The 117,194-nt window shown below is 33.7% G+C and overlaps 7 protein-coding genes and 1 pseudogene across 13 annotated transcripts; 4 read left to right on the top strand and 4 right to left on the bottom strand.

Moving 5' to 3' along the window:
• The first annotated feature begins 5,569 nt into the window (after positions 1–5,569).
• Positions 5,570–11,816, top strand: LOC122295048 (annotated as a pseudogene).
• Positions 11,817–30,449: 18,633 nt separating this feature from the next.
• On the top strand, positions 30,450–32,870 carry LOC122293415 (10 kDa chaperonin, mitochondrial-like). The gene is made up of 3 exons (XM_043101981.1): positions 30,450–30,660; positions 31,530–31,669; positions 32,567–32,870. The coding sequence occupies exons 1-3, from the start codon at positions 30,556–30,558 to the stop codon at positions 32,613–32,615; spliced, it is 294 nt and encodes a 97-aa protein (XP_042957915.1). The 5' UTR covers positions 30,450–30,555; the 3' UTR covers positions 32,616–32,870.
• A 1,144-nt stretch (positions 32,871–34,014) lies between these two features.
• Positions 34,015–39,604, bottom strand: LOC122294940. 2 transcript variants are annotated; one of them, XM_043103934.1, is made up of 6 exons: positions 39,410–39,604; positions 37,625–37,678; positions 37,476–37,542; positions 36,657–36,697; positions 34,360–34,419; positions 34,015–34,274 (listed from the first exon to the last, which is right to left on the bottom strand). In XM_043103934.1, the coding sequence occupies exons 1-6, from the start codon at positions 39,473–39,475 to the stop codon at positions 34,206–34,208; spliced, it is 357 nt and encodes a 118-aa protein (XP_042959868.1). In that variant the 5' UTR covers positions 39,476–39,604; the 3' UTR covers positions 34,015–34,205. The 2 variants fall into 2 exon arrangements, with proteins under 2 accessions (XP_042959868.1, XP_042959869.1); XM_043103935.1 differs by having other exon boundaries at positions 37,628–37,678.
• A 2,913-nt stretch (positions 39,605–42,517) lies between these two features.
• On the bottom strand, positions 42,518–47,243 carry LOC122295125. Of its 2 annotated transcripts, none has more exons than XM_043104182.1 (6): positions 46,978–47,243; positions 46,209–46,337; positions 45,289–45,431; positions 43,415–43,485; positions 43,183–43,269; positions 42,518–43,087 (listed from the first exon to the last, which is right to left on the bottom strand). In XM_043104182.1, the coding sequence occupies exons 3-6, from the start codon at positions 45,398–45,400 to the stop codon at positions 42,827–42,829; spliced, it is 531 nt and encodes a 176-aa protein (XP_042960116.1). In that variant the 5' UTR covers positions 45,401–45,431; positions 46,209–46,337; positions 46,978–47,243; the 3' UTR covers positions 42,518–42,826. The 2 variants fall into 2 exon arrangements, with proteins under 2 accessions (XP_042960116.1, XP_042960117.1); XM_043104183.1 differs by having other exon boundaries at positions 46,209–46,308.
• Positions 47,244–53,884: 6,641 nt separating this feature from the next.
• Positions 53,885–56,590, bottom strand: LOC122293258 (cucumber peeling cupredoxin-like). Its single transcript, XM_043101778.1, has 2 exons — positions 56,265–56,590; positions 53,885–54,521 (listed from the first exon to the last, which is right to left on the bottom strand). Exons 1-2 carry the CDS (start codon positions 56,470–56,472, stop codon positions 54,025–54,027), a joined length of 705 nt encoding a protein of 234 aa, XP_042957712.1. The 5' UTR covers positions 56,473–56,590; the 3' UTR covers positions 53,885–54,024.
• A 2,950-nt stretch (positions 56,591–59,540) lies between these two features.
• LOC122294356 (U3 small nucleolar RNA-associated protein 25 homolog) lies at positions 59,541–84,537 on the bottom strand. Of its 5 annotated transcripts, none has more exons than XM_043103018.1 (26): positions 84,201–84,537; positions 83,437–83,908; positions 82,733–82,840; positions 82,352–82,487; positions 81,761–81,858; positions 80,143–80,293; positions 77,481–77,625; positions 76,753–76,876; positions 74,364–74,464; positions 74,097–74,228; positions 73,134–73,214; positions 71,784–71,986; positions 68,939–69,011; positions 66,796–66,855; positions 66,648–66,686; positions 66,440–66,528; positions 66,122–66,186; positions 65,956–66,002; positions 64,877–64,936; positions 62,338–62,409; positions 61,601–61,630; positions 61,392–61,486; positions 61,179–61,284; positions 60,833–60,895; positions 60,659–60,730; positions 59,541–60,037 (listed from the first exon to the last, which is right to left on the bottom strand). In XM_043103018.1, the coding sequence occupies exons 3-26, from the start codon at positions 82,836–82,838 to the stop codon at positions 59,963–59,965; spliced, it is 2,223 nt and encodes a 740-aa protein (XP_042958952.1). In that variant the 5' UTR covers positions 82,839–82,840; positions 83,437–83,908; positions 84,201–84,537; the 3' UTR covers positions 59,541–59,962. The 5 variants fall into 5 exon arrangements, with proteins under 5 accessions (XP_042958952.1, XP_042958955.1, XP_042958953.1 ...); XM_043103021.1 differs by having other exon boundaries at positions 80,143–80,290; XM_043103019.1 differs by having other exon boundaries at positions 83,437–83,899.
• Positions 84,538–85,387: 850 nt separating this feature from the next.
• On the top strand, positions 85,388–87,823 carry LOC122294676. Its single transcript, XM_043103590.1, has 2 exons — positions 85,388–85,501; positions 86,264–87,823. The coding sequence occupies exon 2, from the start codon at positions 86,282–86,284 to the stop codon at positions 87,758–87,760; it is 1,479 nt and encodes a 492-aa protein (XP_042959524.1). The 5' UTR covers positions 85,388–85,501; positions 86,264–86,281; the 3' UTR covers positions 87,761–87,823.
• Positions 87,824–91,050: 3,227 nt separating this feature from the next.
• On the top strand, positions 91,051–92,432 carry LOC122295114 (germin-like protein subfamily 2 member 1). Its single transcript, XM_043104163.1, has 2 exons — positions 91,051–91,336; positions 91,682–92,432. The coding sequence occupies exons 1-2, from the start codon at positions 91,228–91,230 to the stop codon at positions 92,224–92,226; spliced, it is 654 nt and encodes a 217-aa protein (XP_042960097.1). The 5' UTR covers positions 91,051–91,227; the 3' UTR covers positions 92,227–92,432.
• The last annotated feature ends 24,762 nt before the right edge of the window (positions 92,433–117,194 follow it).

Below are 117,194 nucleotides of genomic sequence, written 5' to 3'. Positions count from 1 at the left end.
TAAAGTCAATTGGGACATAGCTATTAATCATGATTCCAATAGGATTGGTATTGGAGTGGTAATGCGTGATTGTGATGATATGGTACTGGCTAGTCTAATGAAGCCAATGTCTTTTTGCTTAGAATCATGTCTAGCTGAAGCTTGGGGTCTTCTGCAAACTGCCATGTTATGCGAAGAATTTGGGTTGCGATCATGTTTATTTGAAGGTGACTCGCTTCAAGTTGTTAATGCTAAGGTGTTTGATTTTGTAAGCAATAGTCCACTGGTGCATGATATTAAGTGTCTCTTTATTGATTCTAATTGGCAGTTACTACATCTAAACAGGGAGGTCAATAAGGTGGGTATGTGCAGTTTACATTGCCTCTTGAAATGCATCAAGATCATTCTTAGCATGATTGAATAACCCTACTAGGTGCAAGAACACTTCTTCATGAATCTAATTTATTCCCCCTATACCACAAAGCTCTAGTAACAAATGCAAACAAAACTAGATCCTACACTAACCATCTTGATATAAGATGGTGTAAAATCTGCCCAAATTCATCATTTGTGATTGAGGCCTTCTGAATTATTTTATTTCCAAGTATCCAAACATCTCTGACTGCAAGGCAATACCACAACACATGACCTGGAGTTTCATCCTCTCTCCGAAAATAGGACACTTAGGATCATCAACAACATTCATTTTAAACAAATTTTGTTTTGTTGGCAGTGAATCAGTACAAGCAAGCCACATGAAAACCTTGACAGCATTTGTAATAGGCAGAGTCCAAATTGTTTTTCATAACAAATCACAATCCCACCTGCTGGAAGATTCTCCTTTTCTAATAGTTTGAAGATGCATATGCAAATTATATGCTCTCTTAACAAAGTAAATGCCATTGTTAGTGCCCTTCCACACCAACTTATCTGCACTGTTAAATAGACTTATGGGTATCTTCAATATTGCAGAAATGTCAGTTTCATTAAAAACATTTTGTAATAAATTCACATCCCACCAACTTGTCTTCTCATCTATGAGGTTTGCCACCATAGCTTCATCTGTTAAGACTTGGATTGGAGTTTGTATTTTACTAGTACTCACACTTGGCAGCCATTTATCTTGCCATACATAGATCTATCTCTCATTCCCCACTCGCCAAATGATTACTTCATTTAACAATTCAGTAGACTGCCAGATGCTTCTTCACACAAATGAAGGTTTAGAGCACATACCAGCTTGTAATACAGAAGAATTAGAGTAGTATTTTGCTTTGAAGATTCGACTGCGTAAAGAATCAGGTGATGTGAGAAGTCTCCATGCCTACGTTGTCAAAAGAGTTAGATTGAAACTTGATAAATATCGAAAACCATAACCCCCATACTGCTTCCCTTTACACAAAACACTCCATTTTTTCCAGTGAATCTTAGTTGATCATTGTACTTCCCCACCAAAAATTTAAAAGCAAAGAGTTCAGTTTCTAGCAAAGAACTTTCAGCAACGAACTTTCAGCAACAAAAATGTACTCATACAGTATGTAGGCACAAATTGGAGAATTGCCTTGATAAGAACTTCTCTACTAGCCTGTGAGAGAAATTTTATTTTCCAATTGTTCAGTTTGCATCGAACCTTATGAATGATACCCTTGAAAGCACTACCTATGGATCTACCAATCAAAGAGGGAAGACCAAGATATTTGTCAAGACTGGATGAAGCTTTTAACCTAGCAATCTCCATAAGAAAACTTCTAGTAGTTGACTTTGTGTTTCTGCTGTTGAGAGAGAGAGAGATGTTTTCTCCCTATTAAGCATCTGTCCAGAAGCTACCTCTTATCTCCTAAGAATGTTGTTTAGTTTTGCCCATTCAATCATGTTGGCTCCACAAAACAAGAGGCTATCGCCGGCAAAGAATAAATAGCTCACTCTAATTACACTTATTCATAATTTGCTGAAGCTCTAAGTGCACAACTCTATGCTGCTAAGCAACAAGATATCTTATCAGGAGTGCCTGGACTGGCATATATAACTCAGTCTTTGTATTTATTAAGAAAAAAAAAAACCATTTATGATTCAATCTTTTTGTTGGACTTTAGTGTACTTGTCTTGAGTAATACCAAAACAACCTTTAAATATAAAAAATAAAAATAAAAAAACTTGGTTTAGGATAAAACATAGCAATTTGCTTCTTATATTTTTAGAAGTGATTAGATTGGAATGTGACATGAATGATGCGTGCTTGCTATCCATTTTTCAATAAAAAGTGTTTGGGGGTGCTTTGAGAGACAACTACAATGGTATCAGCAGAAAGATAATATTAATTCCATAGCTTGAAGATTGCATTCATTTATCAGCAAAAAGAGCATCATGGCACAAGGGAGAGAAGCTGTAGTTGAAAGAAGAATTCTCCTAGACTTTGTTGAAAATTGAAATGGTGGAGAGGTGATTATAAAATAATATGAACTTATGGACTAATTTTTTAAATTAAATTGATGTCCCGATAATGATTTATCAAAGAAGAACGAGATTTTCTCAAATTCTCAATCAGAATTTATGACTTATTTCATATAAATACAGATACAAAATTGTATGTGTATCTAAAATTCTCATATGAATAATGTTGTAGGATTCAAATAATGTGTTATTCTAACGATTTCTTTTCGAACAATGATTTAAAGACAAACCATATATCTATTCTAAACAATCCTTTTAGATCACACACTAGGGAGTTTCAACCATAAAGACATTGCTATTTTCCCTCATGCCGACTTAGGTACTTATCACGAAGATAAACATGGGTTGCTAATTTGTTTTTTTCTTTTTCTTTTTCTTTTTCAGCTATTGAATAAAATAGTCATCACCTTTGATGATTATTAACTTGCATCCAAATTCAAAATTTTCATAAAGATTTGCAATACATTTCCACCAAGTGTTATAGTCCTTGTATTCTTTTGGTCTTGATATACTTCCAAGACCCTTGATCCTCACACCAAAAACATTCAAAACATTCAAAAAAGTGCCGAGGCTTGTTGGCTATCAAAATCGCTTTTCACTCAATAGGTTTAAACCATAAATTCTTACTCAATCTTTGTATGAAAAGTTCTTTTACTTATAAGTTAGTATAAAAAACACGTTTCTCATATCGCTGGCGTAACAAAATTTAATTTGTAAGAAAATTTTAAATTTTCATAAATTAAATATTATCATATCAATAATATAGATGATCGACTTATAAATATAATTTATCTTATTTGAAAGCCATATGATTGGTACATAATAAACTTTGTACATATAACAACACCAATCATGATAAACTTTGTAGATTTGTCCACGGACAAAGATACATACAAGTGAATGTGAACGAGATGTGTGAGGGGTGCTACCCGCCCTTACAAAAAACTCATCTTTATCAAATATTTAATATATTATTATTAATTTTTTTTAAATCTTCAATTTAAACAAACATATGTCTATAACCCAATTGGACAAAGAATCATCTTAGGTTTCACCTCCTTTTAAAGAGCACCCTTCTCTTGAAACTCTTTGTTCATTTTCATCATCAATATAACATAACTATGATAAATCTTGTTTACAAGTCCTCAACTTCTCTTGTTTTGTTTTACATAGTAATTAATTGGGATATAGCATTTTCAAGTGACCCTAGTATTTTCATTATAAAATTAAAAATATTGGGTTATTATTAAAGTACTGCTACTAGACTATCTGAAACTTACCGCTTAGATGGCCTAGTAGCAGTACTCTTGATATTACCATGCAGTGCAATGTGATTTATAAAAAAAATAAAAAAGTAATACTATGAACCATATTCTAATCTTATTTTTATCATATTAAGTAAGATATGACTCATTTATTACTATTAGAAAATAAAAAAAATGCGATAACTAATCATTTAATAGTGATAAATATACCACATCGTACTTAATGGGATGAAAGTGACATTATAATATGGTGTATAGAATTTTTCATTAGAATTATTCTTACCATTATTACACATTTAAATATTTTTTTATTTTATTTTAGTGAAATACTAAAAATGGTTTGAAGGGCACGTGAAGAAACCAAAGCTTGTAAAACATTGTACCAACTTCCAACTACCAACAACCAACAACGTACCTCCCTCCTCTCCTCTCCTTACTCCCCGCGGTTTTCGTGGCGATGCGATCCATGCCTCTCTTTCTTCAGACAAGAAAATTGCACCCAAATACAGCACTATTATCTAAGAATTGAAACTCAAAAAACATTATAATTAAACAAAAGAACAGATCCAAAAAACAAAATCACAATGTAGAAACATCGTCGTCCAGCACAAAGCAAGCTTTGGCTCGTTTCCGTTACCTTCTCTTCCTTCCCTCTTCTTCATCTAACAACCCCACCTAAACCAAATTCTCTGTTTATCTGCAACTTTCGGAACTAATAGCTCTTAATCATAATCCCCAGATTTAATATTTTAGGGCTGAGGCCTCGATTTTTCAGGTCCGTCTCTCGGTTCTCTCTTTGGCTTCTCTGATTTTTTTCTATTCTGTTTTTGGTTTCCTTGAAATTGGAGGAAATTAAAAGGAAAAAAGGAATCTTGGTTGATTTCGGGTTTTATTTTCTTGTCCGAATATCTTAATTTTAGTTTAAATATTCGGATGTCATTGTTTTGGAGCTGAATCGATGATTTGTTATTGTTGCTGTTATTGCTTGAACTTTTTTTCCAGAGCAATGTTATTTTTCAATGTTAGCCTGACCTGATTGTTTGGTATTTGTAGTTGAATACTATCTGACTGTAAGCTGCTTGTGTACTTGTTTCTCTTTTCTTGCTTTTGTGGCTTTTTGAAGTTTTGCGGCACTTAAGATTTCTAACAACTATCATCTTTGATGCAAATCGTTATGATATATTTTCAGCCTGTAGCTTCTGCTCATGTATGTATCAGGGCTTCTGTGTTCCTGAATTTCTGATGATATTAGTCGGGATGTTGTCCCGGACACCTGGTACTAATCATAAAAAGATATTAGAGGAAACTATAACTAGAACTTTTGGCAATACAGTTCCCATAATCAGCCGTTTCTTACGCTCGTTGATCGAATTCCAAAATGTTTCATTGCTTTTGGGCCTTGGCGGTTTGCTAATGGTCTGCTGGTTTCAAATATCTTCTTGTACCTTGCTCTCTCTTTTTTGTGATGATAGATGAGACTATAGCTTGAATTTAGTTTCCTCTGTCACTTGATAGCATTTTTTAAAGTTGATTCCTTTTTCCTGTGATTAACGAAAATAAAATCTGAAATAAACAAACATGTATATTTTTTATGATAAGCCGGACTTTTCCTAAGGATACAGACACAATGATCAAGTTGTTAGGTTACATGATGAGTTCAAGACTAAACATCGTTGTCAATAAACTTTTCCTATACTAAATAAGGTCATTGAGTTTTTAGATTGGATTTGAATGATAGTTGTCATGGCGTGTTATCTTTCATGGGCTGCTGTTGATCTATGCTAGCCAATTAGGACTTGAGTAAGTTTTCCTTGCAGGGCACTTACTTGTGTCGTGAAGTAACTCTAGTCTTTCTTTTTGCGTCTACTTCAATCATGTCTAGTTTGGAGGAACCACTTGGTCTTGACAAGTTGATTGATTCCGAGGTTCTCATCTGATGCTTACTGGCCAAGAGTAGATGCTATGGGAATGGGGAATTGCTTTACTGAAGGAAGGAATTTCAGCTCATCCAACAGTTGTGCGTGAGTAGTATTTAATTATTTTGTACTCTTCATCGCTATCTTCATTGTATAAAGTAATCACACAATTCAGTTTAATACTTTTTTGTGTACCATTCTCTCTGTTTCTCCTAATACACTGGTTGCACACGCGTGATTGTTTACATTCAAATATAGTTACACACATACACGCAGTCAACATTTATTTACGGATATATGCTTCTTCTTCTAGGTTTGCTGTTAGAGCCTAGCCAGATTATGAAACTTCCTTCATAATTTCAGTGGATAAGTTTCAATTTCGTTGGTTTATATTCAACCTGAAATTTTGGTGTGCGTGTTATATTCCCACTTTTTCTCCCCTTCAATGATGGTTTAAACTGAAACTTCGTTGCGATGAGGATTGCATATTTCTATACTATAATTACATATTAAATCCTTCCTTTTATTATCTTTAGTGTTAAAAATAGATATGTTAATGGATTTCATTTCATTTGATTATATACATTCAAATATTAAAAGGAAAAGAAGAAGCGACTCCATGGGCCTTCTTACTTCTAGTTTATCTCTTCGGCCAACAACTGAAATGCACCTTATTTTTTTATTGGTAAACAAAACAATTGAAATGCATCTTATTAATCTTATAGGGCAAAAGTACAAGATCATATAACTTTCATTTCTAAAAAGGATCCAAAATACTAATTTTTCATGTAATAATTTTAGGGCCAATAGTCTACTATTCCTAAACATTTCTTCCTGTTGTATCGCCATTGTGTAGGCCAGATACATCAGCCAGCGATATTATTATCTTAATAAGAATTACTTTGTTTTAATTTTATAGCTTTAATTTATTAATTGCACAACCCAAACCTCTATCCATTTTCAGTGAAGATTATGAAGAATATTTGAGGGAGGCATTCCCATGGAGACAACATACAAGAGATGTGTCCCAAGGTGCTTCTGTCAATAGAAGGTCTTTGAGGTTAGTCCAAAATGCCGTGGTCTTTGAAAATGTTAGTGATCCATGGTTCTTTCCAGACCATCAACACCATAAGGGCATTGACCTCAACGTACACAAGACAACAAACAAGGTGAAATGATTAGCGAAGTGTCTTGTGTCTGTATCTGTCATTGTAATTAAATTACTTAGTAATCTATTGCTGAAGATGTAGAATCCTCGCTCTTGAGATGATCTTTTAATGTTTTTTCATTATTGGTTAATGTAGTTCTTGATGGGTATACCAAATTCTGTAAAGATAGTCGAAGTTGGTCCAAGAGATGGATTACAAATGAGAAGAATATCGTCCCTGCCTCTTTAAAGGCTGAATTGATCCATAGACTAGTATCTTCTGGATTGTCCGTAGTTGAGGCTACAAGTTTTGTATCACCTAAATGGGTTCCTCAGGTAACATGCCATGCCATTTCAAGTTGATACTGTAACTTGAATTATATTCAGTAAACTTTTTTTTATGTATAAGTGAAAGATATTTCATTAAAATGCTCAAAGCTGTAGTAAAGCTGTAGTAAAGCTTTAAGCTCCACAACATTGACTTTCTTGGACCACTTAAATACCTCCAATTTCCGTAAATTTTTCATCAATGATATCATCACTAGAAATTCTTATATTGATATTGTTACCAAAAAATATTATTCATGTAAAGGCGTTAGGATTCGAGCAAATTTTGAATATGGACCATTGAACACCAAATAATTGGGCTGTTAGTTTTGGATTTTGACCACTGATAATGTTCGCTTCCGAAATTCATGGATTGATTTATAGTTGCATATACCATGTGGGTGGTTTCATAATTAACATCTTGCTTTCTGTCGAGTTTTAATAAGGAACTGAACAAGTGAACTTGTAACTGTGTATGGACTTGTAACTGTGTATGTAACTTGTAACTGTGAACTTGCATATACCACAGAATCTCTCCTTTATTGAAGCATATGGACTCTTTTACGTTTTGAATTGTTACTGCAGTATCGAAAAAAAATGCATTGGGAGTAGAAAATGAAAAGGGAAAACCAATAGAAAATCATATCTCATTAGATAATAGCTTTAATCAGCATTCCCTTTGCACTGATAATGCAAGCCATGAGCAAAGTATTATTGTTAGTTAGTACTTTTTCTTTTGGAAAAAAGCTGTTACATTTATATATTTATAAACTAGAGAAATTCTCTCTTGAGAGACCTTTTACCTTTGTGGAATTAAAACTCAAGTATAGAAGCAACTGTGCCTTGGTATCATAAAATGAATAAGTAAAAGAAAAGGAAATTACGTGTTAGTAGATGATAGCTTTTAGCAAAATTCCATTGCTTTTGATGATGCAAATTCAAGTGGAAAAAACAAGCTTAAAAAAATCTTGAACACTGGTCTCATTCAACCTGGGACCTTGGACATTGTTTCTCTGGTCAAGACCAAGTACTGATTTTGTAATGCTCTTACTGCTAACTCTGGGTAGATTCTATACAGTAAGGTAGAAAATAAGGATAAAGCACAGATATTGATAATCAATAATTTAGGAGAGTCCCCACACTAAATAATGCTAGAACTGAATGCCAAAACCATCACCTAGCAAGCACTTAATGAAGCCTGAAGATAGATGCCATCCACATCTAATTCCTTGCTCAATCCACACGACCCCCCTCTGTACACTCGTCCAGAGATTACCATTTTTTACTCCTGCTCAATAATTCGTCTTCTTGTGGACAATCTTCCTACATTCAAGAAAAAGGATATACAATGAATTGGGAATAATAAATCTTTTATAACTAACTATATTTTGAAGAACACTTTGTATTAGTTATCATCAATTGCATTGATTGTCATGAATGATACTTTCTCAAAATCTTTTGGTTGCTTGTTGCATATCATAAAAGATGCTGGAATCCATCTGCTTAGGGCTTGATATATGATATTTTGATGTATTCATTTGGTCGATGTTCTTGCATTTTCAAAAAATAATTAAAAAAGCAGAGTATTTCTTGCATTTCAGATTTTCGATTGAACAAAATGATTGGCCCTTATGGTTTCTGGACCATTAAAATTACTCTTTTATAGATGTTTGATGCTTAATTTTCTTCCAAGCATCTTCCATTTTTTATGCACTTATTTGTTACTGGTGTTTCTAAAGCATGGATATACCGATAGCACAAAGGTCTGTCTATCTGTCTCTCTGTGGTACTATTGATTGCATAGTAGTTTTTCAATTAAACATAAGAATCTTACTCCTCTTGTTGTATCTGAAGTTGTTCTACTTTAATGCTATTCCTTTTACCTTTTCAGCTGGCAGATGCGAAGGATGTAATGCAAGCAGTTTCTAATTTGGAGGGTGCTAGATTACCTGTTCTGACACCTAACATAAAAGTTGGTAATCTGGACATAATGCTGAAGTTCAAAGAATGTATTTATATTTTTATTGTAATTATCTGAACTGCTTTATCCCCCTTTTACAGGGTTTTGAAGCAGCTGTTGCAGCTGCCAAGGAAGTAGCCATATTTGCATCGGCTTCTGAGTCATTTTCAAAGTCCAACATCAATTGTAGCATTAAAGAGAGTCTTGCTCGTTATCATGCTGTTACTCGTGCTGCTAAGCAGCTTGCAATTCCTGTTCGAGGGTATGTCTTATCATTATATTTGCATCGATATTTTTATATGATTGACACCGAGACACATATATGCCTCATTTTGACATTGAGTGTGGAGTATTTGCTTCAGGAGTTTTCTGTTGGTGTAGTGAGTTAAATGTGAACTTAAACACAGATTTGACATCAGGGATTCTGTGTACTGTTACATGTTGACATCATTTTACTTTTAGGTGCGCTTCATGTGTCAATTTACTGTATATTATTTTAAGGCTCTGAGACAAATGAGTTGGAATTGATTCTTGATAGGTACGTATCGTGTGTAGTAGGCTGTCCAGTGGAAGGAGCAATTCCTCCTTCAAGAGTAGCATATGTGGCAAAGGAACTGTATGACATGGGTTGCTTTGAAATTTCCCTTGGCGACACAATTGGAGTTGGTACAGTAGGTAAATGTTTCGATTGACCTCTCTTCTAAATAAAAAGTGGTTTTATTAAAAGTGACAACTGAGCTTGGTTTCTCCTGTAACTTGCTTCCATTACTTTTAGGCTTAATTTTTATCGCTCATATTCCATATGCCGAAATACCATGACTTGCATTTCATGTGACAACCCCCCACCACCACCCCCTCTGTAAAGCTGCTTTACGTGGAATTGCCTTACCCCGATACAGTGTACTTTTCATGGGTATCCAAGATTTGGTGTGTTTTTTCTTCTTTGCAATGATCCACTACATGCAGTTCTCAAAATTCTGGTAGCATGATTTTAAAATCCAGTAAATGTTCATTTAACTCGATAACTCCTTTAATTGGAGATTTTTTAATTTTAGAATTTTGCAAAAGGTATTTGTTCCCTACTGGTGAGCTGAATTTTTGATAAATATTTTCTAAATTCTGCCTATAGCAGAAAAGTCAGTTATATGTTTTGTAGTTACATTGTTGCAGTCTGCACACAGCTGGGTTCAGTCTAGAATACCAACTATGGAAGGTTGGAGACATTAACCAGCGACGCTTTACATTGCATTATGCTTTCCCTTAAAATTCAATCTTCTTTCATTGTTCTCTTTGAAAATCAGTTTGTTTTACTAATATCATTGTTCCTTCTTCGTTTGGTTTTCATATTCCAGTTTTGGACCTGGTCTCTCTCTCTCTCTCTCTCTCTCTCTCATCCTGCAATAAAGTTACTGATGTCACTTTTGCGCTTTGACCTTATTTATCTTATTTTTACAATGTTTTTTAATGCTTTTAGATATATACTGATAAGAGGTATTAACGGTGCAGTATATAACTGTTTAAATAGAATTTTGTAAAGAATAGTGGTGAATTATGCAGTGAAGTTGATATTCGCTGGGAACATAATGTGTATTATTTTAATATCCAGGAACAGCTGTTCTTTTACCTTTTTCCACTATTTTCTTCAATAATTTTCTGGTGTTCTAACTTTTATCCTGGTATTTATGTACTGTTTATTTGCTTTTTATCTGTTTTCTGTGTTACAGGGACTGTCATTCCAATGCTTGAAGCTGTAAAGGCTGTTGTTCCTGTTGAAAAGCTTGCTGTTCACTTCCATGACACTTATGGACAATCTCTTCCAAATATTCTTATATCCCTCCAAGTAAGCTTTCAAACAAGTGGAACCTAACCATGTCTGATATGCATATCTTAATGGCAACTCTAATTGAAAATATGCGGTGCATTGTTTAAGATCAAGCAGTTTAAAACCTCTATAGGGGATAATCCCTGCATACACGACCCCAACCACGAGAACTACGTATTAGATAATCCAGGAGAACTCCTAACAGAATTGAACTTAAGATGTCTAAGTTTAGGGGTTATCCCAAACCAACCATTTGACCACTAGGTTGCACCATGATGGACAGATAAGTAAAAATAAGCATGGGAGTTTATCGAGGACTCCAGCTGCTATTTTTTGTGCTTAAAACAAGGGTCATTTTATTTTGCAAATTGGACAATTTCTTCAATGAGCTGATGAATTTTTTTTCCCTCGACAGATGGGGGTTAGCATAGTGGATTCCTCTGTTGCTGGTCTAGGCGGATGCCCATATGCTAAAGGAGCTTCGGGAAATGTTGCGACTGAAGATGTGGTATACATGCTTAATGGTCTTGGTGTAAAAACAAATGTGGATTTGGCCAAGCTTTTGTTGGCTGGGGATTTCATCAACAAGCATTTGGGTCGCCTTTCTAGTTCAAAGACTGCCATTGCTCTGAACCGAATGACGGCTGATGTCTCTAAGATATAAGAAAATGCAGGTACATAAGTTTTATGTTTATGTATCTGCAGCAAGGGGAAAAGGAGATTTCAGACTTATATGGCATGATTAATATCCGTATACTGCCCCATACAAGGGATAAAAGGAACCCAAATCCATGTATCCAATAAGTATTGCTTTCCATTAGCAGCCACTGACACGCAGAAATGGCAATTGTACTACATAGAATGTTTTGGGACCTAGTTACCAAGTTTTAAACTCACTCGGAGAAGGAGAGCACAATATATATATAATGGTTCTAAACTCCCTTTTTTTCCATTGTTGCCACTTATACCATCTGAAACACGAATAAAATTACTGTTCCATATCAGATGTTAATCGTCTCAACTGGAGTTATGGTTTGTGCTGGCCGGGCATGACTGTAGCTGGATTTGAACCCAAGCTTGAGAACAAACATTTCCACTTATTTCATCCCTTATTTGTGGCATGATTGGAAATCAATGGTAAACAGTTATGCGCTGATGTAGAATATAAAGGAACTTGAACATGATTTTGTCCTGCGGAATGAGATCATTGAACAAAATGGCGAAAAACTAAGGCCCGGTTTGCTTAGCTAGATCATCTGATCTGGAGTTATATGTACAGTACTTTTGGCTATCCAAACCAATATTTAGTCTCTTAAGTTTTGAAAACATCAACTTACATAAATAATAAATAGACAGTATAAAACAGTGAAAACTAACAATAAACAGTGCATAAAATGTGTCAAACTGACATGAACAGTGCATAAACAGTACATGAATAGTATACAATTCAGGTACTCTATAAATACCATGAGATCCACACTTTTTTCAAATATCAAAAAGTAAAACCTATTTCCTCTATTTTACAAATTATCTTATCTCATTATCTAAACACACATCTTTTTTTACAAACTATTTCCTCTCATCTTAACTCAAAAATTTTGCTACTATTCAAAATATCTCATTTCATCTCATCTGAACTACATAATCAAATGAGTCTTAAGCCTCAGCCCTTCCTCCTTGTACTTCTATGTTGACTGCATAATATATATATTCTATAGTTACCAGTGTTTTTATTAAAAGTTTTGTAGATTGCAGCAAAACTATACCCCGAAAAATCTATCGATCGAACCCTAATATTTACCTATTTTATTTTTTCCAATCGTATTTGCTAATATGTCACAAATTTCTTACGTAAATTATTTAAATTAACTGTCATTTAAAATATGTCACATTAATATATATAATCGAAGACGATAAAATCTAGGGTGAACAATAACATGGCACAACTCCATTGTGGCATGAGACCGCTAAGAAGTTGCTCTCAATGGTGCTACCATTAATGGATGTAGTTGAGATCCCAATGATGGTAGAGCAACTTGAATTTGACTAGTGAAAAAAGTAAAACAAAAAGCAAAAATAAAGACAAAGAAAGACTAATTGCTTTTTATGCATGCCTCCAATTTTAAAATTCTCTGCCGAAATAATAGCCTGATGTACTCATAACGAACTTTGTCTCATACTTTTTTGCTCGTTGTCACTTGTCAGTCAAGGCTCTGCAGCACTTGATCAAAAACTATTTTATTAGCGGAGCCCCATGGATCCTCACATGTTGAGGGGTATGGTGGGTGCAATTCATCATGAAAAAGCCAGGTCTACTTTTCTCTGCGTTATGCAATGTATTGGCCAGCAAGCTATCTCACACCCTAAAGTACTCTTTGCATGCAAGCATTCATTTCCAAGCTTTCTTGTGCAAGCAAAGAACTGCATGTAAGTAAATGCTACATTGCTTTGTAACATGACCTTCGAGTGGTAATTGTGGATTTTAGGACTCTAGTTTAAGGGCCAAATTCAGACTAATAATAGTGATTAAGGCAACTACAAGAGCTATTAATGGTTCAAGTTTTAGGGTATAAGATTCGAGTTTCTACAAGTACGGTGCGATGGGAATAAACCTATTTACAATTCTACTTTTTGACATATCTATTGAAGTAAATCCCACGATAATAAAAATGTATCGGCCTTTTACCTGTATATAACTACGATGAGTCTCACAATAAGTAGTATGTTGATATATACTCGATACAACATACTTGCAAGTAGAAAGATTTTTCAAAATATGGCAATGGATTACACATATTACAAATTGCTTTTAGTTAGCTTGGCTGAAACAATGACTTGAGCAAAGTGCATGGATGTCATTGCTTTTAGCTTCTCTAATGGGATTTTTATTGTCAAAATGGAACAGTCTACATTATATTTGTATACAGTTATAGTATTTTAGATTGTATATAGATAGGCTAGTCAACACTGCTAAATAGAGGGAGACTACATGTTAAATAGAGGGAGATTATACATGGTGTTGCTAAACATCAGACATAATTTAGAGTCTTAAAGTTAGGTGGTCTTTCCGCTCAAAATTAGACAATACAGAAGTCATGTAAATATATTATATATAATGAGAGTAAATCTTTGAAAGAGGGATCAAATCCATTTAACATTTATTTCAAACCAATTAAGAGTCCTATCTTTACAACTGGCAATGGATTGCTACTGATCTCTGCCATGGATTGATTTTAGATCTTCTTGGCCTTTCCAGTATCAACTTTTGGAAGATGCTAATTATTACAAAATGGAAGTAGTGATGTTTCAAACAAAGGTCAAGAAAGCAACTTAAATAACTTTAAACTTCTTCCAATAAGATAATTATACAAAGTATTTCTGGTTCTTAATTAAAGTATATCTAAAATTATAAATATTATGGGGTCCTGTGAGTAGGTGCTAGGACCAATCATCCATGGTTTTCATGCATTGGGCTTTTCCTTGTCATTATTGAAAGTGAATTAGAACAACATCATTTGATTCAAGACAAACAGAAATCATTCCACATGTTCACACTACAACAAAAATGATTTTTTGGGACGAAATTACTTTGGGACGAATTGAAAATCGTCCCAAAAAGTGGGATTTAGGAACGAAATTTGAATTTCGTTCCAAAATGACGATGGTTATGCCATACCGTTCGAACTCGTTCGAACGGTATTCTTAGGGACGAATATTTTTGTCCCAAATAAGTTAACCGTTCGACCGTTAATGATTAACCGTTCGAACGTTTAATTTTCACCGTTTGAACGTAATATTGGCGCGATAGGCAAAATTATTTTGGAGGGAAATTGATAAACCGTTCGAACGGTTAATATTAACCGTTCGAATGATGCATATTCACCGTTCAAACGTTATTTGAATCGTTCGAACGGTGACAGAGTTTTAATTTTTTAAGTTTTTTGCCAAATTATATTTAGATTAACTAGTAATTATAAAAAATTGGTTAATTAAATAATATGAATAATCTAAATTAAGAATTAGTTTAGAAAATATAAAACAATACCATTGCATATAACTTAAATACTGAATTTACAAAACACAAAATATTGTCCATACAAAAAACAGGAAATAAATAAATAAAATTTATCATAAAGTAATTAAGACCCCAAGTCTTTGCACACTTCCTCGACTGCAGCTATACGTTCCTCTATTTGTGTCAGTCGAGTACTGATGGTGACCTGAGTCGCAGACATGGCAGCAAACTCTGTACGAAGCTCAGACACAGCAGAATGGATCTCCATACGCACTGCATCGATCACTGCTGATGTCTGCTCGCTGATCGCTGCACGCACTATGTCAGCCATCTCCTCACGAGTAACACTGTGGACTGATGCCTCGGCCCGTGTAGATGTCTCTGCAGCTGCAGCTGAGACTCCATGATCTCCCGGCTGTGCATCTCTGTGAGGATCAACTGGTTCTGGAACATGTGCACGAAAACGCAGTCTCGAGTGTCCCGTGCTGCGTGAGAGGGTGGTGCTGTTTATCGGTCCCATCGGCTCCCGTTTACGCTCAGCAACATCTGGCACAACACCAGCACATAGTAGATATCGGGTGATCAGGACTCCGAATGGTAGTATATCCATCGAAATGTACCGAGATTCTGATCGAATCCTATCGAATATATATCCCACCAAGTCGATAGGAATGCCACGAGCGACCCGTATCATAAATTTCGTCCGATCAATGCCAACTTCTGTCTTGTGCTGCCGAGGGTCAATATTATTGGCAATTATCAAATTTAATATCTTAAAGAAAGAAGATAAATCTGCCTGTTTGATGCTCTTCGTCCCGTCATACGGTGGAGCATCTGGACCGACAACCAAATCCCTCACCTCGTGATCAGCAAGGGTATCGACCTCATCAGTATAAACTGATGCCTCCTCCTCAGCTGTCTCCGCCTCAACTGAAGGATCAGACTCTCTAGGCACCACATTCGGATATGCATCTGGCAGCCTAGGAATACCGAGATGCTCAGCAAGTCCATCTCGTGAAAATACAACGGGTACTTCTCGGACAGTGATACTGTAGGCCCCAGAATCATCTGCGCTGGCACTGCCGAGTTCTCTATAGAACTCAGCAACAATGTCAATGTAGGAGACTGGCTCCCATGCTTCCTCCCGTTCATCCAAGATAGGTCCCCAACCACGATCACTGAATATTGAGGGCAATGAATGACCCTCCCAGATAAGACTCTGGAAATCAGAAATCTTCACTGGTCGCTCCAGTGAAACTGTCCTCTCCCGAACTGGACCACTACTACTCTCACCAAGATTGCGTCGCTTACGTGCCGGTCTAGAAGTAGACATTATAATCAACCTGAAATTTATAATTACAAACTAGATATATAACATTAACAAGAAAAATACAATAAAGAACTATTTACAGTAGTTTGAAACAAACAGCAATTTAATAATATTTGCCATTCTGAACAACATTATCAACAATAAATATGTCACTCAATATCAATATTAATAATATAAATATAATATTAAACACCGTTCGAACGTTTACCGTAACGGTCGAACGGTTACAGACAAACCGTTCGACCGTTTAGTTATATCGTTCGAACTATGTAACTTAACGGTCGAACGGTTACAGACAAACCGTTCGACCGTTGATTTATATCGTTCGAACGTTTACTGTAACGGTCGAACGGTTACAGACAGACCGTTCGACCGTTAAGTTATAACGTTCGAACGCTAAGCATAGCGTTCGAACGATATTCGTCGATCGGGATTCCAGGCCGAGTCGACTCGGCCATTGAAATCCATGGAATCCTTCGATTCCCTGGATTTTACACCAAAATAAATGCAATAGAAACCTAAATAAATGTTCCTAACATGGATTTATGCAAATCTACCGATTATTTTGATGTATAAATCGGTTTACCCTAACTTAAACAATTAATCTATCAAAAACCTAAATCTAAACGGTAAAATGCTTTAAAAATGAAAAATACCGGTTGTTAGAGGTAGGGGCTTCGAGTGGGCACTGTTGACGGCGGCGAAGACGGCGTTCAACGGCGGAGATCGACGGTTTGGAGGCTTTTTCACGGAGGAAATGCGTGAAAATGACGTCGGGATGGGCTTATATATGCAGTACCGTTCGAACGGTACGTTATACCGTTCGAACGAATTAACTAAATATTGATTGCCATCCCTAATTAATCGGTTTTCAAATATTTAAATGCAATATTCCGTATTAATTATATTAAATATAATAATTAATTCAATTATAATATATTTTAATTGTTAAAAATATTAAATGCAATATATTTAATGCACTTATATATTATTAAACACTATGTATTATATATATAATTTTTTGGCAATTTATAGTATATATTATATTATATTTAATTAAAATATATTATACTATTGAATATTATATAGTATATAGTATAAGTTATATTATATAGTATAATTAATATAATATAGACTACTATATACATGAAGCCATGTTCATGTATTTATATAACATATATATTATATGTGATATTAACTAGTACCACATATATATATACTAGTATAGATGACACTATATATATTAATAGTAGATATTCTATTATTAAATATCTACTATTAATATTATAGAAATAAACATTATATATATGCATGTGATACATATAACCCTATGCTATGATACCATATATATGTTATATATAATAGGTTAATATATGTAGTACTTGTTGATTATATTAGATGTAATATGATATTTTATACTATATATGTTACTAAACTATATAATATATGTTTGATTATATATTATATAGTTATATTACTATGGCTCTAAACTATAGTATATTTAGAAATTATTATATTTAAAGGTATAGTGCAAAAAAAATACAATAAGCAACAATATAATTAAACGTTCGAACGGTTTACTATTGGCGTTCAAACGTTTAATAGTACGTTCGAACGTTTATATTAACGTTCGAACGTTAAATTAGCGGGGGAAATTATTCCTGCTAATCGATTTGACGTTTGAACGGTATAATATAACCGTTCGAACGTTAATTATTAGCCTTCGAACGTATATTTTCACGTTCGAACGTCAAATCGGCGGGGGAAATTTTTCCCGCTAGTCGATTTGACGTTCGAACGTTCATTAAACAACCGTTCGAACGGCAATGTTCTGCATTTACACGACAGAACCTCACAATCTCGGACTCGTTTCAGTCGACCGAGCATCACTCCCACGCTCATTTTGTTCCAACCAACGCCATTATTCTTCAATCTAGCCCTCAAATATTACAAACTCCTATCAATCTCTTATATTTTCGGATTAAGAGGTTGTTTTTACCGTTTGGTGAAGAGTTTTTACCGTTTGGAATTTTTGAAGCTTTATCTCTCCAAATCAGGTATTCTCCTTAAATTTGACCTCATTTTAGTTTTTATATAAGTGTTTTCGTTTGCTTACATGAGTTAGTCATATATTTTGCTATCTTTTGATGTAATATGGACTGTATTACTTGGGGTTTTCGGAGGTTGAAGACGAGTGATTTCTGGATGTAAACTGTTCGAACGGTACGTGTACCGTTCGAACGACTGTATAGGAGATCGAACGGTCACGAACACCGTTTGAACGATTTCTTGGGCAGTGTTAAAATAATTAACATTTTAAATGCAGGAGTGTAATTAAAAATTAAATATATATAATCTACATTTAATAATACTTAAATACTTAAAAGATTCAAATAATCAAATGAGAATGAATTAAATTACAAATCATCTAAGATTTGTTACAAAACTTAATTATTTATGATGTTGAATTATTTGTTTGATACATGTTAAATATTGGCATATCTTATATTGCTTGTTCATCAATATTAGCCTTAGACCCGTTCGAGAGTTATCAATCCGCCTTAATTGAAAGATTGATAACTCTTGAATTGTCCAGAGTGGACAGTTTGGAATTGTAAGATCATTCTCGCAAACTATCGAGCTATATCTGTTATACGTCCAGCATTAAGATTTTGGCAGATTTATCCCTTGTTCTCCGGATATGCAGTTTCGGTGATGTTGTATCGACGATGGATAAGTCGGTGCACACAACCAGACGAGCACTTTCAAAATCGTTCCAAAAGATATATTTTGGGACGAAATTGTGTTTTTCGTCCCAATATATCTTCTGGGACAGTGATGTTGGGACGAGCTTGGGACGAAATTTTTTCGTCCCAAAAAATCTTTCGGAACGAAATCGATATATTTTGGGACGAAAATTTTCGTCCCAAAATATGTTTTTTGTTGTAGTGTCATTGTCCACCTGTCAACACCAGCCTGTTTGACCAAGTTATATTGATTTGCTTTTGATTAAGTTTCATATTAAAGAGGGGTAAAACCCATGTTTTGTGACACTGAACTGTTATCTCTTTTTCATTTTCTATCCTAATCACTAGAATTTTCAATCTATACCCTAAATTTAGGGTCTCAAAACAACATCATTTGATCCAATTATCCATGCAGGTTTTCATGCATTGGGCGCTTCCTTGTCATTATTGAAAGTGAATTAGGACAACATCATTTGATCCCAGACCAAGATCATTCCATATATGTACACTGTCCACCTGTGCATGGCCCACCTGTCAACTCCTACATGTTTGACCAAGTTGCATTGGTTTGCTTTTGGAAACGTCAAATATTAATCTCAACGGGACTCCTTTGTTCACGCAGATAATCAGATTAAATGAGATTTATAAGATGAAATAAGATTTTTTTTTGTTAAAAATTAAATAAAATATTATTATAATATAATTTCTAATATTAGTTTTATTTTAAGATTTAAAAAAATTAAATTATTTATTAATTTTATTTTATATAAAAATTTAAAAAAATTATAATAATGAAATAAGATAAGATAGTTTAGTTTTATGTAATTAAATTAGCCCTAAGTTGTTATATTTTTCCTATTTTATATCTTAAATTATCTAATATATATGTCAATTTACAATTTAATCTTCCAAATTTTGGTAATATAGGATCTCATCAAAGTTTGCCTAGATATTGATTAAAAAAATAAGTAAGGCTAGATAAAGTTTTAAAATGTACAAATTTCACGCACTTTTTTTTTAAATAGTGAGTCTCACTATTAAAAAGTGGGTTTTTTTCATATTAATTAGCTTTATTCAAAGGAAGTGTTGGTGCTTAACTCCCAGACTTTATCTAACAATATTACTCTAAGAAAATAGAGCCAGTGGCACAGGTAAGATATTAACTAATGATGTAAATTAATTATCAAAATCCAATAGTTTAGGGTCCAATTTAACAGAGTGGTAGTTTAAGGTGGAAAAGGAAAAACATATGATAATCCAACAATACAAAGGAAATTAAGATCAACTGATTCAAATTCAATTTCTAGAGTCTTTTATATTATAAACTTATTTTTCAAAACGATATATATATGAGTAATACTACATACAGTATGGAGTGTGCAAGCGTCGTACAATCGTTTTGAAAAAAGTAGGATCTACTATTAAAAAATTAAAATTTTTTTCACGTGGATTCTATATTTATTTATTTTTTTTCAAAGTGATTGATTGGCCTTGCACACTCACGACTACAACTATCATTTTTCTTATTTAAGAGAGGTTGGTGTACATTACACAAATGTGATCTTATAAAAATATAGGGTCATGATCATGAAAGATGAATAACTTGACATTCAAGAATACTCGTAGAATTAATTTGACATTCAAGAATGTTGGAAAAAAGATGAATAATGACATTTTCCTTTGTCGTGTAGCTTACAATATCTAGTACTACTGCAATAATAATAAATATTACTCAAATCTTAGATTTTAATTATTCATGTATTATAGGATATATATTATGATTTGATGATAGTTTTCAATCTACAAAAATAAATATTCAAATTCAATATTCTCTCATTACCAATGTTGCTGAATTTGTATGATTAATAATCAGAGAAATACTTTAGCCATAAAAGAGCTACACAAAAGTAAACTCACAAAATACCGTGACTTCATGTAATACGTCAGATTGTAAAGTTCTTTTATTGTAAAGTAAATGTAACAGATTACATGAAATTATGTTGTTTTGTGAGTTTATTTTTATGCGATCTCTAATTATTTAAGATCGATGTCAAGTTGAAATTTGTTCAAAAATTCACAAACAGCACTTAAGAGCTTCAAATCATGACTGTCTCTACTAGGACATGAGATTGAACTTTAAGTTGGATCACTTGTTGGGGAAGCTCTCTTGCGCGTGCAAACCTTAGTACTACTCTTTGGTGGGAGATGACAACTTTTGCAGCGCAAGCATATATGGCTGTATCGAGCTCAAATCTATGAACAGATTCAATTAGTTTTTTTATTTTTTTATGGATCAGTTTGGAACCCTACAATTTCTTGGAAGTATATATAATATCCATGCATGTCTTTTACAGATAAAAATGCATGTGATCTATTTTTACTTGTTTTATATATATTTTTTATAGGACATGTATGTTTGTTTTTTATGTTTCTATGAAGTTTTTAGAGATAAGTAATGATTTGACATGTTATCAAAATATAGGTTTTGAGTTCAAACCTTAACTTTACGTACTATTATATTTAATATAACGAAAATATTTCAGTTACAAAAAAATTACATAAAAATAAATTCACAAAAATAGAATTTGACATCCTATGTATAGTCCAATGACGGAAATACTAAGATAAATGTAAATAATTTAATTTTTTTCCCTTTTTTTGAAGAAATTAATAATCTTAAGCAAAGGAAAAAGTTAAAACCCGAATATTAATATTTAGGTCATTCTAGTTTGGATTCATAAATTATCTCATCTTATCTTTTTTTATTATTACAATCTTTTTAAATTTTTATATAAAATATAATAAATAATTTAACTTTTTAAAATCTCAATTCAATTTTTTTAATTTTAAAATAATAATAATAATATTAAAAAATAATATTTTATTTAACTTTTATTTAAAATCATCTTATTTTATCTTTATATAGGTCGATGGGTAATATGAGATAGATAGATAGATAGAATACTCAGAACTGATCTGTTTCCGTCTGCTACATAAAAACAAGCCTATTATATATCATCAACCACTCCAAAAACTGCTGCATGCTATCTCTCTCTCTGGTTCATAGAGGTTCTTCCCAAGCAAACCTAGTTTTGAAAAAATAAAATAAAAATATTTGAAATCTGCAGCATCCATCCAAGATTCCCAACACCTTCTGCAAAAGATATATTTGCATTTGCATTCGGGCACCAAAACCTAGGTGGTGTTTTGACTATCGCCTTCATTGACTATTCTCAGTTTCAGAGCTCAGACTCCGAGGTCATTCCCATCGGCCAAACAGAACCACAAATCCAAAAGCATTATATACATATCCCCCAAGCAACTTGAGAGGGAAGGACAGAGAAAGAGAAGATCAAGAAAAGCATCATCAGATCCCTCTTTTTTCTTGTGTCCCAAACAACACCGATCGAGGAGGGCCTTCTTTTAAGATCGAGTTCTCTCTTTTAGTGGCCTTTTCAGCTAGCTAGATTCAGAGAATCAGACAAGAAAGTTGTTTGTTTCTTTATATATATATATATATATATACACTTCCTAGGGTTTGGCGCTGGAAGTTTCGATCCATGCATGATCTGGGTCTTGATCATGAGCAGCTTGAAGCAGATCATGGGTCTTATATTTAGAAAAGAGTTAGCTTGCTTCTCTCTTCTACTCCTGGTTCTGTTTCTGTTTCTCCTACAAATATCGACATCTTCTGCAGCTGATCATGTGTCTGCAACATTTGCAACCTTCAAAGCTAAAGCTGGGTCTGCTGCCTCTAAAGTGAGTAGTATTGATGTCGAATCCATTAATGGTAGCATTGGGTCAAGAGATAAAGATCATGAAGATGCAGGAGATCATGCTCATGTTTTTGGAGATGAAAAGAGGAAAGTCTTTACTGGCCCAAATCCTTTACATAATCGATAAGTAGCTAGCTCTAGCTAGATCATACATAAAGCAAGCAGCTCGATTCTCTATTTATTTCTTAATTCACTGCTACTTCAGGCTATAATATTTTCCATCTTCTTCGCTTTTTCCTTTCTTTTCTCTTCAAAATTTTGATTATTTTCTTTTGATTATATCTGATGGTTGAGACGTTAGTTTCTGCTTTACCATCCACAGGAATTATGTACGTACGCGCGTAAGCAATGCCACAAATATTATTGCAGTATTTGCAGATAAAATTGAAGTTCTTGTTTACAGTTTTGCAGCTAAAAAACAAGAAAGTATTTTATATATATATATATATATATGATATTGTTGATTTTTTTCCATTAATATTAGAGCTGGTGTAACGACTATGAGTATTATTGTTTTTTTTTTTTTTTTATTCGTTTTATGGTCATTGGTATGTGTGTTTAATGTTTGGGTGTCTACAGAACAGTACTTATAATATATATTTGAATTACTTTATATATATATATTTGAATTAGGTTGTTGTTTTCTTGTGAAGTGGACAGTTTCCAAAACACATAATACCTGCAGTATTAGTCAGATTGATATAAACATGAGAAATGCTTTGCATCTCCATAATCAGTCTCGAGCATTTTGTCAGATTATTATTTTTTATTTAATAATTAAGTAAGTATTTTTTATTAATATTGTAAACTTTTTTAAAATATTTAAGAATATTTTAAAAATACATGAAAAAACAAATAATTTATTTATTTTTTTGTTTTTTTTACACTTATCAGGCTTAAATTTGGGTCCTGAGTCGAGGGCTGTAGAGCAACTCTATAAACATCCCTCGTATTTTCCTTCAACAAATATATATATGTAATATATATATATATATATAACACAAAAAACAATGACATGAATAAGTTTTTAATTGTACAAGTTTTGTACAAAACTTCAGATAATAAGGAAAATACTCTTTCTTTCGTGGTGGAATTCAATTCTTTTTGCGGTGAAGTCTACTTCTCTTACAAAGAGCTTTTGTGCAAAGCTTTTACACAAGACTTGTGCAAATCATTACGTTTTATAGGGATTTCGATACCTAGCCTATCACATAACTCTCCTGGGCTTGAGGCAAATCTCTCATCCTTATTTGTTAGAAAAGAACTAATAAAAAAACAAAAATATGTAAAGGCTAGAGGGAGGGGCTAGTTTTACAAATGATTTATGTTTGACCGAAAAGTTGCAGCATTGGATTCAATTGAGACCATCACCTTGAAGTTACATCTTTGACTTTTGGTTGTAAAGTTTGATACTTTATTAGACACGAAAACATTTAAGTTTTGCTTATGGACTATGGTTGGGTTTTATAAAGTAAGAAATGTTGTTAATAATAATGAAAGTTACATCTTTGACTTTTGTTTGTAAAGTTTAACACTTTATTAGACACGAAAACATTATGTTTTGCTTAGAGTTGGGTTTGGATAATTAGAAATATTGAAAAGTGTTGTGAACAATAATGAAATAATAGTAATAAAAAAATAATAATAGAATATTAAATAGTAATAAAAAATATTTAAAAAGTAATAATAAAATAATAAATAGTAATGGAGTGAGTATGTTGAGAATACTTAAATTAATTTCATCTCTTTAAATGTAAAGTAATCTGAATGCATGTGACATTTGTTTTTTGTATAATTGTAATAGATTAGATATAGAAGAAATAGAAGAAAGGATTAGAGAATAATTATCAAGTGTTTCAGAATTTATAACTTCAAATTATCTAATATTATCGATGTTATTTATTATATGACGTGTTATAATCATGAAGGTTAAAGGTTTAATTAAGATCTCGTTTGGTTATGTAGTTTAGATGAGATGAGATAAGATTTTTTGAATAGTAATGAAATTTTTGAGTTAAGATGAAATGAGATAATTTGTAAAAAAAATGTGTGTTTGGATGCTGAGATGAGATGAGACCTTTTTTATTTTTTAAAATTTGAAAAATGTGTGGGTCCTATGGTATTTATAGAGTACTCAAGTTATGCACTGTTCATGTACTGTTTTGTAATGTTTATGTACTGTTCACACACTATTCATGTCAACCTTTACTATTTATTTACTGTTCATTTAAGTAAATGTTTTCAAAACTTAAGAGATGAAATATTGTGTTTGGAGAGCCAAAACTACTATACGGTACAACTCCATATAAGATGTTTTCATATGAATTGGCTAACCAAATCAGACCTAAATTATTAGCATCTAATAATCATGGGACTTTTGGATTAATGGTTGAGTATATAATAAGCGGTATTAGAGCTATATACACTACTATGCCACAAGTTCAAGTCATTGAGGGATCGACCTATATATAGATTGGACTAAAATACTTTAGTACTATGTATGTACATGATATTAAGTAGTGAACTACGAATATATGAGCAAAACCATCAAAAAGGAAAATAACTACTATTAGGCCAATGTCAATGACTCAATAGAAAGACCGTTGTGAATGTTAGATTCGGAAGTATGGTGGAATGTTACGATCTTAAGGATTAAATGTTTACAAATTAGTATATAATTTATAGTCCTATATTTTTTGGATTAATGATTAAATATTTAACAATGTGAAATTTCTTTGTATTTTGAAAATTATATATGGTATGAAGAGTGTATATTGTTAATGGGAGGTAATTTTAATCAAATGAATTAGTAGGCCAAAATTCCAGAAGTTCAAAATTCAAGCCCAACCAGGCCAGCCCATTCTTATTTAGAGGTCTTATGGATGAAGACAACCTTATAATGCAGCCAGGCCATTAATTACCTAAATATTTTTTGTTTTCTCTATATAAATAAGCCCCTAATTTCCCCCTCATTTTTCATCAATTTAAAATCCTCCCTCTCATTTCTCTTTCAATGAATACAATGCATAATCAAATTACATCAATCCCCTAAATTTGAAAAAAAAAAAAAAAAAAAAAAAAACCCCATCATATATGGGGAAGGACAAAACTGTTTTATAATTTCATTTCATACCCATTCAAGGTATAACAATGAATTCTTTGTTTATCAAACTTGATAATTGCTGATCATATTAAAGTTTTTTCATTTGAAGAAACTTAAAAAATATAAAAATTTTATGTTTAGTTATTTTTGCGTATTCTTTGTACACTCTACTGATATGATTAACTGTATTACTTTTTTTAACAATAATATAAAATAATTATTTTGATCAATTACATTAGTGGAGTACTATACGTAGCAAAACTCAAAAATAATAGCATCATATTTGTTGTTCATTCTTTTCTTTTTTTTAGAGAATTACTTTGCCATATTCTTACTAAAATGATTTACACATTAAGGACCTGTTTGAATTTAAAGTTGATCTTAATTCATCATTTCTTATCTAATCATCAAAACTTTTTCAAATTCTCATACAAAATTTAAGAAAAAACTTAACTTTTTCAAATTTAAAAATAATAATAATAATAATATTATAAAATAATATTCAAATGATATTTTATTTAATTTTTAACTTTCGTCTCAACTTATTTTATTTTAACCCATTATCCAAACCCCTCCTTTTTTTTTTTTTTTTTTTTGAAGGAAAGAATCATTTCATTAATAAATTTAATCAAGAGAATGAATACATGGTGGACAAAACTCTAAATCAATTATATCCTCATTTGCCCTTAGTGCATTCTTAGCTAAACAGTCAGCAACCGAATTGGCTGCTCTCTTGGTATGAACAGCCTCCCAAACTTCCATCCGAGCCAACAAGTTTCTGATATCCCAGATGATAGGTCTTGTTTTACTACAACTGACTTCAGTCTGATTAATGCCATTGATCACAACTAAAGAATCTCCTTCCAAAATAATCTTCCTTAGGCCAATCTCTTGAGCAAATCTCACAGCTTGACATGCCCCATAGGCTTCTGCAATTAGTGGATCCTGTGTGAACATTCTTCTCATCCTTTTGGCTGCAATTACATGCTTACCATGGTCCCTAACAATAATGCCAATGCCCACCATGTTGGTGTTTTTGCATAAAGCACTGTCCCAATTCACCTTATAGAACCCTTCAGGTGGAGCTATCCAGCTACTGGTGCAGGATGAAGGAACTGGTAGATGGGACTCTGCTGTAACAGCAGCTTCTTGGAAATCCTTCACTGCCTGCAAACTGAGACGCATCAACTCAGAAGGATGAGTAAACTCCTCTTCAAACAGAAGTCTATTCCTCCTCTGCCAAATCTTGTGTGCAATAACTGCTATTACCTCCACTTGATCTTGTCCAAACTGAGAAAACCAAGCCTTTAGTAGCCCTTTAAAGTCACAGACATCGAAGACAGCCTTCTGCAGCTTTTTGAAACCTTGACACCAGACATCTCGTGCAGCCAAACAAGACCAGATGGCATGTAGACTTGATTCTTCTTCTGATAGACAGATAGGACACATAGGAGAGTCCACCACCCTGCGTTTATACAGATTGAGCTTGGTTGGAAGAGATTCCAAACAAGCTCTCCACATGAAAATGAGGACTGATCTAGGCACATTGAGATTCCATAGAGATAGCCACAACTGACTTTCAGACCCTGCAGTTGAACATTGTCCTTTAGCCTTTTCAAGTAACTCCATTTGTAGGTAATAGGCACTCCTTACTGTAAAGAGGCCATTCTGGTTGCATCTCCATACTAGCATATCAGGACACCCATAAGTGCTAACAGGTAGTTGGGTTATGAGGTCCACTTCTCTTGCAGAAAACCAACTCCTAATCAGGGAGTAATTCCAGCCCTTTGTCACTGGGTCAATAAGACTTGCCACTTTCTCATTCAGGTCTACAGTAGTAGGCCTACTTTGAATCTTGAAAGAGTCAGGTTGAGGAATCCACCGATCCTTCCAAATGCACACCTGAGCACCATCCCCTATCCTCCATAAGGACCCTTCATACACCAGCTTTCTAGCTTCACACAGGCTCCTCCATATGAAAGAGGGAGAAGAACCTACCTTGGCATCAAACAAAGAACAGTTAAGGAAATATTTATGTTTATAAACCTGACCAACTAAAGAATTTGGAGATTGGAGTAATCTCCAGCATTGTTTAGCTAGCAAGGCTATATTAAAACTTTCAAAATCCCTATAACCAAGCCCCCCCTCTGATTTAGACTTGCCCATTTGCCTCCAAGAAATCCAATTAATCTTCCTTTCACCTTCCTGTTGGCCCCACCAGAATTGTCTCATCATGTTGTTAATCTTACCAAGCAAACCTTTAGGAAGTTTAAAAACCCCCATACAATAAGTAGGTAAGGCCTGGATGACTGCTTTTAGCAGCACTTCTTTTCCAGCTTTAGACAAGAATTTATTCTTCCAATTGCATATCTTACTACTGACTCTATCCAAGATAGATGAGAAAGCCTTAGATCGAGATCTTCCAACAAAAGCTGGTAGCCCCAAATACCTCTCATAGGAACATGATGATCGAACACCTGCTATACTCAGAATCATTTCCTTTGTATCAGAAGGGGTGTTTTTGCTGAAATAAATAGAGGTCTTCTCCTTATTCAACCTTTGACCAGAAGCCTTCTCATAACATTCCAATAGATAGAGCAAGTTGCTCCACTCTAAGGAGGAAGCTTTACAAAACAACAATGAGTCATCAGCAAAAAACAAGTGATTAATGCAAATCTGACCTCTAGCAATAGGTACACCTGTTATAGCTCCAGAAACTTCAGCTTGTGACAGCATACAACTCAGAACCTCAGAACATAGAATAAAGAGATAAGGTGACAAGGGATCACCTTGTCTCAAACCTCTAGATGCTGAGAATTTCTGCTGAGGAGACCCATTCATAAGCAAAGAGAAGGAAACTGACTCCAAACACTTCCTAATCAGGCCACACCATTTCTCATGAAAGCCCATCTTAGACAGTGCAGCAAGCAGAAACTCCCACTCCACCCTATCATAGGCCTTGCTCATATCTAACTTTAAAGCCATAAAACCATATTTGCCCTTCAATCTATTGTTCATAGAATGCATAGCTTCATAGGCAACCATCACATTATCCATAATAAGCCTACCAGGAATGAAAGCACTCTGGTTTGGAGATACAAGAGCAGGTAAAACTTTCTTCAACCTATTTGCAATCACTTTAGAGATAATTTTATAGATAACATTGCAAAAAGAAATAGGTCTATAGTCAGTTACCTTAGAAGGATCTTTCTTTTTGAGAATTAAAACAATAAAGGTATCATTGATGGTGTGTAGATCTCCTCTACCAAGGTTCAAGAAGTCGAGCACTGCTTTACTCACATCCTCCCCCACCACCTGCCAGTGTGCTTGGTAGAACCCTGCATTGAACCCATCTGGTCCAGGTGAACTCAGTGGGTTCATCTGAAAAACTGCCACTTTTACTTCTTCTGCCATAAAATCTTTGCACAAAAAGGTGTTTATTTCTTCTGTAACCTTAGGAGTCAAGGCTTGTAAACAGACACCAATTCCTGCAGGCTGAGAAGATGCAAATAACTTCTCATAATATGCTTGAAATAGCCCTGACACCTGAGTAGGATTAGTATGGAGACTGCCATCTTCCCCTTCAACCTTACTAATCCTATTAGTTTTTCTTCTTTGATTGGCACACATGTGAAAATACCTTGTGTTCCTGTCCCCATCTTGTAGCCATCTTTGTTTGGCTCTTTGTTTCCATTTTAGATCATCTTCTGCTAGTAATTGATCTACTGCCTTCTGCTTCTCCTTAATAACAGCCCCAGACGGCCCCATATTCTCCTCTTGAAGCCTCGAAATAACCTGCAAATGTTCTAACACCAACTCCTTATTGTTTTTATAACAGATCTTTTTCCATCTAGTGAGAGCCTTTCTGCATAGTGTCAAGCCTCCCAAGACTGAGTGGAGTTTGCTTTCCCTTGCTGTTTTTGATCTCCATTCTTCTTCAACAATCTTCTTGCATTCCTCCTTCTTGTCCCAAGAGCATTCATATCTAAACAAATGCCTTTTCTGAAAGCAGTTGTTGAGATCATTGGACATGGAAACAAAAAGGGGAGAGTGATCTGAAGATTGAGCAGGAAGAGTGTAAATATCTATGTAACTGAACATGAGAGATAACTGTGAATTTCCCAAGCCCCTATCCAATCTTTCTTTGGTAAACTGGTTGGTTTCCCTGTTATTACTCCAAGTAAACTTGTTGCCACGGAAGCCCAGATCACTAAGACCACAATCATCCACTGCTGCTCTAAACTTCTGCATTTGACCATAAGGTCTCATAGCAGCCCCAGCCTAATGAATCAATCAGTTTTTATTTTTTTAAGTTGAATCTTATACTTACTTTTGGTTCAATCAAGACTTGACAAGTCAACGTATAACTAATCTTTTTATAAAAGATTTATCTACGAAGAAAAGATAAAAAAGAAATCTATTGAATGAGTTCAGACAGATAAATCAATTATAAAATATTATTATTTATTTTAAATTTAATCATTTTAAATATACGGATTATTTATTGAGGGATTAATTTAGGCAAAATTACTAAAAAAAAATAAAAAATAATTTTAGAATTAAAATTGCGTATGATAGTGGCGGAATTTCGGTCTTAAAATCCTTCTTAAACCCTACAAACATTAGGCAACGAGGAGTCGAGAAGTGAAAGAAGCTTCTAGTTCGCATTCCATTCTACTCTCTCTCTGCTCATTCCCCTTTTCAAATCCCCCCCCAAATGGCGAAGCGTCTGATTCCTTCATTGAACCGCGTTCTCATCGAGAAAATTGTTCCTCCTTCAAAGACCAACTCCGGTATCTTACTTCCTGAGTCAACCACCAAGGTAACTTTTTCTTCCTTTTTTTTTTTTTTCCTTATGCTGGGAAAATTGGTACTTTTTTCTGTATTTGTGGGATGTCTTTTTTATTTATTTATTATTATTATTGAAACTGAAATCGGGTTCGTGTCTTTTCCTTGCAATTTTGTTTTGACTATACTTCTATGTTGCTTTTGATCTTTGGTTTGGCTTTTGGGGATTTTCTGGTTTTGATTTCTTGTCTCGACGGGAGGCTTTTTTCTTTCGGATTGATTTGTGGTGTCTTTCCCTTCTGTCTGGGTGTGGGTTTGATTTAAATGGACTTTCTACATTGGCTTTCATATTTTAGTTTGACATAACTTCAATTTCGGATATTTCTTTGGTGTCTTTTCCAATTAAACCCAAAAGTTTCCGTTTTGCAATGTTCCTTTAATTGGGTGTGGAGCTTTTCTCACTGGCTTTATTTGATCTATTTGAGCATCTATCACATTTTGCCATTGGAAGTTTTTTATATCTGAGAATATGAGAGCCCCCCTTTTTTATCGGTATATGAGAGCCCTTTTATGTTACCTGAGATTGAATTATATTCTGAGGAATGATAGAAAGTAGAAACGGCAGCTACAGGTGTGACCGTTGCTCGCATTCAATTTGAAACGGCTCCTCGTACCACTTACATTTTGCACACAATTTATGTGTTAATTATGAAATCAGTGAGTTTCACGTCTCAACATTGGAGCAAAAACTGGTTTCGATTTGAGATTGCCGCAGGCACTCCTTTATATGTTTATTTGTTTGTTAGCCACTGTAATTTGTTGTTCTTGCTGCTGTTGTCCTTTTCATTCTTCTCGTTGGTTTACATTGCTCTTGCACCTCTTTTTGACGGCTTGATAATGCAGCTGAACTCTGGAAAAGTTGTTGCTGTGGGCCCGGGAGGTCGTGATAGAGATGGGAAACTTATTCCTGTCAGTGTAAAGGAAGGAGACAATGTTCTTTTGCCTGAATATGGAGGAACTGAAGTAAAGCTTGGTGATAAAGAGTAAGCTATAGATTTCTTTTTTAATGTTATCTCAGGAAGGTGTTTGGTTTTTGTGTTGGAAGAAGGGGATTGAGGGAAGGCGGCGGGTTGGGGGGGGGGGGGGGGGGGTGGGGGTGTTGGTGTTGAAGAGGATGCATAGCCTTTTTTTTCTTTCTTTCTTTTCGTGACTTTTTTTTTTTTTTTTTTGGTTTTTGGGGTAGGCTTTTTGATTGGCAGATACATGAGTTAGGCTTGGAAAAAGAAAAGGAAATATTTCCTGTTCCTTTTGAGTTCAGTCCTCCATCGACCACCTTGATACATGGGTTAGGCTTTTTGATTGGCAGATACATGAGTTAGGCTTGGAAAAAGAAAAGGAAATATTTCCTGTCCCTTTGAGTTCAGTCCTCCATCGACCACCTTTTAGCCAACATATTTAGGCATCGTTTGGGATGGGATGAGATGAAAAATCTGCTAATAGTAGTGAAATAGTTTATGAATGATAGTGAAATGGTTTGAGTTAAGATGTTTTATGGGGTTTTAGAAAATAAGAGACAAAATTGAATAAAAATATTATAAAATTAAAATATTATTAGAATGTTATTTTCATTTTGGGATTTGAAAAGGTTGAATTATATTTTTTATTTTGTTTGGAAGTTTGAAAAAATTGTAATAAATAGGTAATGATTAAATGAAAAAGCTGAAGATTTAAAATTGAAAAGTGTTTGTGTTTTAGTAATGTTTGGATGTTGAGATAAGATGATATGATTGAACATCCAAACCAGCGTTTGTTTTGGTGTAAGATAACAGTCACAACATGTTCGCCTTCATTCCTTTGTCACAAAAATTGTTTTCCTTGATATGAGCGACAAACCGTTCTCATTACCATACCTAACATATTTTCCCTGGACTTTGTTTCAGGTATCATCTGTATAGAGATGAGGATATCTTGGGAACTCTTCATGACTAAGCATGGTACTTCACTATCATTGTTTCAAACGTTTGTGTCCCTGCTCAGCATGAGGCAGTTCATGATAAATGGAGAAAATAGGCCTTCTTATCCCTGGAACTTGAGAATTTTGTGCTTTTGCATTATGCAACTCTTATAAAGCTAGACACCACAGTATTGCTGTGGCTTAAACAAACAAAATGAGGATTTGAAGACAGCTCTGTGATGTTTCATCTAAGACTGCAGTAATAATGAATTTCCCATTTGACTTGCTGATATTTTGGTCCATTCATATTGGGCCCCAGTCTTTTAAAAAAATGAATAAATAAGATATTTATATGAAAAAAAAAACTAAAATTTTAATAATAAATCTCATTTTTTTAAAAAAAGTTTTACTACTCATTATCTCCACACATCATACACCAAATTTATTATTTTTTTAATTTTATTCTTTTTAAAATAATAAAATTTTTCTACTCATCATTCATATATCAAAAATTTGATAAGAGAACAATAAAAAAATAAAAAAAATTATATATAGTGTGATGATGATGGTATAAGTAAAATTAGTATGCATTATTAATTTTCTTTCATAAGTGCTGAGAATTTTTAACAGCATAAAAACAATACAAATTAATAAAGCAGTGAGGGAGAGAGAGAGATTCAATGAGGTTTCTGTTTGTTTAGCATGTACTTTGAGAATTTTGGGGACCATCGTATTTTTGCATTATATTGGCTTTATTGTCGAAGCAAAAATGCAACATATGAATTAAAAAGAACAATTTTACTGTATACAAGTAAAATTACATATTAATATGTTTATTAATACTAATTCTTTCATATTTATAATTTAAATTAATACTGTTTTTAATAAAATTTATTTTTTGACCAATCACATTAAATTAATGCATATATTAATACATAATTATGCTTGTAAATTACAATTAAATTTTTTCAAAAAGAATGAAGACTTGAGATCAATATTTTGAATACCATACCGGATGTCGTACCAATTAAGATATTGGAACAAAATATTATGATACCTATATCGTTTCATATTCCTTTTCGAGATATGAATAAATTATATATATAAATATATATATTAATTATATTCCAAAATAATAATCTGTATATATGAATAAATTATATATAAATACACATATAAATTATAAATAATCTGGTCTAAATTAAAAATCAAAAAATAAACTTATAATTTGAAGAAATGAAAAAAAAAAAAAAAATGCCGAAATACCAGCTGGTACGGGCCGATACAGGTCAAAATATTTACTAGTCTGACCGGTACCGTCGGAATTTAGACCAGTACAAAACAGGTATAATTTCTGTACCGGACTAGTGAATGGTACGGCATATTCCAGTCGTACCGGCCGATACAGTACAAAATTTAAAACACTGCTCGAGATGCCTACACCGAAACCAATTCACATGACATCTATTCTATAGAAATCATTTTGTCAAGATAGTTTTGTTTTAATTGTTACACTCAATAGTTAATTCAAACACTAAAGATTGCATGTCTCTTCCAAACTCAAATTCTCATGTACTCCTTAAAAAGACAAGAAAACGAAGCAAGCATGCAAATCATCCATGAAACTATTCTTCAGAACTTTTAGTGGAGTTTATAAAGCTCTGAGCAGCATCAAAACTTAGTTCTTCGTGCACCTGGAAAGAATATTAAAGACATTTTAACACCATTAGTAACAGGGAAGACAAATTTATCAGATTTCTGTAAGCGTACAGCACGTACAAGTTTCTTATGAATTTGTTGGAAAGCCTTGCAAAATCTCTCTGCATCTGCTGCCCCCACCTATGAAACAAATGAGCACCGATGGTTATCCCATTCCCATCTTTTTCATCAAGCTATGCTATCTGTTTGGAAAAAATCTCTTCATCATCCATTTTCTCATCGTCCTCTCATCATCTCATATTGTGACATTAGATGATAAGTTCACAAATGAAATATAATAAATAGTCTCCAATCATCTAATATCACGTCATGAGATGATGAGTAGCATTATTCGTCTGTTTATTTGTTTTTTTTTTTCCTCCCTTCGTCATGCTACATTGTACTGCTAATAATATAATATAGCAAGTCATGAAACAATTTGGTGTCGCATGAAAATACTTCCCAAACAGATCTATAGGGAGGAAGTAAATATGTTGTCATAATCTTCACGTTTCCTTGAAACAAAACATGACCCCAATTCGATTTCAAGGCCTAAAAAAGCATCCACAGTTTCGACTCAATGGCTGAAATTGATGCACGAACGAGTGGAGAGAATCTTTCAGAATTAAATATGTACGACTAAAAGCAAGAAAAAATTTTACTTTTACTTAAAAAAAAAAAAAAACAAGAAAAATACAAGGTTAGACTTTTCCGACCAAGGTAAGGTACCTGTAAAGAAATTTCAAAGCAAATAGAGGAAATAGCAGTTGATGTGCCTTTCACTGCTTTACATATACTGGAAACTAAAACAAATGTCTACTTATTCAAATAGTGGATGGAATTTTTTATTTTTTTTAATAAGTAAACGGTAGTATTAATAAGAATAGGCATAGCCCAAGTACACAAGATGATATACAAGAGATAAAACCTATCTAAATCGTACTAGTAAAGATAAGAAACTCATGAAGATTTAGGCCATTAAAATCCACAGCTATAGCCCAAAGAAATAAGGTATGAAAGAATAGTGGATGGAAAATTGAAGATGAGTATGTTACTTTGCAAATCAAAAACCATTTTTCAGACAAATAATTATGCAAAGATTGGTTTTGTAAATCTTCAGGAAATGCCCCAATTTTCCCTAATTCTGATATCACACCGAGTGAGATGCAAACTGAGAAAGTCATTCTCTAACTGCAACTACAGTTCTATTCCCAAGCTCAAACTGAATGAAATTAATAAAATATCAAACAAAATTGAACTATTGAACTTTCTTCTCAAGGTTTAGTTCTGAGAGTAAGTTATCTGCCTCGAGCCTCGCACAATTATTTATTGCAAGCTTCATAAAAACCTATCTATGCCAGTTTACTGGAATGTTAACTAAACACCGATTCAACTCATCTACAGTCCAGTTGATAAAGCAAGGGAGAGTGATGCCATATGTTAGCAATATTCAATACCCTAAATGACAATCTACCTAGCATGACTCAAGGCATTTAACAGGTCAAAATTAACCATAATACACCCCTTCATTCATCTGTACTATGGTGGTGTAATGCCACAAATGTAGCAAACACATTAATTCTGCTTTGAAGTACAGTTCGACTCCATCAAATAATGATAACTACAGGCACAAAAGAGGAAAGTTGTGGTAATAGATAAAAACAAGAAGACCTGTAATCTCAAGATGAAAGCTGTAAACAGAATTTCTGTAAAAGTGAAGAACAGCCTAAAGCTTCTCAGGTTTTTCATTGATATTATATTGACCATGTCGATCATCCTCAGTATTATTTTTCTTAAGCTAAATCTCTGTGTGTGATAGGTTTTTTCTTTATTTTATTATTTAGCTTGGCCATGCTCACAGGTTGTGAGAGTCTAATTTGGTTTAAAGTGTACATAGGGCTCAGGATTCCTGTTGGTGTCTTTGAAATCCACAGTATCTTCTCTCTCTTTTTTTCTTCCTTTTTTTGTTGGGGGTGGGAAGAACAATTTTTTTAGTTTCAATTGAGTTGTAGATATGACATTGTTCTTATATAGCAAATTAACACAAAATCTATTAATTACTCTTTCTCTCTCCCCACACAAACTCTATTAATTACTCGTGCAATCTTAATATCTGCATTACTATAAGAAAGGCTGATGATCTGCATTTTCCATCGCATTAAGGCATTAAGGTTTTTTTTACCTCTCTGAGCTATGAAATATTCCAGGAATCATTTCAATCGATTAATAAAATCGTCTTTCTTACTTATAAAAATAAAATAAAAATTCTAGGAATCATGGCCAAAAATTTTCATGCAACAGATAGCTGGTAATTTAAAATGCTAGAAGTGGAAAGATTAGGAACTCTAATAATTTTTCATAAGTGGAGTTCGCCATACCTTCCTTTCGACAGCCAACTTTAGCTTCCCCCAAAATGCATCTGTCAATATACAGCCACATAACCAAGAATATTTAATTTCTCTGGTAAAAGTCGACATACAAGTGTAAATGCATCTAGTCATCTAATCCTACTAGGTCTTCTCCCTATATTGAAAAATATAAAGCAAAGTGTTGAAAAACCAGATTCACAATATGTCAAGTATCTCACAAAAAATTTGACTATTTACTTCTCAACAAAATTTTCTTATTACTTTAAAAAAAAAGAAAGAAAGAAAAGAAAAGAGTTCACAATACAATTTGACTCCAGATTCACATATAAATTTGATGAATGTAATGTTAACAAACCCAAGACCCCCGGGGGAAGCTTTTCCAAGTTTTCCAGGCAAGTACATACAATACACATCAAACTCATGATAGCAAAATTGGCACACAAATGGAATCACAACGGTAGACACAAACCCCTTCATAAACAAGCAAGGTGCTTGTAGGTTTATAAAGGAGAACAAAGGGCAGGAAAGAATGACTTTACATCGAATATAAAAGGTTTGGGTGTTCACTTTTATTTGGAATGCTTACAAGGGAATGGAAAAGAATCGGTGTCCTTCCATTCCTCTCCTTCCTGCTTCCCTTTTAAAATCAACTCCCAAACAGACCCACCATTTCCTCTTGTTTCGAAACCCACCCCCACCCCCCCCCCCCCCCTGCGGGCGGGGGGGCCCAAAAAAATAATAATAATAACTGACTGTATACTGAAAAGCAATGCACCTTGCTGGCTAACAAAAAACAATAATTATAATAAAAGGTAATCGGACGGATACCATGTTGGCTAATTCCTTGATTTTCCACTCTATTCCCCTCATCCCATGCATCTTGCCATTCCTTTATCTGTTATGAAGTCAAAACTTTCAACCATCGCTGAACATATACAAATACATCACAATATTGTGTAAAGCAGTGGAAGTCGTACCACCTCACTCTGCGATGACCTAGAGGTTGATTCTCTCGATGCTTCTAATTCCACCTGAAATTATATTCAAAATCAGAGCCAGATGCATCTATAATCAACCAAAGAGGATATTTTTTACAAATTCTTTTAATTTGTGTTAGACAATAGAATCTACCTACCATTTGGGTCCTTCCACTAATTTGGATTGATATTATATATAAAAAAATAAATACACACACACACAGATATACTACGCCCATTAAAACTTTTGACATGTGCTTCTCGCCAGAATTAACCTCGTCCTTTCCTTTTTCTGTCTCTCTATTAGCGTCTTTCTTATTTCTTGTGAGAGGGTTGATGTTGAATTCTAGGCGTTTGAAGGTGGAATAGAGGACCTTCATTTTTTTGAAGGAGGGAGGAAATTATATAGGCATTTCTGAGAGAAGCAGAAGGGTGGTTAAGTTTGTTTCTCTTAGAGCGCTGGTGTTATCCTGGGTGGCAAAGATGTTGGAGGAATGCTTGGCACACCCTTGGAGTGATGGGTTTTTCAGAAAGTTGGGGGAGGGTAATGGTATTATGGAAGAGGTTGGGAAAGGTGTTGGAGGGGCAACAAATGAAAGGAAGGAGCAGAATGTGCAGATCATAGTAGATAAGATATAACACAGAATTATGTGCAGGCAGTATTCAAAAATATGATGAAACACTTGGACAGTAAACATACTGTCCAATACGAAAATAATATATAAGAATTAAACTTAAAATCGAGCATTCAGCTTCCTTCCTCAAAATTTCTGTCACACACTTAATCATCTAACAAACTGAGAATGTGACCCAGTTCTGCCAAACATGCCCACCGCCAGTATTTTGCAACTAGGGGTAGCAAAATAACGTGTTGAATGCTTTTCAAAATAACCATACAGCACATACAATTCAAGAAGCCACGTAACAGATATATTTTGATTGGCACCAGGTGCCCGACAATAGCATCTGAACTAATCCTGGGGGTGCACAGGCCCTCAATAAGAAGTTTTCCGCAAGTGCACCTCGGATAATTCAAGGGAAAAATCTCCTTGTCCAATTACCTCTAAAGATTTTTTGCAATCAAAAGGATTCAAACCTTAGACTTTGGATAGAGCATACCACCAAGACCAAGGCTTTTACCACTTAAGCCAACCCCTAGGGGTTTTTCTTTGGTATACAAATCAAATTTCAGTATTATGCATAATCGATTCCTAAAATCTCCAAGTAACAAGAAGACTTGTTCAAACAACTATACACTCGATCGGACCATCAGACATAACATATGAATCAATCAACCCTTGACTAGCTTATTCTTAAAACAGCCTTGATATCTTCGTACCTGTTAGTTGTGCCATTCACAAATCGTGGCTCCTGATTTCAGTTTTTAATTGAAACAAAACCTCTTACTTCTTCATCCATGATGCATCTTTTGCCCAAAAAATTGAAGGGCTTAAGTTTAGCCCATACCTGTTAACCTTGTTCCGAAACTATTGGACACTCAGTTACCAACTGGATCAACCTCTATGCTACAAGCTACCCACTAAGTAACGCAACCTTAATGAAACAAATACAGACAAACAGCAAATAAGAGCAACCATAACAACCCCAAAAATGGGAACTTTCAGCCACTGAACAGGATATAAAGAGAGACCCAGTTCACATAATGGCATCATAACAAAGAGGGAACCCCTTTGTGTTAAACCTCAAACACTTTGTTTAACAAACACGATATAATTTATAAAATATTTTTTAATAAAATAACTTGGAAAATAGAGAAAGAGTTACATGGTAATCACGGGATCGGACGATGGGGAAGAGATCGAGAAGGCGTCGGAATTCAACTTCGTCCATGCCTGCTTCGACTGCTGCTGTTTTTGCTCTCCCCAGATTAAACGGCAGAGTCGGCAGACCCACTTCTTTCCTGCTTTTCTTCTTTCCGAAGTTTCAATATCTTTTATTTTTAGTACTTCTTTTGCGTAATTTTTATTACGTTCTCATTTTTAAAGGTTACTTTACATTGAACTATTTCCAATTTCTTAGGTTTCTATTTGATTCACTTATTAAATAAGAAGAAAAATCAAACAATAAATATAATATTTCTTTATGAGTTATTTATTATCAAGTAATCCTATATTTCATATTTTTATTTTATTTTTATCTTATTATGTAAGATATAATATATTTATCATCATAAAAATTATTCAATAAAAAACCATTCAATAGCGATAAATATACTACATCTTATATAATAAGATGATAATGTGGTATTATTGTCCAGATAACTAACACAAAAGAGATGTGAATTGAATTGTATTTAAAATTAATAATAATTATAAATCAAATATACAATATAAAATATAAACAAAATACAAAACAATAATAAAATATAAACAGTAAAGGTAAGAGAGAATTTGCGAGATTCGGTCCCATTGCCTACGTTCTCGCCTCAAGCTACCCCTTGAAGATCCTCAAATTCACTATTCAACTTCCTTTAGGTGGAGATAGAAACCTATTACACCTTTGAGCAACACCGTTACAAAGAATTTGTGTAGAACACTCTCTACACTTACAATCACCTTACACGTGATGATTCAACTATTTCCTGTATAGAACACTTTCTACACGCACAAGGATTATACATACCATTTTACTGATACAAGAGCTGATAATGGGTAGGTTATCAGAAAATACTCATCAATGAATGAAATCAAAACAATACAGTGCAAACCATATTTCTTTCAAAATGAACAAAGATTAAGGCTCAATACTTAGAGAAGAGAGAATGAAAACTTTGAATAAATATTGTATGCTCTTGGTGTTGTAAATGTGAATCTCTCAAATGATCTATTTATAGGCATATGAGACTTCATATTCAAATTTAAAAAGATTTACATGTCAAAAACAACATCATTCACTTTTTCAAAAAATTCAAATAAAAGGTTTTTCTTTTTCAATTGTCAAAGACAACATCATTCATTTTTCAAAAATTTCAAACTTAATCTTTTACTTTTGGCATATGACAAAATGAGCACACTTTACTTTTTAAATATTTCAAACCTAATCTTTTTACTTTTTGCATATGACAAAAGGAGCACATTTTTACTTTTCAAACTTTTCAAACAAAAACATATACTTTTTGCATAAGTCAAAAAAAACATCAATTACTTTTGAAAATATTCAAATAAAACATGTACATGTGAAAGATGACAATCAATCATCTTTAATATTTTCAAAGTTCAAACCTTTAATCATGTAATGCACATGTGAAAGATAACAATCAATCATCTTTCAAAATTTTTAAATTTAATTTTCAAAATATTCATGCACATGTGGAAAATGTATTTTAATGCTTTATGATAAAATATTAATTTTGAGCATTAATTCTAATTTTGAATTTTTAAGAGATTTACAATATTATTCTATGATTTTAATGTGAATTTGTTTCCTTTTTGCTCATGCTTGTTCTCTTGATATGCTTGACTCCATCGTGTAGATAACTTGAACTTGAGACTTCTTTATTTTTTGAATTCATTTGTTATCATCAAAATCTATGTGTAGATATATAATTACACAAAACTTGAAACTTTGAGTTCAACAAATATATAAAATTTTTCTTTATTATTATGTCGTGAGATCACATCATTCTCATAATTTAAATAGGAATATATAGTTTATAAAATTAGATCTTAAAATTTATTTTCTAAATTAGATTATATTATGTAAACATTTTATTATATTATATGTGTTATATACACAATTTGAGAATACAATATTTCTTTATATATATAATAAGACGAAAAATAGTAATTTGATTAAAGAAATTTGTTACCTGTGCTGAATGCACTAACACGTATAATCATAAAATGGATATATATTATATAATCATTTTAAAAATAAATAAAGTTCACTATTAAAAATTAATTTTTTTTATGTGATTCTATATTTACTCATTTTTTTTAAAAGATTACGTAGCGCTTATATACTTTACGGTTACAAATATCATTTATCTGTAAATTAAGCAATTTTTTTTTTTCAAATTCTATGTTTCTTAGGGATAATGCTTAGTCTACAGATAAAAGCCACCGAATGTGCCATAGATTCTTATTTTTTTTACTTAATGATTAAGAAAATGTTTTTAAATGACGTTGTGAATTTTTTTTTAAAGTATTTAAAGAAATAAAAAAAATGTACCAACAAAGAGCTAAAAAAACCCGATTTGGGGGGGTTTATCTGTGGACATGGCAGCTTTCGTTTCTTAGACGAGGGAATGATTAATCTTGGAGTTTCTAAGCTCCTCCTATGTGTATCTAGGTCTAATAGGTTGCACACCCCATTCTTGAAAGCTCAAAATTGCCTCTCTTCTTTTTCCTCGAGCACATGCATGAGCATATTAGAGTGGTATGCCAATTGTGCATCATAAACTATTGGACAGATTGAGATTTTCTAGAACTCCTGTTTGCATAGCGTTCAAATTTAGAAACGAGGATGGATATGATATACTCTACTCCCCAAGCTTGATTGGACGTCTGAAAGAAGTTGGAAGTAGTAAAAACTTCTAACTCCATGCAATCCCATGAACATACTTCTACCTATTATTACCATTAAGTATCTTCTTAACAAAAGAAAATTCGAGTCCAAGTTAAAATTAGGAGTTCCGATTGTGGGTCTATGTATTATATTGTATACAATCATGGGATGACTTGATTTCGAGAAAATCTGAACAAACTCCCTTGCATTCAAATGAATCAAGATGCAAGTGGGTACGAGAACTTAATCTATCAAGAGCTTTACTATGGTTCCCTCCCCTCTTAAACGATCACTAGACAATGGAGCCTCGATCTGAAATATATTCGTTTCGGGTAGTAGTAAGTGCCAAGTGGGATTGTCCAAACGTGACAGGCCAATCCGACAATGGATTACATTCATCCAGATTAGGGAGTCCCGATCAAATTTAGAGATCTACCAATATATATAGAAATGGACAATTCCTACACCTACTCTTATGTGATACAAGTTGTTTGAAAACTGATAATGCTCAACACCAAAAAACAAGGCTCAATCTAAAAAATCTCTGTTGGCAACGACGGAGGACAATAATTCTATTAAGAGCATAGGTTGATCCCCAAGAATGATGAGGATATCCGAGGTAGACACAACTAATTTTGTTTCCATTGTCAAGATTTCCCTTATTGCAATGCATATTTAGTGGTGCTTCTTACCACTGCCCTTCTTTTTACCTCGATTCTTCTTTCCACCTCCCTTCTTTTTTCTTTTAGCCAACATATGAGTTTCAGAGTCATCGTCTCTAGATGGGGTTGGTCGTAGCAAATGTTTTACATCAAGTATACCGTTTCTAAAATGACCTTCACTTGCTTTCAAAACTCTGTCCTCAGGCTTGCGTCTCCCCACAAATCCTTTAGCACTGCCAACATGCTTGCCCCCAAATTTTGCAAGAATTAAACGCTGAAAGCTACACTAGTCAGTAAAAGTATAAAAACTATTCCTATTCACGCAAAGAATGATATAAAAAGGTGAAGACAATGAAAGAAATTGATCACCTCTTGTAGCATTTTCTCCTCTCTTTCCTTTTGTTTCTTCATCATGGGTCGTGCTACACTAAGGGGCAGTCTATGCTTCTTAGGAGGCTGTTTCAAGGGTAAGCACAGATTTAGGAAGTTTTAAATTACTACAATATGTGAAAATATTCTACCAGTGTACACCACCTGACTGCTTCCTTGTAGCAAACAGAATAGAGCTAAAAGTTGATAATGGAAAGGACAGGGTATTTACCTTTCCACCCAATGCAACTATCTTCCTGTTCTCAATTTCCTTTCTCTCTTTCCAAGTCATATGTGAGGAGCCTGCAAAATGCCATTACCAAAAATTATATCACAAAGATATGAGATCCATGAAAAGAAAAAAAGTTACAGTCAAGATAAAAATAGCCCCAACAGAGAGCTTAAAATTATGCTGAATCCTATTTGAACCAAGGAGTCAGACTTTAACTAGGTTTTTATACCAATACTTCACTTACAGAACAAAAAAAGTAGTCCCACAATGCATGGAGTGTTGCTTAAATATCAATATCTAACACTAAAGTCCAACAACGCATATCAGTGCCACCTTCACTTTGCCATATGCAGGGTAACCAGTGACCACCAAAATGCTGCAGTGTGGACTATAATTCCTTTTAAGTCTCATGTGGTGCATTCAGCTGGAAGGAATGGTAGGAGCTTTGAACACTCATCAAATGATCTTCGATGTTTCTTTTTCCACATTTTTCTTTTATAAGTAATAATAAAACTTTATTCAATCAAGTAAATAGGAGTAGCCAAGTACACATGAAGTATACAATTCCTTGTCCATGATTTTCTTGTAGGCTTCTGTTACTGTGCTCAATGAGGCTAATTTCTATGATTTTCTTGAATCCATTTCTAGCTCCTAGTTTGTAACTGAGTTTTCTTTGTATACAACCCGTGTACTTGGGTTTTGCCTAAACATTTGACAAATGGTTCAGAACAGAATATATTTCTGTACATGGTACTTAGTAATTATTAAATTTGGCTACATATTAATCTATTTAACATGGTACATAAAAGAAATGCATGAAACTTCAAAGACACGTCAAGGAAAATGGGAGAACTCAAGGCATTATTTTTTATTACTCTTTTCCACTGGGTGACAGCCCACTTTTGTATTCCCTAGGAGCTATTTTACCTCTTCCACCCGCTCTTAATAGGCATATTCATGGTATACTCCCTATGTACCATGACAATGCCTATGCTCTTCTTTTATTATTAATAATATTGTTCTACTTATAAAAGGAAATCTGTTTAACAGGTGCATACAATGATGCAAAACGTTAGATTAACAAAAACAAATTCAAGTTTTCTAAAGCAAGTCTGTGCCCCAAGGCAGTTTCTAGTTCGTTTCAGATGGACTGAACAATTCAATATCACACAAAGAAGCCTCATCAGCAAGCCTATTTGACAGAAATTTCACACAAAGTAAGGCCAACACTTTTTATGACACGTTCATATGATGCATATGGCGTATTTAATTCATTAATTTCACATTTCTTTAAATTGTACTGAATGGAGGATTCTAAGAACCCTATTGTTTCGAATCCAATGCTAGTGATCATATCAGAGTTCCACACGAACATCTACCAACTCCATGATATCAGCTTCATGTATTTCACAAGTAAAGAAAATTGCCTCTTCAAAAATCTAATGTTACAAAAAAAAAAAAAAGATAAATTGAGCAATGATAAATTTATCATTCTGCTAACCAATAATGTCAGATTTCCTTGGAATCCGATATCTCCACCGCAAAACGTAGGACATCGGAAATCCCATATTTCCAATGCCCAAATTTTCCAACAATAGCCGAATTCTCAATCTAATCTAAATATATTAAAGTACTCTTTACTATTATCATCATGCCTATGTTCACTTATTACCTATTATTGATTTCAGATAATAATTTGTTGAAAGAGGTTCAACGGAGCAAAACCTATGGGTATATAATTCTAGATACACACCTCCCAACGGCCTTGACCCATTATTCAAAAGCCATGCTTAAATAAGTAAGTAAATACAGAAAATAAACCCATTTATCAAAAAAGCAATCAATAGAAGAAATTAAAAGTGTAATAAAATTACTGAAAAGCTCAATGTCCTTCATGATCTTCTTGAAGTCCATCTCTTCATCCATGGTGTCAGTCCCGCCTCTTGAGGGCCCTCCTCTATCGGCTTCTCTCTTCTTCTTATACATTTACGTTATTTTCTGTGATTAAAAAGTCCAACTGCAAAGAAAGGCAACAATCGAAGAGTTTAAATAGGACTTGTAAAGCCCAAAACCCTAGGCAGACAGAACTGTGCATAAGTCAAGGACTCAAGGGCATAAAGGGGGGGGGGGGGGGGGGGGGTGGGGGGTTAAACCGGATCGAACGGTGTGTTTGGTCCGGTCTGTAACCGGTTTTTAAAAATCGAAACTGGCTCTAAATCGATTTAGTACTAACCGGTTTGAACCGAATCGGATCTGTATATATATACTTTTAATTATATATATTATATATATAAAATATTATTATATTATATATATTATATGCTAAATTTATAATTAATATAATATGAAATCTTAATCTGATTATTCATTTCTATTAATTTTATAACCTAAAATTAATATAACATTTAATATAACATCAAATTAATCTTAAAAGTTTTAATATAACATTTGAATTCATGATATAACATAAATTAATCACATATTTTTAATAGAATATTTTCATTTTGATATTAACACATAAATTTTAATTTTAAAACATTTTAACCAAAAATTATAAAATGAGGGATATGGGTTAATCAATTGCTAAAGTTTTGTTGGAGTAATGATTTTGTTTGTCTGTAAAATCCGAAAAACCAAACTAGATCTGACTGAAACCGGAAAAATCGGAAGTTCCGATTTTAGTAGTTAATTGGTCCGGTATCAATTTTTAAATTTCCAAAACCGGTAGATACCAGTTCAATTCTACAAAATTTCCAAAACCAGACTATTTACAGTCCTATTAATATGTGTCTACCTGAATGAAGAACTGAGCGTGTGGTGGCTGTGAGAAATGAGAAGGAATTATGTAGTTCCAAAGCTGTGTCAACTGAGAACTCAAGGTTTCCGAAAGCTGCCTGCTTGGTAAGATTTTTTTCAGAAGCACCTAGATAGAAAGAGCAAAAAAATCATAAAATTCAATAAACAAAGGCTAGAAAAACATGCTACCATTCAGCTCTCCTCCAAGATTTTTTACAAACCAGGTCTACCATTAATTTGAACCTTTTTGGCTAAGTTTATTTCAATCCAAGAGAATAGCACTTATGACCTATGATGACTGTGCCAAGGCAGAGGGGCCATATTTTACCAATATTCTCGATAAGGGTGAGAACTTCAACAACTAAACAGATGAGAATCCAATATCAAGTTGCTCAAACAAGTGAAAATAACATTACTATTACCCTTGTTACCAGATGGTTTGAGATTTTCCAAACAAATAACAAAAGCAGATGATTGAGAAACCTTTATAGTGGTTGCAATCGAAGTTAAGAGGTCATGAAGACCATTATGCACAAAACTAACAACAAAGAACATTGTATGAGAGCTCAAGATGCATATCAATGAAGCTAATAGCCTAATCACATATTCATAATAATAAAAAAATACTAATGTTTTTACAATTTCACAAATCACAGATTTATAATAATACCACAAAACCCAGATTCACGAAATCACAAAACATAGATTCACAAACCTAGGTTCACGAAATCGCAAAATACAGATTCATGAAATCGCAAAACACATACCTGGATTTGTCGATTTGTGTGTGACGGTCTGAGAGAGTGGCTGGAGAGGGGAGGGAATGCAATAAGGGTAGGCCCTGCGATGGAATCGGGGGGAAGCCCAGCGTGTCTGCAACGGAATGGGGTGGGGGAGGCGCTGCGAGGCTATGACGGTCACCAAATTAGGGGGCGGGGGGCTAGGGTTTTTGCTTTTTCACCTATTCACGCAATGAGAGCATGAGAACTGAGAAGTGAGAGGGAATGGGAAGGAGTTGGGGGAGAGGGGGTGGGTCACTGGGTTTTAGAGTGAATTGTTGAAACCGCGTCGTTTGTATTGAAAATAACACTAAATGACGTCGTTTCAAAAAAAAAGGGAAAGGAACCCTGTGCTTAAATGGTGCCGTTTAGATTGAATTTTGCACTAAAGAGAACTGTTTCTATCTTTAGTAAATATATTATTTTTATTTGTTGTATCTTTTTAGCACATAAATTAATAAAAAAAATATTTTTAAAATTAAGTAAACTATTCAATATGGATTATTTAATTCACTCATTAAAAGAATAATTAATTATAATTATATTGATCATGTTAATTGTTACTTTGTTAAACTTAGATTATGCAAATGTATTATGATAGTTCTAAAATTATGCAAATGTATTATGATAGTTCTAAATTAATGCATAATGAGGAATGGGCTATATACAACTTTTTACATTTTGTATATAAAACAATAAGCATACATAATTTAATTATCCATACATCTATACATGCTTTATATGTACTTGCAACTTAGGTCATACATATAGATGTTAGTAATTAATTAAATGATGAATTGGTGATAAGTTAGTTAATTGATATCATACATTAGTTAATTACAATTTACAACAATATTTTTAATTGCTTTATATTTACTTATAACTTAGGTATTTTACAAAAAATTTATCTATTAACTTTAATTAGATTTAGACGTAGATGTAAGTAATTAATTAATGGTGAATTGGTGATAGGTTAATTGATAATATACGTTAGTTAATTAATTGAATATTAATTTGTAATTATATATTTAAAATTTTATATTGTAAATAGGGATAGGTTAGACGAAAATTATATAATTAATTATAAAAATAATGGGTTAGCCCGTTATCAACCCGTTAAGAAATCGACCCGAACTCATTAAGACTAAATCCTAACTCGTTAAGACTAAGACTAAAAAGTCTGTGGGGATGTATTACAAATTTTGATATCAGATAAATACCGATCTTTATATCTAAATTATTACAAATCATAGGAGAAGGTTCAAGGTACAAAGAGGTGAATGAACTAATAACCAATTATTGATTTTCTCAAATTCTCTCCTATAATTTAGAGAAAATAGATGATTGCAGAGCCAGTTGGGAGTGCTCTTAGTATGCATTTTCGTAATATACTCCCTATGTACTATGATAATGCCTATGTTCTTAAGAGATATATACAATGATGCAAAACGTTAGATTAACAAAGAACACTTCAAATTGTCTAAAGCAAGTGTATGCCCCAAGACGGTTTCTAGTTGGTTTCAGATGGACTGAACAATTCAATATCACACAAAGAAGCAAGCCTCATCAGCAAGCCTATTTGACAGAAATTTCACACTAAATAAGGCCAACACTTTCTATGACAAGTTCATGATATGATGCATATGGCGTAATTAATTCAATAATTTCACATTTCTTTATATTGTACTGAAGGGAGGATTCTAAGAACCCTATTGTTTTGAATCCAATGCAAGTGATCATACAAGTGTTACACACAAACATCTACTAACTCCATGATATGTATTTCACAACCTGTGTCGAGTGAGAACTGAAGGTTTCCACAAACTGCCTACTTGCTTGCTGTGATTTTTAGGGTTAGAAAAATTTACATCATTGCCATTGAGTTGCCAAAACACCAGAAACAACACGATACATCCATACAAAAGAGTAGGCGTAATAATATGTGACACCACCTATGAACCTAACATATACACGATACAATTAACGAGTTTGTGTTTGACAATAGATTTAGGTCAATACAGATTGACTTGTTAAGACATGATTAATAAACAGACCAACATGCTTAAGCCAATATTAATCAACAATAACTCGTTTCAATTTTATTTTAAAATTATAATTTTATTATTGTTGAGTTTTAATATTGGTATTTTTTAATATGCTTATATTTTTATTATTGAGATTGTAATTTTGGACTTATATATTTGTTACTGTTGAGTTTGTAATATTAACTTTATTATAGGTTAAAATCTGAAAATATTGATATTTTTATTAGTACGTAATCTTATTTACTAGGAAGATATTTTTTAATTTGTAAATAAATTTTTATTAGTTCGTAATCTGAAAATAAATTTTAACCTGTAATAACGAGAGTTTGGAAGCTTTTGAACCCTTCTGGGTTGGATTAAGGGTCCGAAAAGTGGATTATCCGAAAAATCTTGAAGATCATTTTTCTTTTTCTTTTATTAAATTTTTCAATATCTCTATTTTTTTTACCTGAACTCTAGTCGTCTCATATTTTTAATATTATTTTAGTGGATTTTGGCCTATAAACGTGATGGGCCTAAGCAACCCTAAACGCGTTTCACTTAAGAACAATGTTACTATCCCGTCTGAATTTACTTCTTCACTTTGATTATTATGTATTAAATTTTTTTATTTAATAATTAAAAAAGTAAATTTTAATGCATTAATATATTTTTTTATTTTTTAAAAATATTTAAATATATCTAAAAAATATAAAAAGAAAAACAAGAGAAAAAAAAATAAATTTATGCTAAGCGACATGCCCAGCGATTATTGTTGGGCGGCAGCCTAACATCACTCTCCACTTAATTCGAACATTGAAAATAGCTCACCAACAATCTAACGAGGTTAGTGGTGCCCAACGAAACCTGAAAAACTATAAAGGAAATATGTAAATCGGAATAATTTTAAGTTGACTATAATATATAAATACTTAATTTTTAAATTATTAAAATCATTTCAATCTAAAAACTTTTTACATGTAAGATTTATAATTTTTTTCAACTTAAGACATCTTTACGAGCGGGATTCATAATTTTTTTTTAACTTTTCATAAATATATCTCTACTTATATTAACATTTAATCACATTTAAACTTATCTTATATGTGCTTCATAAAATTTACTTCACTATTTTAACTCATTATTTTTCATTAAAAAATTTAATTCATCTCAATATCTAAACAGAATGATAGAGAGATTTGTTTAATAAAAATAAGAAAAATCTAATTTCAAATATAATTATACACTAATATATGTATATCAATCTAATATAATTGATAAAAAAATAAATTTTATTAAAAATAATATTAATTTAAATTTTAAATATAAAAAAACTAAAAATACTGATAATATAATCCAACAAAATAATTATACTAATTTATATTTAAAAACCATGAGTAAACAATTAGAAAGAATTGAAAACTTAATATCTCCTATTAAAACTCCTGTTAAAGAAGCTAAAGAAATTCCTTTGTTTATTCCCCATGAAATACCTGCTCACTTAAAATCTAGTTTTTCTAAGACTAAAGAAGATTTACTAGAACAGATCTCTAGCAAATTAGAAAAATTAAATATTGATAATAATGCATCCACTTCAAGACAATCTCATATTAATGTATTAAGTAAGACAGATTTACCTGATCTATCTGATTCTGAAATTAATAATCTTGAAAATCAATTTAAAGAATTACAGATAAACAAAATTAAAGGAAATCATAGTGGGCAATTTTATCCTAGGGAATTTGCAACGCATACTTTTACTACTCGAAATTGGTATCCAAGGCCTACCCCTCCGGATATACAATTCAAGGAAAGAGAACATATAGTGAGATCTGTTTTTGCATCAGATGCATTATATGAATGAAATATAGATGGATTATCTGAATATGAAATATTAAATCATTTTCAAGAAATGATTATGGTAGCTAATGTTTATAAAACCAGTAGAAGATCAGATCATCAAGTAGCACATGTTCTAGTTATAGGATTCACTGGCCAATTAAAATGCTGGTGGGATCATTATCTTACACAAGAACAAAGAATAAGAATATTGAGTGTCTATAAGCATGATGAAAATCTGCAAGAGATTAAGACAGAAGATGGTCAACCTATAGAAGATGCTGTTAATACTCTAATATTTATATTAACAAAACATTTTGTAGGTGATCCTTCCCAATTTAAAGAAAGAACTAGTGATTTATTAATCAATCTACATATAGAGATATAATATCTTCTATTAATAGAACTGGTCTGATTATGTGTAATGATATAAGATTAAAAAAGCAAATGGAAAAAGAAAAGAAATTTGCTACAAAAGAATTAGGTACCTTTTGTGAACAGTTTGGTTATTCTCCATTATTAGCTCATTCTACAAGACACAAAAAATGAAAAAGAATTTATAAAACTTATCCAACTAAGAAAAGGAATTATAAAAAACATTATAAAAAACCCAATGAAAAATCCGTATATAAGAAACCAGTAAAGAATACAAAAAAGTTTAATAAAAAGAAAAAACAAATTGTATGTTATAAATGTGGAAAGGTTGGACATTATGCATCAAATTGTAAGGTTAAAAAAGAAATTAATGAATTAGATATACCTGAAGAAGTAAAAGAAAAATTATTAAATATCTTTATACAATCAAGTGAAGAAGATGAAATTTCTTCAAAAGAAGATGAAATTTACCGATTAAAAGAATCAAGTTTTTCAGAACAATCTTCTGATAACGAGTCAGACGAAGATGAAATTCATGTTTGTAATTGTTTAGATAAAAATAATTGTATCTGTAATAAAACTATTAACGTATTATCGTCACATGAAAATATTATATTAGAATTAATAGATAAAATTAATAATCCACAAGAAAGAAAAGAATATTTAGAAAAATTAAAAGATACTTTTAGTAATCCCAAGACTTTTGAACCCAATTCAACCCTCTCGTCATATGATTTTCTAAAAATAGTAAATAGATTTCAATCAGAAAAACAAAATATTACTTTAAAGAATTTACATTAAGAAATTAATGAAATAAAGAAAGAAATTAGAAATTTGAAAGCTTCTAACACCAAACTTGAAGTTTCTAATGAACAATTATTACAAGAAATTATACTATTAAAAATAGATAAAAATAATGACACTCATAAAAAAGAACAAGGAGAAAACTCAGTAAAAATTACAAAAGAAGAATCAGATAATTTTATAAACATACTTAATAAGATGAATTTTCAAAAATGGTATACTGAAATAACTATTTCCATTAATGAAGAATTCTCTTTTTCTGCAATAGCCTTATTAGATACAGGTGCAGATCTAAACTGCATACAAGAAGGAATAATACCCTCTAAATATTTTGAAAAAACAAAAGAGACATTATCTCAAGCTAATGGAGCAAAATTAAATATAAATTATAAATTATCAAATGCACATATCTGTAATAATGGAATTTGCTTTAAAACAACATTCATTCTAGTAAAAAACATCAACACCAAAGTAATATTAGGAAACTCATTTCTTGCTTTACTTTACCCTTTCTCTGTAACAGAAGAAGGAATTTCTACTAAAATATTAGGAAAAGAAATTCAATTTAAATTTTTATTCCCTCCAGTCTCAAGAGAGATTAATTCCTTAAAAGAAACATCATTAATTAAAGAAATTAATTTTTTAACAAAAGTCAAAATCAAAAGAAAAGAAAAACAAATAAATTTCTTAAAACAAGAATTAAAATACAAAAGAATTGAAGAACAATTAAAAGATCCTTTACTAATCCAAAAAATTAATAATTTCAAAAATATAATTGAAAACGAAGTATGTTCTAATTTACCTAATGCTTTTTGGAGTAGAAAACAACATATAGTCGAATTACCATATGAAAAGGAATTTTCTGAAAAGAATATTCCTAATAAGGCCAGACCCATTTAAATAAATAAAGAATTATTAGAATTCTGTAAATAAGAAATTAATGATTTATTAACTAAATGACTTATTAGAAAGAGCAAATCACCATGGAGTTGTGCTGTTTTTTATGTATAAAAACAAGCAGAATTAGAAAGAGGTGTTCCTAAATTAGTTATAAATTATAAGCCTTTAAATAAAGTTTTACAATGGATTAGATACCCTATTCTTAATAAAAAAGATTTATTATCTCGACTTTATGCTGCTACTATATTTTCAAAATTTGATATAAAAAGTAAATTTTGATAAATCTAAATTGCTAAAAAAGATAAATACAAAACTACATTTACAGTCTCTTTTAGACATTATAAAATTAATACATAATTTTATTATTACGTAACAAAACTCAAAAAAATAAGACTATTAGGAAGATATTTTTGAATGAATGTCGGTGACGATGGCAATAATTGCACAACTTACTTGAGAAGCATCAGCAACATTCGTGATTTGATAACTTTACCTACCAAATTACAGATATATTTAATTTACTTGGACAAAACATAACCACTACAATAAAAAAGCATAATTTCAACTTTCAAAACCCCCAACCAACTCATCCATGTGCTCGTTTCAATCAATTGTCATTGACTTCCCAATATACACATATCACTTGCCCATTTTGCCTTTTCTATTAAAGTTGTTGAACCAAATTTAATTTATTTTAAATTAATTATTTATAAAATTAATTATTTTTTTAACTTTTAATAGAAAAAATTTAAATTCATCTTAACCTATTTCATACATTTCAAACTAAAAAGTTAAACACATTTCAATCTAAAAGAATTAAAATCTATTTTAATAAAACTCATAAAATATTACTATTTATAGCTCAATTTGAATCATGTCAACATTCAAACGTAACGTGAGTGATAATAATTAGTACATAATGGCAACCCTGCAAACCAGAACACAAGAAAAGCTGAAAATAATACTCTCTTTTTCTACTTATTTGCTCTACAATATTAAAATAAATCCCCATCGATCATGCAAACAGGTAACGATATAAAAAATTTAAGCCAAACAAAGAAACATATTTAAATAAAATGAAAGAAAACTCGGCTTATGATAACAAACAAACCAGCCCTAACAAAGCCAAAATCCCATTTAGTGTCCTGTCTTTGAGCTTCCAATGCATTGATAATGAAACAGATCCAGATGGTTCGCTATCGGCATTTTCTTCATTGGGGTTATTGAAATTTGACGGAACAATAGTATCCGGCGCTGATTCATCATCACCGGAGTTCTGACTTATCGGTCCCGGGGATTCTTCAGCAGGGTTTTCCAAACTCTTTGGCAACCCTTTTCCATGAGTCACATTAATCATCAAACGCTGGCCATTATTGCATTGCTCGCCATCATAATCACTAGAAAAGAAATATGTCATCCCTTCTTTGAGTAGTGGAACTGGCACCGAGACTGGATGTGGGCTGGCGGCGGATGGATTCGCGTCTGACCATTGTGTTGTGTCGTCTTCTTGAGCATCCTCATAGTCACAAAGTTTGTAGGTGGTCACATTATATGTTTGGATAACAGAATGATTATTGTCTGTGTTGAAAACTGCATTCACAAAATGAACACTCATGAATTATTATCTATCATACAGAATGTAAAATTCCTAGATGTGTTGAAACCATCATTCAAATGGAGTTGAATCAAATGAGAATAGAGTGATGTCTATTAGACTTTACTGTCACACCTGTCGTCATTATGGGATTAAATATTCATAGGCTGATACTTCTGTGCCATTTAATTCTCAGGCATAGTTGTTGTGGCATGGGACTTTGGAGTAGATATCTTTTGACAGAGATCATAATGGGAAGGAGATGGAAGAAAAATCAATGGGAAGCAAGCCATTTCCATTATAAATAACATTGCATGTGTTTGGTCACCGAGAAAAAGTAGTAATAATAAAACAGTTGCAGACTGTTTTGCATAAAAAGGTCTGATTGGGTTTGCTGACAATCACCTACCAAAAGAAAAGAAATAAAACAAAGGGTTTGCCGACAAACCCATATATATATATATATATATATATGTATTTAATATGCAAACTCCATCTTTGCAGATTTTTTTTTTTTTTAAAATTTGAAAATGAAGGAAGAGAAAGTAAACATAGCAAAAGTCTATGGCCAGTAGTACACCGCAGCTGAATGTAATGCCAATCACTGTAAAAGAGTATGCAAGATGATGCAGCTGTGGCGGAAAGACCAATGGCATATATAAAATGTCCTTATCTTAATGCTTCCTTTTTCTTTAGTTTTCACTTTAACACTGCCTTCTATGTTACAGTAGTTGGAAAAGGAAACAACACATGTTCTAGAAAACTATAACAATTATTGCATACTGATGTTCTGTTAGATATCTTTGAGCTGGTGCTTGTATTTAAATATCTATCATATTTTAATCCTTATATTTTATAATCGAATTTAGAAATCTTTCGAAACTCGAGATCTAGAGCAAAAGAGAAATAAACGCATTAATGGGCCCACAACTTTCTCAAACAACGTCAAATAAATGGTCCCATGGATACACGTAATCAAAATATTTCATCTCATATAAATATTATAATTTTTTTAATATTTTACATAAAATATAATAAATAATTTAATTTTTTTAATTTTAAAATAAAATTAATATTAAAAAATTATATTATAATAATATTTTATTTAATTTTTAACAAAATATCTTATCTCATTTAAACTAATGTTATGAAATCCATTTTTTGTATCCATTTCTCTCTCGTTTAAAGATCAAGAACCTAATTAGTTATGTCATAAGATGATTGAATAATTATTTTTTAGATGATTGAATAATTATTTTTTTTATTTCTCACTTATGGCATATATGCTCTCATAAACTCATGTCCTGATATCATGGTAGAAAATAGCTAAGATGAAAAAGACAACAAAACCAACCAAAATATGGAAATTTGTTTCTAATTTATATCAGAAAATGGAGAGATCTTTTCATAATATTCCATTCCATCTGTTGGGGAGTTCTATCTGTCAAATCATAGAAAAAACCGCATAATTAACTTGCAAAATGGGATCAAAGAGACAAACTTGAAAAATCAGGATGATCTCAATCTCACAACAGTTACAGAAAAATTCAGATGATTAAGAACCATCTGATTCCTTAGCCCAAAATGTTAAAGATTCAACAGATCGACTTAAAATGAATAAGTTTCTGGCATGACTGAAACAAGAAACCCAGACAAAAATGCAGTATATGAGCAAACACAAGCAAAGAAAGCTGGAACCCAAAATAGAGCAAAACTCCAATACAAAGACAGAAGCATACTGAGGAAATCTCCAAGGCTGAAATTCTTGCCGGCAGCCCATTTCTGGTAATTGACAGAGGGTTTCTCAAGAGTGTCGTACCAACCCAAAGAATCACCCACAGTGTAGTTCTTGTAAGCTTGGACAGATGCTGGAAAAGAGATAAGAAGAAAACAACAAGAGAGAATGGAGGGCAACAGGCCGGGAGAGTTGCAAATTCTCTGTTCCATTCTTCTTCTTCTCGGGGTGTGTGAAACTGATGCTGAACATGTGGTTGCAGCAGTTTCTTTCACAGAGAGGGAGAGAGAAGAGTGAGAATAAAGGAAGTGCACTGCCTGACACAGTCACTTTAGACTTGGGAGTTACTACAATATATGACCCTGCTTTTTTATGAAATTACCAAATCAGTCCTGCTTTCAAAGTTCCAAGTCGGTGCCAATAATTTGTTTTAGTTTTCTATTAATATTTAGGAAATACTATTCCCACATAAATTTCTTACCCAATTGCATTTTATTTATTTTTTAATATATTTTTGTACTTCATGATTAAGAAACTGTTTTTAAATAAATTTGTAATTTTTTTTTATTTTTTAAAAATATTTTTAGTTTTCTATTAATATTTAGGAAAATATTATTTCCACATAAATTTCTTACCAAATTGTATTTTATTTTTTTTTAATTTTTTTACTTCATGATTAAGAAACTGTTTTTAAATAAATTTGTAATTTTTTTATTTAAAAAAATATTTAAATAGTTTTAAAAATGTTTAAAAATGTTTAAAAATATTAAAAAATAAAAAAAAAATATTACTATTCGGTGAGGATTCTCAATGGGCATAGCATGTCCCTAATATTCATTTAGCTAAATTTTAGAATACATTTAGTTGTTAAGATTAATTCAATTCAGTTTAATTTTAAACTGAATCTAATATTTAAATACATAACTCTTAAATTATTAAATTTATCACAATCTTTTTTAACTTTTCATAAATATCTCTAAATTTATTTTAACATCCAAATATATCTAAACTTATCTTAAGTGGACTTCACAAAACTCATTCTATGCTTCCAACTTATAACTATTCATAAAGAACTCAACTCATCTCAACTCAGTTTAACATCTAAAATAGGTTTTAGTTACAAATATGTCAAAGAACCATAGATCAAAAATTTAATGACTTGGATGATATTTAAGTCAATGAACGCTGTTGTTATGTAGAGTAATATTATATATAGTCGTAGAATATACAAGCGTCATACAATTATTTTGAAAAACAATTAAGTTTATTATTAAAAAATTAATTTATTTTTATACAAGTTTCATATTTATTTATTTTTTTAAAATAATTACATGACTCTTATATACTCACGACTATGATTATTATTTATCTATTATGTACTATTAGTCATTTTAATAAATAAAATTCTTATATTATTAAGTCGATGCTTAGATTGTAGAGCACTTCATTTATATCCATTAAAAGATAAAATTCAAACTTTTTCTTTTATAGAGACCCTATTATTTATTGTTAATTTATGATTCAAGATTTGAGTTAAATATTCAAGCTGTATACTTTATTAATATTACTTTCATGAAATATTATTAAGTATTTATAGAACAGAACAACGAATTACTTCCTATAAACATCAATTTTATTTAACTTTACAACTTATACCTGTACTTTAAAATATTTGATAAATATTTTTAATTAATTATAAGCATTTAAGTACCTGTAATCATTAGTAATATCTTAGCTTTTTCTTTTGGGTATTATTTTAATGGAGGAAAGTGTGGCACTGAAGGTTGTGTCGGTTGAAGACAAATCTCCAAACATGTGACGTAATAGCTGGATGATTGCTTCTGCAACCTTATTCACGTGACGGAAAATTCATCCCGTTCCAATATTTTTTTTTAGTGTTTTTTTTTTTTTTCGTACTGATTAAGAAAAGGAAAATGCTTAATCACTTTAAAAATTCAATTGATTTTTTTTTTACCAAATGATTAAATAAATTTTTTTAAGTGATGTTGTGATTTAACAAAAAAAGAAGATATTTAATAATATAAAAATAAAAATAAAAAATACACACATTTGTTAACAATTCGAGAGTCACAGTGACTCTAGCAATACTCTTAAGAAAATATTGTTTAATAATATTGTATTTTTTTAAAATATTTAGAAGTGTTAAAAAATGATTTTAAAAAAAAATTTAAAAGTGTTTTTATTTTTATTTTTTTCATATCATTTTAACACTTTTAAATATTTAAAAAAATAAATAAAATTCATAATATTATTAAATAATTTTTTCTTAATTACTATGCAACAAAAAAAAAAAAAAAAAAAAAAACTTAAAAGAAAAGAAAAAAAACAGGATGCTTGAACGGCATCCCCAGCAGGATCGCTAGCATTGGCCTTCATGTGATTGTCGACAATATGTGCTATATTCTTTCCCCCTTTTTTTTTCCTCTCTTTTATCATTCTTCTATAATATTTTACTATATAATTTCCAATAATTAAATATTATTTATTTTATTATATTTATAAGTTAATTATTTAATATCACATCATAAAAATATTGAGAATAATAAAAATAAATACATTTAAAATTTAGAATGAGAATAAAATAAATTCATAAAGTGAATTCAATGACATAATTTTTTATGATAAAAAATCATGTAGTGTAGAGATGATGAGTAAATTATTCAATTTTTAATAGTGAATTTCACTCTTTTCTAAAAGAAATATGCGACGCTTTAATAACTTATGATCGACTATATATAATATTACTCAAATGAAATATGATAAAAAGTGCTTATTTATTAAGTTTTCATAAAAGAGAGTAAGGGTTCAATCTAATGGTTCAGTAAGCAAAAGTGTAAAACACGGAATATATATTGGGAGAATTGTATTTTCTTGGGTTTGGGTTTTTTTGGACCCCAAGAAAATGTAACATTTTGAGTTCTTGGTGTTAATGGGATAACTTTTAAGTACTCTTATCTAAAGTTCAAATCTTTTAATTTCAAGGGGGCTTTTGGGAGGGAAGGAGAGAGATAGTGAAGAGATACCCTGGCTCTTATGGTTCAATGAGCGATGCTAGTCCGCTATCCAGCAATGATAACTGAACGTGCCACCGAGCACAAACTTAACTTTTTATTTTTGTCTCCTTTTTCTTTGCATATTTTTTTTAACATATTTAAATATTTTTAAAAAATAAAAAAATATACCAATACACTAAAAGTCACTTCCTTAATTATTGAGTAAAAAAAAAAAATTAAATAAATGAGTAGTCAAAACGAGGGGAGAAACTCAAACGGCATACTAACATTTTCCTTTCAACTATTGATAAACAGTATAAACAAAAATATCATATCTACAGCCAAAAAGTTAGAAATAAAAAAATAATAAAAACAAAGATCCTAGTGACAAAATTAGGAAAAGGAATGAATTCTTATAAATGGGTAAGTGAGTTTGGCTACCCTTTCAGAGAATAAAGAGGAAAACAAAGGGCAACTTCTCACGTGCTTATTGTCAAAAATTATGAACACATCCATCCATCCTCCACTTGCAAAAATGGATTTCAAGTTCCAAGTCATCGCCATTGTTTCCTTTCTTGGCTAAATAAAAGTCGATCTCATCCAGAGAACGTTGATAAGATAAATGAAGTCTATCTTCTCCAGTGCTTATTGTCGAATGGGGTTGGCTTTTAGAGCCCAGAAAAGTCTTTCAACAGAAAACGAAGACACTCTTCTCTGAAGTGGACATCCTTGTTGCCGGAGCACTTCCAACTATTCTCTCCAACTGAAATAGAACCACAAAGAGAAAAGGAGGGGAAAATAACTGTAATTACCAAACTACAATAAGGGGAAAATTTAGAAAAGGATCATGACTACTTGTTTTTAGGCTTTAGGCCCCTAAGGTATATCATCCTCCTATAATTAGGGGTTACAACAGTTACTAATGCACCATCTTTATTATCAATCAATGATATTGCATCTGGCTTGTCATCAGTCAATTCTTTGGAGAACTCTAGAGTTACCTATCTTGAATGCCCTAAACAAGTTTCTTTTTGTTTTCTCCATGAAATTTGGATTTCAATGGACAATTGAAGTTTGCTGTTTTTTGCATTGCACTCAGCGACTATGTTGACCATCCTCTAGCTTGTCTTACAATATTGTTGTGAAAATGTGTTGTGTGTATAATTACTCTTTCTTTTTACCTAATTAAAGGAAATAGAATTCAAACCCTCAAAAATCAATTGATGACTGCATAGCATCACCACAACCACCCCTAAAAAACAAACCCCACACCCTCTTCCCTCTGGGAAATCAACCACAAACCACTTGATTAATTCCAACCCCTCACACCACAAGCACTTATTCACCCCATGTGAGCCTAACAATAAAGAGAGCAGAATATTACCCGAAAATGATCGAAGCGAGAAAATAGCACTGTGCACGACATGTTATGGGAAACATCAAGCATATTAACAATCTGCAAAATCCAAATGGAATTTTAAAGAGACCCAACATATTGTGAATTTTACCCGTCCAAAATAAACAAACAAATAAATAAACAAATAAAGATCATGTTCACCTCAGGGTAAAATTCCTTCCGCTCAGGCAGTGAGTACATTATTAAATTCCGAATACCACGAATCTAAATGCAAGGAAACATAGGGATATGTCAACACTATGCATTAGCATGAACTGATTCTGGTGTTTAAAATTATAACTTAAGAGTTGTTACCGAAGTAAATTAAGCATACTGAACAAAAAAGTATTGACATCAATGCATAACACGTGGATGGCAGCTATTCCAAAATTATTCAAACATTAGGTAGACTTTGAAACCCATAAATTGACACACCAGGAGATGAGTGACACAAATACCTTAAAGCTAACGGATATATAATACATTATGATGAAAAAGTCTATAGAACCTTGTATCGGAAGTAAAAGTGAGCCCTCTCAGTGTAAAGCATAATTTTACGCCTTCCTTCAAAGAACCAAACACGTGCACGAGAAATATCACTCTGTTCCGTGTACCTGGAAAAAAAACCATTATTATCCCATGTCAAAACACCCGGCTGAAAGGATCTATCAAATGTGCAACACAACCAAATGAGAAAAGGGGAAAAAAATGAACTTCTTACTCTCCAAGCAGACAGAAAGATGCATCCTGTGACTTTAAAAAATTTCGGATACGAACGAATTCAAAGTAAGAACTGATAAATAGCATAACTCCTCCCTACACACAAAGTTCCACTTAAGTTCAAAACACTGCCCAGTTTACACTTCATGACAAACAGCATACAGCTTATACATTGCAGAATTCTAATGGGTGGAAGTAAAATACGAGTACCTGAACCGAGTCTTTTATCTTTGGAAACACCTGCATAAAGAAACCAATCGCTATCACATCATAAGTGAGTGAAGAAAAGCAGAAGTTTGTTATTGGCGGATACCGAGATTGTCTTCCAACCAGGACTTCATTCTAAAACTATATGAGAAAGATAGGACAAGTCATATTAAACATACTATGCACATGAGGATTTTAACACATTTTAACACAAAAGCAGGTACACCGATTCAGGTGATGAGATTAGTCAGAGTTCCTAAGATGGTTTGATAATTGATAATGAAAACCTATAAAAGAATGCATTGATGATTTTTCAGGTTGAATGAACCACGGAGGCCTAAAAAATGACGTGTGGTAGTAAGGAAATTTCCATTGAAGCAAGAGTGGAGTGGCCTTGCCTTGTATACAAACTGCCATTTAGTAATAGATGTGCAGTCAAGTTACTCAGTTGAGTCAAATCTAACCCTAAGCCCAAAAAGAGACACATGTTGGATGGTTCTCCAGAAGTCAAAAAACACTAATGGCTATTCGCTTTTGCTCCTTACATCTGAAACTATCACGTTATATGTGTCTCCAGACAAGAGCATTCTCCTCCAGAATGGACCAAATGACTAAATTAAAACCAAAGTTGCCAGAGTTTGATTAATATATGGATCCTATGACAGATGCAATGACATATGTTCCCCATACTGATCACACTTTTGACATTGAAATAAACACTATCGCTGCTCCAGACAAACCTTTTTAACAAAATACTCGAATCGTGCATCATCAGCATCTGCTATTGAGTCCACGTCAAATCGCTCATAGATCTGTAAAGTCAGATAAAAAAAATGCATTAGCATTACAAAACTTAATGTTCACCGTCAAATATATGGCAGATTTCAAAGTGTTCAATGAATTATAACCCTACTAAAGACGAATGAAAATCACATGCTAATTAATAGAAAAAAAGAAGAAGCAAAACGTGTTTAGCACAAATAATCACAACAATGATGTTTAAGGCCTATTTGGGGTTGCGTTAAGGATTGTAAAAAGTGCTTAAATAGCATCAAAAGCTCTTTAATAATAAAATTAGGTTGTCTGGTTGTTACATATTAAAGTACTTTTTAATCTCAAAAAAACTCAAAAACAAGTTTCAAGAAAAGCATCATTTGATGCTAATGATGCTTTTCCTGAAATGTGCTTTTCTGAATAATGCAAAACGTAGTTTGAATTTTAAAGAAGATGTGAAAAAATGCAAATCTTACTACCCCATAGCCATTTCCTATTGGGTAGTTTGGAGGATGTGAAAAAATTCCATTTGATCAAATGGGAAAAAGTATGCACACCCATGGCAAATGGCGGATTGGGGCTCCGAAACTTGAGAATTCTCAACAAGGCACTACTTGGTAAATGGCTATGGAGATACCATAGGAAACGATACGCCCTTTGGAGAGAAATTATCAACAACAAATGGGAGCTTGAGAGGTGGTTGGTGTTCCAACGCAGTAAGAGGGGCTTATGGCGTAGGTGTGTGGAAATTCATACGCAACGGCTGGGAAGCTTTTTTTGCTAATTGCAGATTGGCGGTGGGAAGGGGCAATCAAGTTAGCTTTTGGCATGACACTTGGTGTGGCGAGTTTGCTTTGAAGATCACTTTTCCTTCCCTGTACAGGATTGCGTCAGATAAGGAGGCCACAGTTGCTGATAATTCCGACAGCTCCTCTACCTTCACGCATTGGTCAGTAAGATTCACCCGAGCGGCACAAGATTGGGAATTGGGAGACATTGCTGATTTCTACAGCGCGTTACAAGCAATGAATCTACATGCTGATGGAGAAGATCATCTCCTTTGGTCGCCCACGGGAAATGCGCGTTTCTCAGTACGTTCCTTTTACAAGGTACTCTCGGCACACCCCTCCACTGCATTCCCTTGGAAGAGCATTTGGAGGACTAAGGCACCTTTAAAAGTGGCCTTCTTCCTATGGCTAGCATCCCATGAGAGTATACTGACTGTCGATAAACTGAGAAGACGTGGCCTCTACCTAACGGATTGGTGCTTTATGTGCAAACACAACAGTGAGACAGCGGACCATTTACTTCTTCATTGTGAAGCTGTCACGGCATTATGGGATGACATCTTTACAAGACTAGGCTTGGCATGGGTAATGCCTAGAAAGGTGGTTGATCTTTTGGCTTGTTGGAGAGGAATCCGGGGCAAGGAGCATATCGCAGATGTTTGGAAAATGGTGCCATTTGCCTAATGTGGTGCACATGGACCGAGAGGAATAGTCACTGTTTCGAGGATAAGGAGCGATCTCCGGAAGGCTTTAGGGCTTTCTTTTACCACACTTTAGTATTATGGGCATCCTCTATTGTACTAAATGGCACTTCTTTTTCTGAACTTTACGCTGCTCTTCGCAGCTCTTAGCCTGTAGCAAGGCTCTTTGTATACCCCTTGTGTACTTGGGCCTTGCCCTTTTCCTTTCTAATTTATTTCTTCTTACTTATAAAAAAAAAAATTAAAGAAGATTGTCAATGGGCAAAAATACCCATACAACTTAAGATAACTACAGCTTTGCCCTTTGCCTATAAATATTGAGCATATTTGTATTGCTATTTCACTTATGCATCATTGAAGGGACTTTTTTTTTTCAATTATACTTACTGAAAATCCTTTTAGACTATTTTCGATGTTATTTGATTATAATATTTGATATCTTATAATGAAATGATCTTTTATGTCATTTCTACCTTAAAATGCACTTTTTTATATTGTTTCCAAACAAATGTAACATGTTTGAAAGCGCGTTAAATATATAGTTACCAAATGGTAAATAGTTTTTTAATAGTAGAGCTTTTATTACTTCAACTCTATAACTAAAAGTCTTAAAGTTAAAAGTTATATCACCCACTGCAAACCCAAACATACAGTTAATTAGCCATAGAAGCCACTGAAGGAACCAAAAATGGGAAACAATCTCCAATTTTTTTTTTTTTTGACTAGTCAATCTCCAACCTAATCACATTAAGGCAAAAAAAAAAAAAGAAAAAGGTTTTCCAGTTTTATTTCCAGATTAAATTATGTAATAATCAGACTCATTCAGTAAGCTCAAGAGCCACCTCTTTCCCATACCCATTAAGCAGCTAGAAAGAATACAAAAGAGGCAAAAATCCTATGAGGCAGTGTGAACTTGATACGAGAAACTAGAACTGAACTTAATAAGATGAATTGCTCAATATATCACAAAACATATCTAATTTAAAGCATACACCAAAACTGTGAGGCAAACATACCTGCCGTACTTGGAGTAACACTTTTGGAAGAACACCCTTATACTCGCATACCAACTTTACCTGCAAAAATAACAAAGCACTTTGGCATCATAAACTTTAAAATAGATAAGAAACTATATGAAAGACACTTCTACTTGAAAAAAGTAACTTGCATAGGCAGCAGTATTCCTGTACACTTTTACGTTAACAGCAAACTAGAATAAATTTGTTATTCATTATAATGCTATTTTACCCCATTTAAACCAAGAAATAAAATATTTTATAAGTTGAGAATTTGTTTATGGTAAGTAATTGGATAAAAGGAAACCCCAATTTATGCAACCAGTAAGCCTTGAAGCAATTCCTCCACCCTATTCTTACAATGGAAGAAGATACATCAAAGGCTAGAGCTAATTACTAAGCACTTTCAGAAAACTCTCATCTCATCTCATCTCATCTCATCTTAATCATTACAACTTTTTGAAATTCTCATACAAAATAAAACAAACAATTCAACTTTTTCAAATCCCAATACAAAAATAAAATAAACAATTCAACCTTTTCAAATCCCAATACAAAAATAATATTAAAACAATATATTCTAATAATATTTTATTCAACTTTCAACTTCAATCTCAACTTATCTCATCTCATCTCTGAAAACAAACAAGGTGTGCAATGGGTCCCCTCTCCAAATTGACCACATCATCATCAATCAAAAACAAGATCGAAAAGAATAACCATACCATTCACATAATAGAAGCAACTCTGATTAATGAGGCAAGCATCCTAACAACACTTATATTAACAAGTGAGTAGATGTAAAGATAACAAAACAGGCAGCAACCTATTCCTTATTTTTTAAAGAACGCAGCAAATCCATTGGTGAAAAAATTGGTAAATCTTATTGTTTAGAGTTCTGTCAAAACCAAATTTATTTGGGTAATTAAAATTTACCCAACATTCGTCCAATCATCCCATTTGTCTCTTGTTCCCTCATTAAATAACCAAAGGGAGGAAATGCTCAGTCTCCAGGCCAAGGTTGGCTACACATTTGCATGCAGACATACTAAAGAAAATGTAACAGAATATCAACACACCTTTCCTTGGTAGTTAGTGCAATGGTGATTGAACAACCCATTAATATCTGTAACAAGAAAGCATAAATACAGATTAAAAAACACACAAATGCGCACATGCACCCACAAAAGATGGAAATGTTTATATCGCAAGCCTCATTAGAATAAGAGCAGTAAACATCATTACCTGGGTTAGAATAATAACCCAATATAATTGTTTGCCTATAAAACCTTGCACAACGATCCAGATACCTAAAAATGAAAGATAACTTAAAGCAATATGTTTTAAAAAATAATATAAATTACATGAAAATTGTAAAAATACAACTTTTTCAAAACTAAACCAATCATTACGTAGAGAGGAAACCTTTCTTTTAATTACTTATGACTAACGGTTTCCTCAGCCTACCCCGCACCCCTCCCCCCGCCCCCAAAAAACAGAACAATACAAAATAAGTTAAAACAAAAAGTTCATCTCAACCTGGTAAGTATTATGAGAACATACCATGGTCTAATACGTGTAATATCAGTTCCATGCCGCCTAGATGGTATGTGGTTCAATTGTTCAACAACTGTATTCACATGTGACCAATTCTGGATATTTTTCATTGAAAAAGGAACGAGGAAAAAAATAAAAGAAACAAAAACTGACATCATGATCTACACAAGCTGCAAAACATATATTTCAAGTAGTTAAATGCTGCAACACATACTTGCATTGCAATGACATCCGCATGATCAATGATTAGAACCTACACATGGCAAAATTATATATATCAACAATATAGGAAACTATAAGCATATTTTTTTTAAACAAGTATAAATTCATACTCCTGAAAAATTACAAATAGGATAAATCACCTCTATAGAAGAAAGATAATCAACATCTTTTTCCTTGTATTTTTGAGCCTCCGATATTTTCTGCAAACATTTAAAGTCGGGTGTTACTCGCATTTTTAGCCAAATTAGACAGAGTAACCATGCATAAAAACTTGAAAGGATAACAAGAACAAGAAAACAATCTCCCTGTACATTACACAAGCAAATTTAAAATTATACAGGTTGAAAAAGCAACTCAGAGTTTGAACTGTTTACATTACATCTAATGTATCTTGCTACTAAAAATTGGACTTCTAATTTCTTTTCTATTGGCACCGCGTGTCCCAACTAGTTCCAGGGGTGCACAGGCTCTCGACAAGGAGTTCCCTGCATGTGCACCTTAGGTAATTCAAGGGGAAATTCCCACAGTTTGATGGCCCCTAGAAATTGTTTGCATCTAAGAGGATTCGAACCTTAGGTCCGGAGGGAGCATACCACCAGGACCACGGCTGTTACCACTTGAGCCAACCCCTAGGGGTTGTTCTAATTTTTTATACGTAATATGGCATTAATTTTCAATCATTGAATTTCTCCCATTCCACATGGTTGAACATAGCAAGTAGCAACAGACAATTATGGCTTAATCTGAACCTGACTATAATGCATGTTGAAAAGGAAATGAAACAGAGAAAAAAATTAACAGTTAAAAAACAAATGATTCCTGAATTCTCCCAGATTGATGCACGCAAGATAGTTATGAACATATTTATTGTTACCCTTCCACTGAGACGCTGGTCAAAAGAGTATGTTTTAAGATAGAGCCTAGGCAGACAAATGCAAAATTGATAGGTACAGAGAGTAAGAAAACTTAATGGTCAAACTAGCTTCATTTACCCATTCAAAAAACCATTGAACCTCGAGCCCATACTCCAAGTTCAAAGAAAAAAACCATAAGGACATTTAAGGGGATCAACAGCCCCTATTCATCCTCTTCATAAATGAGACACTAAAATAATTTGACTTAAAACCTATTTCCTGCATGCAGACAGCCTTGCACAAAAAAGAGGCACTGAGAAAAGGCATAAAAATGACTTAAAAATTCCCAAATGTCCCATAATGCACAAATGTAATGAAAGGGTCAAATTGGAATGCCAACATTCGAAGGGAGCTCACCAAATTAAAGATATCACAGAACTTCATTCTACCATAATAACCCCCAACTATCTATCTGAAATTCCAAATAGCAGCAAGAAGTTTCATGGAGAACATAGGGTTTACTTGATTTACACCAGATAAGAGGGTTTCCCTATGTGAGTGGCAGAGCCTTTAACAGAGCCAGAACTATGTCTATGTCTCTTCATGCCCTTTGCTAATTGAATTCAAAGCATTCAATTTAGTAACCCCCATATTTGTTCCTGGCATGCCAAACATTTTTACTGGCTCTTATATTTTGATTATGTCTAAATCAATAAAAATTGAAATTTAGTCTTCATGCTTGTTAGATTCTTAACTGTATTATTCCTTAGTTTCTTGTTTTAGTCAAATGGACTTGTGTATGGATGTCAAATGTGGCTGATACTCAGCTTCCACATGTCATCTCCAAAAATTTTCAACCAGTTGGGACGGTGCCTAACTGCCATGTAAATTACCCCAAGCGGTGTCAGCAGCATGGGGCAACTTAAGTGGAGTGCCTACGTATCCTAGCTTGTCAAGCACATATTATTTTAAATCTTCTTGTAACAATCGGTCATAGCACCACTGGATGAATTCACAACCACAAAGGTTTCAAGTAATTCTTATAAGACAGTATCTCAGGCAGCCTACAGCATTTGCATGAACCTACTTTTCAAGAATTACAATATCTTGTCAATCAAGACAACCTTTTTTTTTTTTTTTTAATAATTAATAAGTGAAATTTATTCCAAGTAAATAGGCATAGCCCAAGTACACAGGATGTATACAAATGAGAACACCTACTTACTAGCTAAAACAGAAAATAACTAAGACAGAACAATCAAGACAAAATTAATGATATAAACATGCATACTAGAAAAGATCTTGGTCTATTGTGCATAATAATCCATAGCATGGTGAAAAAAAAATGCACAGAAGATGTGACCATGTGAGTAAAAGCTAAACCAATCTCCTGGATAATGATAAGAAACAAATAAAGAGAATAGCTCACCCCGACTAAACGAACTGGAGAAGCAACAATGATGTCTGAGGAATAGAAATCGCTGTATAACTTTATCCTCCTCCTAGAAAATAATCAAAAGGAAACGAAAGGTTGGGAAACTTTTTTTTTTTTAATTATTGGTAAACAAAATACTATCTATCAAAAGAGTGGGCAAGGGCCTCAAGTATATGGGACATATACAAGAGCAACACCTAAGCATGCTGGTTTAGCAATACAAGGAATTCATGAAAGTTCATGCCATGAAAATCAATTACAATCAACCAATGGAGTAAAATATTGAAAAATACGTTTCTAAGCTCATCCATTAACCAACTCAACAAGAACATTTAAAACCACTCAATCAGTGTTAAACCCATGACCACACCCTCAAATATGTACTCTTATGAGGAAGTAATCTCTGGTGTCATAAGCCAATAATTCTCCAGGAGCTGACCTAACAGATAAAAAATCTGCCAAAAATCCAAGAGAGTGCCTTTTGCTGCAGGCAGCTCCGGTCAAAGCCACTTGCAGAAAAAACATAACAATGGCTTTCACAATTTTGGAAAACGAAAAAGAATAATCTTTCATGTCAAAGCCTAGCTGACTGATTTAAAAAGTGCATGTGGGAGTTCAAGACTTTGGCTATACAAAACCATATATCTTTAAAATATCTCAAGAGTGGTGGAGTGCCTCCACAGTCTCCATACTAGTGTAAAAATACATAAGTACATAGCATGTTCTAAGAATATATACCTAAAATACCGTTTATGCACATTAAATTAAAAAAATAAAAGTTCTCGATAAGTTTATTGTTCTCATTGTTCTGTGTTTTCACTTGATTTCCAGGCATTCTAGGTTCTAGGCACTGCAACATACCTTGTTGCCATTTTATGGCGGCAGCTGCACATATTATGTGCTCACTTCAAGCCAAATCTACAAGGTATATAAAAACTCAACCAAGAAAGCCAAAACTAAGTCAATGGATGAAAGAATCTAGACCTGCTGAGGAACTCGTTTCAAGAACCTAGATTATATGAAAATCTAGACCTGTTGAAGAACCTGTCTCAAGAACCCAGATTACAAATGAGGAACGTCACAAAGGTTGTGATTTACCTTTGATAAGTTCAAACTTTCAATTAAGATAAGAGAAGATAAACTCAACTTACAATGAATAAAATTCATCAATTTTCATAAACTTCCATATGTTGCTTAAAATGAGGCAACAAGGAGTATTTAAACTAAAACCTAATTAAAACTATAGGCTAAAATAAACCTCCATCTTCCAAAAATACCCCTTAATGAATAGTGCCATGGCCACAGTACCGCTACAGTAACTTTACTTTTGAAACCCTAATTCAACAAAGTAAGACATATGTGGGCTAAGCATCCTCAAACCCAATTATTCTAAACTAATTCCTATAACTAATCAAATAAGCCATTTTAATGAGATAAACAAGTCCAAGGCCTTCAATCACATAAACATAATAATATGTCATAATTTATGTTGCACTCTTTCATTACTTGTATCACGTGGATGAGAACTGGATCTCCTTCTCTCAAACCCATCTTGATTATTGGGCTCTTGTTAGACTTGCCCCAAGTGGATTTCACCAATCCTTACATAGCTTCCTTAATTTTCCTAACTCTTGATCTTATAATTGCCCCATCTGGAACTTGCAAAAGATCTTAAAGACTTACTCCACCTTGGTGACCATCATTAATTATAGGCCCCAAGGTAGACCGAGGCTTAAAGATCATTTACAAGTTCCAGATGGGGCAATCACAAGATCGAGAGCTAAGAAAGGAAGAAAGCAATGCAATGATTGGTGCAATCTACTTGGGACGTGTCTAGCAAGAGCCCAAGATACAAGATGGGTTTGAAAGATAAAGAACCAATTTTGATTCATTTGACACAAGCTCTGAAAGAGGATAACGACATGACTTAAAGGCTTTGGGCACTTCAAGGCTTTCAACTTGTCTAATTCATTTAAAGGACTTATTTTATTAGTTTAGAATAATTAGATTTATTATGAGAAAAACTTAAGAGCATGTTGAGAAAGTTATTATTTTGTTGAACTAGGGTTTCAAGATGGTTACTGTAGCCGGGTTACTGTAACATAGCACTGTAGCCGCGGGCACTATTCACTCGGGCATTTTTGGAAGATGGAGTTTTATTTTACCTAAGGTTTTCTGAGATTTTAGTTTAAATACTTTTTGTTGCCTCATTTTAAATAGTTTATGAAATTGATGGATTTTATTCATTGTGAGTTGAGTTATCTCCTTTTGTTATTAATTGAACTTTTGAATTTATCAAAGGTAAATCACAACCTTTGTAACATTCCTCCTTTATAATCCGAGTTCTTGAGACAGATTCTTCAACGGGTTTAAATTTTAATATAATCTAGGTTATTGAAATGAGTTCCTCAATGGGTCTAGATTCTTCCATCCATTGACTTGATTTTGGATTTCTTAGGTGAGTTTTCAAATTGATTGTGGTTCAAGGGATTCCAAGTCCGTGGGTTCATATCATAAGGCACTTGCACCAAGAAGACAAATAGATGCATGCCAGTCCATAAAATCTAGGGAAAACCTCAAAGTACCTGATAATTCACATTCATAAAACTCCATTGAGACCACTTTCACCACCAAAAGCAGATTATGGCTAGTAGGTCAAAACCAATTTTGCAATTGCATAACTTTTGGTGCCTAGATTTTTCTTTTAGCCTCACATCCAAACTTAATTCTTTTCACTATTTGTAACAAAAATTGATGAAGTAATAACTAGGCCACCATAGCTAAGAAAGTGAATTCTATGGATTTGTAGTGGCATTACTATATATTAAAAAAATCTTACCTCTTAAACTTAATTCCAACCATAAACTGATCTTCATCATCCCTTTTGCCGCTAAAAAGTGCTTGAAAGTCAGAAGGTTTTGAAGACTTCTGAGCTTTTAAATTTCCCAGGGTGTGATGCGATAGCTCGTCCTTGTCTTCATCATCTTCGTCCTCCTGGGTTCCAAATTCTTTAAGGAAACGATCAATGTGCTCCACATTAGCCTGAGAACACCGGTACAATAGTATCAACAGATTAAAAAGCAAACTTCTATAACTGGACTGATATTTTACAAGAGAGTAATGCTACGTATAGTCGTGAAATGTGCAAACGTCGTGCAATCGCTTTGAAAAGAGTGGGGTCTACGATTAAAAAGTTAGTTTTTTTTTCATGTGGGTCCTGTATTAATTCACTTTTTTCAAAGAGACTGCGCAGTGCTTGCACAACCACGACTGCAAATATCATTTCTTTTTACAAAAACTTATCTATACAAGCCAAGGGTGTGCAGGCCCCATACTAGTCTCTTGAAAAAAAGTGGGACCTACCTAAAAAAACCCACTTTTTATGGTGGGTCCTTTTTTTTTTCAGAGGGCTTGCATGGTACTTACACATGCTAGGCTTGTATCATTACCCATCTTTTACTCATCAAACAAGAAACATAAGAAAAACATAAATTACTATTTAGTACTATTTTCTTCGATAAATAGTTCGATAAATTTGAGTTTGCAGGAAGTAATGTGAAGTACAATTGTATAAATACTATTTTCTTTGATATATAGTTCAACTCACTATACGATCCTAACCTGCATGTACATTTTACCATGTTGTTTTGCCACCCTTTAGTTCTATTTAACTCCCAGGAATATTGTCATTGTAAAATCTTGCACAAACTCTAATCTAAAGAAAACTAAAGCATGAAAATGAAAACAAGAATGCCAAGGAGTCTTATTATAAAGAAACAAAACCTAAATGTATTCTTTGAGTGAAATATTGCAAGTCTGGTATAGTTAAGGAACCACTTCAACAAATTTCCACATCGAAAAAAAGGAACCTACTACAAACAAAAATTTCTAAAAGATATTCAAGAATTAGAGAGAGAGAGAGAGCCATTAAATTTTAACCATCTAGTGCTTTTTATGTGCGGTGCCGGCATCGATAATGAATGCTCGATCAAAAAAACCATCTAGTGCTTTTCAATTTTAAGGCATTTGAGTCACATATAGAGTAAACACCAGTTTGATTTTTCATCAAAAATTATTTGGAAAGAGTACGCATTGGCTAATAAAATGTGAATGACCCACCTTATGTTACAAAACATTAATTCAGATCAAGCTAGTGAGAGGATAAAACAAATCAGAGATGATGGAATACCTTGCGAGCTAGAGGGGTTAGTTTAATTAGCCTCTGAACAACACGAAGTGCGATGTGTTTAAGTGGCAATAGGATCAAAACCTGCAGCACATAATAAAAAACAAATCTCGTTTACTAAGCAACCACACTGAAAATACTACATAGAATGATATGTAAAAAAATCATAAAGGAGGGCAGAAAATACTTCAAGCACATCTAAAGGAGACTAGTTACAAATGAAGAAGCTTCACTGAGACCATCATATTAAAACAGTTTCAATCGTATTTTACAGCAGCATAGTATCAAATTTTAAAAAATTCCAAAAGTCAAGGAAAGAGAACCCATATACAAGCCATCAGCATGTGTAATAGTCACAGTGCAGCATATAATTATAAACAAGCCTGCAGCTGCTTTTAGAAATAAATTGATCCAATTTCTAATATAGAAAATTAAAGATAGACTGATATCAGTCATGTAGACAAACTGATATTCTCAACGGGACCACCATTTTCCATACATTCCACATGCCACGAGAAGCAAACTTAATAAGTTCAAACCCTCAACCCAAAGGCTGTACGTAAGTTAATATTCAGTTTAAGTTGTGAAATTATCAGTAGCTTCTAAAAATTTTAAATCACATAAGCAATGAATTTCTACACTTGGCATGCCACAAACTGTTCTATCATTTTTTATAAGTAAAATATTGTTCCATCGTTTATTTACAACTATATATGTATTTAGCTAGAAAAAGCTAATATCCTAATATTCAAGAGAGATACCTAAGCACAATGGTGTCCATCATAAACATGTCGGAAAATATATGGAGAAACCTCTGATAATTACCATACCAGGCATGAAGCTTTTATGTAATATCTATTGTCGCAGCCAAAAACCAAAAGAGAAAAAGGATAGAAGAAAGAAAATTTTAGTCCAGGTCTGGTCCCCATAAATAACACAAAATCACAAGAAAACAACTAGTGCTACCTTAGGACGAGTAAAGCCATGATCACGGAAACTATCACCACCAAGATTTTCATTGTAAGCACTGCATAGATCCTTTGCCAGTTTTGAATCATTCTTTGTCACGAGATCTCTAGTTCTGAATAAATGATTAAGCTGCATAATATACTCTTCATTTAATCATCCAATGAGAACAACAAACACCAAATATCTAATAGAAAGAATTAAGTCCTGTTAAAAAAAAAAAAAAAAAAAGTAAAAATCCAATAATGGGCGGTTGCATGAACATACAGAATGCATAATATAAGCCTCCATGATACTCGAGTCTTCTTCCGGGCCTTTGAGATAAAAGGGTTTCTTGTTACAATGCAATATATCCCGATAACCATTGCCTGGAAAAAAAGCAGCAAATTCATTTAAATTCCCACATAGCAGTATCCGTTGTCAGTCCTCCTGGATTGCAAGTTCATAAAGTTAATAAAGGGGAACAAAAGGATAACTGTCAGGGAAACCACATGATTATGTGTATCAAAATTAATCAAACCTTCCATAACAGATTTGATAGAAAAAATAACAGTGATAAGAATATATGGGAAAAAGAGAGAGAATACAACTAGGGCTGAAAACCAATCCTATCAATGATGTTTTGGTCCATAACCGAAACCCCACTGATATTTTTTTTAAGAGGGTAGTGTCGGTACCAATCGGTTTGACGGTCGGTACGTTAGTTGCTAACCCATCCCCAAATTCACAAATTTTTTTTGATGAATATACAAGTTTTATTGATCAAGAACGGATGGCAAAAGACAGTATTACAAGAGGCAAGATGCCTAATCTAAGTAGGCACAATAGAGACAAGGAACTCTCGAAGAGCCATGCCATCCCCAAATTCACAAATTAAAAACAAATCAACTCAAAATTCACAACAAAACCTCAGAAGGAGAGGTGAACAAGAGAGATGAGAGGAAAACAAGAGAGATAAACCGTGAACGAGAGAGAGATCGGAGAAACGTTTCAAAGAGGAGAGATGAGAGAGCTCAAAGAGATGAGGGACAGGTCGAGGATGAGAGATCTCAGAGAGATGAGGGTCAGGCTGAGCGCTGAGTGAAGAGAGGAGAGAGAAGTAAGAAAGAGGATCGGGATGAAGAAGAGGGAGGGGAGGGGTTATTAAACCCTAGCCCTAAACAACATGGTGTCATTTCATTTTATTTTATTTTTAAACAGACGGTGTAAAACGATGCCATTTCACTCACTTAAGTGAAATGGCATCATTTTTTTTTTTGATAAGTAAAAATGAAATGGCATCATTTTATATAAGATATATTTATTATCGGCTGGTTTCGCGGTTTGGGGGTTGGTTCAGACCAGGATTGAACCGGCTAATGTCGGTTTCACTAAATTTATACCGCCGTCCGATCGCTTCTCTGCCGGTTTCTGCTGGTTCCAGACTCCGGCAGCCAGTCCGTGACAGCGTCAGTCAGTCCCGTAGGTTTCTATACATCAAATTGGCCCGGCTACTTAAAATCAACATGAAAAATCAAATTCTCACCATCAATATAAACCATGGTATACCACTATGCTTGCATAAACATGAAGCAAGCACCATTGAGAAACATGCGAAACTCCCAATTGCACACCTTACATTTTTTTTTTATCAGTAATCAAGAAATTTTATTCATAATAATAGGCAAAGCCCAAGTACATGCAGTAATTGCACACCTCACATTTGAGGAAGCATTAGGTAAAAGTCCCAATTTATGATTTGGATAGATACTACAATACTACCTTTTTTTTTTTTTTTTTTCTTGAGACTCGACAATGGACTCAAAAGTGTGAAAGTGAAAAACCTTGTTCTAGCTACATCAAACCCATGAGTCCACAAGAAGTTTCTGGCTATGCCAACCATTGATTCTACAAGGCAACAACATAAACTATTTTTGCACTTTTTGCTAAGTAGTTCACATTTTTCAATTCCTTTAGATGCCAAGGTGCTAAAAATATAGAGGTGTAACATAATGTTTGATAAGGCTATTCCACAAATTAAGAACAACTTACATGGTATGATAAAAAGTTTTCAAACCGGTGATGTTGAACATAATTCTGTCCACGATATTCTAAGATTTAACTTGATGGTCCTGACATTGCTTAAGCCCATCAGAGATGGCACACATCATAGCTTCTTTACCAAAAGAAATGGTGAACTTTACAAAGGCTAAACCATCGACATTTATATTTTCCCCATGGGAGCTGAAAATTGCTTATTTCAGACTTCATTAATACAGTCAAAAGAACATCTCAATTTCAGAAACCATAATGAGCTAGTCAAAATCATTAGCCATGACCACATTTTTTCTATGACAAGGAATCCTGGATAGTGTGAAAACTCAACATGTCTTATACCAAGTTAAACCCCGGACCGTGTAATGCGTTCCCATCACCCGGATCAGGTAAATCATCAGTTTTCCACCTATGGGACGTTGCCCCTAGTAATTGTTTGATTACCATCAAATGGATTAAATAGGTGGTTATTGGCCACTTCCCACAATCCCTGATCGTTGAAGCAATGGGCATGAAGCAGGAAACCAGTTGCACAGATATAAAACAAATCATTTCCACGAGTATGAAACTTGGTGCAACTGAACAGACATTGATCAAGAATAATAAGATAAGGCTCACTTACAAAGGGAAAAGAATAATCTCTCTTTAGATGAATAAAAATCATTCCTTCCAGATGTCTTAGAGACATCCAACCAGTGCTCATACAACCTCTGCTCGAGACCATAACCAGAACTTTTATCAACATCCTGCAATAGAAACATCAGATTATATGTGATGGCAACAGAAAGCTGAAAAAGGGATAAAAACAATTGTAATAATGCAGTGACATGATCAGAAATGAAACTTATGGCTTAAACAATCAAAATTTCAACATTCAAAATCTAAGATTCTAATCCTTAATAGCTCCTATAAATCCACCACAGTTCCACTCAATGACCCATAATTGCAATAAACTATGAATCATAAAGGATTTAGTATATTAGGTGGTTGAATAATGTAAATGTAATGACCCATAATTGCAATAAACTATGAATTGTGATAGATCTAGTATATTAGGTGGTTGAATAATGTAATGACCCAAGAAAAGCCTAAACCGCATATAGACTTAATACTCTTTTTTACAAGTGCATCTAGGCTTATACTATAAAATGACTACTAATAGTTAAAAATCTTAGAATCATTACAAACCGCAAGAACTTCTCCTTCTTGGGCAATGAAAGACCTAATCCACTACCCTCCTATACTCAATCCGGGAGCTAAAAATAACAATTTTAAGGAAGTAATTTATTTTCATTTTTTGACATGTAAAAGAAAAGCAAACTCCAAAGGGTGTAATTAAGTAAGGCATACCTTTAAGAAACAGTCTCCAGTTCCAATCCACTTGCAATTTGACATCCCATCAGCAGGCTCCTCCCACTTATATTTCCATTTCTTTTTGGACAGATTTTCAACTTCTTCTTCTGATAACTTGCACCCCAAGTGCGAACTAAAGGAACTGCACAATAAAAGATAGAATATCTATATGACATGCCATGCATATTGGGGTGCAACCTAGTTGGAAGAAAACTCAATATTGCAATATTTACCACAAAGATGACAGGCTCAAAAGTATGTATGCACAAATATTATAAAATTCTTGAAGATGATCTGCTAATAAAATTTATGTTAAATCTTGAGAGACTTTAAGACTCACATGGGCTTAAGAAATCTTAGAAATTTGGGCTTAAGAAATTTGCGCACCTTCAACAGGGCACTCCTGGGGAAATGGTTATGGCGGTATCACCTTGAGGGAGATGCCCTTTGGAGACATACCTTAGATGCCAAATATGGAAGCATTTGGGGAGGTTGGTGTACAAAAGAAGCAAGAGGGACATATGGCGTGGAAGTCTGGAAATTTATTCGGAATGGATGGAATAACTTTCTCGGTAACTGCAAATATGCGGTGGGGAGAGGCACGTGCATCCGTTTTTGGCATGACATTTGGTGTGGGGATGTTGCCCTGAAAAATGCTTTCCCCTCTCTTTTCAGGATCGCTTCTGATCAGGGTTCCTCAGTAGCCGATAATATGTGTAGTACTGTTGACCCTATCCAATGGTCTGTGAGATTCTCTAGAGCTGCCCAGGATTGGGAGGTGGGAGTCATCACTGATTTTTACAGCGCATTACATGAAATGAAGCTAAGGGCTGGAGGGGAGGACAACTTACTTTGGATAGGCACCGGAAATAGGAAATTCTCCGTCCGTTCTTACTACAAGGCCTTGACAAATCGCCCCTGCAACGTCTTCCCATGGAAGAGCATCTGGAGGTGCAATGTTCCCCTTAAGGTAGCTTTCTTCGGATGGGTGGCTTCTCATGGTAAGATTCTGACTATAGACAAGTTAAGAAAACGTGGACTCTACTTATTGGATTGGTGCTTCATGTGCAAACACGATAGTGAATCTGTGGACCACCTCCTCCTTCACTGCGAAGTAGTTAAGACCTTGTGGGATGACATCCTAACCAGGCTAGGTATTGCATGGGTTATGCCTAGGAGGGTGATTGAACTATTGTCTTGTTGGCAAGGGATAAGGGGCAATCGTCAGATAGCTGCTATTTGGAAGATGGTACCTTTATGCTTAATGTGGTGCACATGGATTGAAAGGAATAGACGCTGCTTTGAGAACAAGGAACGCTTCCTCGACGGTCTCAAGGCTTTTTTCTTTCACACCCTATTACTTTGGGCGTCCTCTATTGTATTGAACGGAACAAGTCTTCACGACTTTTATGCTACTATTCGTAGCACTTAGTTTGTAACTAGGCTCTCTCTTTTGTATACCCCCTGTGTACTCGGGCTTTGCCTATTTATGTGGATCAATAAAATCTTTTACTTATCAAAAAAAAAAGACTCACATGGGCAATCAAAAAGAAAGCAGCATCTATCTTTTTTTTTTTTTTTTTTGATAGGTAAAAGTAAATTTTATTAATGAAAAAGGCATAGCCTGAGTACACTAGAGGTATACAAAGATCCTGCCAGGTTACAACTAAGAACTAGTGAGAGTTACAGCATCTATCTTTTTTGATGAATAAAAGCAGCATCTATCTAAGCGTCCACTGTTGAGGATCTCGATCTCGCCTGCCACCTTTCTTTTGTAGTGATTAATTTTTCAGTTTTTCCATGTGTGTGCGTCTTTTCCTGACTAAATCTAATTTATACACCAATATCTATATCTCCTCTTTCTGAACTTACAATAGGAGGAGAAAAATGTTCGTATTACTGGGTGGTTAGCAAGTCCACTCTAATATCCTTGGCTACTTCAACCCACTATTTCATGAAGGTGAGGCCTTAATGCATTATAGCAAGAGGCTATGCCAATTTTATGCTAAATTATAGATAAATAAATAATAGCACGATAAGAGAATAAAAAGCAGTCACAGGAATGACCTCTCATATATGTATGCTTGTTAATTGATTGGATATCAATAATTACAACAGAATGGTAAGAATGTCAAATGACAGGCCACCGCTAAATAAAATAATTACAAGGCATCTACATAAATATATTATATACCTCATGCACACTGAACCTTCAACAGAAAATAGATCTAATTTATACATGTGTATAAAATTTTCAGTTTTTCCATGTGTGTGCGTCTTTTCCTGACTAAATCTAATTTATACACCAATATCTATATCTCCTCTTTCTGAACTTACAATAGGAGGAGAAAAATGTTCGTATTACTGGGTGGTTAGCAAGTCCACTCTAATATCCTTGGCTACTTCAACCCACTATTTCATGAAGGTGAGGCCTTAATGCATTATAGCAAGAGGCTATGCCAATTTTATGCTGAATTATAGATAAATAAATAATAGCACGATAAGAGAATAAAAAGCAGTTGCAGGAATGACCTCTCATATATGTATGCTTGTTAATTGATTGGATATCAATAATTACAACAGAATGGTAAGAATATCAAATGACAGACCACCGCTAAATAAAATAATTACAAGGCATCTACATAAATATATTATATACCTCATGCACACTGAACCTTCAACAGAAAATAGATCATCGACTTCAACATCATGCTCTTGATCTGTTTCAGAGGCATCAGGGTCATCTTCAGTTTCAGCATCTTCATTTCTCTCCCCCATGTCAACCATGTCATTCTGTTGCAGTATACCTTCTATAGCATGAGGAAATATCATGATCAACTCCTCAGGAAACAAAGCACATAAAATTAAATAAACTGCAACAAAACTCAGCACGACACAGAATGACCACACAACTTTTTATAGTTAATCAGTTTTTACAAAAAAGGCAAAAGGCAAAGCCGAGGTACACATGAATTATACAAGATGAGATTTTTTCTTAATACAAGCAAGATGAAGACTAGAATAACAAACATATAAAGATTATGAAAAGAAATGTTTTTTTAATAATGTGCAACCTCGCAAGGCCCCTTATAAGTAATTCCTATCATTCTTTTCCCTCCAAAAACAGTGTTAGATAGAAAAGCACCATTTTTCACACAACTATAATCTGCTGCCTGCCATATAACCCTCTCCAGTTGACAAATTGGTCTATTATTCTGCTGATTATGACTCAAACCAACCCAACTCGACCAAGAAAGTTATTCATAATGCATTGGAAAACACCAAAATACAAGCTAGGAACTAGTAGAGGCTAAAAGAAAATCATGAAAATGATCCCCATTCAGAACAAGAACAGCCGCCCAAAGATATCAAGTTTGAAGGAGAAACTCTCTAATTCCTCCCAACAAGCATTATCTATCTTCAAACTCACAATGGACTAAAAGGCATCAATAAATTTTTTGCTCTCTCTACATATAACACAAGTTTGTCACAATGAAATGACATCATCGATTGTCACTATAATGACTTCTTCCTTAAATCTACCATTCAGTCAATATTCACAATATGTCTTCAACCACCTATGGTTATTAAATCCATCAGAGCATACGATCTTATATGAGATCCTCATCCCAATCCTAGATCATAATAGGTCTGCACCACACAACCAATCCTATTGACAAGACATCTTTCTCATTTCAGACTTCCTTGACTCACTAATCCAATCCATTAAGGAGGATTACAGACCTTTGCAAGTATTTAAAACTCCAAAACACCTTTGCATTAAGAGAGACTATTTTTGGGCCCACCACACAAATAAGCCGCAAAAGCATTTGAACTTAAACTCTAAATCCCACATGCCACTAGAAATATATTAAATTAGAGAGTACTAACAGTAGGAACCAAAAAAGAGGATCAAAAGTCTGTCCTAAGAGAATACTTAATAACTATAGAAAAAGAGGATCAAAAGTCTGTCCTAAGAGGATCTTGTGTACTTGGGCTATGCCTATTCTTATTAACACTATCGTTTACTTATCAAAAAAAAAAAAAAAACACTAGAAAATAAACAACACGGCATGTGCACAAAATATAAAAAATATTTTTTATGGGTACAACAAAAAAAAAAAAATATCCATGCAAAGTGACAAGGAGGTTTTTTAGGTCAATACCAAGGAATATCAAAAATTGTAAACTTTTTATAATGCAAAAAAAAAAAAACAACAGAATTCTATTGATATTTGGTTGAATAAACCTTATAAAGCCCCATAAAATCTTCTTACCTTCTTCACTATCTTCCTTCTCTGACACACTAAAAGATTCAGACCCATCTTCTTCATCATCATCTTCTGCGTCACTTTTACCTTCTTCCTGCCTTTGTCTATGCCAAAAAAGAAATCAAACGAAACATGTTAGCTTCAAGAAATTCCTAAAGAGTTGTTGTTTAACGTTTCAATTCGCGTTCAAAAATAGTTTCAAGAAGCCAAAAATGCTAATACACATGATGCAACAAGTATTTTTTACTGTTGATGCAAAATCCAAGTTACTGGAACTTGATATGCTCAAATGCCTCAATGTTCTTACCTTTAGAGTTCATGAATATGAGATGATGGGAGCTATCTTTTGTACACTACCTGGGTACACAGGTTGCGCCTTCAACAATTAATTACTTATAAAAAAAATGAGAGAAATATAGCTAAAAGAAAACTTAGTTATTTACACCAAATACGAAGGTGCAAGAAAGCTGGATGCACCAAACATGATATCAAACAAAAAAATCAAAAAATCAAATCAAATCTGGTAAAATGAGTGCAGTGATCTATCCATCTCCTCAACTAGATTGAAAATGAACTCAACTTATGAAAGTCCATTACCTCTTCTTAATCACATCGTCAACAGATTTGCTGCATGACCGCAGTGTCATCAACAAATTATCATACATTGATGCCTCTCTAGGAATTAATTCCTCCTCAGATGCAACACCAGTAGAGTGCTCGTTTGATGGCTCCTCTGTAATAAATGTTTGATCGAGTATTAAAAGGAAAACTAAGACAGAGATTAAGTAAAACAGATTAAAAATTCCTTATAGCAAATTTCAGGTACATAACCTCAATAATTCAATACTCGAAAATAAAAATCAAAAGTCCTCCAATTGCAGGTCTACTCACTTAAAAATGTTCAATACTTTATTGAGAAAACATAAACCTAACAAGCTTAACAAAATATGTAACATAAAGATGGCAGACCCAACTTGCCTGAGGAACTTGGTGAGGGGCTACGACGAATCTGTTCTTTGAAATGGCTTTTCTTAATTCCATGTCTGCTCATCTCACACTTCTTGAGTGCTTTGGGTCTCTTCATGCCTACATAACATAAAATGCATTTCTATATCAGTAAATAAAACTCAAAAAAATAAATAATCAGACTAGCATACCAAAAAAATAGAAGGCATGAGTGTTTCCAAAGAAACTAAAGATAAAATCAATCAAATGAGAAGCATAGCAAAGGGCACCCAACCCGAACAGATAGGGTTCACCCCCCGACCCGAGCAAACCAACGGTACAAAGGCACGTGACCCAGACACAAATGGTCGGGTGATTTGGGTCGCTGCATGCAGTCCCAGGTCGGGTTTCCCTTTTAATGCAAAAGGTTTAGTTGGCACATCTTTTTTCCCCGAAAATAATTGGCATATCTTATATCTCTGCAATTGGAATATTTTAATCTTTCATGACTATCTTTTGAAGCTGATATTTCCAAGGTTATCAATAATTCCAAATATGGTAATGCAATCTGTTTAAGCATGAAACCCATCAGAAAGCATTGTGGCATCATACAATATTTGGATTGCCAAGCAAAGAACCACAAGAGGAAATCAAACAATATAGTTCTTTATATAAAACCCAGGCTATGATTGAAATTAGAAAATCTGTTTTATTAAAGGTCTTACAGGCACACTGACCTGAGAGAGGGACAGCGCAGCGTTGAGCCGTTGAGAAGTGAGAAATTCAGAGAGGGGCCGAGACGGCGAGATGTGCGACGGGCCGTGAGGGGAGGTGCGGAGACTCAGAGAGTGAGGCAGAGAGACTCGTCGCCGTTAGGGGAGGTGTAGAGACAGAGAGTGATGAAGAGAGGCCGAGGGGCTCGAGTGAGATTCAGGAATGGAGAAAAGTTTTTCAGGGTTTATTCATGAATCGTAAATAGGACGTAGCGTGAGTCTGGGGGGCTGGGGAAGAAGAAAATAGAAATAGAGGGTTTAGGGTTTAGGAAAAGTCTATATGCAACCGCAAGATATCCCCTTCGCGGCCTCGGGCCTACGTGGCATAAAGAAAACGATGCATTCTTTCGTACAAAATCCCTCCCTATTCTCTCATCCTTCTCCTTCAATTTTTTGCTCGTTGCTTCGTCGCATCACACCAACCTTGCTGCCCAGCCTATCAATCAATATCCCAAGAACTAAAAAAATATCCCAAGAACTCTATTCATCGAATGGCTGGAAGATTAATTTATTTATTAAAAAAATCTCTATCAATCAATATCCCAAGAACTAAAAAAATACATTTTTGTAATAAAAATAAAGATACTTAAAACCAAACATAAAAAGACGTAATACTTCTCAATGAAGTGTGCCCAGAAACAAGAAATCCATTAAAGAAGAACAAAAGACTAGCTACTGCGAAATCCATCAAAGAAGACCCACAAACAAGAAAAAAATCGTATATGTACCCAGAAGAAATGCCCAGAGAAATGCTGATGAAGACCCAGTAATGCCGATGAAGACCTAAAAAATACCCAGAAGAAATGCCGACTAAATCTCTCACCCACCCTGTTGCAACTCAGAGCAATGGGTACGTGATGACGGTGACCTCAACAACCGGACGGCGATAGCGATAGAAGACGGCATGTTAGCGACGACGTTCGATTTCTCTGCTTTTCATGATTTCTCTCTACAATGTTTCATAAAGCAATCTCCAGATTTAGTACCAATAGAGGACACGTACAAAAAACTGAAGTCGAAGTCCCAAATATTGCCGCATCATCTCTCTTAAAAATTCACATTCTAGCGTTCAAGTCTCTATAGAGAAAAATCAAACTCTATTTCTCTCTCAAATTCTTTTTTTATTTTTTGGTATATTTTATAGTTATTTTATTTTTAAATTAATGTGTAGAGTATATTACATATATCATTTAAATGATAAAATTTAATTTAAAAATTTTAAATTTTAAAATTATTTTTCGAATCAAATTATATCATATAAATATTTTTAATAAATATGTTCTACACACAAGCTCAAGAATATAATTTTTTCTATATATTATATAACTAATCGATTTTGGCAATTGAAAAATGATATAAATACAACCATGTTCACAACTTTTTACAATTTACAAAGTTATGTTTTAAATAAAGAACTTTTTTAATTTTTTATAAAATAATTTATAAAAATAACATCATTTTATAAAGATGATCTCAATTTAAAACATAATTATATAAAAACTTATAAAAAAGATTATACATGTATTATTAACCTTTGCCAATTACATTAAGCTCATGCAAATTATCATTTGATTTAAAGTTATTTTCAAAAAAAATGTCTTAGAGACAAAATAATTTTACAAAAATAAATCAATATATTAAAGTAATACGGCAGATTATATAATTATTTTTATTATAATGTAGTTATAATCTATCACATGGAACTACATCAGTCTATGAATTATTTTAAAAAAAAATAATCTATGAATTTGCTTTTTGTTATATCTCTTTGCACCAAAGCATTAAAAATTTGATATAAATATTTTCAATTTTTTAAAAAAAATAAAAAAGAGAAAAAAGAAAAGAAAAGAAAGACGTGGAGAAGGGTCGGTTGACTAGTAGACTTTTTGACTTGGAAGACTTTCAAATCTATATATGCATTGAACAAACACTGAAGAAAGACTGAGAGACTGAGAGAGAGAGATTTCTGATCATAGAACAACGAGATTCCAGCATTGTGAAATTGCTTCTAGTCATCTCCATCACAGAGGTATACAATTGTTCCTTTCATCCTTTGTTTTCTTAAAATCTCATTTTCGTTGTTTGACATGAATCAAGTCCAATGCTAATACTGCTAATACTACAAATACTGCCTGCTTATTCTTCTTTCTTAATGTGCTGCTTCTTGGTGATCATCTCTCTCTCTCTCTCTCTCTCTCTCTCTGTGAGTGTGTGTGAAATCAGCTTCAGCTGTGTACAGTTTATCGTTTTGAAACTATGTTGCATCTCTTTCTCTCTTTATTGCTTTCTGGGAATGAAAAAACACCAAATTCCTTTTCTGAAAAACACCAAAGCCATGTAATTCGACCTGTTTCGTGAATCAGGCAGATTAGTTTTCTAATCGGAATAATTTTTTTAATCATAAAAATATTATTATTAGATATATAGAATAAACTTTATTAAAAAAATTTCCCAAAATAAAAAAATATTTATTAAAAAATTAATATTATTCAAAATATTGTTCATAGTAAAATTCACTCTGTCTCTCTTTCTTCCATATTATGTCAAATGATTTATCTTAATTTACCCTCTCTTCTTTTTGTGTATGAAAAGATAAAAATGTTGGCTCCTAATATTATTTGTTAGCAAAATCTTTCATGTTTTTTATTATCGTATTTTCATTATTTTTTATTAACATCAGATGATAGATATATTTAAGATTTTTATTATAATATTTTAATAACAATCAAGAAGTGCTCTTTTCACGGATCTGCACGCTGATCACCTTCTTGTTGTGTTTATGTGCAAAAAGAGAGAGATCTTGAGAGAGATGGAAACCAAACATTTCAGCCACAGGCATCCCTTGGTCTTTGTTGAAAGATTGGAAGGTGAAGGAGAGAAGGAACTTCTTTGTTCAGGATGTGAGGAATCTGTATTGGGTATCTGCTACAAATGCTCTGTATGTGATTTTTTCCTGCATAAATCTTGCTATGAATTGCCCCAGGAGATACAACACCCTATGCACCCAAACCACACCCTTGTTCTCCAAAAACCATCTGAAAAACCAATAATGTTTAAATACTGTGATGCCTGCCTCGAAACATGCAAGAAATGCTTCTATTACCATTGCAATAGTTGCTGTTTTGATCTTGACATCAAGTGTGCTTCCCACTGGAGAAATAATGCCAACAAAGATCATCAACATGTGTTCCATCACATCTTGAAGCAGATCCAGTTTACTTGCGAAGCCTGTGGTGAGGAACGCAAGGACATTGCTAGCCAATGTAGCATTTGTCAACTCTTGATTCACACCAAATGTGCTCACTTTCCACAAACCATCAAGACTGTAGCACATGATCACTCCCTCACTCGCACTTATTCTCTGAATCAAGCTAAGGAGCAGCTATACAATGTATTTTGTAAACTCTGCTACAAAAAGATGGACACAAAATATGCTGCTTATTATTGCCAAGAATGTGATTATGTTGCCCACTTGCCCTGCACTTATGATAAATGGCTTATGGATGGAGCTGTAGACATAAGTGTAACTCTTGATGCACAGTTTGAGGAGATAAGCCTAGAAGAGAGTGGAGTAGTTGGGGAGCTCAAACACTTCAGTCATCAACATAATTTATGTTTTGGTGATAAGGAAATAGATCAAGACGATAAGTTTTGTGAAGGGTGTGGGCAGCTAATATTGGACTCTTTTTACAAATGTGAGCAATGCAAGTTCTTCCTTCATGAAAGATGTGCTAAACTACCCAAAAAGAAGCAACACTTGCTTCATCGACACCCTCTCACTCTCGACTCAAGGGATGATTGCATGTTCTATTGCAGTGCTTGTAAACATCCTCACAGGGGCTTTAGCTACAGATGTGATGAGTGTTACTACAACTTGGACATCCAATGTATTTCACTCCCGGAAACCTTTAAACATGAAGGTCATCAGCATTCCCTCTTCCTCGCTATAAGTTCGATGGAAAAATGCAAAGCTTGTGATAGCTCAAGCCACAGTTATGGTGCATTCTACGAACCTGTATTTGTATGTACTGAGTGCGATTTCGTCTTGGGTTTTGAATGTGCAAGTCTTCCTCTTGAAGCTAGGTATGAGACGCATCTTCTCAAACTCACATATACTGTTGAAGATGATTCGGGAGAATATTATTGTATGATTTGCGAGGAGAAAAGAAATCCAAACCATTGGTTCTATTATTGTGAAAAGGGTGGCTTTGCTGCTCATATTGGATGCATTTCTGGGTCATGGAGCGCTTATACAATCGTAGTAATATTATTCATTATTAAATTATGACAGTATACAGTGCAGGGATGTAGCCCAAGGATCTATCGAGAAAGGCAAAAAAAGTTTTTTTTATTTGTTTTTTTTTTTCATTTTTTTGGTATTCTTTAATATAATTTTTTTTTTAAAATTCACAATATCATTAAAAAATATTTCTTTAATCACTAAGTTAAAAAAATAAAAAAATAAAATTTATAAAAAATTATCGTGAGAAATACTTGAGATCCATTATCGGCAAGCATTTCTCTTGCAACATATCATGTTGAAAATAAATTTATTAAGATCTCATTTTTTCAAATAGAATACATAATGCTTGTACACTTAGGATTGAATGTAGTATTACTAATATTATTATGATTTTATAACTTATTTTAAAATTTAAAATTATAAACATATTATTTTATTAAAATTAAACTTTATCTTATAAAATCACTCATCATTTAGTATAGAAATTAAAACGAGTTGTCGGATAATAATTTTTCTTGTTTTTTTAATCATAAGATCCAATAATTAGCACGTGTCTTTTTTTTTTTCTCATATTAAAGTCTCAACGACGAGGCTGTAATCGAGTCGAGTTTTGGGCTCGACTCAAAATACTCAAGCTTGAGATTTTTTTTAATTCTTTGTTCGAGCTCAACTCGATAAGCTAAAATCTTAACTCGAGCTCGTCCCATAAACGAGTTCGAGTCGAACCAAGTTCAAGTTCGAGCTCGAGTTTGAATTGTTTTTTTTAATAAGATTTAATAATTAATAAATTAAATAAATATATAAAAAAGAACTAATATTGAATTTATAGAACTAACAAGTAGAACTTCTATTAAATTATAAAATTTTAAAAAATTTATAAATAATTAATATCTAACTAGTTGATATTTATCCAAAATAACAATATATTATATATCTACATATATTATTAATACATACATTTAATATAATAGAATATATTTATTTCATATATGATTCCCACATACTAGCATATGAAATTTTTAAATTTTATTAACTAATTATTATACAAATTATAAAATATACCTATGAAATATATTTACTATATAGACATAAGTAATTAGAATATATATTATATATTTAATTATAAAAGTGGTATGCTTATATTATTAGCTAACACATATATACATGCATAGGTGTATGTATATATTTATCAATATATGAATGAGTTTTAATCGAGTCGAACTAACGAGTCGATTCGAGCATAAACAAGCGAGCTTAAACGAGATTTAGTCGAGTCGAATCGAGTTTTGTCGAGTATGTGTCATTTACAAATCAAGCGAGCATCTGCTTTAACGAACGATCTTTTTTTTTCACGAATCGAGTTCGATTCGAGTTTAACCGAGCGAGCTATCGAACAGACTAGTTCATTTACAGCCCTACTCAACGTAGATGGCAATGGTAATTTGTTCGACGAGACAATCACATTTTCATCCTTACGGTTTGTTTTGATTAGTATGTATAGGTTGTTATTATTTGTCTATATTCTGGTTTTTTGGTCTTTTAGTAACAGTAAGTCAATAACTTCTACTTGGCACCCGCTACCCGGGAAAGTTGGAAACGGGGAATCGTGGACTCCGTCGTCCCTAACATTTTGTTTCCCCCCGGTCGGCCGGCCCCATCCCTCTTGCTCCAGGAAGTCAATTCTTCAGCGGCCTAGACTGCTGTCTCTGCAGATCGAGGTTAGAGTCATAGTCGAACTGAGAGAGCCAGATCTCGTTTGAGATGATTTTGTCCTAATTTCAGTGCGGCGAGGACAGATTGAGCAGAAAAAGGGTTAGGGGAAATGGCCGAGTTGAGCGAATTCGGGGTGGTAGTTGAGATGATTTTCAGTTTGCCTTCAATGTGGTCCTCTAGAGTCTTATTTCTACACTTGGACGTGCGGAAGAATGAATGCAGTGGACGAGAGAGAGAGGCGATCGATCGAGTTCTTATAGCTGGAAAATCTTTGGTTGTATCCAATTTCAAGCAACCCAATCGTTGAGAAAGAACGGCCTGTTTGGTTTGATAGAAACTTCCATTTCAGAGTAAATTCATTCTTAGAAACAACCACAACCCCTAGCTCCTCTTCCATCCCTGCAGTCCTTCCTGATCAGTGAGGTAATTGAGATCTTAAAATTAGAGGAACTTGAATCCTAATGAATCAAGGTGATGGAAGGAGACAGGAGCTGAGCAAAAAGACCTGATGCCGTGGTTTGCAAGTGGACAACGCCCGGAATTGTTGTTTGAGTGGCAAGAGAACTCCAACCGTCCAACGAATTTGGCTACAAGGAACTTAGTTCATTCGCCCAAAAAAATCAAGACAAGATTTTCTGCTGCAAATATAATTGGCGTCCATATTGGAGAGACACAGTGTGGCAGCAGGTTAGTAAAGATCCACCATTTTCAACTTAAGCCCTTCGAGTTGTTGGAGTCTCAGTTAACTTTAATTTTAAGTTAAACTTAACTTTTAAAAATGTAATTTTTAAATTATTAAATTCATGTCAATTCAAAATTTTTTCAATTATAATATTTTTTAATTTAATATTTTTTTATATGTAAGATTTATAATTTTTTTAATTTTTTATAAAAAAATTTAAATATATCTAAATTTATTTTAAATAAATCTCACGAAAATCACTTTATTATCTTAATTTATTATTATTAATAAAAAACTTAACTCATCTCAATTAAACATCCAAATGCATCTTTAAACTCTCTAACTTTCCTTCCTAATATCATTCGTAAAAGAGTAATGCTACTCGTTGAGTGCAATTTCTGTAATTGATTTAAAAAAGAGTGATATTTATTGTTATAAAATTAATTTTTTTTTAATGTGATCATGTATTTATTTATTTATTTTAAATAATTGTATAATGCTAACACAATTAAGATTGTAACTATCATTTTTTTTTAAAATATAAAATTATTCAGATTGTTATTTTCTTATATAAAAAAATTATTTTTAATTTTATTTTTTATTATATATTTAGATAAAAGATAAAAATTAAATAAATTATTATTATTATTTTGATGTTTAAAAAAAATAAATTATTTATTATATTTTATATAAAAAATTAAAAAAAATTATAATAATAAAATAAAATAAGATAAAAGATAAAATGAGGTGAGAACTCTCAATCAAAACCAGGCCTAAAAAAGGCAGAGACCCGAGATGGACCAAAATAGAGGCATAATCTGGGCCTTTTGCCTTGCCATGACTTTGCTTTTGGTCTACGGACTACGGAGGGAGGCATGTTTCGTGGTTTGCATTCCCCGCATCTCTCTTTCGACTTTATTACGCCTTCACAGCATCTCTATCTCTCTCTCACTCACGCGCATTATTAATACCCCCCCACCCACCAATCTCATTCTCACGTTCAAAAAGTTATTCAAAACCCATTTTCCTTCCCATCTACAATCTTTTGACACACCTTTACGCCCATTTGATTGCTTGTCTTTTCTTGTCTTTACCATTTACAATAATCTCGGCAATCATGGTGGCCATTGTCGCACTGGTTATTACGACTTTTGCTATATTCTTCAACGCTGCTGCCGCAGATCCTGACTTGCTTCAAGATGTTTGTGTTGCCGATCTCGCTTCTGGTATCCCTATCCTAATATTTTAACTTTTTTTCTTCCAGTTGAAGTACTGCTATCGATATATGCTAGGATAGTAAACCCCACCCCCCTCCTCTCTCTCTCTCTCTCTCTCTCTCTCTCTCTCTCTCTCATGATGTCTTCCTATTTCCTTTTATACCGGTCTTCTTGCGCTTTAATCGATATACAGTACATCAAGATTCTTATTCTTGTTTCTTTTGCTCTTTTATTCATGGCAACTATGATTTCTGAGTAAAACATTATTAGTCAGAGAAGGTTAGAGTAAAAGGCAAACCTACAAATATTGGTAGAAAATTTGAATTCATGAATATGATTTGTGATCATGAACAGGTCTGAAAGTCAATGGGTTCACTTGCAAAGACGTGGCAAACATATCTGCCGCAGACTTCTTCTCTGAGGGCTTGGCCAAGCCAGGCCTCACCAACAACACTTTTGGTTCTCTGGTAACTGCAGCCAACGTTCAAAAAATTCCAGGCCTTAACACCCTTGGTGTCTCGCTCTCCCGCATTGACTATGCCCCCGGCGGCCTTAACCCGCCTCACACCCACCCGCGTGCCACTGAGATGGTGTTTGTGCTCGATGGTGAATTGGACGTGGGGTTCATAACCACAGCAAATGTGCTCATATCCAAGTCCATCAAGAAGGGTGAGATATTTGTGTTCCCGAAGGGGTTGGTACATTTTCAGAAGAACAATGGTAAGGTGCCTGCAGCTGTGATTGCTGCGTTTAACAGCCAGTTGCCAGGCACACAGTCCATTGCTGCCACCTTGTTTGCTGCGACACCGGCGGTGCCCGACAATGTCTTGACTAAGGCATTCCAAGTGGGTACGAAGGAGGTTGAGAAAATTAAGTCTAGGCTTGCTCCCAAGAAGTAGAGGAATATTGAACCATATACATCGTACGTGTGCTGGGACTATTTTATTGTTGTAACTAATTAAAAGCAGTTGTTGGGATTTCTCCTTCTCTATCTTAATGTAATGTGGGTGATGTATTAAATTTCTTCGATTTTGGAATCGATAGACATATTAAACTCTGGGTTACAGTTCAATTTGCATAATTAATCATTCATTTTATGGTTCAATCAATTGAATTGATGGATCCATCAGTCGATCCTTTGCTTCTGCACACATTTGTTGCATTTTTCTTTTTTCATTTCGGTGAGTGTTCTGTGTTTCTTTTTAATAATAGACCTTATTCTTTTTTAAAACAATTACATGATGCATACGTACTCTATGACTGTATCTAGCATTACTCTTATAAATTTATTTACAAATTTACATATAAAATCCATTCTATCAACATTTTTTTAAATTCAAATTTTATAATTTTTAATATATCAACAACTCACAAGTCAACACTGTTATATAAGTAAAAAAAGTATTTTTGAGACCTGATACATATTTGATTAGCAATTTAATTAATAAAGCTTTCAAGGAGAAAAAGTTCGAACAAGCAAGTAGACATTGATCCCCGTGAGGGAGATTAGTTGGCAGCTAGATACAAAACATTAGTTTAAGTTACCCAACATATTCTTTTTTTCTGGTTTTACTTCCTTCTGATTACATCGATCGAGCATGTGACTATACTTTTTTAATCATGTCCTTTAACGTTTCCTTGGAACCAGAATTTCTTATCAATTCCTCCCATACTTGCTCCCGGGAAACAAGGAGCACGTTGGCATGGGTCTAATATTTGGATGAAAGTCACATATACAAACACAAACACATTCACGACTAAAAAAATATTTAAGGCAGGATTCCCAACATCCGACGCGATCCAAGTTACACATGCTCCGCTCGCAAAGTTATGTATAACACATTTACCTAATCTATGCCAGTTTAAAGCCAGTTTTTGGTGGGTGTTACACTAAACCTTCTTATTTATGTGTCAATTAGCTGTGACATTATTGTTATCGTTGTGAATCAATGAGAAAAGAGAAAGATTCAAAGATAGAGAAAGAATTAGAGAGAAGTCAAAGAGAGGTTCTGTTATTGATTATATGATATAACGTCAATATACTCATATATATAGGGTTACAAAAGTCTTAATTGACGACTACGACTTAGTCAATTATGACGGTTAAATGTGGTCATACAATACAAAATGGTTTACAACACTTTCCCTTTAGATGACCATATTTAAAGAATATACCTCGTTTACTCGTTATCTTTTAATTAGAATAGGCGGTATAGAAAATGGATCAGTATGTGAGATTTACGTGTCATCTTAATCATACATTAATCTCAAACAATGGTTACTTCCAACCCTCTAATAATGACATGCGCCGTATTCTCCAACTCAGAGGCTTTTGCTCCCCTAGAGGCAGCGGAGCTGCTCGTCAATTAACGCATGCGCCCATGCCAATCCCCATGCTCTTGAGGTGCTGCCCTTTGTTGGACTGGCTCGACTCCAACCATCTCCTTATGTTACCACTTTCCTCTAAGACGAGTCATTGCAATCCTTTGTTTCGAGGGAGTTGAAACTTCGAACTCACAAGATTCGGTTTCATATTAAAGACGACAAAAGTACCCCAACAGCAACAGCACAACACCACACTAGATGTTGTTGCCTCACTTCCTGACAACTAACGTAGCCCAGCAGTACACTTGCTACTCTGGAAAGCAAAGCAACTTTGGAGCGTACATGTGGGTCCATTTTCGAAATTGTATTTTAATTTTAAAAAAATTTAGTTACAAATATAATTATGTACATACATCAATATACATCAATATAACGTGATTGATTAAAAATTAGATTTTATTAAAAATAATGTTAATTTAAAATTTAAATACGAAAAAATCAGTATTGATATGTAAATTAATACAAGACTTTTCTTATATGTAACAAAACTCTTTTATTTTTTAGATTGGTGGAAGTTAATTTGGGACAGTTGTTGGTATCCCGACCCCTCTATCTGATATCTTAACTTCAAAATAATTGTAGTTACACATATTGTTTGATTTTTTCGTTAAATAAATAAAGGATGATTCAAAAAATAATAAAAATACATCATTTTACATAGTCGGACGAAAATGATATTAAAGTGTCGTACATAATATTATTGTGAATCATATCTTTACTAAATTAGAGAAATATCATTTATCATTTGCATATCATATACTAATACGTGATTTATCATTTTTATTCTTCTATTTAAATATAAAAATTAATGTGTTTATATAAAATTAATATATGATGTAGAGAATGATAAGGAGATTTTTTTCCATTACTAAATGGTCTTCTTAAAAGACAAAAAAGTCTTTTTCCAAATTGAATTCATGTGCTTTAAGTAAAGGAAGGGTTTTTTTCTCTTGATGTGGATAAGGTTTTATTTTTCCTTCTCTAGACGTAGATAGGGGTCGGTTGACTGAGTAGCTCGAAACGTATTTTTAACGGTTTAATTTTGTTTAAATGTTTTTTATATATTTAATACTTTTAACTTTTAAGCGAAGACTGAAAATTTATTTATTTTTAAATATTTCAAATTGATGCCTTTTTTTATTTATTGAGAAATACTCATTAAAAATTTAAAATTATGTGAGAGGCTAAAAGCAACCATCATATATATATATATATATATTTATATATATTTTAAGTAAATTGGATTAATTAAAAAATAAAAAGAAAAAGAAAAAATGGGTAATTGATCAATATTGGTATGATACCCTTGTTTTGACAAGGATCGAGGAGACTTTTGTGTTGTTCATTAAGACCTCTAATGCTTGTAATTTTATAGTAGGATCATCTCCTATTTTTCTTGATTACATCTATTGGAATTGAGATTGAAATCACAGGATGAGGATATGTAATCTCCATTTTACTTGAAATCATGACATATTGTAACTCTTTTTATTGTAAAATAAATAAAACAGAGTCATATTAAGTCACACCAATTTACGATTATTTTTAATAATTTTCTTTGAACACATAGTATTTCTTATTGAATATTATTGCTCTCTCAGTACTTTTGCTCAAACAACCAAGTAGTCCTATTCGTTTTTACAATCTTTCACACATATTGTAACAAAAAGATCTCACAAAAATAATCTCACAAATTAATATGGTTTCATATAATACATTAAATTTATTTTACAATAAAAGTATATTTATAATCTAATGTATTACATCAATGTCACTACAAGAAAAATGAATTTTGGTGACCAATATTTTGCAACCAAAATAACTATTTCTGATGAAAACGAGTACCCACGTCAATTTGTAAATTTATTTTGTAGGATATCTTTGTAACTAAAACTTTTCTCTTTCATCAAATATATAATATTAGAGATATAGCAATACAAGCTCAACTTGTCATCATATATAAATAAGTAAAAATAATTTTTATTAATTATTGATTTGTCACCAATCATATAAGATGTCCATAGTAATAATTATAGGAAGTTTAGTATATTTCCTTTTAAATTTAAGGAGGTCGAAACACATATCCTGGCTGTTTTTTTTTTTTTTTTTTTACTCACAAAAACCCACTTCTTTTCACCAAGAGTTTTAATATCACAATTTTTATTTTCTTAGGGCTAGTTTATTCATGAATATATTTTATTAATTAAATTTTCCTCCAAATTAGATATTCTATTAAATTATTATGTATCCTTTGAGCATATGAGAGATTTTTTTGATAGTGTTGCCAACTGTTAACTCATCAGTTTTTGTTTAATAGATATAAACCCAAGGTAATGTAATAGACTCAATTGGAAGTTGGAACCCCATTTGGAATACAGTATGCGGAAGTAATCCAAGACATTTGCTTTAAAATAATATATCCGTCAATAATTTAATCTTATATTACCAAAAAAAATATATGCTTTGAATACTCAAGTAAAACCATACGATTCAAGACGTCATTTTCAATTGAGTTTTGTTCCCCTTCTCAGTTGAAGGAGAAATCAACTTCAGGCTCGAATCAGCTCCTATCTTGCTTAAGCCCATTGTCTTCAAGCCCACTCGGCCCAGCCTATGGTTCTTACCCGAAAAGGAACCCCGACGCTCGTTTTCCATAATCTCCTTTTCCTCACCTTCGCCTGCCCTTCTCTCAATAGATGCCGCCATGCCTCTTCCCTGGTAAGAGCACTAATATTGATTTCATTAAGAGAAAATCTATTCTTAAGCCGGTTGGCAAATCACACACCACACGAATATGATGTGGCAAACCCGGTCTAACTTGATATCCGGTCTACTTGTGTGGCTCCCTCTCTCATGTGCCTCTTTCTCTGTCTTGAATCTGAATCCCTCTCCCCCATTTTCTCCCCGAACCAAATCGTTTATCGTGTCTGTTGCCCAGATGACTAACACAAGAGGGGGTGAATTGATTTGTATTAAAAAAATAACAATTATAAATCAAATATATAATATAAAATATAAACAAAATATGAAATAACAATAAATATAAAGAGTAAGGGTAAGAGAGAAGCAAACTCAGTATGTTAACGAGGTTCGGCCCCACTGCCTACGTCCTCGCCTCAAGCTACCCCTTGAGGATTCCCAAATTCACTATTCAACCTCCTTCAGGTAGAGATAGAAACCTATTACACCTTTGAACAACACCGCTACAAAGGATCCGTGTAGAACACCCTCTACACTTGCAATCACCTTACACGTGGTGATTCGACTATTCCCCGTGTAGAATACTTTCTACACACACAAGGGTTATACACACCTTTTTTCTGATACAAGAGCTGATAGTGGGTAGGTTATCAGAAAACATTCCTCAATGAGTGAAATAAGAACAATACAGCGCAAACTATATCTCTCAAAATGAACAAGGATTAAGGCTCAATGCTTAGAGAAGAGAGAATGAAAGCTTTGAATGAATATTGTATGCTCTTGGTGTTGTGAATGTGAAGCTCTCAAATGATCTATTTATAGGCATATGAGACTTCATATTCAAATTTAAAAAGATTCACATGTCATTCTTCTTTTTCAATTGTCAAAGACAACATCATTCATTTTTTTTTTCAAAAAAATCAAACCTAATCTTTTACTTTTGGCATATGACAAAATGAGCACACTTTCCTTTTCAAAAAATTCAAACCTAATCTTTTACTTTTTGCATATGACAAAATGAGCACACTTTACTTTTCAAAATTTTCAAACAAAATCATCTACCTTTTGTATAAGTCTAAAAAAGCATCAATCACTTTTGAAAATATTCAAATAAAACATGCACATGTGAAAGATGACAATCAATCATCTTTAATATTTTCAAAGTTCAACCCTTTAATCAAGGTATGCACATGCAAAAGATGACAATCAATCATCTTTCAAAATTTTCAAATTTAATTTTCAAAAATATTCATGCACATGTGGAAAATGTATTTTAATGCTTTATGATAAAATATTAATTTTGAGCATTAATCCTAATTTCGAATTTTAAGAGATTTACAACATTATTCTATGACTTTAATGTGAACTTGTTTCCTTCTTGCTCATGCTTGGTTTTTTTATGTGCTTGATTCCATTGTGTGAACAACTTGAGCTTGAAACTCCTTTATTATTTGAATTCATTTGTTATCATCAAAATCCATGTGTAGATTTATAATCACATGAAACTTGAAACCTTGGGTTAAACAATCTCCCCCTTTTTGATGATGACAAATACTTGATAGAACTTGAAACCTGTATTAATACTTAAACTCCCTCTGAAAATATGCGTTAGTTTTTCAAGCAAAAGTATAAATATAATTCCAAGCATATATAACAAGTTTAGCAATTTAAACAATGTTAATGTTCTAGTCTAACACTTCTCCCCCTTTTGGCATCATTAAAAAGGATTGTCAGCAAGTAAATGGACTGAAGAAAATGATGCGTTTAATAGTCACTGTAGATAGTTGAAAAAGGAGCCGTCCGTGACCCGACAAATGCTGCAAAGTCTTGAGGCCTAACTCTATGAATTTAGTGCGGCTGTAGATTTAAACAATCGCCTGATGTTGTTGACAAACGTGATTGAAGGCTCTGAGTTGCTATAAAAAAATGATCATTTTCATCTATCGGATGCCAAAAAAATAATCGGTTCTTGACCTGAGTTATGTTTTTCCACAACGATAGAATGGCTGAGCAATTCTCTTCCACTAATGTTCCAGACTTGAATCAGGAACCCTTGACGCATCAATCATCAATCTTCCCTCCTGAGGCCGTCAATACCATGATAGGAGTAGTGAACCATTTTTCTAGTAAGCCTGATTCTGAGATTATTGCAGAATCAAGAATGCTCAGTAGTCAATATGCTGCCTCTGTTACGATCATGTCTCGGAGGTTAATGGCGAGGGTGAGTGAGATTGATCATCTTAACATGCAAATATTTGAGTTACGACAAAAGCTTGCTAATAAGGATAGTGAGAATAAAAGGCTAAAGCAAGAAAACCAAGAGTTGAAAAAATTTGCAGATTGGTATGCTCATGATCTGCAACCACGAATAGAGGAGCTGGAACGAGAAATGGTTCAAATACAAAGTCAACATCGGCAGATATCAGCAGAGGTTCATCGTTTACTAGAAAAATAGGGACAATCTACTGTTAATCTCGCTGGCTTAGTAAGAAAACTTTTGACAATGTGTGTCCAGCATATCTTGTATTTCTTTTGACTAAATAAGATTTGAAGAGACAATAGTTTGTCTTATTCTTTATGCTATCTCTATAAAATCAGTCCTGAAGTTCATCCAATCCGCATCAAGTTTTCATCTCATCTCTATAACTCATCTGCATTCCTTTAGCATTCTCGTTTTAAGCCTTCTATTCTTTTCTCAATGGCTCATTCTTCTAACATTTCTCCAGATCCATCCATGAGGCATTCTGCACCTCAACCTCCTGTCCTTTCTGCAACTGCCATTGGTGCCATGTTGCAGCAAGAAAATAATAATCTGACTAATAAGTCAGATTCTGATGCTATTTATGACTTGGTGAGTCTTGGGACTCGCTACTCTTCCTCTATTGTTGCTTTTTCTCAGCGGCTACAAGCCAAAAATCACGAAGTTGAAAAGCTCAAAGAACAAATTGTTGTACTTCAACAAATTGTTCAAGAGTCTCACACAAGGGAAGGAATCATTCGGCAGAAAAATAAACAATTGAAATTTTTATTAGATTCTTCATTCCGCTTGCCGGTTCCCATGGATAAGAATGACATGATATTGTATGAAGAGAATGAGCGTCTCAAACATGAGGCTAAGAATCTCAAGTTTATGTAAAAGTATTAAAAAATCTATCTCTATTTTTATTGACTCTAGTCTATCTTTTAAGAGATATTCATAGCATGCATCATACCTATTTCTCTTATGATCATACATAATCTATCTTCTGGTAAAGGCTTTGTGAAAATATCTGCTAACTGATCGTATGTGTTTGTGAATTCTAGTACTATATCGCCTTTCTGCACATGATCTCGAAGAAAATGATATCTTATTTCAATATGCTTAGTTCTAGAATGTTGTATTGGGTTTTTTGAAAGATTTATAGCACTTGTATTATCACATTTGATTGGAATGTGATTATACTTGAGTTTAAAATCTTCAAGTTGTTGCTTCATGTAGAGAACTTGAGCACAACAACTACCCGCAGCAACATATTCTGCCTCAGCAGTAGATAGTGCAACAGAATTTTATTTTTTACTAAACCAGGAAACTAATGCATGACCTAAGAAATGACATGCTCCACTAGTGCTTTTTCGATCTATTTTACAGCCAGCATAATCTGCATCTGTGTAGCTGATTAGATCGAAAGATGTGTGCTTAGAGTACCATAACTCTAGGTTAATTGTACCACTAAGATATCTAAGAATGCGCTTAACTGCAATTAAATGTGATTCTTTTGGAGATGATTGAAAGCGTGCACATAAGCACACACTAAACATAATATCTGATCTACTGGCTGTTAAATATAATAAGCTACCAATCATACCTCGATATATTTTCGAGTCAACTGGCTTACCGGATTCATCTTTATCAAGTTTAGTTGATGGGCTCATTGGTGTTCCAATTTCCTTAGCATTTCCATCCCAAACTTCTTCAGTAATTCCTTAATATATTTTGATTGATTGATGAATGTCCCACTTTTTGCTTGCTTAATTTGCAATCTGAGAAAGAATGTAAGTTCTCCCATCATGTTCATCTCAAATTCTTCCTGCATAGTCTTAGCAAAAACTTGACACATATTTTCATTAGTAGCACCGAATATTATATCATCAACATAAATCTGAATCAAAAGAATATCATCATTTTCATATTTAATGAAAAGAGTTGTGTCGATTTTTCCTCTTGAAAAACCTTTTTCAATCAAGAAACCACTAAGTCTTTCGTACCAAGCTCTAGGAGCTTGTTTAAGTCCATATAGTGCTTTTGTGAGTTTCAAAACATGATTTGGGGAAATATGATTTTCAAAACCTGGAGGTTGCTCAACATATACCTCTTCATTTATAAAACCATTTAAGAAAGCACTTTTAACATCCATTTGAAAAAGTTTGAAATCTTTATAACAAGCATATGCAAGTAGCATTCGAATAGCTTCTAATCTTGCGACGCATATGTCTCATCATAATCGATTCTTTCTTCTTGATTAAAACCTTGAGCTACAAGTCGAGTCTTATTTCTAGTAATGACTCCGGACTCATCTTTCTTGTTTCTAAAAACCCATTTTGTTCCAATAATAGTATGATTTTTGGGTCTAGGAACAAGTGTCCAAACATCATTTCTTTCAAATTGATTCAACTCTTCTTGCATAGCTAGAATTCAAGATTCATCGAGAAGTGCGTCATCAATATTTTTGGGTTCAATTTGAGATAGAAAAGCAGTATGATTGTAAATATTTCTAAGAGATGATCGAGTACTTACACCTTGTGAAGGTTCTCCCAAAATTTGTTCCACTGAATGATCTTTCACAAATTTTCACTATTTGATTGCATCTTGTATTAAATTTTGATGATCTTTCCTAATGGCTCCATGTTGAACTTCCTCTATTGTTTTCTCTTTGTTGAGATTGAGACTTTCCGTATTATTTATACCTCCTGTTTCTTCATCAATAGATTTCTTGGAAAGTGAAGAATTAGATTCATCAAATACTACATGCATAGATTCTTGTACAGTCAAAGTCTTTTTATTGAATACTCTATAAGCTTTACTATTAGTAGAATATCCGAGAAAGATACCTTCATCAGATTTTGTATCAAATTTGCCTAAATTATCCCTGTCATTCAAAATAAAACATTTGCATCCAAATACATGAAAGTAACCAATGTTGGGCTTTTTCTCATTCCAAAGCTCATAAGGGGTTTTATCTAACTTAGACCTTAGCATAACTCTATTTATAACATAACATGCAGTACTTACCGCTTCGGCCCAAAAATAACTAGGCAAGTTGTTCTCATTGAGCATTGTTCTTGCCATCTCTTGAAGAAATCTATTTTTCTTCTCTACTACCCCATTTTGTTGAGGAGTTCGAGGAGCAGAAAAATTATGCACAAAACCGTTTTCATCACAAAATGTTTCAATATTTTTATTAACAAACTCTTTTCCCCTATCACTTCGGATACTTGAAATAGTATAGCCCTTTTCATTTTGAATTCTCTTGCATAACTTGGTAAAGGCATTATGTGTCTCATCTTTATGAGCAAGAAAGATGACCCAAGTATATCTAGAGAAATCATCAACAATAACAAATGCATAATATTTTCCTCCTAGACTTGCAACTCTATTTGGTCCAAAAAGATCCATGTGTATCAGTTGCAATGGTCTAGTAGTGGAAATATGTTTCTTAGTTTTAAAAGAAGTTTTTGTTTGTTTACCAAATTGATATGCATCACAAATTTTGTCTTTAAGAAAATATGTTTTTGGTAAACCTCTCACAAGATCATTTTTTGAAAGTTTGGAAATAAGTTCCATGTTGGCATGACCTAATCTTCTATGCCATAACCAACTAGTTTCATTTTGAACTGAAAAGCAAATAGCATCTTGTGAGGTAATTTCTTCAAAATCAATTGTATAAACATTATTGTTTCTAAAAGCAATAAAACAAATATTACAATCATAATCATTCAAAATAATGCATTTATCCATTTTGAAAGTAACTGTAGATCCTTTATCACATAATTGACTTATACTCAAAAGATTATGTTTTAAACCTTCAACAAGTAGAACATATTCAATTATGAGAGAAGATTCATTACCAATTTTACCTATTCCCACGATCTTCCCTTTCGAGTTGTCTCCAAATGTCACGTGTCCTTATTCTTTAGATCTAAGATCAAAGAACTTAGTCTTGTCTCCCGTCATGTGTCTTGAACATCCACTATCTAAAAACCATTTGTTTTTGCTTGTGGAAGACTTCATGCATACCTATAAAAACAATTAAAATGATTTTTCTTGGTACTCAAGTTCTTTGGGTCCTTTATTTATTAGTATTAGAAGAAACAAGATTTTTAAGTACCTATATGGCCCTAATAGTCATTGTATGATTTCTTCTAATAGGACAAGTATGATAATTATGACCATTTCTATTACAAAAATTGCAAATAGCATGTGACATATATGAAAAACTTGAATGATTATAATAATATCATTTTTTTGACAAAATTATTTTTATGAAAAAAATTTTGAATATTAGTCTTTGATGTAGAATGATTATCAAAGAAATTTTTATAAGGCTTGTATTTTTGTTTTGGCATATATCCCAAACCTGCCTTGTCAAAAACACATCTTTGACTACCAAGAAGTTTTTCAAAATTTCTTTTTCCATTCGTAAAGTTTTCAACAATATTTTCTAAATCGGTTTTCTTCTTATTCAATTCAAGATTTTCATCTTTCAAAATGATACTTTCTTTTCTTAAAATTTCAATTTCGTTTGTTAAAGAAGAATTTTTCTTTTTCAAAGCAGTATACTTGATACCCAATTTTTCAAATTCCTCATATAGCTCTTCTAAAATATTTTGCAATTCTTCATATGAAGGATTTTCAATATTATCAAGATTTGTTACCTCAATGTCATCTTTAGCCATAAGACAAAGATTTGCTGATTCTTCATTGCTTGCTTCACTATCTGAACTACTTGAATCATCATCCCATGTAGCTTTCATTGCTTTCTTGCCCTTGTTTCGATCTTTCTTTAGCAGAGGGCAATCTGGCTTGATATGACCAGGTTTATTGCATTTATAACAAATTAAAGTGTCATTTTTATCTGAATCTTTCTTGGAAAACTTTTTGAAGGATTTCCTCGGAGGAGTTCTATTTTTCTTCAAGAACCTTTGAATTCTTCTTATTATCATCGCAACTTCTTCATCTTTATCTTCATTTTTCTCATCTTCATCACTTTCACTTTCATGAGGAACAGCTTTAAGTGCTAAGCTCTTCTTTGGCTTTCCTTCTTCTTCTCCTCTTTTCAATGTGTACTCATGGGTGATAAGTGACCCGATGAGTTCATTGACTTCGAGCTTCTTGAGGTCTCTAGCTTCAAGAATCGCTGTCACTTTTGATTCCCAGCGTTTTGGTAGAGAGTTGAGAATTTTTCTTACTATCTCCACCTTGGAATAAACTTTGCCAAGAGCTGTCAAGCTGTTTATGATGTTAGTAAAACGAGTGTGCATATTAAAAATAGATTCATCATTATTCATCTTAAACATTTCATATTCATGAGTAAGAATATAAATTTTTGATTCCTTGACTTGCGAAGTTCCTTCATAAGTAACTTCCAAGTTATCCCAAATTTCTTTTGCCGTAGCACAAGTCATTACTCTATTAAACTCATTTCCATTGAGAGCATTAAATAATAAATTCATAGCAGTTAAATTCAAAGTATAAAGTCTATCGTCTTCACGATCAAACTCTTCTTCTTCCTTTTTGACCTTTACTCCATCAACCACTTTTGTTGGAATATAAGGTCCATTTACAATACATTTCCAGATTTCTCGACCTTGAGCCTGAAGGAATATTCTCATTCTAACTTTCCAGAATGAGTAATTATCTCCACAAAAGAGTGGAGGCCGACTGCTAGATTGGCCTTCACCAAACGAAGCTGAAAATGTTAGCCATAAGATCTTAACTCAAAAGATAGTTAGTCTTATAATAGAGCTCTCAGCTCTGATACCAATTGTTGCCTAGATGACTAACACAAGAAGGGGGGTGAATTGATTTGTATTAAAAAAAAAATAACAATTATAAATCAAATATATAATATAAAATATAAACAAAATATGAAATAACAATAAATATAAAGAGTAAGGGTAAGAGAGAAGCAAACTCAGTATGTTAACGAGGTTCGGCCCCACTGCCTACGTCCTCGCCTCAAGCTACCCCTTGAGGATTCCCAAATTCACTATTAAACCTCCTTCAGGTAGAGATAGAAACCTATTACACCTTTGAACAACACCGCTACAAAGGATCCGTGTAGAACACCCTCTACACTTGCAATCACCTTACACGTGGTGATTCGACTATTCCCCGTGTAGAATACTTTCTACACACACAAGGGTTATACACACCTTTTTTCTGATACAAGAGCTGATAGTGGGTAGGTTATCAGAAAACACTCCTCAATGAGTGAAATAAGAACAATACAGCGCAAACTATATTTCTCAAAATGAACAAGGATTAAGGCTCAATGCTTAGAGAAGAGAGAATGAAAGCTTTGAATGAATGTTGTATGCTCTTGGTGTTGTGAATGTGAAGCTCTTAAATGATCTATTTATAGGCATATGAGACTTCATATTCAAATTTAAAAAGATTCATATGTCAAAGACAACATCATTCACTTTTTCAAAAAATTCAAATAAAAGGTTCTTCTTTTTCAATTGTCAAAGACAACATCATTCATTTTTTTTTCAAAAAAATCAAACCTAATCTTTTACTTTTGGCATATGACAAAATGAGCACACTTTCCTTTTCAAAAAATTCAAACCTAATCTTTTACTTTTTGCATATGACAAAATGAGCATACTTTACTTTTCAAAATTTTCAAACAAAATCATCTACCTTTTGTATAAGTCTAAAAAAGCATCAATCACTTTTGAAAATATTCAAATAAAACATGCACATGTGAAAGATGACAATCAATCATCTTTAATATTTTCAAAGTTCAACCCTTTAATTAAGGTATGCACATGCAAAAGATGACAATCAATCATCTTTCAAAATTTTCAAATTTAATTTTCAAAAATATTCATGCACATGTGGAAAATGTATTTTAATGCTTTATGATAAAATATTAATTTTGAGCATTAATCCTAATTTTGAATTTTAAGAGATTTACAATATTACTCTATGACTTTAATGTGAACTTGTTTCCTTCTTGCTCATGCTTGGTTCTTTGATGTGCTTGATTCCATTGTGTGAACAACTTGAGCTTGAAACTCCTTTATTCTTTGAATTCATTTGTTATCATTAAAATCCATGTGTAGATTTATAATCACATAAAACTTGAAACCTTGGGTTCAACAGTGTCCCTCTTTCTCTCTCTTGAATCTGAATCCCTCCCTCTCCCCCCTTCTCTCCCCGCACCAAATCTCTCATCTCAAATTCGATTCTCTCCTACGAATACCCAGTCGTAGATCTAGGGTTCTGAGAAATCTTTCTCCCCCGCGAGTACTCGGTTCACATGGTCCCTCGATGCTTCTCTTCAGTGCCGACTGAAGAAGAACCTTAGATTTCCATCTTCAGTCGTTACAGGTTGCTTCTCCTTTGCCATCGTTCAGTATGATCAACCAGAACCCTAGATCTATATTATTGCACGATTTTATGATTTATGAGTTGGGTTGTGCTTATGATTTTTGAGATGGGTTTTATTTCTAGGCTGTTATTGCACGATTTTATGATTTATGAGTTGGGTTGTGCTTATGATTTTTGAGACGGGTTTTATTTTTGGGCTGTTATTGCACGATTTTATGATTTCTGAGTTGGTGTTGTGCTTATGATTTCTATGATTTCTAAGGTGATTTCTGAGTCTATCGGGAAAGGCAATCCGTTTTCTACTCCACGACCCAACGCCTAGATAAAAACTCTCAGAATAAAAATGATCTCACTTTAAAAGTTCAGCACAATGTCCTTTCCCTAGATTTTTCTCTCATTCCTCGCTGATCAGATATGAACTGTCTTTTGAATTTTTGAAGGTCTACTTAAACATTTCCTTCATCCTTTGTTTCGCTGCCTTTTATGTATCAATTATTTTGTTAAAAATTTCTATTTTTTTCCTCTTTTCCAATTTCAGATCCTTTGCCTTGCCTTGCCTTTGCAGAGCTGCAAAGGCCATCGAAGAAAGATTCTATGCTTTGTGAATACACTGGTACAAGGAAAATTTTATTTCCAATATATATACATGTGCGTGTATTTATATTTATATATATATATATGCATAAATCCATATTTATTAGTATAATTGTATTCATGCATGTGTCTATGTACTCATGGAAAATGGAATGCTTCAATGCAGGGAGTAATGAGTAGTGCTGGTCTACAATGAAGTACGGTGGTTTAAGGTAATTCAGAATATATTTCCTTGTTTGGTTTTGTAACAGTTCTTAGTTTTCCTTTTTTTTTTGTTAGATTCGATTTACTCGTTGTTTTTCATTTAGTCTGGTTTTCTTGAATTTGAATTGTGTTTTTTTATTTTCTGTCACCAAGCAGCCATTAGTTTAGTTGTTTGTGGTCTTTCTTTTTCTAGGTTTTAAAAAATTTGGTTGATCTAAAACTATTCAATATTCCGCGCTCAATAGCTTTAATGTTCATTAGGTCTGCTATTTCACGAGTTCATACTTGTTATATTTGTGTGTATGGGTTATATTTCAGTAAATTGAAATAGTATGTGATTTGGTTTACAAATTCAAATGGATATATATAATGTGCAGAAATCTCCACCAATATATTTACTATTGTCCTTAACTTGTTAGAATAATAGTCTATTTGCAGATTTTGAGTTGTTAGTAGTGTTATAACTGTATAGTGGATGCTTGTAGAATTAAATTGAAGTCCGTGGCTTAATGCTTTTTTTTTTTTTTTTTAATTTTGGTTGAAAAGGATTTGGTCCTCCAATCTCTAGGCTTATCCCGAGATATGGAAATATACTTCAAAGACGATATAATCGACTGGATTTGTTCAGGTTCATGTATACATTCTGTAAATCACAGTTTCTTGCTTGCTGGTAAACAATTTTGTGCACTAGTTTGAGATATCGATCACCCATGGCATCGAGCGCATCATCATGTGTAGATGATGATTTTTTGGAATCACCAACCTGTTGGTGTGGCTTGAAAGCCCCATTAAAGACATCCCAAACTAACAAAAATTCAGGAAGAAAATTTTACGCTTGCCCGAAGTACAAATACAACACAGTAATAACAACAAGTTGAGGGTTTTATTTTTGTAATGTTTTTTATTGAGTGTCATATTTTACATTGATGAAATTAACAAAATTTCACTACAGGGAGAAGCAAAGTGTCAATTCTTCATATGGGTAGATATACTCCAATTGGTAGAGGAGAGAACTCGCGCAACGGAGAATGCAGTTCGAAAAAGAGAGGACGATGTATTGTTGCGTGAGTATAAAGTTGAGCAAAAAGAAGATAAACTGTTTGAGAGAGAGTGTGTTCTTGACAAGCTAGAGGAGGAAATGCAGAACCTGGTCGTATGGAATAGACGTGCACGCACATCTTTGTGTTTGTATTGGGTGATATCCATTGTAATAATTTTTGGTTGGCTTAGACCATAAAGGTAGGTTGGTCCAAGTTTGTTGTAAATGGATAGTTTGGATTAAATGGATATTAGTGGTAAACTTTTGGTTCTTGGTATGTAAGAATTTTGACCAAAGTACTTGGTTGGTAAGCTGTTGCAGAATTTTGACCAAAGTACTTGGTATGTAAGAATTCAAGAGGACGATGGAGTAGTTTAATCAATGTATTTTGAATTTATTAGTTGTAAACCTTTTTCTGTAGAATGTATGGTTCCTTAATGTTAGACATGCTCAATATTGAGGTGATTTAGAACTTTACACAAATTCTAGGATGTTATAAGCTGTCCGTAATTCAGAAAAATAGATTTACTCTAATTCACCCAGAATGCTGACCAACTCCTGACATAAAATCATCCATTCAACTAGTTGGATTCCAATTTCCACACCTAGTCTCAATACAACATAAAAATATGACTCCTTAAGAATCAAATCGCCCAGCCGTAGTGAACATGATGTTGAAGCATGAATCACTCAGCCTTTACAATCCATTCAATAAACATTAGTGGTCCCCATAAAGCTAAAAAATTATTTAATACTCAAGTTAAAACCACCCAACGTAAAAAGAACTCGCGCAACAGTTTTTTGGCATCATCGGAGCTCAATAGTCAATATTCCGCTTTAAACTCAATAGTCAATACAACGAGGCAGCTCATATCTTATTCATCTACCACCACATCGAAATCATCATAAAGCCATATTAAACTCTTTCAACCATTGTCTATAAATGGAAAACCAAGTACACCGGACTCAAAGTGAGATGCAGGAAAATAAAACCAAAAATGCCAAAGATTAGCATATCAATATACAAAACACACTCTTCACAATAAATGACCACAATAACCACTTTCATCCAATCTTCATTAAAATTTTCCAAACCAACCTCCCAAATACTTGACAACCCCCTACATTAGAATAAATTTCCTTCATCAATTAGATAACCAAAATTGGTATCCACAACATCACCACATCACCCCACATCCATGCACTTGCTTAGGTAGCAAAGCCTCACTTCTCATTTTCCGATGGCGTTGGGTGTGTGAAAGTACTGCACTGTGTTAGTACCACATAATCATTCTTGCATGCACTAAGTACCTAAAGAAATTTCAAATAAACAACCACAAACCCATTAGAAAAAAACAGCAATAGTAAGTTTAAAGAAATACATCACAATAATGCCACGGGTAGCTCAATATGTATTACCTGATCACTTTCTGGAGCTTCTGATACCTCACCATCCTGTGATGCATCATCAAATATTTTCCTGCATGTCTAAATAAATTTGAACATAAAAAAAACATAACCCCCATTAGAAATACCATTTGATGTCAGTCAGAAGCATAATAAAACAGAAGTACCATTATATTTAAGAATTTTTTACCGGTTGTTTCTTTCGCTTTCTTGCTGCCTTCTCCACAGGCGGAACCTTCCTTTTCGTTGGTGGCCTACCTTTCCCTTGAACAACATGTGGGCTTAAGATTTTCTTACTCTTATCCATGACTATAGTTTCTTTCACCTTGCTTGAACCGGACTCAAGTGTCAATCCTTGAAATTTTTTCTCAAACTCCTCCAAGTGGCTCACGAATGCAGTAACATGTTCATCACTTGGGCAAACACGGGTAGCTAATTTTACACAATATTTAACCACGAACTCATACCTCCGTGAGTCCGCATTCGATCGCAAGTCATCGTAGCTACTTTTGACCACCGTATATCTCCTCTTTAAATCCTTCCTCCATCGATCCAAGATATACTTTTTCGGCAACGCATGAATCTTATTCATCTGGCAAATGTTCAATGCATGCCTACAGAGGATCCCCCTCATCTCAAACAACGCACATGTACATTTGAGATCAACCTCCTCCTCGTTAAAATAAACAGTGTACTTGACGCTCTTCACATGGTCATCATCAGTGGTAATTTCATCCAAAACATCGTAGGTGGAAATGCAACCCTCCTTGCATATAAGTATGCAGTTACATAAAATCATTCCCCACACCTCTTTTTGTACCTCTTTAAATTTTGCACTCGTATACACTGCTTGAAATTGCTTCTCAATGCAGAATGCGGATGAACATGGGATGGTTTGGTTGGCGGAGTTGAAATCAGCTGTCGTCTCGACCTCCACCTTTTTCCTGAGCGCATTGTCTAATTGGTCAACAAATTCTTTCAACGTTGTACCAGAATGCACAAACCCATCGAAGAACGCATTCATACTTTCTGACCTTTGGGTTGTTCTCATGCCAGCCCAAAATACTCCCTTAAGGTACACCGGTACCCAGAAGGACCTCTCATTGTACAATCCATTCAACCATGCATTATCACTAAGACCATACTTCTGAATAAATTGCCCCCACTTCATTTCAAATTCTTCACATGTTTGTGAATCATAAAGGGCACCCTGGATGGCAGTCTTCAATCCTGCATTGAATGCAGCGTGAGATCCTAATTTCTCAGGCAACTTTTGCATTATATGCCAAAGACAATATCTATGGCAAGTATTTGGGAATACCACGGTAATAGCACTCTTCATTGCTCGGTCTTGGTCTGTAATGATGGCTTTTGGCGCCCGACCATTCATGCACTCCAACCATGCTTCAAACAACCAGATGAAAGTACTTGTGTCCTCGCTTGAAAGCAACCCAGCTCCTAACAGTATAGACTGCCCATGATGATTTACACCAACAAACGAGGCAAACGACATACCATACTTATTTGTAAGATATGTCGTATCGAAAGTAATAACATCGCCGAAATACTCATACGCTGCTCGACTACTTGCGTCAGCCCAAAACACATTTCTCAGTCTCAACTCCTCATCCACATCAATCATATAAACAAAACCATCATTCTGCGACGTCATCCGCTTGAAGTACTCAGTAAGGGCTTCGCCACCTCCTTTACCCAACCTCAATTTCTTGGCTTTGTCAATAAAATTCCGACAACCTTTTTCTTGAAAATCAAGATTTTTAAACCCCCCGCTTCAACAACAAGTGCCCCAAAATTCTTATTCATTCGAATACCAGCTCTGTCGTTCAAATCAAGCATCCTCTGACTGTATTCGTCTAGATTTTTGTGCGATCTAAAGAATCTAGATTTTTGTGGGCTGACAGTGTCATGATTATGAGCAAGTTCAACACTGGTCAGCTCCCAAGTACCATTCACCAAGTGCCCATTTATCCTTGCCTTACAATCCGTTTTAATAGTTGGACGCGACCTCGATATATTACTATAGCTAGGTTGGTACTTGCCACCTCGCGCACACCCAATCGTCAAATACCTCACTCTCCCATCGGCCTCTCTCTTCGTCCGTTGTGTTATAACACCAAAACCTTGTTGCTTGGCATATCGCTTATAATAGGCCATAAGCTCATGATCAGTGGCAAACTTCATACCTGCTTTGGGATCCTCCTCAACTCGTTGGTTATCAGAATTTTCTTCATTTATATCCTCAGATTCTTCATTCTCTTCAAAAAATAGAGATGTACCTCCAACAGTAGTTTCACTTTCGCTTATAAATGTCGCATCAGTCGCATTAGTCGATGGAGTAGTTGAAGAATTTTCAAAGCTTCTCAGCTCCTCTCCAGCACTCGATGGAGGTCGTGTTATTGGTAGAGGCTATATTCAAGTATGGCGTAAGGAAAAAAAAAATAACGTAAGGGTAACAATGTAAGGAAAAAAATAACAAAACAAAATATCCAGTTGTAATTTTCTAACCTGGTTGGATACTTGAAAATGGCTCGACTTCTCTGCGGTCATCGACGGAGGGTAGATGAATGGAGTTGGAAGAGGTGGCACTGGTGGGGGCTGTAATCGATTACATAGTTAGAATGGGTAACAAAATAGGTTAAAAAAATAATATTCATGACACGACACACAAAAATGGCACAAATTTCTAACCTGGTTCGTTTGTTGAACAACGCCCACCTCTTCCGCATTTGTCGAGAGAGGGTAGATGAACACCATTGGAGGAGGTGGCATTGGTGGGGTCTGTAATAAAGTGTACGATATTAGAAGGCATAATAAATAGATTAAGGAAAAAATATCGATGCACTTGACAACAATCTACCTGGGTCGTTTGTTGAACACGACTTGAATCCTCAGCATTTGTCAACGGAGGGTAGATGAATGTTGTTGGCAAAGGTGTCATTGGTGGGGGCTTATATCAAGCACTATGTTAGACTTGGTAACAATGCACATATTCAAGTACCAAAATTCAAGAAAATAAAGGAAGTACCTGGCTCGTTGGTGGAACACGGCCCGACTCTTCTGCATTATTAGATGGAGGATAGATGAACATCGTTGGAAAAGGTGGCATTGGTAGAGACTGTAATAAGACACCGTGTTATAACAGGTAATAAACAACAAATGAGTAAAATTGAAAAGTTTAGAAAGCTATATACCTGGGTCGTTTGTTGCATACGGTCTGACTCCTGCGCACTAGTCGACGAAGGGTAAATGAACGTTGCTGGAAAAGGTGGGATTGGTGGTGCCTGTAATCAACCACAGATTTAGAAAGGTTAAGAATCAACTGCCGGGATAGAAATTAATATTTAGAAATCTATGTACCTGGCTACCCCATGTATATGTGTATTCATTAGGAAATGCATTTGGACGCATTATAAATGGTGGGTAGTAAGTACTTCCTGAACCATAATATCCCTACAATACACAAATAAAAATACATTAACTAGTTGGAATCAAGACACATGCCTTTTATGAATGGTCAATGTATCATACCTGAGTTGGTGAAATTGGTGTAGAAGGCCTGGGTGGCCTTTTATCTTCTTCTTTGTCCATAACGCTATAATAAATTAGAATTGTCAATTAATAAATGCATCACAATAACGCAGCTCCACATACAGTTATAATAAACATTTCATAGTAATGTGAAGTCCTAAACATTATTTAGTTATGTCTACAATGATTAGCATGTAGTAATTGATTTTACAGGCTGGGAAGTGCAACTATAGATCTGTATTTTTTATTTTTGTTTGATTTTTGGTTTCTAGCATTACATACTTCAGGCAATTTGAGTTCAGCGCATTAATTAATCGCACTAGCCATATTAAATCACAATCTTCAAAGCCATATTAAATCACAATCTTCAAGCCACAATCAAATACCAAAATCATGCTAGAATATCAGAATCCACTCCAAAATCTCACACCACAATCTCAACCTCAATCAAAATTGATACCCATATTACAGTACTTAATTCGAAAATAAAAGAGCATAAATGGTAAAAGGGCTTAAAAGATAAAATTTCTACTGTAATTGGTACCCATGTATTTTAGTTCTATGTGGATTAATTTTGTCTTAGTTTTGAGTTGAAAATATAGCAAATCTTTTCTTCTTAATCTTATCTTCTCAATCCATTTACCTACAAATTTAAGCAAAACCCAAACCTAGTAAATGCCTCTCGGAATCCAACAAAAAAAAATTAAAATCCATTATCACAACCAAAGAGCAATTGCACTGTTGAATCCTATCAGTGCAAATTAGAAGCCATCAAAACCACTTTGCCTGAAGAACCACAAACTGAATCCTATCAGCTCAGTTTCTTACCTCACAGAATCGCATACCTGTTGGTGCGGCAGACAGCAGACAGCAGACCGCAAAAGGTTTGGCAACCGGCAGAAGGATCGGCAGTCGGCACACTGGACGGTACGAACTGCAGACTGCAGCCGGCAGAGAGGGTATCAGTTCGGCGAGCGGGAGGAGCAACGTTGGAGGGAGCAGCAAATTTTCAAAACTTTTGGGGATTATTCAATGCCGAATAGCGTAAAACGTTTCCGTTTTATTGTAGCAGCTAAAAAAAAATTTTAATTTAGGCGTAAAAAGTTCCCGTCGTACAAAAGAAAAAAAAACATTTACACTTCGGCAGAGTGTGGTGTAAGTTACTGTGCAGGCTTAAGTATAGCACTACTCTTAAAATTATGTGAGGCTGAAACCAACCATCATAATTTCTTTATTTTATTATTTAAAATACATCAACAAACTTTATTTTTTCTGTTTTATATAATAATTTTTACAATATATCATATATCAACTTATCTATTTTTTCTTTATATTATTTGTGATGCCCCCAAATCCCATGTACGGACACGGGGAAATCGAGACGTCCGGATGATGACATCACGGGTCACCACCCTATCGCCAAGTGCCAAGTGTGTGTACATGCAATAAGTGTGTAAAAGAAAACACGCAGTGGATAAATAAAATTATATAACTAAGTACCAGAATTTTTCTACGTTTAATATAATGCCGCTCAAAATATACATAATAAAATATTACAAGTTACAAATATTGTTTCAAACCAAACTACAAAGCATAAGCTCCAAATCAATACTCCGGCGGAGCCGCCTCTTCGGGCTCAGCCTCCTCCTCCTCGACCTCTACATCAAAATCTACGGTATGAAAATGGTGCCGCAGGTAAGTAAGATCAAAACGCCACAAGATAAAAACGTATTAAACTCAAATAATATGCATGAAAGGATGCCGAATGCACATAACCCATAAAACCACATTTTTTCCACGTACGCCAAAAATCCCATTTTGGCCCAAAACATTCCCTTTAAACATAACCTCGCCATTATCCCCGATAATGGCCCAAAAACCAAACCATCAGAGCACTGTAGGCGGGAATCGCATGCAGGATTTTACCACCGTCCCTGCACGTGCACCGTAGGCGGGAATCACAGGCGGGATTCTACCACCGTCCCTGCTTATTACCATCCCTACGCCGCGTGCACCGTAGGCGGGAACCACAGGCGGGATTCAACCACCGTCCCTGTTTACCACCATCCCTACACGTGCCTCTGACTCAAACTAGTCAATCTAATCGTTCACATTTACCAAAATATTTCTCGCTTAAAAGCCCAGTTTTCAAGTTCCAACACATGTACATACATGCAATGCACACAAGAGATACAAAACATCCAACCAATCACGAATTCAATAAAACCAAGCAACTCCGTCCTCAATCCATCCAACCCCCGAACTCCTCGAACTCAGTCCGGAATCAACCAACCAGTCCAATAATTTATTGTAAGAGCAAAAATATATTTAAATCTAAAATAGAGTTTGGAAAATACTTACAGCGTTATAAGGTATTTTTTGAAAGCTTACAACGTTGCAAACGGCGGAGAAAAAGCAACATAACAGTGTATTTTACATTGTGGCCGTGGGTAGTAAATTACCCACTTTCAAACGGTGACAAACCAAGACATGAAATTGATAGGGAATGGTCTAGGGATATTTATGAAGTTAAAGGAAGTGAGTTTTGGCCGTGGGTGGTGGTGGAAATGGCAGTGGAAGTGCAAAAAGGGGCTGATCGGAGTTGAGCTCGTGGGAGTTGTTCCGGCAACGGATCGGGGCCGAAAATGGGTGAGTTAGGACGGCAAGAGGTAGAGGAAGAAGTGGTGAAGAGGTGGTGGCCAGAGGTGGAGCGACGATGCCGGAAACGGTAAAAAGCCTTGTGGCTTAGATGGGCTATAGGGGGTGAGCAGCGGCTCGGATGGAGGTGATTTTTAGTGGGGGTGTTCACCGGCCGGAGGGGAGTTTTTCTGGGTCGGAGGTGTCGGCCACGCTGGCCGGCGGCAGTGGTTCTGGGCGGCTAAGCTGAATGGCAAAGGGGAGAGTAGAGAGAGCTGTTCGCGCGCGGGAAGAAGGAGGAAGAAGAAAGAAGAAGAAAAGAAAGAAAAAGAAAGAAAAAAGAAAAAAAAGGGAAAAAGAAAAAAGAGAAAATAAAAAGAAAAGATGAGGGAAAAGAAATGAGGTCCAATTCTCACCTTCAGAGTCCAAAAACTGATCCACCAAAAATGATTTTTTAAAAACCATAAAACGACTAAAATAAATTAAACACCACATCAATAAAATAAAACCAATTTAAAATACAATAATTTAAAATAAAAGAACTAATATCTTAATTAAATTAAAAACAACTCATTCAGTGAAAATATACGTAAAAACGGGATGTTACATCCTCCCCCCTTAAAAAGAAATTTCATCCTCGAAATTTGTGGGGTCAAACATCAGCGCCAAAAAGATACAAGATACAACTCCGAACATATTTGAGAGATACATATCATCAACAACTCCCAACAAATTCCAATGGTTATTATCTTCACACCATAAATTGCTAAAACCAATAACATCTCTGCTTTACCTTCCGAACTTTCATCCTATTCCAACTTTGGTAACCTAATAGCCACTTCTAAAGTTAACCTTCAATAAACGAAATTCGCACGACCAAATGATTAATCTCCCATTAAAACTTCGAATCACTACTAATTCCTCAAAATCAATACAAAATTTGAATTTCTAAGTATCTCCAAAAATCATGCTTTCGCGCGCACTCTGATAACTCGCCAAAATACATAAAGGTTATATCTTCATAAATTAACATCATCAAGTACAAGCTCAATCCACACCTGATCACAAGAAAACATTTACCACATTTCCATAGAAAATAATATACCTCCAAAAACCACAAATCTCCACTCATTCCTCAGTTGGTCATCGCTGCCCTAATCAAAAATCAATATTCCGCAAAAATACATCCATTGATAAATGACAGAAATCAGTACCAATCACCCTCCAGGCCCCAAATTGAAAACACATAACATCATCCCAAAATACACATGTCTCTTCTAAAGATAAGGAATATATCCAAAAGGCCCAAGTCCTTCCCGGCCAACCAACGAGAGCGCCTATAACCTCTATCAGATATCCCACACTTCAAGCTCATTACCTATATTTTGAATAACATCTAATCTTGCAATAACTAACTCACTATAAACTACCATTGAATTCACCTAGCATAATCGAAGCGCTCTTGGTAACTTACTCACCTACTTATACTCTCAAAAACTCTAGTTTTAGCACAACTAATTCCTTCAATAGCACTTCACAAATAAATCTCAAGACAGGCCATACTGTTTAAATCTTCAATCCATCAAAAACTATTAAACAACACTCATGGATCCTAATACTTTATTACTTCATACATATGATTATGCTACCCACCGTTGATGCATAAGTTTCAACTTTCAAGATTTTTTTTTTTTTTTTCATAAACCCCACGCGGTGACCTAACAATCTCTTTTCAAGTTAATTGACAATATCCCTAA

The sequence above is a fragment of the Carya illinoinensis genome, chromosome 14 (genome assembly GCF_018687715.1).
Source record: "Carya illinoinensis cultivar Pawnee chromosome 14, C.illinoinensisPawnee_v1, whole genome shotgun sequence".
NCBI classification, from domain to species: domain Eukaryota; kingdom Viridiplantae; phylum Streptophyta; class Magnoliopsida; order Fagales; family Juglandaceae; genus Carya; species Carya illinoinensis.
The sequence above is the reverse complement of the archived record's forward strand: the minus strand, read 5'-3'. Positions and strand labels throughout refer to the sequence as shown.

Coding starts and splice junctions, on each gene's coding strand:
- LOC122293415 (XM_043101981.1), top strand. CDS start 30,556: ATGGCGAAGCGTCTGATTCCTTCATTGAACCGCGTTCTCATCGAGAAA. Junction 30,661..31,529: donor TTCCTGAGTCAACCACCAAG/GTAACTTTTTCT, acceptor TTGATAATGCAG/CTGAACTCTGGAAAAGTTGT. Junction 31,670..32,566: donor GTAAAGCTTGGTGATAAAGA/GTAAGCTATAGA, acceptor ACTTTGTTTCAG/GTATCATCTGTATAGAGATG.
- LOC122294940 (XM_043103934.1), bottom strand. CDS start 39,475: ATGGACGAAGTTGAATTCCGACGCCTTCTCGATCTCTTCCCCATCGTC. Junction 36,698..37,475: donor TCAAGGAATTAGCCAACATG/GTATCCGTCCGA, acceptor GTATATTGACAG/ATGCATTTTGGGGGAAGCTA. Junction 34,275..34,359: donor AACAAATTCATAAGAAACTT/GTACGTGCTGTA, acceptor TATTCTTTCCAG/GTGCACGAAGAACTAAGTTT.
- LOC122295125 (XM_043104182.1), bottom strand. CDS start 45,400: ATGTATAAGAAGAAGAGAGAAGCCGATAGAGGAGGGCCCTCAAGAGGC. Junction 43,486..45,288: donor GAAGGACATTGAGCTTTTCA/GTAATTTTATTA, acceptor GGCATTTTGCAG/GCTCCTCACATATGACTTGG. Junction 43,088..43,182: donor AGGAGAAAATGCTACAAGAG/GTGATCAATTTC, acceptor TGTAGCTTTCAG/CGTTTAATTCTTGCAAAATT.
- LOC122293258 (XM_043101778.1), bottom strand. CDS start 56,472: ATGGAACAGAGAATTTGCAACTCTCCCGGCCTGTTGCCCTCCATTCTC. Junction 54,522..56,264: donor CAGCCTTGGAGATTTCCTCA/GTATGCTTCTGT, acceptor TTGTGAATGCAG/TTTTCAACACAGACAATAAT.
- LOC122294356 (XM_043103018.1), bottom strand. CDS start 82,838: ATGAAGAGACCCAAAGCACTCAAGAAGTGTGAGATGAGCAGACATGGA. Junction 76,877..77,480: donor CTGGAGACTGTTTCTTAAAG/GTATGCCTTACT, acceptor TTTCTATTGCAG/GATGTTGATAAAAGTTCTGG. Junction 73,215..74,096: donor ATGGCTTTACTCGTCCTAAG/GTAGCACTAGTT, acceptor TATGTGCTGCAG/GTTTTGATCCTATTGCCACT.
- LOC122294676 (XM_043103590.1), top strand. CDS start 86,282: ATGGAAACCAAACATTTCAGCCACAGGCATCCCTTGGTCTTTGTTGAA.
- LOC122295114 (XM_043104163.1), top strand. CDS start 91,228: ATGGTGGCCATTGTCGCACTGGTTATTACGACTTTTGCTATATTCTTC. Junction 91,337..91,681: donor TGTTGCCGATCTCGCTTCTG/GTATCCCTATCC, acceptor GATCATGAACAG/GTCTGAAAGTCAATGGGTTC.